At 40.5% G+C, this 126678-nt stretch overlaps 8 protein-coding genes across 14 annotated transcripts; 3 read left to right on the forward strand and 5 right to left on the reverse strand.

The window, feature by feature from the left end:
• The first annotated feature begins 4255 nt into the window (after positions 1-4255).
• Positions 4256-15081, forward strand: LOC140078354 (solute carrier family 12 member 3-like). The gene is made up of 26 exons (XM_072126001.1): positions 4256-4750; positions 4843-4989; positions 5338-5413; positions 5818-5913; positions 6446-6585; positions 6701-6811; positions 6909-7020; positions 7334-7464; positions 7586-7670; positions 7765-7919; positions 8095-8202; positions 8366-8489; positions 8904-9005; positions 9170-9325; positions 9565-9664; positions 9801-9912; positions 10166-10288; positions 10669-10775; positions 10956-11038; positions 11288-11347; positions 11459-11563; positions 11686-11797; positions 11895-11981; positions 12288-12405; positions 13292-13359; positions 14333-15081. The coding sequence occupies exons 1-26, from the start codon at positions 4340-4342 to the stop codon at positions 14472-14474; spliced, it is 3171 nt and encodes a 1056-aa protein (XP_071982102.1). The 5' UTR covers positions 4256-4339; the 3' UTR covers positions 14475-15081.
• Positions 15082-15745: 664 nt separating this feature from the next.
• LOC140128066 (uncharacterized) lies at positions 15746-18988 on the reverse strand. Of its 2 annotated transcripts, XM_072149448.1 has the most exons (3): positions 16732-18988; positions 16350-16445; positions 16069-16271 (listed from the first exon to the last, which is right to left on the reverse strand). In XM_072149448.1, exons 1-3 carry the CDS (start codon positions 18843-18845, stop codon positions 16220-16222), a joined length of 2262 nt encoding a protein of 753 aa, XP_072005549.1. In that variant the 5' UTR covers positions 18846-18988; the 3' UTR covers positions 16069-16219. The 2 variants fall into 2 exon arrangements, with proteins under 2 accessions (XP_072005541.1, XP_072005549.1); XM_072149440.1 differs by having other exon boundaries at positions 15746-16271; positions 16350-18988.
• A 2942-nt stretch (positions 18989-21930) lies between these two features.
• APEX1 (apurinic/apyrimidinic endodeoxyribonuclease 1) lies at positions 21931-27830 on the reverse strand. Its single transcript, XM_072149481.1, has 5 exons — positions 27742-27830; positions 26296-26421; positions 26046-26215; positions 24055-24247; positions 21931-22988 (listed from the first exon to the last, which is right to left on the reverse strand). Exons 2-5 carry the CDS (start codon positions 26357-26359, stop codon positions 22474-22476), a joined length of 942 nt encoding a protein of 313 aa, XP_072005582.1. The 5' UTR covers positions 26360-26421; positions 27742-27830; the 3' UTR covers positions 21931-22473.
• On the forward strand, positions 27773-46341 carry OSGEP (O-sialoglycoprotein endopeptidase). Of its 2 annotated transcripts, none has more exons than XM_072149461.1 (12): positions 27773-27915; positions 28467-28590; positions 29872-29991; positions 31946-32121; positions 33028-33123; positions 33214-33263; positions 36401-36479; positions 40626-40691; positions 41758-41848; positions 42260-42335; positions 44249-44347; positions 46100-46341. In XM_072149461.1, the coding sequence occupies exons 2-12, from the start codon at positions 28476-28478 to the stop codon at positions 46137-46139; spliced, it is 1008 nt and encodes a 335-aa protein (XP_072005562.1). In that variant the 5' UTR covers positions 27773-27915; positions 28467-28475; the 3' UTR covers positions 46140-46341. The 2 variants fall into 2 exon arrangements, with proteins under 2 accessions (XP_072005562.1, XP_072005570.1); XM_072149469.1 differs by having other exon boundaries at positions 27910-28032.
• A 3953-nt stretch (positions 46342-50294) lies between these two features.
• PIP4P1 (phosphatidylinositol-4,5-bisphosphate 4-phosphatase 1) lies at positions 50295-58347 on the reverse strand. Its single transcript, XM_072149495.1, has 7 exons — positions 58026-58347; positions 56647-56834; positions 56221-56327; positions 56031-56136; positions 54751-54803; positions 52983-53073; positions 50295-51765 (listed from the first exon to the last, which is right to left on the reverse strand). The coding sequence occupies exons 1-7, from the start codon at positions 58321-58323 to the stop codon at positions 51622-51624; spliced, it is 987 nt and encodes a 328-aa protein (XP_072005596.1). The 5' UTR covers positions 58324-58347; the 3' UTR covers positions 50295-51621.
• Positions 58348-65717: 7370 nt separating this feature from the next.
• Positions 65718-69794, forward strand: EMC4 (ER membrane protein complex subunit 4). 2 transcript variants are annotated; one of them, XM_072149558.1, is made up of 6 exons: positions 65718-65865; positions 66378-66466; positions 67884-67995; positions 68493-68646; positions 69190-69350; positions 69654-69794. In XM_072149558.1, exons 2-6 carry the CDS (start codon positions 66387-66389, stop codon positions 69687-69689), a joined length of 543 nt encoding a protein of 180 aa, XP_072005659.1. In that variant the 5' UTR covers positions 65718-65865; positions 66378-66386; the 3' UTR covers positions 69690-69794. The 2 variants fall into 2 exon arrangements, with proteins under 2 accessions (XP_072005659.1, XP_072005651.1); XM_072149550.1 differs by lacking the exon at positions 65718-65865 and adding an exon at positions 65924-66238.
• A 44-nt stretch (positions 69795-69838) lies between these two features.
• SLC12A6 (solute carrier family 12 member 6) lies at positions 69839-105396 on the reverse strand. Of its 4 annotated transcripts, none has more exons than XM_072149518.1 (26): positions 104885-105396; positions 104285-104545; positions 91510-91554; positions 91338-91426; positions 89200-89322; positions 88967-89113; positions 88836-88890; positions 85202-85332; positions 83908-84149; positions 82865-83079; positions 82606-82764; positions 80958-81056; positions 80315-80372; positions 80069-80243; positions 79802-79920; positions 78932-79030; positions 78421-78540; positions 77870-77974; positions 77614-77782; positions 76659-76854; positions 76353-76522; positions 76034-76165; positions 75845-75952; positions 75312-75496; positions 75086-75219; positions 69839-70793 (listed from the first exon to the last, which is right to left on the reverse strand). In XM_072149518.1, the coding sequence occupies exons 2-26, from the start codon at positions 104517-104519 to the stop codon at positions 70702-70704; spliced, it is 3402 nt and encodes a 1133-aa protein (XP_072005619.1). In that variant the 5' UTR covers positions 104520-104545; positions 104885-105396; the 3' UTR covers positions 69839-70701. The 4 variants fall into 4 exon arrangements, with proteins under 4 accessions (XP_072005619.1, XP_072005610.1, XP_072005629.1 ...); XM_072149509.1 differs by having other exon boundaries at positions 104987-105395; XM_072149528.1 differs by lacking the exon at positions 104885-105396 and adding an exon at positions 104721-104843.
• Positions 105397-120840: 15444 nt separating this feature from the next.
• On the reverse strand, positions 120841-122438 carry NOP10 (NOP10 ribonucleoprotein). Its single transcript, XM_072126015.1, has 2 exons — positions 122283-122438; positions 120841-121261 (listed from the first exon to the last, which is right to left on the reverse strand). Exons 1-2 carry the CDS (start codon positions 122334-122336, stop codon positions 121121-121123), a joined length of 195 nt encoding a protein of 64 aa, XP_071982116.1. The 5' UTR covers positions 122337-122438; the 3' UTR covers positions 120841-121120.
• Between the last annotated feature and the right edge of the window lie 4240 nt (positions 122439-126678).

Raw genomic sequence — 126678 nt, forward strand, 5'->3', positions numbered from 1 at the left:
TAATGGGGCAGTGGAAGCATGGCATTCACAGGGGTTCAACCATAGCCATCTACCAGAGGTTCCTGACAATTCAGAACAATGTTTTTTGTTATTCAGCACTAACCAATTACATGGTTTGACAATTTTATGAGGTAGATTGTTACTTTGACGTCTCTATTATTTATCAATCTATCATCTATTTGTCGATCATATATCATCTATATTTATATATATCTTTCAACCAATAGAAAATTCACAGCAGCACCATGAAGAATTCTCAATACAGGCAGTACCCGGGTTACATACAAAACAGGTTCTTTTGGTTTGTTCTTAAAACAAATTTTTAACTCCCAGTCCAAATATTATCACACTGTCTGTTGGTTTTTTTGTGTATCTCTTTTAATGGGGTGTTTTTAAATACTTTTTTTCTGGTCATTATGTATGACTCATGTGATTAATAGAGATTAATTATGTGTACCATATGAAGTATTGGTACTGTACTTATTCAGTGCTATTGAGGGTTTTTTTGGTTAAATATACTGGTACTTTTATGAACATTAATTTATATAGCAACAAGTACTATGCATCTTATCTCATTTATTTTTTTTTTGGGGGGGGGGGTCCCAAACCTGACTTTTACTATATGGCCCCATAACTTGTACGTACTCAACTGCATGGATTACACAGTTCCTTGCAACCTTGGGTACCCATAATGCCAAAACATTATGATGAAAACTAATCTCAAAGAGATATATCAATACAGGACAACTATATGCAACATGAAACCTGCACACCCAAATGCACCACTGAATGCTCCTTTCATATGCCAGAGAACCCTCACTCTTATGATTCCTCTGGTACCCGAATGTTGAAACCCAATGAATAACACAATTTTTCCCCAACCGGTGATCTGGTCTCAGCATGGAAATTGATTGAAAGAAATTGCTAAAACAATTGCAAAAATTAACAACCTAAGACGTTACAAAATATTAAGTACTTTCTGTAATGCCTCTATTGAGCCCCATTGCTCAGTATCAGAACAAGCTTGTGATCATGAATACATTCTTGCTAAACATTTGTTATAATGTGTGTTAAAAAGTCTAATACCATCTAAAGTATAACATTTACTTTTTATTTAAAAAAAATATTTTTTTTGGTCTCTGTGACAATTGGATTTAAAAAATGGATGGTATTTTCTGGACATCCTGTCTGTAATCCTATTGAACCACCTTTTTTGCAAACAATAGAAAGGTCTAAACTAGACAGGAACTGTAGGTGGGATATCAGTTATGTTTAGTGGAACTTTTTGTTCCTTTGGTAGCTAATCCATGGAAGGCCATGATGCCAAGAGATATATATATTTATAATTTATCAACACTACATAAATTACACAATGATTAAAGCATGTGTTTTTATAACTGTATGGTCAGGGACAATGATCTCACACACAAGATCATAAGTAGTTAGTTAAGACAATCTATGGAACATATATGAACAGAGTCCCTCATAGTAACAATTTAACTTTTTAAATAATTTTTCAGAAAAAATACTTGCCAATCAAAAAAAAAGAAAACAAATGAAAAAAAATCACCAATTTCAGTTATTTTATGGGAAGCAGATTTGTTGTGAAATGTCTAGTGGAGGAGATTTCAATTAACTACATCTACATACCACGACCAAGACTGAATTCACACATATGTATGCTTGCAAGGTCTTTGCCTCAATGAGCACACGGCAGCACGTTGGAGAGAAAGAGGACTCCTCCCCTTTCTATAGGAAACAGTCATGCAGAGCCATTCTTACGGCAATAGCTCACGTGCTGGGAACCATAGGTGTCTACAGGGACGAAAATTTGGCTACAAACTTGCGGCCTGATGTACGTCCGCACAACACACGTGTAAATGCGGCCTTAAACCCACAAAGGGACTAGTGAGTAGAGCTGAGTAGACCCGATTTTTCTTGTTCGGGTTCAAGCCATGCGATTTGGACATATTGTCAGATTGGTGGACATGGCCATAGGCAGTAGCTAGGTGTGTCTATTTGCCGGACTGGCTGTTGTGACAACAATCTGGCAATATGTCCAGGGCATGCAAGCCAAACAGGAACCCCGAACCCCGAAACATCCGGTCCTCTCATCTCTACTAGTGAGTATAACCCAGTGGGAAAAAAACTTTGGCAGGAGAAAAAGTACTTCCCTTTTAGATCCCATTCATTTTGACTCAAATTTAGGCTTAAGTCCAAAAACTGATCAAAAACATGTAATAAAACCTTATACCATAGGTCACATTTGGATCCTTATTTTAGGTGGAAAACGTGTCTGCTGACAGTATGCAAAAATGAGATGTGAATACAGCCTTACTGATAACATACCCAGTTCTCAAAATAGGGAGCATAAAGGGTTATGTGCAATTCAGCACAGATGATTTTCATTGTGGTTATGTAAGAAAATTAAATGTTTCTGGTCAAAACTTTAATAAAAAAGTATGTGTTTTTCTAATTAGGGCACAATAAACTATACAAGTCAAGCTTCCCATAAAGATAAGTTAGGATTTAAACTATTTACTGAAAATGTATGGCAGAATTAATTACTAAATCAAAGGACTTTATCAGTGGTAATCTCTGGTTTGGAGCAATAGATACAAGAGTTATCATCCTAAAGGATCATTACTGATCATATCATACAAAACACCTTGATTTACTTTCATAATGTTATGTCTAGATTTCCAAACATCTATATTGTGCTGTCAGGTTTGTGTATCATCTTCATGTGGATGAAAGTAATTGTTCCGCCATTTAATTAGTTATTGTACCATTCAGACAGCACAGAAACTCGTTTACATCTCACTAGGGGTTCTCTAAAGTGGACACCAGAAACCACACAGTTTATTCTCTAATTATGAGTTGTTGTGGTGCATGCTAAGTACTTTGTAGAATGGGTCCATGTTCTGGACAATGACAAAAGTAAAACCTACTTCATATTATTTACAGAGGTGGGAATAACAAATGTGTGATATGGGAGGGTGTTGCCTGTCTGATGGTGGCTTCAGGTCTAATTTCATTAAGTTTAGGGAAAGGGGAAGGGTTATGTAAGGTGTTTTCTTTTGAGCGCTGGATATAAGGCTCCACACATTGGTCACACTCCTATGGCACTCAGGAGGTACACCACCTAAAGAAAGAAGATCTCCAGACTCAAACCTACTCTTTAGTTTTGGATATTCTTATTGTTATAGAAGACGGACTTCAGCAAAGGAACACTAAGAGTTTGTCAGGTAAAGTCTTACATGCTCATTATATGCTCTTTACTACTTATCTTCACTTTCTACCTGAAGTTATATTCCAGTTGCTAGCCATCAATATTGTTGCTATGAAAAATAATCATTTTTGGTACCATCTATGTAATATATCATTGTAGGTATAATTGTGATCCTATAAATAGTTTTATATGGTTATGTGGATTTTATCAAGTGATAAGTAAGCTTCACCCCTATTTTCTTATGATTCGGTGGCAACTGTATTGTTTAAAATGTTTTTAATAAATACTATAGTTGTGCTTCTTCAACCATTACTTATGTAACAAGATTATGTCTAAAGCATCTACTGACATTTTCAATTGTGTTGTGTTATGAGGTGAGATATTATATTTTTATGCAAATGTTAGAACATCCAGGGAAAAATGTATCTATCATGTTTACAAAAGTTGATAGAGAATGATTCAACACAAAGAGGCAAATTAGTCTATGTTCACATTTTTAGTTGGCTCGGTGTATAGGAAAAGCTGTGCCCTCTTTCTATAAATAAACAAAAATGTAAAGAGTTAAATGTGATGCACTACATTGTAGACATTTTGGAACAAATTATGCCAGAATTTTTCACCATTATTATCAGTAGCTCATATGACCTAAAGCGGTGATGTGCTGTTGGTGGACATGAGATACAGTGTTTACTTATGCAGTTGTTTTAGTATTAATATATACAATTTATACATATAATTACTACATTATGTTTTACAGAGAATAAAGAAAACTCCAGCTTCTGTCTGGAGTGCATGGATTGCCCCAGAAGCACTCCATTCTCCATCGGCAGGTTTACTATAGAAAGAGTCTCCATGTCTAGCCGCTATGGAAGCTGGGTTCCTTCCAAAACCCCTGAATACTGTGAGCAAGTTTCTTATGTTGTTTCCTGCTCTGAAGAAAGGCAGCCCAGTCACAGAAATGGCCATAAAGCATCTAATGGTACTGGAAATAAAATCAAGTATATTAGACATGACCATTCCCATGTACATGAGAACTGTGTATGCCAAACTCCAGGACTTTCCTCAGAAAGCAATACAAAGTTGACTTGTACAAACACATCTGATAGTATGGAGTCCCTTGAATGTTCTTCTGGCAGTGATGACCTTTCCTCTGGATACACTTCCACTACTGATGGACTGGTTTTGGAGACACCGGAAGAGCGAGTACAAGAAGCTTTAAACCATCTTAACCAGTCAATTGAAGCCTTTAATACAGGACTTCAGATGATTCCATGCTCCAATGAAAATCAGGAACACAAAGTAGTTGGGAATTGCCAGGAGACAGACAATTCCTTGTCAGCTGGCATCAGTCTAAATCCTGCAAACCTACCAGTGTGTAATAAACTGATTGCCCACAATCAAATGGCTTACAATTCTCTGGATGCCACACCAAGGCATGAACATTATGTCAACTCTGTTGCTCCTGGAAGGTTGAAAAGAAGTCGTCCATCATTGGATATTCTTCGCAATGCTATAGCGGTAAGTCAGCACACTGTAATTTAATATGTGTGGTGTTCCTTCTGATTCCATCATCACCTTAATGGGCCATTTCTTTTGTGTTTATCTCTTAGAATGAACAGCAACTGGTTCCGGTCAACTTGGATCAAGATGTTGAAATTTGCGAAAAAGACCAGCTTGAATTACAGGAGGAGGATGAAAAGAAGAAAAAGAAAAAAAATAATGAGCCTGTTCGTTTTGGATGGGTCAAGGGTGTAATGGTAAGGAAAACATTTTAGGAAAGCACCTAAGAGATTTTTGCTAAAAATCCTGACATACACCAAAGAACGTTTTATTTCTCTGCAACACCTATTGTAATGTTATTGAATGGTATTGCATTGTACTCTCTAATTTTGGAAATTGCAGTTTTAAGTCACCAAAAACTGTTGCTACAACCACCGGGTCACAATGCAACCATACACTCGGGGGTACACTCAGCACACCTTTGGTTGCACAATAGAGTTCCGGAAAAATTTGCAGTGTATACTTATGCCATACTTAGAAATTAGTAGGATCTTCTATATTTCTTCATCAAAACGTGTTTAATTCTTTTTTTTTTCTCTTGACAGATCCGATGCATGCTAAATATTTGGGGAGTAATTCTGTACTTGAGGTTACCATGGATCACAGCACAAGCTGGAATTGGTATGGCTATATATATAAAAAATCTATAACCTGCCAGGAAATGTACTTAGCTGAACTCATTATTCAAAGTACTATTAAAGTCACCTTTCAATGATTTATATTTCTGGAAGTTTTGTGTACAAGAAGCTGTGTGAATAAAAAAAGACAGTCCTACATGGTAATAGGAAAAGAAAATTGTTAGTTTGTATGTAAAACATCCCAATCTTTCTGTGTTTTTAGTAGCGCTAGTCTTGGAATAGTTAAATGGTCTCTTTATGATAGCAAAGATAGTGTTAACCAGCATATAACTTAAACATACATTGAAGTTCTTTGCCTAATGATGCATATATGTGCTAGCCAATTGCTGCAAACATTACATTTACAAAGGAAAAATTAAAGAAACGACCAAATTTCTTTTTGTTTAGGTCTCACCTGGCTGATCATTTTGATGTCTGTGCTAGTCACCTCAATCACTGGATTGTCCATTTCTGCCATCTCCACTAATGGCAAAGTTAAATCAGGTATGTTTTGTCAAGGCCTAGGGTCGGAAAGTAAGTGAAGAGAGCTCCCTTACAAGCTAGCAAGGTTTTCCTTATGTCATCCTGGAAAATGTATTTGCATATTGTCAAGGACTATTATGTATATTATTTATAAAGTTTGACCAGGACTTAAAACAGTCTACTTTTTATTTCCAAAATGGCATCACACCGCTACCAGTAAAATATTCTTATTGATATCAGAAGCTTACATTGTATTTTAAAGGGTAAGAGTTGGTCCCTTTCATAGAGTTAAGGGGCGGCCTGTTTCCATTACTCCATCCATAGCCTAGTAGCATAGTATATCCCAGGTCACTTTGTCATATAGTGTACAAAACATCTTTAACATGTACATAAAAAGTAGAAAGAATAACTTGTTTTCTAAATATTTTCTGTTTGAGATGAGTAACAGTATGTTTCTTTTTTGCCATGCTGTAATATATACATTATTATTATTGTTATTATTATTATTATCAAATTATTATCATTATCATAATATATTATTCTTGAATTATAGGTGGAACATATTTCCTTATCTCTCGGAGTTTGGGTCCAGAATTGGGAGGTTCTATTGGACTCATATTTGCTTTTGCTAATGCAGTTGCAGTTGCTATGCACACTGTAGGCTTTTCAGAGACTGTTCGAGACCTCCTTATTGTAAGTGTTATTGTGCCTTGTATGGTGTACAAAGCGTAGAACAAAACACAGATCATCCTGTACATTTTGAAGAAGGTTCTGTTCCTAACTGTCTATTGATCTTTTGTTCCATTAGGAATATAATGCTGTGATTGTTGACCCTGTCAATGACATTAGGATTATAGGTGTCATTACTGTGACAGTTCTTCTCTTTATATCATTGGCTGGAATGGAGTGGGAAGCAAAGGTCTGTAACTTTTATATGTTTTTGTTTCACTACATCCTTTAATTCTGAATAATAATTTTGCACATAAACTCATACTTATCTCTGCTACTTTTTTTAGGCGCAAGTAGTGTTCTTCTTTGTCATCATGGTGTCGTTTGCTAGCTATATAGTGGGGACACTTCTACCTCCAACTGAAGAGAAACAGTCTAAAGGATTCTTCAGTTACCAAGGTTAGAACAACAAAATAACAGCCAGTAGATCCTTATATAGATAAGAATATTATAATATTTTTTTTAATCAAACCATGGCTTTTTAATCCAAATGAATGAAGATTTCACAATGGCCCAATCACATATCCATCAGCTACTAAGTGTGTTTAAGCAGCTAAGCACTAAAAGGCACATTAATGTTATAGGAAAATTAGAATATCCCAAACAGCTGGTTCTTCCTACAAAAGGCTGGATTATGTGACATTTTCTCTGCAGACTAGTTGACGAGTAATATACCCATATGTAATATAACTTATCCTCTATGTATTTGCAGGGTCAATCTTTTTGGAAAACATTGTTCCTAACTGGCGTGGGGAAACTGGAACATTCTTTGGAATGTTTTCAATATTCTTTCCATCTGCTACTGGTATCCTTGCTGGGGCAAACATCTCAGGAGACCTTAAGGTACTATGTCCTGATTTTGTGTATTTATTGATATAGTTCATTGTGGAATACAATTATTACCTGTAGATACAGTTATACTATAACAGCATATGCTCAAGCTAATACCTATCTTATATTTCAGGACCCAGCAGTAGCCATACCAAAAGGGACACTCATGGCTATCTTCTGGACTACACTGTCATACCTTGCTATTTCCGCTACCATAGGTGAGTGTTGTTCATTTCTTAAAGAAAAAAAGCAATGAATCAAGTTTTAGCCAGTAAATAATTTGGGAATGTTTTTGCTTCATCGACCAAACAGGATCTTGTGTCCTCCGCGATGCCTCTGGCATTTTAAATGACACGATACCCTTGAATGACACAGACTGCGAGGGACTCAGCTGTCAATATGGCTGGGATTTTAATGAATGTCGACAAAATGAGACCTGTTACTACGGCCTTGCAAACCATTATCAGGTAGGAAAATGCAACGCATAGCTAAAGGAGTAAAAAAGAATGACATTTTTATGTTAAAAAAAGCCTAAATATTGAAAACAAAAGTTTATGATATGATTTTACAAAATCTTGATTGAAGTAACTGTAATATGTTTTTGTATGGATATTGTGTGAAATTGCTGTCTTTTCTATGCAGGCAATGAGTATGGTATCTGCGTTCAGCCCCCTTATCACTGCTGGCATATTTGCAGCCACTCTGTCTTCTGCCCTGGCTTGCCTGGTATCTGCACCCAAAGTTTTCCAGGTAGGAGGCCATCTAAAAAAAAGATTGATTTGTGAGATGTCTACAACATGACCTATAAGATGTAAGCGAGCAGACATTGTGCAATATAAGCTCGTGTCTTACGTAATTTAGGGTTGTTGTGATGTAAAAATCTTGTCCCTAACCCATGGATACATCTTTGCAGTGCCTCTGTGAGGATAAGCTATACCCCGTCATTGGATTCTTTGGAAAGGGCTATGGAAAGAACAATGAGCCTATCCGTGGATACATTCTGGCTTTCATTATTGCCATTGCATTTATCCTTATTGGTAAGTTTTTGGTACAAAGAGCTCTGGGGCATACAATGCTCTATTACCACAATACAATAGCGAGGTGATGATGTATACAATATCTAATATTGGGCGTGACAAGCAAAACAGAAACTGTTCTCTCTTCTTTGGGTATGGTACATTTATTTGATGTATAAGTACATATGCTTACAGATATAAAACCAAAAACCAGAAAATTATTTGAATCACAACATTTCAGTAAAAGTGTAATAAAGCTACACTTTAAGATTTGCTGAATCAGGGGCAGAGCTAGCCATGCAGTAAATCCAAGGATTTCCCTGCAGTGATTTTTTTTTTACTGAGATTATGAGATGTTTTCCAATTCCAGTTAATATATGTCATTTTTCTTCAGGTAATAGTATAATTTATCATTTAACTCCTGTCTTTTTACAGCTGAGCTGAACACCATTGCACCCATTATTTCCAATTTCTTCTTGTGCTCCTATGCCCTCATCAACTTTAGTTGCTTCCATGCATCTATCACCAATTCTCCAGGTACAGACAAAATTTTATTAGATTATTGAAAATGTATTAAATCTTTTTTAATGTTATCTTCAATGCTTGACATTGTATTTTCTGTACTATTTCCAGTGTGACTATGTCATGTTATACACTCACGTTACCACAATAATTCATAGTTTATTTCTAATCTCTTGTAGGATGGCGGCCATCATTCCGTTACTACAGCAAGTGGACGTCTCTTTTTGGTGCTATAGTGTCAATTGTCATTATGTTTCTCCTAACATGGTGGGCAGCTATCATTGCTGTTGCAATTGTTATCATACTCCTAGGTTACGTCACATATAAAAAGCCAGGTGAGATTATTAACTTTAATTCTTTGATTACAGGAAACTTACTATATCTTTCAAAATAAATCATGAGCTCTGAAGTCTTACATAGATACCTTTTTTTTTTTTTTTGCAACAACAATGTCTCACCAGCCATAAAATTGCATTCAGTTCAATAGACCATAAAAGCTCTTTTTGTGAGCAAAAGTTTCTATGTTTTTTCTAATGGAAAACTCCTTTAACCAAGTTCTCCTTTGTGCCATTAGATGTGAATTGGGGATCTTCTGTCCAAGCTGGAGCTTACAACATGGCGCTAACCTACAGTGTCAGCCTGACTGGAGTACAAGAACATGTCAAGAACTTTAGGTATTATAATTAGTATAATGCAAAACAATTATTTATAGAATAAATAATAAAATATAAAATAAATAATAAAATATATTTACAAAATAATAATAAATATCGAATTTATAGATTAAATACTGTTCCATTTTACCCACAGGCCCCAATGTCTTGTCCTGACTGGACCTCCAAACTTCCGCCCAGCTCTGGTTGACTTTGTCAGTTCTGTAACTAAGAATACAAGCTTGATGATTTGTGGAAATGTTGTAACTGTGAGTAACATTTTCCATATATATGAGAAAAAGAGAATTGTGTGTAAATATAAGATTGTGGTGAGACAAATGGTATATACTAGATTCCAAATCATTATCATATAATCTTATACAATGGTGTTCGTATCAGTGGGCTGATTTGGGAGCTAGTAGATTCCTTTAATGTTTTGCTTGATGATATGAAGTTGAAGTGGTAAAGAAAATAGAAAATGTCAGAAAAATAATCAGCTGCTTGTTTCCACTTTTATAACAGGACACTGACAAGGTTCCAGACTCAGATGGACATCTGCGGTGGTTGAACACTAGAAAGGTGCGATCATTCTATAGCGTCATTCAAGAAAGGACATTACGAGCTGGAGCCAAAAGTCTCATGCAGGTACATGATTATATAACTATAACTATATAGCACCAACATATTCCACAGTGCTTTGGATTCTTGTCCATAATTTATTCTCTCTAAGTTATATTAAACTAGTTGTGTGTCTGCAATATTTTTGAGGAGACAGAAGGAGGCATTGTTTTCCATTAATGCCTTGGAAAACATATTTGCATACTTCCCAATATTGTTGAGCACATAGTAGACTTAGGCTAAATGTAATGTTACTTATATGTTTATCGTAAAGGCTCAGTAGAACAATAAAGCTGAAGTAACAAGTAAACATTACTACCCATTACTACATTACTACCTACTTCTGTTTATGCTTAACACATTTTACAGCAACCCATAATATGTTGCATTGTGTTGTGTTTACACAGGTCTCTGGTCTTGGTCGTTTAAAGCCAAATACTGTGGTACTGGGCTATAAGAGTGATTGGCAAAAGGTTCCAGGGCAATGCTTAGAAGAATATGTAGGAATTATCAAGTAAGTGAAATCTAGACTAGATTCATAGCTATATTTCCTATCCATTTCTCAATTTTAAACACTGTGTATCATTAAAAACTTTCATTTCGCACATTTTTCTCCTGCATTCTATAATTTATTTTTTCTGTTTCTGTATTTCAACAATGTAAATGTTGGAATCTTTTGCTCTATTTTTCACAGTGACTCCTTTGACTGTCAGTATGGTGTGTGTGTTCTGCGGATAAAGGATAGCCTTAATGTATCACAGAAGATGCAGGGTGAATGTAAGTACTACTACACGTCATTGGTTGATCCTTTTGAAGAGTTTTTTATTTTTGTATGTGCATATATCTAAAGCATTTGGAAGTTAATAGAATTTGGTATTATAGATTTAGGCAATAGTGATTCTGTTGAACAGCATGTGACCCAGTTTTTGCTTCCGTTGGTAAATTCTATTTATGAGAAAACATATTATGAGAAATCATTTATACTGCAATTCACAAACATTCATAAACAACCTTCTATTTCTTCAGATAACTTAGGATTCCAGGATTCTGATGATGAGGCCATATCTGACAAAGAAACAGAAAAAGGTGAGAGCTTTTATTCCGTACTATCCTATACTATAAGGCCAACCTTCCAAACCATGAGAACTTGTGATGAGACTTTCATTATTTAATAAAATGCCTATTTTTTGTATGCAGACATTACGACCATAGTTCCTGAGATTATGAATCAAACTAACACTGAATTCCAGACTCGTCAGGGCAAAAAAAGCATTCACATTTACTGGTTGTATGATGATGGAGGTAAGCAATGTTTTTTTTAAATGTTTTTTTATTACTACAATGTATATACAGTACTAAGCAAAAAATATTTCACATTAATCAAATTTTTTTATTCCTACTTTTTATTATGTTGTATATTATAGGACTCACGCTTCTAATCCCTTACTTGCTGACTCGGAGAAAACGTTGGAGTCAATGCAAAGTACGAGTCTACATCAGAGGAACATCGGAAAATGCAGAAGAAGAAAGAAAAGAGTATGTTTTACTAGCATATGATATTGGTGGGCGAGAGGGTTTATGGTAAACTATAGCAGTACCCCTTTAATATTTCTTATCCAATTTCGTTCTGCAGAATGCAGTTACTGCTGGAAAAGTTTAGGCTTGGATTCCAAGATGTTATAGTACTCACTGACATTGACCAGAAGCCTCATCCGAAAAAGTAAGTCCATGAGATTCCAATCATTCTTACAAATGTTTTCTTCACATCCAGCAAAACAATTTATTATTCTTTAAAAAAAAATATAGCAATGCATATATTTTGGTACGATCTGGTATTTGGTGTAAATAGAAGTTGCATTTACTTTTATGACATGGTTGATATCTAGCCATTCTCAATTCATATAGCAATTTCCCCATCAACAAAGTCCTGCTCGCCAATAGAATTAAATATAAAACATACATTGTCAAACGTTTCCTCTCCTCTACCAGACTCTTGTCTTATTATCTTTTTCCTTTGTGTATGCAGCATGCAGTTTTTTGAGGATCTCATTGCTCCATACATGATTGAAGACCAGAGTGGAAATGAATTAGAGATCCCCCCATGGTGTATCAGTGAAAAAGACCTCCTAAACCACAAAGCTAAGGTAAATATCAACAAGTATCCATGTAAGGCTTCATTCACACAAAGGCTTGGGGCCCTGCGTTAGCCATTGTTTCAGTGGCTAGCACATATACCCATTTACTTCTATGGCTTCAAGCACACCGCCATTGTTTCTATGGCCCGTTCATGAGAAAGCTACCAAGGTTGCAAAATGTACAGCAGGTCCTGTTTCTGCCTTTATTGTGGCCCAGGCTCATCCACCCATGACAGACAGACCACAGACAAGGGACATCATGGTCACTTTACATATTTTGTTATCCTTGTTATTATTATCACATCAATATCATGTCCTCTGGCATCTTCATAATCATAGTACATCATAATTGTCCCATTACCGTGCCTTAATGGCCGCACGATATGCAGAACACATTATATTGATTTCACATGGACCTGTACTTTTGTTATTTAGCTTAGTATATTTAGATTTGATATTTAGTATCAGAGTGACTAGCCCTTTTATTTTGCTTGCTACCTGGGTCACAGGTTATATAAACCATGCATTGTGACATTATATAAACCATGCAAAACATCCAAATGCTACCGTATTGGAGTGTAATTCTATTTCTAGTTAATTATTGGATTGTACAAATTTTGAACCCCCATAAATCTGTGTTATATCTAGAATGAGTGACACTTTTGTTAATAAGTTGTACCTAGTTTTGCAGCTCATTTTAAAGCCAGTGGTACCAGGCACAGTTAATAAGCAAGTATGGCACTTAGAAAAAAGCAGATATATCCCAATAATTGATTTAACATATGTAACTTTTACAGAATGAGAATCCTAACAGTAGTATTATAAATGTCTGCAAGCATAGAAATACTACATAGATTTCTGAAGGTGTATTAATATGATTTGTTTACTTTCTCAGTCGGAACAATATGTCAGAATAAACGAGATTTTCCAACAAAACTCCCAGGATGCTGCTCTTATTGTAACGTAAGTGATTTAACAGAAACTTTCTGTTATTCCCTGCTGCTCTGTATTAAAGGAAACCTACCACTTGAAGTGGCAGGTGTAAGAAGGACATACTGAGCACCAGCCGGAGCTGGTGCCGGAGCTTATTTTTGTCAGTGTTTTAAACCGCTGTATCGCGGTTTAAAACACTTTTTAAACTTTATAGTCGAAGCTGCTTCGGCGCAGGGATGTACACGCTCGGCGTAGAGCCGCGCGCATGGTAAGCGCCGAGCGTGTACATCCCTGCGCCAAAGCAGCTTCGGCTGTAAAGTATGTCTGGTATGTCCTTCTTATACCTGCCACTTCAAGTGGTAGGTTTCCTTTAAGAGAAAATTGCATACATAAAATGTTGTCATCACCAAAAAGGCAAAAATTGTCTTGATCATATTCTTATGTGACACACCATACCTGAGCTAACAGCAACGTGCAGTTCTGTTTTTTATTTTTCAAACTTTTTAAAAAGATACTTTTTGCCATAGATGAAACAGAACTATATATGTCTAAGGATATACTCTTCAAGGAAATGCAAACGAATCTAATCTCATCCAACCCCTATTAAGTAAAAAGCCCTCCCCCCCCCCCCTTCATTAAAGGCAGTCCTCGGGTTACATACAAGATAGTTTCTGTAGGTTTGTTCTGAAGTTGAATTTGTATGCAAGTCAAAACTGTATATTTTATCATTGTAACCCCAGCCCAGCCAATATTTTTGGGGTCGTTTTGACAAATGGATTTTGATGTTGGATTGTCATAAGAACCAGGATTAACTAGAGGTTGTCTGTAAATCGGGTGTACTTAAGCAGTGGGCCGTCTGTATATAATCTGCTTTATACTCCACTTGAACTATGATTGTTTCACCTCATATTCAACAATCTAACAGATAATACCAAATAAATATTTATGTGTCAATTATTAGCCAGGTCTTAATAACATATTTTCTTTCTTATTCTTAATACAGAAGCCTACCTATTGCCATCAAATCAGCCTGCCCCAGTTCCCTCTATATGGCCTGGCTTGAAAGCTTATCTCGAGACATTGTCCCACCAATGGCCTTCATCCGTGGTAATCAGCAAGACTCTCTCACAATATACTGCCAATGAGCCTGGGAAATACTTGCGCTTCCATTACTTAAAGTGAAGATCATTCTTGCTCAGATATGATATAAATTATACTTGCTACATGTTTTTAAATCCTGCCCTATCCATAACAACAGACTACAAACTGTCCTTTTCGTACTGTAAATGACTGTTGTAGTCTGTTACTAAGGAATCAAAATACAATATACAAAAGGGAAGAAACCGTCTCTTTAGTGCCATCTGTTGGTGGCTGTGTAAAAGATTTTCTCGTATAGAACTGTTTCACATGTGCTCAAACTGGATCCTCATTGAGAGATGACTCTGTGCAACTCTCTGAACTTGAAATAACACTTGCCATATCTCAACAACCAGGAACCTGAACTTTTTTTAAGCATCAATAATGTAAATACTTGTTATTCTTGTAGTTGTAAGTTTATCAAATTAATGTATACTACATAGATGAAATTGTAGAAATACAAAGTTACCAAATTGTAAAAGAATCTTCAATCACATTTATGATACATAAGTCAATGTATGTGTGATAACAGCACCTAAGTTACATGTGATGGACGTCCTTTATATTTGACTAGAAAAAGTAACTCTTCGTTATCTGGTTGCACATTGCAGGTGACATGACGTTACCACTTATGATTTCAGGTTTCCTATGTTTTTTCTAGTTTCTAATAAAAGGTATAACTCCTTACATAACTTTAAGTGCTCTTGTGACATTCAGCACCACAAATTACTTTTATACAGACTTCCTAAACTATTTACTCATTAGTGAAGAGAAGTAAATGTTCTGACTCTTATGTAAACCTGTAAAATATCATGTAAATAAAAATGGTCTTGAACTATAACAATTTGTAGCTTTTTTTTTTTCCATTGAAGCTATTTTAGATTTATAGGTCATATGTGTGAGAGAAAAGGATGGTGGGGAAGGGGGGGGGGTCTGTATGTGACTAGAAATCAGGGGAAATGTAAAAAAAAATAAAAATATTAACATCTGTAAGACGCAGTTATACCTGTTGTAGGACTGAGAATACTGATGCCTTCAGTGCCAGAAACAGAATAACCCAATACCTAAGCCAGACAAACAGTACTATTACCATATTCTGAATGAAAAAATAACTAGAGAAATTGTGAATTAGATTACTCACCGGTAATTCTATTTCCGTTAGTCCACCATGACGGCCCAACCTGGAGGATGCCCCTTGACCTCTGCAGGGACAGGAAGAAGAGAGGTTAAATGCTCCCCCCCTTGCATCCTCCCGCCAGTGATTACAAAATAACCATGCTGAGGAAGATACAACCAGATTTATTTAGTATGTTTGCTCCACATACAAAGGAAAATTATCTGGAAATAATAATACAAAGAAAGGAAGAAATCCAGCTGGGAGGGAAAATATATAGGCCGTCATGGTGGACTAACGGAAATAGAATTACCGGTGAGTAATCTAATTCACAATTTCCGCTTCGTCCCCCATGACGGCCCAACCTGGAGACTTACAAAATTAGTAAGCTTTTTTAGGGAGGGATTACAGCCTGTAACACCTTGCGTCCAAAAGATAGGTCTTTTGACAAGTGCAAGTCCAGCCTATAATGCTTGGAGAATGTAGTGGATGAAGACCACGTTGCAGCTCTGCAAATCTGATCTAGTGACGCTCCTCTTCTTTCCGCCCAAGATGTGGACATAGCCCTGGTCGAGTGAGCTCGGATTCCTGCTGGTATCGGGCTTTTCTGTAGGTCGTAACATGAGGCAATTGCCAGTCTCAGCCATCTTGCAATAGTCGCCTTCGACGCCTTCCTCCCCTTATTTTTCCCCTGAAATTGGATGAAAAGGTTAGAGTCAATACGCCAGGCCTCTGTAATTTGTAGGTATTTTAGGACAGAACGTCTTACATCCAAAGAACTCCATTCGCGTTCTCTTGCCGAAGAAGGGTTCTCACAGAAGGAGGGTAGGATAATCTCCTGATTCCTATGAAAGTCGGAAACCACCTTGGGAACAAAATTTGGATCCAACATCAACACAATTCTATCATCTAGAATTTTCATGTAGGGTTCCCTAATCGATATAGCCTGAAGTTCACCTAACCTTCTAGCAGAAGTGATGGCTATCAGGAAAACTGTCTTAAGTGTCAGGTTTTTAACACTGGAGGAATCAATAGGTTCAAATGGTTCCTTCATTAAGGCATTCAAAACTAGAGTTAAGTCCCATGCTGATGATTTTTTAACAGTCTGAGGCTTTAACCTAGAGGCAGCTTTAATAAATCTTTTGACCCACCTGTGCTCGATGAGAGGCTGGTCGAAGAAGGCACTAAGCGCCGACACCTGGACCTTCAGGGTGCTGGTAGACAAACCCAACTCCAAACCCTTTTGAAGAAATTCAAGCACCTGCAAAATATTAAGGTTAGCTTGGGAAGGTGGACTGTCCTTACAGAAGGAACAGAACCTCTTCCATATCTTATGATAGATGGCAAAGGTGACTGGTTTTCTACTTGCCTTCAGGGTCTTGATGACTTCAGATGAGAGTCCCTGAGAGCTTAAGAAGCTGGATTCAGGATCCAGGCAGACAGCTGTAATTTCCCTGGGTTTGGATGATGGATTGGACCCTGATGTAGTAGGTCCTCTGATAGCGGAAGAATGACTGGATTCTCTGGTGACATCTTCTTCAAGAGTGGGTACCAGCTTTTCTTCGGCCAGTTCGGGCAGATGAAGATGGCTCTGGTATTTTCCTGAAATATTTTCCTCAGGACCCTGGCGATCAGGGGAATTGGGGGGAAGGCGTAGACTAGTGGAATGTCCCAGGAGTGAGAGAAGGCGTCCAGCCGTTCCCTGTTCTCCCCTTTTTCCAGAGAAAAATAATGCAGGCATTTGGTATTCTCCCTTGTTGCGAACAAGTCCACTAGAGGATAACCCCACAAAGATGTTAGCCGCTGGAAGATCTCCTCCTTGAGGCTCCACTCGTTTGGTAGGATCTTTCTTCTGCTTAGAAAGTCCGCCCTTGAATTCTCCGTGCCTTTTAGATGAGTGGCAGATATTGACAGAGTGTGTTGTTCTGCCCACAAAAATATTTTCCGAGCTAGGGTACTCAGGAGAGGAGACCTGGTTCCTCCTTGTCTTTTTATGTAGGAGACCGTAGTTGTATTGTCTGATAGAATTAGGAGGTGTTGGTGGGCAAGAAGAGGAGTGTTCGCGCTGAGTGCTTCCCATACTGCTTGCAACTCTCGGAAATTTGAGGACCTTCTTGTAATCTCCTCTGTCCAGGTACCCTGGGAAATTTGCTGAGGCATCACTGCCCCCCAGCCCCTCTGGCTCGCGTCTGTCTGGATTGGGATGTAAGGGCTGTTTGACCAGAAGATCCCTTTCCTCAGATTTCCGTCTCCCAACCACCATAGCAGGTCCTCCTTGACGGCAGGTGGGATTGGGATTTTCCTGTCCAGATCCTCCTGTTTTCTGTTCCAGGATCTTAAGATCCATCCCTGGAGTATTCTGGAATGGGCCTGACACCAGGCTACCGAGGAGATGCAGGCTGTTAGAGAGCCCAGAATCTTCATAGCTTCTCTGATAGAGATCACTGATTTTCTCCTGAACCTTGTTATCAGATCCTTGATGTGGTCTCCCTTGTCCTGTGGAAGGAACGACATTTGGTAAACTGAGTTCAGGTTTACACCCAGGAATTTCCTCACAGTAGCTGGGGAAAGTTCTGACTTCTGGTAGTTTACTATCCATCCCAGTCTTTTTAAGGTTTCTAGGGTGAGATCTCTGGAGAAGAGTAAGCTCCCCCTGTCTTGGCCAACAATGAGCAGGTCGTCTAGGTACGGGACGATCAGTACGTCCTGTAGTCTGAGAGACGCCACCACCTCTGCCATCACCTTTGTAAAGGTCCTTGGTGCAGATGATATTCCAAAGGGGAGTGCACAGAATTGAAAGTGTAGTGTAGCACCCTCTGGAGACAAGACAGAAAACCTTAAAAACCTTTGTGAGAAATGGTGTATAGGGATGTGATAATATGCATCCTTTAAGTCTATAGTGCACATTAATGCATCTTGGTGAATAATGTGTGTGGCTGATCTTACCGACTCCATCCTGAATTTCCGGTAGACGATAAACTCGTTGAGACCTCTCAGGTTGATGATTAGTCGGTTTGTGCCGTTCGGTTTCTTTACCAAAAAAAGAGAAGAGTAAAAACCGGATTTCTCTTGATCCTGTGGAACAGGTATAATCACTCCAGAAGACAAAAGAGAAGTTACTTCTTGCCATATTAAACTGTGGGATGTAAGTGACATGGAAGGTGAAGGTGGCATATATTTCGTAGGGGGAAGTCTGAGGAATTCGATGTTGTAACCATGCAGTAATATATCTAAGACCCAGGGATTTGAAGTGACCTTCGTCCATTCTCCTCTGAATCTTAGCAACCTTCCCCCTACTATGGCATCATTGTTTTTTGTTTCTATTAGGGTCTGTTGGGGTGGAGAACAGAAACCCTCTCCCTTTACCTCCTTTCGGGTAGCTCCAGCGTCCCCTTTTCCCTTTATCCTTGTAGGAATCCCTTTTGAAGTCTCGAAAGGGCTGCTTCTTGGGTATCGATCTCTCAGGAAAGCCCTTTTTCTTATCTGATGCTCTCTCAAGTATAGCATCCAACTCTGGGCCAAACACAAACTCCCCTGAGAAGGGAAGACTGCACAGTTTTGCCTTGGATCTGATGTCCCCGTTCCACTGTTTTAGCCACAGCGCCCGTCGGGTAGAGTTAGTAAGTGCTCCCTCCTTTGAAGCGAAACGAATTCCCTCGGCAGCAGAATCTGCGAGGAAGGCTGTTGCAGATTTCAGCAAAGGAAAGTTCTCCAAGATTGTTGATCTCGGAGTCCCTTCCTTGATGTGGGATTCCAACTCATTCAGCCAGTACAGCAAGTTCCTTGCGACTGAGGTGGAAGCCAAGTTAGTTTTCAGACTGAGCATGGAGGTCTCCCAGGCCTTTCTCAACAGGGAGTCAGACTTCCTGTCCATAGGGTCCTTTAATTGGGCCGCGTCCTCAAAAGGAAGGTCAGTCTTCTTTACTATTTTGGTAACTTGCACATCCATCTTTGGACAAGTGTCCCATACTTTAGACTCCTCGGGCTCAAAAACAAGTCTCTTCTTAAAGTTTTTGGACACGATAACCCTTTTTTCTGGCTCTTGCCACTCCTCAGAAACCAGCTCCTTTAACGTGTCATTCAGGGGAAACACCCTCTGGCGTTTTGCCTTCAATCCCCCAAATAGTTCCTCCTCCTTAGATCTAGGGGGAAGAATCTCCTCGATTTCCAAGGTCTGTCTAATTGCTTTTAAGAGACCATCGAGTTCCTCGAACTGAAACAGATGACGTGAATCTTCTGTTTTTTGTGAGTCCGTAGGATCATCATCTTCTACGTATGAGCATGAGGGAGCTTCAGAATCATCCCCCCCCTCAGATATAGAAGAATCCGGCTCCACTCTAGGTTTCTTACACGGTGGAGGCCTGGACGTAGCAGCGGCCACTGAAGAGCTTATTTTCTCCTCGATAAACCCCTTTAATTCGTCTAAGAAGGATGTCTTTTCCTCTCTCATAAAATTGTCGATGCAAGACTTGCAAATCGGCTTTTTGTATGAGTCGGACATAGAGTGGGCACACATGTTGCACTTTCTAAGCCGGCTTTTCTCGGGTTTTTCAGACCTGCTCGTCTTATCCCCTTTATCCTCCTTGCCTTTCGTTTTAGACCCTTGGTCTTTCTCCTGAAAGGGCAAGCGGAGGATAATAAATGACCCACTATTTTACACACAGTAAAAAACCCAAACCTGCACAAAATCCCACTTACAGAAACCGGAGGATGCAGGAAGGTAGGGTCTGCCTCGTCAGCCATCATAAAAGCCGTGGAAGCGCACAGGAAAATTTCAGAAATACACAGCACAGGAAACCAGCACCGCAGCGTCACACACAGATCTTAGACCTGAGATCAGCGTGACTACCTGCTCCAGGTGACCTTAAATACCTTAATGGGGAGCCCATCCCCCTGTAGACTTCGCCTGCGCCGTGCTCCCGTTCCCAGGGATGCATTGCGGTCCTGTGAGCCGCCACTTCCGGTCGCGACCGGAAGTCGTCATCGGACCTCGAGGACGCCGGGAATTGTAGTTTTTTCGGCCGCCGCGCGCTCACACACGGATCGCGGAGCGGCGGCCAGGACGAACGGACTGGAAGGGCGGCGAAAGGGAGGACACAAGGCCGACCGAACGCCCCAGCCCGCCGGGATTTAGCCAGCCAGGACTACCCGTAAGTTTACTTCGTCCCCCCCCCCCCTGGAGGAGAGAGGGCACCTCTCTTGTCCTGCCTCGGCAGGGACAGGAAGAACACTGGCGGGAGGATGCAAGGGGGGGAGCATTTAACCTCTCTTCTTCCTGTCCCTGCAGAGGTCAAGGGGCATCCTCCAGGTTGGGCCGTCATGGGGGACGAAGCGGAAAGGCCGGTTATCCACAAGCAAGTTTGTTTCGACATATTTCAATGAGAACAGGAGTCGGATGTACCTCCGTCTGACCCCTCTTTGCTTCAAGAGATGAATGGAGCATCCCCTCACACATGTCCGGGCTGCCCCATTCATCTCTAAAGAGCTGATGGAGATTTTACGGTGCTCGGCAATCTTCGGCAGCTCCATAGAGATGAATGATGCTGCCCGGCTATCTGCACTGCTAATCTCGGGGAGGAAAGAGGGGTCTGACAGAGCTAACTCAGACGCCCCGTTCTCGTGATCTGTGGAGAGGGGGGGTCTCATCACTGAGACCCCCACCAATAATAATAATAATTCTTTATATAGGGCACATAGATTAAACAAACCTGTATTTTTGTGGGCACAGTGTGGAGATGCGCATGTGGGAGCTCAAGACATTCGGCAAATATGTTGAATTCACCATGGCTTGGAGAAATCACAATGGAGTCCTCTTCCCAATACAACAGATTAGAGGCATCTAGTAACTTATGTCTGTGTGACTGACCTACTAGTGTATGAGACAGCATCAGTCTGTGTGGTTTCAGTCATAGAGTTCCAGCTACACCGCGCAACTACAGACTATGCTTTATGTCCACCAGATGTATCAGGGAGAGATATAAAAAAAAAAGGAACCTTTTACCATAATTACAGCATCTGTATGAGCCTAGACAGGGTTGATATAGATAAAGATATTATATATATATATACCTACTCTGGTAAAGGAAGGAATACAAGCCACACACGTACCATGTTTATTATAGTGTAACACATCACCATCATAAATGGAAAGAAAACACTGTCTAGCTTAGAGAGCAGGTCTCCAGCGCAGCTTATATGTAACCCACATAATTGACTCAAAATGACCAGGTTCTTGAAAGAATAACAATTTGGCAAGCTCTGTGCAACGCTGTGTAATCTGTGTGTGCTATATAAATAAAGAATTATTATTATTATTATTATTATAAAGAATAGGAAAAACTTGGGAATTGAAAAACAACCATTTTATTTTTTTTCATAGTCAAAACACTACATGGCAAAAAGCCATTTAACAGAAAAGCACCAATTAAATTTGTCCTATCTTATGGCTAAGATACATCATCAACCTCTTTACATGGCCATGACTTAGTAGTCATAAATGTTAGATAACTGTTGTTTGGTCAACAGCTACACCCCAAGCAGCAGCGGCACACCTTTGTCTCAGTCAAGAGTGCATGTGCTTTGAATAGGGGTGGGAGTAATAAGCTGCTACAGTCTAGCTTCAGCTTATTCACCATGACAAAAAAGTACTGGAATGATAAAATATGACTGAAAGAGATTCGGGACACCTCAATACATATAAAATTTGTCCTCCAATCTCCTAAAAGCAGAATGTTTTCCAGATGTTCACTTTATGTGCATTTACATGCATCAAGTATCAAAGCACTAAAACTATATTTTATTGTATATGTTAAGGACTTGACTAAGTGCTTTACTAGTCATAAGCACAAGCCAAGTCTTCATACAGTGAATTAAAGGACTATCCCTAGTTTCTTTTATATGGCCATATAAAGGGTTATTGGGCAGTGGTCGCTTCCCTTGGCTTTGTTCCTGATCTTGCTGTCGCACAAGGATGGAAGCAAAGCTTTTGACAAGACAAAGTAATCGAGCCTCCACCCAACATTCTTAGCCCGAGCATTCATCATGTATGTCCAAAACGTGTAAGCATACTGCTGGTCAGGGTACAGCTGGCGGAAGCTGTCTATGAAGCCTTCAGCCAGCAGCGTTCCGAATCCCTCTCTCTCCTGAGGAGTGAAGCCAGGGGTTTTCTTGTTGCCTTTGGGGTTCTTCAAGTCAATCTCCTGGTGTGCAACATTTAAGTCACCACATAGAATCAGTGGTTTTTTGCTGTCCAACCCTTTTAAATATGCTCGGAAGTCTACGTCCCAGCGCTGACGGTAGTCAAGACGTGTCAGGCCACGGCTGGCATTGGGAACATAAGCAGCAACCAAATAATAGGAGCCAAATTCAGCCGTAATTACACGGCCCTCCTTATCATGTTCTTCAACCCCTGGTAGAATAATGTTAAAAAACAGAAACATGTTAGAAACCAAAAATCATTTAATTACAAAAATAGTTAATTGTCACAATTTGCCTTAAAAACTGGGAAACATGTGTTGCACCACATTTTACTTTTTTTTTTTTAAATCTGAAAACTAAGTGCCCCGGTAGCAAACATGAAAATACTCCAAAACTGTAATGTGAAATAAGCCAACAGGTCGTATTATAAGGCCACACTCCCATCTAGGCAAACTCACATCATAAAGTCACACTCACATCTAGGCCTCCGTTATTATTCATCAGTAAGGCTGGATTCACACGACCGGTGCCCGCCGTACCGCAGCACGGCGGGCACACGGCAGCGCGCGGGGAGAGGAGGAGAGCGCTGCTCACCCCCGCCCCTCTCCATAGTGATACATGGCGCACGGCGCCATATGACCTGAAAAAATAGGACATGTCCCACGTGTGCGGCACCGTACCGCTCCTGTAGGGCGCGGCGCGCCCATTGCCGTCTATGGGGGACGTATATCGGCCCTATATACGTCGGCCGTATATACGTCCCCCTTGCGGTCGTGTGAATGCAGCCTAAAAGCGTAAATTTCACTGTAGAATATACATGAATTTACACCACTTTTGTAATTCAAGCAGACAACAGGATAGATGCTTAAGCGCTATTATTTTCTATCTCAAATGACAGAAGTGGTGCAAACGGACACTAGGGGAAGCAATGACATTTTAATGCATCTGTTAAAACTTCCTAGAGTTTTAGTAATGAAAGATAATAATGGAAGTCGGTGCACAGGTGTGAATTGGGTCTTAGACATATACTGAAGATGTACTTAATTTATCTTCCAGCAGAAGCTGCTGTGATTACTTTGGCATTGTGGCCTGTATCAGTCTAAGCTTAGTCTTAATATAAGACAGGATAAGTTATTCTGCTTCAAGGAATTTCTATATAAAAAACCCACACATCTTAATGCCTTTTCCTTAGTGAAAGCCATTTGCAAAAAGCAAGTTTATATAAAAGACAACTGTTCAGCAAGCAGAGATTATACAGAGAAAAGACAAGTACTTACCAATGCCATATGTGACATCAATTGGCTTCTCCTTACAAAGCATTGCCACTCCACTATAGCCCTCTTTTTCATCAGAGCAGGCCCAATATTTATGGGGGTACTCAGGCATGTCCTTAATGTCTGCTGGTAGGGCTTTCTCCGCACACTTTGTCTCCTGAAGACATAGAATGTCAGGATCTTCCTCTCGTACCCACTGCAAAGGTAAGAAAAGAATTCATTATCCGTGTGCCACATTTATACATGTTTATTATTACATGTGCTGAAAGATAAGGCTTTATTTATACTATATGGGCTTTTTCTCCCTTTTTTTTGTAATGCCCAAGGCAATTGTGGGTGCATAAAAGCATGAAGAACCGGCCAAAGATGTTGTACCTAAAGTACTAAAATATGCACAGGAGCTTAAGGTAAGTATCTGTTTTATTAATTTCACCCTGGGGCCCTAGGAGATCCGATGGCTGCTGTCCGTGAAAAATGGGAGGGCGATGTGGGACCCATACTGGACGAGGAGTGGGAAGATGTGGTAGCGTCCCACAGTGTACTGTCACTAAATGTGGCTCAGAGGAGATCGCAACTGTTTCTCGTACACAGGGTATATCGGACACCTTTGGTGCTCAGACGGATGGGGGTGCGTGGGGATGCATGTTGCCCAAAGTGTGGAGCGGATGAGACAGATGCGATGCACATGTTCTGGTCTTGTCCTCATTTGTCAAGGTTATGGGAGGATGTGCGCAGACTATGAGGTTTTTGAGGTGCAGGTCCCGAGCGAACCCAAGGTGTGTGTGTGCTCGGTTGCGTAGGTCAGCTGGATGTCCCTCAGAGGGAACAGTTGGCAGTGGCAAAAATTCTGTATCAAGCACGGAAATCCATTGCCAGCCATTGGTTGGATGATTCCCCTCCAGATGTAGGTAAAATAAAGGGTATATTGAATAACACTATCCCTATGGAACTGAGAGTGTATGTAAAGAGAAAGGCGGTAGCTAAGTTTCAGAAGCAGTAGATGAAATGGGTAGACTGCCAAGGAATTGATGCGTTGCTGGATGAGAGCTAGACCTGGTGGATTGATGGGACTTTGAACATCATCTGTTTAGGCATATGTGGGTAAAGGTGGCACTGAAATAAAAAGAAAACAAGCACTCCTATGAGGGGTTCAACAAAATTGATGGATGAAGGGCCAGATCGCAGGGATTGGGGGGGGGGGGGGAGTTGTTCTTGTTTTGTGGGAGTATTTTTTCCTGTACGAATTGATGCAATATTATTAGACAATAATTGTACAAAAATGCCATTGTCATTTATTTTTGTTTATCAATAAACGTTACCAGATTTAAAAAAAATTTCACACTGGAGCCAGTTTTTAACTAAGTAAGGGTGTATTTTGGGGCTCAGTATATGTCTAAACTGGAGAGGGTGCTGAATATAGTGCCCAGAATTCAAATGGGAGGAGCTATAATTGAGTACTATATATGACTAAACAGAGGGTGGATGGGGTGGTTTATGGAGCTCTTCCATAAGGGCAGCACTCTTTATAAAATCATTAGGGAGCTGCATATTAATTTTCATAATCAGAAAGGGCCATATATATCTCAATTAAGAAGGTGTTCTTTGTGATTCATAGTATATGGGGGTATGTTTTTTCAGTGTTGTTATCCAGGTGACATTATGCTGTAAGCGACTTTGGTATTTTTGTGGGCACAGTGTGGAGATGCGCATGTGGGAGCTCAAGACATTCGGCGAATATGTTGAATTCACCATGGCTTGGAGAAATCACAATGGAGTCCTCTTCCTAATACAACAGATTAGAGGCATCTAGTAACTTATGTCTGTGTGACTGACCTACTAGTGTATGAGACAGCATCAGTCTGTGTGGTTTCAGTCATAGAGTTCCAGCTACACCGCGCAACTACAGACTATGCTTTATGTCCACCAGATGTATCAGGGAGAGATATAAACTACAACTTCTGCAGACCAAGTGGCTTGCACTGCAGAGGACATACCTGTACACCCTCTTTTTTGACCCATGCTCTAATACCATCCACATTCCATGAGCTGATCTTCAGTGTGTACTTTTTGCCATCTTCGGTGGTCAGTTTATCAGGACCATCTTCATAAAGGATTGGAGGTTCAGCTTCCTTGCCTCCCTTCTTTCCCTTCTTGTTTTCAGGTTCTGTGGGGTGGAGAAATTGTAAACTCTAAAGGCTCCAAACTAGTGAAGTCTTTGCATGTGTTACTTGGCACCGTACTCACCCTCATCCGGTACAGCACTCTCAGTCTCTGCCTTGACGTCCTCCTTCTTTCCTCTTTTAGGCATTTTGGGGATGACAGAGATCAGACGTGCGAACAGCAAAGATCGAAGCGTCTTGAATTTTGCACCTGTTCCAAACAATTAATAGTATATTAAACTTGTGCATCAGGAACATAGAACATAACATAACTGTGAAACCAAATGTAGAGGAAAGCAGTTTTTATTCTTCTGTCAGCAGTAAAGACGTTACTTTAAGGTCAATGTAGGATGCTGGCCCCATACGGAGAGTGCAGTAGTGAGGATGCATTTATGTGAGGAGGCAGGGGTTAGTCCAGGATAAGTTTTAGGGGAACATATACCAAACTGTAAAGGTCTTCTATTACACATCTGTTAGTTATAGCAGGATAAAAATTGCCCAACTGCTATTTTTCCGCTATGAATAATGGAAGGTGGAACAGAACCTGCTGAACACTGGTGTGAACTAAGCCTGACATTATAGAGTAGGTGATAAGAACTAGGAAGGGCATCTTTCCTTTCTGATAAACGCTGAACTGTAAAATGACCCAGTACATGGCCTCGCTATGATCTAAGATATTGCTCATTCATAGAACAGCGGTGAGGGTAAGATTTTGAAGTATAAAATGGGACCTATAAACCAGCCGCATATCAGCTGTAATAATATTTTTTTTAGTTTTATAAAGAGGTACAAATAGGTGATCAATATCAGGTACAAGAGATACAAGACTGGACTTTGTTATGGTCTCTGTTATTTACAGTGCTGTATATTTCACAGTGGCTGTGCTTGGTATTGCAGCTTTACACTGGCCTGTAATGATCAGAAAGGTGTATATGCATCTATTATACTATGGATAGGTGATCCATAAAACAGATTTGAAAATCACACTACATCCTCTGCACCAGCAAAAAAAAAAAAAATCATACATATTTATATGTTTATCTTTAAACAAATATTCCAAGTTCTTTTAAGCCTACTGCTTCCTACAGGTTTCTGCTTGCTGAGACTAGTACATAATTTACTCCCAGTAGATGCAGATCTGCCCTAGGTAACTATAAGGAGCCCTGCCTCAGTGATCAGGGTAGATCTGTATCCACTGGAAGTAGTGACTGCAATCAGAGATCTTGAGATCAAGTGCTACAGAAATAATATTTGCAAAGAGGTGTAACATTATACAATGAAGATCACTCTATAAGAATTCTGCTAAATATAGACGTATTAAAAATAGATCAATGTTATATTTAGATATTTACAAAAACATTGCGGATCTGACACGTCTCAAGCACAGGATCTGCAGCAAGAAGCTCCCAAGGTCTCCATTCACTCCTTACTAGAAGTACAACCAGGTCTAACGCTGCAGATTCTAGCCACGTGTGAACGGTGTGTAAGCTCAGCCCTGTGCAACTGCCATAGGGAGCCATGCAATACTAACCGCCGCTATAATCCGCACACCCGCACCGCTCCTGCAGCCCCCGTGGACACTCCACACAAAGACACCACAGAGGAAGCTCCACACGAGGCGGCCCGGAAACACGTCGCGGGAAGCGAGACACAACAGAGACACGTGGTTCCAGGCCGCGGGAAGGGGCGGAGCTCCGGAGGACAGGTACAGTACAGACATGTGGCCACCACCACAGCGGAGGCGCTGCTGCTGCCCCCGGAGATCACGGATCTAATGTCATATTATATTATTACTAAGGACACGCTGATATAATTCTATTTGGTATGGCTCAGGATTACTAAATGTGCAGAAGTGTGAACAAGCCATTCACTTGTATCCAAAGTAGCCTTTAACCCTTCATCCTCCTATCAAAACTGTAGTGAGCACCATAGGATGAATGCACCCAAAACGTGTGCCTCTAAACCCTGATACTGAACCTAAAATGTATGTATCATGAAAGCCCTCATGCAGTATGTGAAGCCGCCCTCATCCTCAAGTGATCCTCATGACAACACTTCCTGTGATGCTGAACACGTGTCACTAAAATATAAGCAAACATAACAAATCAAGAAACAGTTTTTCCAATGTTCATGTCAGATGGTCAGGAACATATACATTGTTACCTAGTTTTTTTACATCCTAGTAGTTTCAGTGTCTCCTCAGGACCATACAACCTAGGTGAGACACATAGTAATGTTTTATTATTTTTGTTGTAGGCTGTCGCAATGACTATTGTCCTGGGGTTTGAAGGAAGCGCCAACAAGATTGGAGTGGGCATTGTTCAAGATGGGAAGGTTTTAAGCAACCCACGAAGAACTTACATTACCCCCCCAGGACAAGGTGAGAATAGTGCAAATCACTTACCAGTTCACACCTTTGGTCAGGATTTTTCGGAGAAGCATTTTAAGGTTTTCTGTTCACTTTCCATTCCCCATTGAGTTTAATGTACTGAAGGTTACTTTCCATCACAATCCAATATAAAGAATGGAGGCCTTCACCAACTTAGGGATCAATCTTCACTTCTTTGGGGGATGAAGACTGACCCTCAAGTCGGTGAGTGCCTCCATTCTTTATATTGTATTGTTGTATGCTGTGGAGCCTCACATGCACCCTGACGGTGGATCGTTTGTGCCTGTTCACACGTGTGCCCCTGTATTCCCGGACAGACCCCTGTTGCCTGGTCCTGGATGTCTCTTTTTTTTCCTTCTTTTTGTGTTTGGTACTTTCCATCACACTTTTGTTATTAATAGCGAAAAAAAGATGCAGGCTGGGTCACGCTTTTGCAAAAATCAAAAACAAATCAGCCTGTGACTTGCAGGTTTTTCTGTAACTCCTAGGTTTCTTTCGGCCTTTCCATCTCATGTATTGACTTGTTCCTAGGAAGAAGGAGAAACTGCAGTGACATCGAAAGACATCACTGCAGGCTTGGCACCTGTACCCGCTGTCGCTGATGTTTTTTGTCAATGGGCAGACAGGTTAAAATGTTTTGCTTCTTGTATAAAGCACAATGATTTCACTATTGTTCTCACTGTGAGAGGCACTTTCCAGAAGGAATCAATGGGTTTTCCATCTGGGTTGCGTTTAAAAAATGCAATCTATACAGAATCGGGAGGGGCTCAGCCCAAATGCACATGCGTTTTAATTGAAAGGAGTACCCAGTGTTGCATTTGGTTGCAACGCATAACTGATCAGGCCGAGCCCCTCTGATTTAGTCTGTATTGCGTATGGAAATGCGAACCAAACGGAACATTTGAACACAGCATTTAGGTTATATGTACATTAAATTATGTCATAAATACCTTCCTTTGGGACCTGTCCCTAGAATGGAGGTCTCTTCACCCTGTGTTCTCCAAATAAACATGTTGTTGAAATTGGCCATGCACACTCTATTCAAGACAATGGGAGCAACAAAAATAGTCAAAGTCAGTTGTTCAACTATTTTCAATGCTGCAGGTGAACCCCTTACCTGACTATACTACATTCCAATAATACGCTCCAACCAGGGAAAATTTATAGTAATAGTTGTAACTGATTCATGTTATGTTCTTTCCTATATAATAAGATATATTTCACTAGTTTCTGTATCTATGTATGATAATGCATTTCCATGTAATGTTAAAGGTTTCATGCCCAGTGATACAGCCCGTCACCATCGCTCCTGTATTCTGGATGTGCTAAAGGAGGCTCTTGAAGAGGCAAATGTCCAACCAAAGGATATAGACTGTGTGGCGTACACAAAAGGTACAATGGCCAATGTTGTGTATGCGTGTTCATATGTGTTTGCTCCAAGACCATTTTGGTAGTCTCCCCTTGGGAAAAGCAAAAATCATAAAACAGGTGAAGGAGTAGCAATATGTCCCCCTGGAGAAGACAAGTTTATAATGCTGTGCTCTGATGTTTCTTCATTTACTGACTGGATGCTGGTATGAACCCCACCAGTGAACCCTCTGGTGCGGTCACATGAGGCGTTTTTGGATGCGGTTTTAGACATACGTGCCTGATATGCATGGGTTTTACATGTTACTATGCGTTCTGCTGATTTGAAAGCATTTTTGTTTATGGCTTGAAGTATAAGTAGCTGTGTTAACATTTCACAGCTACTTACACTTCCAGCAATGAAGTCAAACGCTTTCAAATCAGCCAAATGCACGGTAAACATGAAAAACACATACATTTCTGGTATGCATTCAAAAAAGCCTCCAAAACCAAGACTCTTCAGACTGCAGCGGCTTAGCTGTTTATAAGTGGAGATCCCAGTGTGTACCTTTAGGGAACTGTGGCCCTGAGGGTACGTTCACACGTTCTGTTAGCGCCGCGTTCAACCAATCGCATATGTGTTTCCAGAGAACCGCATGCGATCGCGTGCAAAACACATATGTGATCGGCCAGAGCCCTGCCCCCTGTGCGCTAGTGTCCCGTTATGAACTCGACGCTAGCAGAACGTGTGAACGCGCCCTGACTCATTTATTTTCCAAAAGGAGCTGAGACTGCATTAATATCACTCTGCAGATACAGGGACACAAAGCTAACTGCTTCTGGTTTTTTGCAGGAGATAAGAGCCCTGCATTATGGACTATCATTATTACAGGAAATCTACCATGAGGTTTTTTAGTAAGGCACTTACTGGTGGGCTCTGTGCTGCTGATCCTGGAACATATCGTGGTTAGGCACAAAAACCGTTGATTTGGCAGAAAAATCAACTTTAGATGATATTCAAATGAAGTTTGGACGCTACCTCCACGTCATAGCTTACATTTGGCAGTCTGACAAATTATAATAATGCACACCTTCTCTTTTGCTAGCCTCCTCCCCCTGCATCTGAGAGCTCTCGGCACTTCTCGCACATGCGCATTATATACTACACTTGTGCGCCTGGCTGTTCCTTACAGCGGCTGCGTGAGTATACAATGCACATGCACGAAGAGCCAGGTGATGTCACCGGCTCTCAGAGACAGGGGGGAGGAGGCCAGCTAAAGAGGAGGTGTGCATAATTATAATTCAGCAGACTACCGAATGTAAGCTATGACATGGAAGTAGCGCATGAGCTTCATTTGAATATCATCTAAAGTTGATTTTTTGATAAAAGCAACTATTTTTGTGCCTAACCACGATATGTTCCTGGATCAGCAGCACAGAGCCCACCAGTAAGTGCCTTTAGCTAAAAAACCTCATATACCGGTGGTAGATTTCGTGTAACCCCTTTATTGCTTTATCTTTAGTATAGTTCAGTAATGAGTAATGATGTGGGTGCGACACCCGGCTGCTTGGCATTATGGACAGAGTGGCCATCCTGGTTTATATATAGCATTACATTATATGTATTTGCCTTCAGCCATCTCAACAGTATTGCCGGATTGTATTGTGGATGTGATCGTATAAATATATATTTTAATAAATGATGCTCACCATGTATTGGTTTCTGTTTATCATGCTATATTCACACAACCATATTGATCTGGAGGCACAAATTGCAGCCAGATCGCAGGCCCAATAGAGGTCTATTACACAACGCACTATGACTGAAACGGGCCTTCATTTAGAGAGGGGAGGAGTGATGGTGAAACACACGGTTGTGTGAATGAAGCCTTAGTGTGATTATTTATTCAGCATTCTTTATCCAATAGAGAAGAAACCGCAGTAAGTAAGGAAGGATAAATAAACTATATACTGAAATATACCTTTTCTTACTGTGTAGGGCCTGGCATGGGAGCACCATTGTTGTCTGTAGCCATAGTTGCAAGAACAGTCGCACAGTTGTGGAGAAAACCCCTGCTGGGTGTGAATCATTGCATTGGGCACATAGAGATGGGGCGTTTGATTACAGGAGCCAAAAATCCCACTGTGCTGTATGTCAGCGGAGGCAATACACAGGTAAGTCTCTTACAACTGAGCAACACAATACAAGTCTATCCTTTCAGAAACAAAAAAAAGTATCACACACACTACTCCTTGTAGAGGACCATTCTAAACTGAAGATGTACTGAGCTTGGTTGTTTCATATTGGATGGGGGAGAAGAGATCTCTTCCCTGCAGCTTCTGTGAATTAGTATCACAATGCAAGGGTTCACGTAAATGGCCATGATGAAATGGAAAGGAAACGGTTATATATTCTATCCCCAAAAATGGCCAAATGTTGAATATTTTTATTTTCTTCATCAATGAAAGATGAATAGCTAGATTGTATTTTTCAGAGGCATAGATATTGCATGACCATGTTTAGAGCATTTCCATGCATAAACAATAATGAGGTGTGAACAAAGTCTAAAAAGGGGCATGAAACGTTTTTTCTTTGTCACATCTGACAAGTCTTTCTTAGGTAACAGCAACTAGTCCTTCTTAAATAACCCTAAAAATCATAAGCAAACGTTGCAAACATAAACCGATTAATTCATTAACTATAGTTGTGGTGTACAGTGTAATCATCGGACAGCTTGCAAAGCCGGCAGTCACCGCCCCTAGCCACGCCCCAACCCCGCCCCCTCATGAATACATCGGACAGCTTTGCAAGCTGTGCGATGATTACACTGTACCCTGCCGCAGTGTTTGATAGCGTTAACGGAGGTTTCCGGTAACGCTATCACTGTAACACTGGGGCGTTTGATCAAGCACTAGGAGCTGCTTACTTTAGTAAGCAGCTCCTAGTGCCGATAAATTGGGTGACAGGTCCTCGTTAACATGGGCAATTTTCACTGTTGTGTGTCATAAGATTGGCGAGTTGCAAGTTGCACAAGCTGTAGAATTTAGTATTGCTAAAAGCTTTCGTCTTCTTTCGCACAGGTCATTGCATATTCTGAGCATCGGTACCGGATATTTGGAGAGACAATAGATATTGCCGTTGGAAACTGTCTAGATCGTTTTGCCAGGGTGTTGAAGGTATGATATTCTCTACTTTTCTCAAACTTTATTATTACAATAAAGATTTTTTTTATTCTAAATTGAGATATATTTTTGATTTTATCTAAGATTTCAAATGATCCCAGTCCCGGATATAACATTGAACAAATGGCTAAGAAGTGAGTATGAATTGAGCACTAAAATTTCCATGTAATTAGCAAACCAATGAAATAAAGTTATTCTCCCACTCTTCTTGACCTAAGGGTGATGCCACACGTTGCATTTTTGGGCCATTTTAAAGCATGTGGAGTCTTAAAAAACCATGCCAACATAAAGCAGACATTTGGGAAATGTAAGTTATGAATTTATTTGGGTTCTATGACTATCTGCATCAAAAGTAGAGAATTTAGAACGTTGAAAATAAAGAATTTTTCCAAATTTTTCCCAAATTTTGGTTTTATTCATAACTAAACGCAAAAGATTTCATCCAAATTTTTTAACTAATTTGAAGTACAATGTGTCACGAGAAAACAATCTCAAAATCCCCTGGATATCTTATAGCGTTCCAAAGCTATAACCACTTATAGTGACACAGGTCAGATTTGAAAAATGGGGCCGCGTCCTTAAGGACAAAAGAGGCTGAGTCCCGTAGGGGTTAAAACCAGCACATGGAAAACATTAGAAAACGGATGTGTTTTTAAAATGCATGCTTTTTTAAACGGACTGAAACCGTATGCTTTAAAACGGTCCAAAAACGCAACTTGTGTCATCACCCTTAAGAATAAAAAATAAGACAAATGGAGCAAGTCTTTTTGGAGGTTGGCTACATGCATGATGTTTTTTATTTCTATCCAGTTATATCCAATTGATTTCATCCCCTTTGTTATTGGCTTATTTAGGACCTTATATTTTCCCTTAAAGAAAATCTACCATTTGATTTGATGCATTATGAACCAAACATAACTAGAAAATTCTGTAGCTACACTGATGCAGAAGTGATTTTGCTGAAAAAACAATTATAAAATTCAGGATAATGAGTCTCTGTTGCTCCTATGCCTGGCTCAGCGCTTCTCTTCTTACACTGATCAGGAGAATGATGTTATAACAGACAAGCAGAATAATCAATCGCTGCACCATCCCCCAGCTGCTGTGTATGAGTGATACAGCTCCGGTTAATTAGTCCTGTCTAATAGTGCAGACAGCTGGTAATGTGTTTATGTCCTGGAAGAAGCATTCAATCTAGCTTTCCCAAGGTCCTGAATGACATAATTGTTTTTTTTAGCAAAACCTCTTAACTCATGGATTAAACAAGATATGCTCCTGCATCAGAGAAGTAACAGCATTCTCAAGGTATGTTTGGTTCATAATGAATGAAATCAAATGGTCGATTCCCTTTAACCCCTTCCCACCGCAGCCCTCTTTCAGAGCTGTGTGACAGTTTTTTTTCTGCGTAACAAATTGCACTTCAAAATGGTGGTATTTAATATTCTATGCCGTGTACTGGGAAGCGTTAAACAAAATTCCAAATGGTGTGAAATTGGTGAAAAAACGCATTTGTGCCCTTTTCTTGTGGGCTTGAATTTTACGTATTTCACTGTACGTCGATACGATTACGGGGATACCAAGTTTGTATAGGTTTTATAATGTTTTCATACATCAATCATTAAAACCTCCTGTACAAAAAAAAATATTTTGCCATCTTTTAGCGCTAATATACTTGGTTTTACTTTGATGTACAGAGCTGTGTGTGGTGTCATTTTTTGCGACTTTTGATGACGTTTTCAATACTACCATTTTTAGGACTGTACGACCTTTTAATCACTTTTTATAGAATTTTTTAAACTGCCAAAAAAGTGCCATTTTCGAATTTGGGCACAATTTTCCGTTACTGAGTTAAATGTGTTGAAAAACTATTGTTATATTTTGATCGGCATTTTGGGACGCGGCGATACTTAATGGGGCAGATTTATCAAGCTGTCTGAAAGTCAGAATATTGCTAGTTGCCCATGACAACCAATTACAGCTCAGCTTTCATTTTACAAGTGCTCATGAATATTCTAAAGCTGAGCTGTGATTGGTTTCCATGGGCAACTGGAAATATTCTGACTTTCAGACAGCTTGCTAAATCTGCCCCAATGTGTTTATGATTTTTACTGTTTATATTTATATCAGTTCTAGGGAAAGGGGGTGGTTTGAAAGTTTAGGGTTTTTTTAATAATAGTTTTTTATTTTTTAAACTTTTTTTAAAATATATTTTTACTATTTTTCAGACTCCCTAGGGTACTTTAATTTTAGGTTGTCTGATCGATCGTGCCATTGTAATGAAAGTATTAAAACGAAACGGCCTCAGATTTTCGTAAGACCCGCGGCTGTCATGGCGACGGATCGTCGTTCTCCGATGACGTCACAGGGAGCAACGATCCTCCCCAAGATGGCGGCGGCATTTTTCTGATGCTGGCGGCGATCAGCGGGTGTTACCAGTAAGCCTTTGCTGTAATATGCAGTAAAGACTTAGCGGCTATGCACCACGCACCCGCACCCGGCATATGACGTACTATTACGTCACATGTCAGTAAGGGGTTAAGGCTGCGTTCTTATGATGTGTTTGCGTTGTGTTTTAAAATGCATTCCAAATGCATTTGAGTCTTCACCAAAATGCATGCAGTTTGTACGTAGCAATGTGTGGTTTGGCTCATAACTCTAAACATAACATTTGGCTAAACAAATGTTGCTAATTTCCAAGAATGCAAGAATTGTGTTCAGAAAGCATATGTGTTTGGGTAGGAGTCCAAGTGCACTTTGTGAAAGCAGCTGGAGTATGAATATATATTTTTTATTATAGATTTCTTTTGTATTACTTTTGGTGATTGTTTTATATATAATATTTTCAGGGAGGTTGAACAAAAAACTGCAATTTTGGCAGGAGAAAGCAGGGGAAATAATTATATAATGTACATGACACATAAAATATTGGTGCAAGAAGACTCAAACGGTCAAATCGGTCTAGTTGTCTTTCTTTATTATTCAGATGATAAAATCCAAGGATGTTTGAATATGCAATCCAGTATTGGGCTCTGCATGCCAAAAGGGATGTACCCAATTACTAATTAAGATGGAAGGTCCTTGTGCCTTGAGCACTTAACTTATTTTTTCTAAAAACTGCAAAGGAGAGATTGTAAAAAATATTGGTGGGACTTACTATGTACCTGTGTTGCTATTAAATGACAATGACTAAAATGACTATAATAGTGGTAGGCATAACAGTTTACTAAAACAAGCTACTTACAGAAAAGTTCTTACTTTATTTTCTTAATAGAGGCAAAAAGTTTGTGGAGCTGCCTTATACTGTGAAAGGAATGGATGTGTCGTTCTCTGGTATTCTGTCATATACTGAGGTAAAACCTTGTTCCATTTTGTATCCATCTTGAATTTTGGATTTATACATTGTTGTGTAATAAAACAATTCACTATAGATTCATTGTGAAAACTCTAGCCCCTCTGTTAGGCTACATTCACACTGCCGTATGGGGGACGTATATACGGCCGATATACGCCCCGCAAAGATGGCAATGGGCGCACAGCGGTCTACGGGAGTAGTACGGTACGGTGCAGCACCCCTGTGGCTCCGTACCACTCCGTACCCCATGAAAAGATAGGACATGTCCTATCTTTTCCAGGCATACAGCGCTGTGCGCCATGTTCCTCTATGGAGAGGGGCGAGGGACACACACCTCCCCCTCTCCCCGGCGCCGCCGTGCTACGGTACGGCAGGCAATTGCAGTGTGAATGTAGCCTTCGGTATGATATAGCAGACACTTTAGTATCTAACATGCTTTTGCTGTACCTCATGTCATTTATTTTCTCAAGTCTTACCTTCCCCATTGGCTGTGATCATTGGTGAAATCTAACTAAACCCTAGCCCTAAGCAGCAGTCATTGCTACACCTCCCCCCATACCATACATTTGCATTAGTAGATCATTTAGATACTGAAAGAGGTTGAAATGGGTTAGATAAAATCACCTACTGTTGCATTGAATGTGCTACGATCAGCTACCTGGAGAAGAAGGGCTCATTTTAACACCTACGTGCACCAGGACGTAATAGTACGTTACTGCGGGAAGCCGGCACCAGAAGCAGCGGCTGTCCGCTGGCACTGCGCTCTAGTGCTTGCATTAGGAGCCGGCTCCGATCGTGATTATTAACCCCTTACATGCTGCGGTCAGAGCATTGCTGGTTCGAGTTCAGGTTTGTATAAGTAAAAAAAAGTTTAAAAAAGAGTAAAGTTTAAACATTAGAATAGATAAATAAAAAATAAAAATATAAGCCCCTAAAATGTCATTTTCCCATACAAACACTTAATTAAGTCTAAAAAACACAAATACACAAAAGAAAATCACATATTTGGTATTTTAGCATTCGTAACAACCTGTATAATAAAACAGAATCGCACGGTAAATGCCAGAAAACAAAACCCCAAAAAACGTTCTGAAAATAGATAATTTTTAATTAATACCCTTAAAAAATGCTCTAAAAAGTGATTTAACCCCTTCCCGACATTTGACGTAATAGTACTGCATCGCGGGAGGTGCGTTCCCGCAAAATGCAGTACTATTACGTCATGCTTCTGGCCCCGGCTCCTGAGCGGAGCCGGGGATAGAAGCTGCGGGTGTCGGCTATATGCTATAGGGGCATTTAAAGTGAATCGTATCCCCCCCCCCCCCGGGGGTCCGCTGCTCCGATTGCAGCCCCGTGGCTGTGCGATCCTCCTCCATGAGCCGGGTCCGTGCCTCATAAAAAACCATGTGCACATAAAGAAGACATTCGGTGAATGTTAGTTATTAAGTATTTTTGCGGTTATGACTATGTATGGAAAAAGTAGAACATTTTGAAGTTCGAAAATCAAGAATTTTCCAAATTTTCACCAAATATCTGATTTTCTCATAAATAAATGCAAAACATACCACCAAATTTTTTCAACTAACATGAAGTACAATGTGTCACGAGAAAACTATTTTAAAATCACTTGGATATGTTAAAGCGTTCCAAAGTTATAACCACTTATAGTGACACAGGGCAAATTTTAAAAAAATTAATTTTTAATTAATAACCTTAAAAATGCTCTAAAATTATGATTTAAGAAATGTTACGCACTCTAAAATTAGACCACTTACCAGAACAACGCTTCTTGCAAAGAATATAATAAGAAGAAAATAATGGAGTCAGCATGAATCTCAGAGTTTGGAGAGTTATAAAGATGTTAGAGAAGTTGATTTTATAAATGTGAATTCTTGTTCATGGAAAAAATAAGACATCCCTTGGAAATAAGACCTAGTGCCTCTTTAGGAGCATAAATTAATATAAGACACTGGGGTTCATTTACTACACTTTTGACGTGTATTCCAAAAATTTCCGATTTGCGCCGCATTTAAAAGGGGTTTGTGTCGTACGCGATCAGATTTAGTCGCATTGGTGCCAGCTTTCATGCAACACAAATCGGAGGGCTGTCAGTCGGACAATCTGACTGATTCGGACTGAGCACGGGATTTGACTTTGAAATTGTGTTGCAAGCCAACCACTTACATACAACGGGAAGAAGATGTTGAACTCGGGCGGACCTGAGCGGGGAAGCGACACATACAGGATATCGGTGCACGATCTATGTGAATCGTGGCAGAGTACATCTTGTCTGACATTCCGGATCGGGGATTGCGCAGGGACCGGGTAAGTTAATGTGCCCCACTATCTTATTTTCGGGGGAAACATGGCAGGTTCTGCAAGAACAAAGTAGTGGGACCAGCAACCTTCATGGAAAGTGAATAGCCCAGATCGTTGGATGGCACACACTAAAGAAGTGTGTGTATACAGGAACCTAGAATTCCACCTCCTAAATCCCATTTTGTCTTTATAATAGCTGACTGCAGCACTAGCTTCCCCCTCTGCAGCAGCCCCACCACTTAGTTTCCGTATTTAGTCACTAGTATTTAGCAGGGGAATGATAAACTAATAAAACATTTTTATTGTTTCCTTCCTGTATGGTGTAAATGTACAGATTGCACTGCTGTATTATTATTATCATCATCACTGCCATCCATATTGATCGCTCTATTTCTGGACAAAATTCTGTCGAGGACATTGCAAGGACAGTGAAACTATACTTATACCTTTCTAACCTGCGGGTCCTAGAGGCAATTTGAAAATAGTCGATGTGAAGTACGAAATTTGCAGTACATAAGAGGGCACTACAGGTGTAGGAAAATTAGGATTTTTATCTGGAGAGGCACAGCAGGTCTAGTGTGTTGTGGAATAGCAGAGATGTAGGATAGCAGACTGTGTCATTGTGTGTAATAGGCATTTCATGGATCTCATCATCACTTATTTGTCTCTTCTCTCTTTCTTTGTGTCAGATACTAGTACAATGTTCAGAACCTAAATGAAAGTGTATATAAACCCTGTACCCTGATAATCAAACCACATTGTCAGCTCACAGAACTAGATGGATCATAATGTGTCTGCTTAGAGAGTCTCTGTCCAGTAAAATTGTAAAGTAAAGGGTTAAAAATGATCTTTATTGTGTAAACATCACTAGGGGATTGAAATTTGAGAATTTTACTTTCATGGCAAAACCCCTTTAAATACTTTATTTTAGTAATATGTAGACTTTGTAGTTAATTTACATATTAATAAAATAAAGTTTTTTAAGAAGTTTAGGTTAGTTTCCAGGATTATTATTAAATTACAGATTAAGTGTGCATTCACACAGTCGTATGCAGCCAGGCGGGCATACCGCTGTGCGCTGGAGAGGATGAAGTGACCCCTCCTGCCAGACGGCAGTCTGAGTGCACCACCCTTAGGCATAGGCAATCGAGAGGAATCTTCTTCTGAGAGTAGATTCCTCATGGTAGGTTTCATTTAAGGGAACATGTCAGAACCTGTCCTATAACTGGCTAGATGCTTGGAAAAAGTACTAATATTATGTCTGCAAAGCAGCAGCATGGAGTCATGGAGGCAGACAGCTTTAAGTCGACAGGTAGTTGGCAGTGATGTGCTGACTTGATCAGCTGGACATAGATATGGATGTGCAGATACGCTTTAAAGGAAATCTACCATCAAAATTTAACATAATAAACCACGCTCACTTACTCGCAGGTACTGTGACTGTGGTAATCTGCTTATTTTTGTTATCCATGGCCTCCATCCTTTTAAAATAAACTTTTTAAATTATGCTGATCCCTGGGGTGTTACTGGAACCCCTCTATGCTGCAGATTCACGGGCTGAAACACGCAGCCCTCAAACACTAAGTGCTGAAACTTCCTCTGCTGCACAGGCAGAGGGAGGGGGGAATTGCTAACGGAGCAGGGGAGTGAGTGAGATAGTATAGCCTGTGAAGCTGCAGAACAGAGGGGCTCTGGTAACAACCCTAGAAGCCCTTCAGTTCCATTGTCATATTTGTAAAAGTTGATTTTAGAAGGAGGGAGATAACTTGAAACTTGTGTGTTATAAATGATTGGTATACAGATACCTTTTCTACTTTCTTGGCAGGATGTTGCACACAAGATGCTTTCGTCTGGAGAGTGTACGCCAGAAGATCTCTGCTTCTCGCTTCAGGTTAATACCAAACTATACATAATGAAACTTACCCTTTATTACATAGGCACGTCATAAAGATATAAAGATTTCTGTTACGTATTTGATGACTGGTGCTTGCTATTTTTTTGCTGTTACTAAATGTATTTATGTGTTGCAGAATACAAAGTTGCATATGAACCTTACATGAATTATGTTGTATCTCTAATTATTCTGGATTATGTGATTCGCACATTCGTGTGCCGGGGGCCTTACACTGTCTACTCTAAGGTGTATCCCTTATTTCCTGGCACAGATTTACGCCAGAGAATGCAACATTGTTGTTTTTGTGCAAGGTGTTACAAACTTTTATAGTTTATATCCTTTGTGTTGTTGCTTTTATCTTTTTTTGTCACTTTGTATCTGAAAGCAGATCTGCTCGTCTTTCAGTTTTCACAATGATTAAATAATACACTGAAACTGTGGCAGAATTAGAATGGAAAATAACACCTGCTATAAAGATAGAGGGACATGTCATTGATAGTCGGTTATAGTCACAGCATAGCTCCCACCTGTCTGTCTCTGCACAGATGTTTCTTATGTTAATATCTCTCAGAGCATTAAAGGGGTTTTCCCACAAACAGAAGTTAGGACCTATCCACGGGATGAGACCCCCACAGATCACAAAAACCAGGGGTCCTATGGGGTCCCACGTACCTCCGTTGGACCCCTCGTACCTCCATCAGAGTAATGGAGTATGAAGCTGACTGAAATTGCCGAGCACCGTGCTCACCGATCTCCATCAGCTGAACAGAGATTAATGGATCAGAATGGTCATGCACGGCTGTCTGCTTTATTAGTCTGACGGAGCAATGAGGGGTCCGATAGAGGTACGTGGGACCCTATTGGAACCCTCGTTTTTGTGATCTGTGGGGGTCTCATCACGGAGACCCCCACTGATAAGCAGGTTAGGCCCTATCCTATGTAAAACCCCAGGATAGCTTCCGTAATCATGTGAAGAAAACGTAACAAAAAACCTGAGAAGAATGGCTCAGTACCTAGATATATAATATATTTCATAGTTGGTTATCTTATTTTTTCCTGACAGGAAACCCTTTTCTCTATGCTTGTGGAAACGACTGAACGGGCAATGGCTCATTGCGGTTCACAAGAAGTTTTAATAGTGGGTGGAGTCGGATGTAAGTGACAACTGATTATATAAAGTATGATTGTAAATATTGTTGATATAGACTTAATATATGAGCAGATTATACAATGCATCTGAGGTCTTTAATAGAGAAAGTGACACACTTAAGAACTATCACTGTCTGTTTTTTGTGGCCTGTGTGTCGTTGGGGTGTAAAATTCATAGAAAAAACTGCCTGAACTGTAAACTGGGGCTGGAATAGGACCCACTCTTAAATTTGCAGCTCGGGCAGTCTGCTTACACATAGGACCGTGGAGAGCCCATAGCATTTGTCCATGTCCATTGCAACAGGGCACAGTGCAGATTAAAAGCTTCAGCTTCTATTTTGCTGCCAGGGTTTGCAAAAATGTACTGTTATTTTTTCTTACAATAAATACAAAATGTAATGATTTCAAACACATAGGTAACCTAAGGTTGCAAGAAATGATGGAAATAATGTGCAAAGAACGAGGTGCCAAGCTTTTTGCCACAGATGAGAGGTAAGAGGCTTATAACTAATATATAATAACATAACATCATGTCTTTCATTCTGTTTTTTCATGCATGATTATTTTTTTCACATAGGTTTTCCATAAGCCAGGGAGAGAGCAGGCAGGATACAGAGTATCTTCACGTTATTGTAATCCTATTCAGCATTTATAGCCTACACTATAGACTCTTCTTAGAAAGGCTCAGGGAGTTGTTAAGTCAGAAACTTTTGATCCTGTTTTACTAAAACTATTTAAAGCATAACTGTAAAGTTACTTGATAAAAAATAGTTTTAGCACTGCTGGAGAGAGCCTTTGACAAAATTACAACAGTTCATATATCATTCTTCTGGCTTCTTTCTATCCTGAGATACAGTCTCATACATCTATCGGCCCCATCTGTAATATCCTCTCAGCTTCTCCTGAAGTGGGCGGAACTTCCTGATTGTGATATTGACTAAGGGCATTGGGGCCAGAACACTGAGTGCATTCAGTATACAAGCTACTGCTTGTTTAGTATTGTAAAAATACTAAAACATGTCCAACTACACTATAAAACACATACATAGGAATAAAAAGATAAATACATGAAACCTCTCTAGAAGAGGATCCCTCACAAAAATCGGATTTTTTTTTTTTAATTTATTTTTTATTGTTATTTTATTTTTCATTGTTTATTATACTCTATGGAAGTGGCCAAAAATGCAGACCAGACCATTCCTGTGCAAAGAGATCTGCACAAAGAGGTTGCACTATATATATACACTGTGCTGTGTGTGCAGGATCTGATGGGGGACCTGAGCTCTGTCTTTATTTCATACCACCTGAATCCAGCAGGACAATCCCAGATTTCTAGCTCTGTCTTGTCCTGGAGGTATAGCCTCGGACAAGGTGATCTCCCCTCTCCCCAGAGGATGAACTCTTCACACTCTCTCATTACAAATACGCTGCCCCTTTCTCAGCATCCCCGCTTTCAGTACAGTCCAGACCCTCACCAGACCCAAATTGCCTCCTCCTCTGCTGCAGCCAATCCACTGTCCGTACAGTCATGAAGACTCCGCCCAGTATACCTTTATACTCTCCATTTCTGGGAGTACTTCTCACAGTGTCATGTGCTTGTCATGTACTGCTTGCTGTCATGTGACTGTACCGCTTCATAATCAGCCAGCATGCTACACAGAGCAGGAAGTATTGCTAGTAGCACAGATACCATTGTAAGCCCTTCACCTGCGTCCTCATGTGCCTACACACTCTACAGGTACTTGCCTGCCATTTGGAGTCTGTGATGGCTATATCCCCCCAGTACTTGCTATATTCTTTACAAGACATGCTATTCTCTGTATACCTTGTTATAACTTCTAGCACTGTACTGGTGTCTGGATTTATAGACTTAGGCTACATTCACACGATGTATGCCCGATGTACCGAAGTACGATGGGCATACATCGCTGCTCACCCCGCCCCTCTCCATAGGAATACACAGCGCATGTCCTATCTATCTACGGAACGGTACAGTGCCGCACATTTGCTGCACCATACCGCCTCCGTACAGGGCCGTGAGGCCATAGAACTGTATGGGGGACGTATATACGCTGTATATACGTCGGCCATATATGCGTCCCCCATACATGTGAATGTAGCCTTACTCTGTTTTTCAGTATGTGAAATGTATCCATATTGTTTGTTATACTTTCACTTTGAGGAGATAAATAGAAATGGGAAAAATTAGGAAGGATAAAATTAAATTGCTTTGCAATGATGACTCTGGGTTGTCCTATGAATAAAACATCAACATATGATCAATAGTTTTCCAACAACACACTCCAATAAAAACTGAGAACAGAGCCATACTGCTCCAGTTGTCTAACACTGTGCAATTTTTTGCCTCTAACTATGTTAACATGGACATCTATGGTATCCAACAGGTTCTGCATTGATAATGGTGCAATGATAGCCCAAGCCGGGTGGGAAATGTTCCGTTCAGGTCAGATCACATCGCTTCAAGATTCTTGGATAACTCAGAGGTCAGTATCCTTCCCCAGTCTGTTGTGACATAATTGGACTTACATTAAATATAACAAAGATAAATAATAAAACCCATTTTCTTGTATCAAAACCTGTGTTTGGCTCTGAAAACTGCATCTGTATTTCAGGCCTGAATTTATTTAATTTGTAAACCGTTTTACTGCGTGAAACTACAATGTAATTTGACAAAATGGTCATATCGGCTGGCAGTGGCCACTTTCTATGACAGAATAGCACACGTCTATACATATAGCAAAGTGCTTCACAAAAATGTGCGGAACTTATGGAAACCTTATTTCATTTTGTGATTCAAGTGATTTCCAGTACGGAGCTGCAGTAGCAGGGCATATTCAATATCTCCCAAATATTCATTGTTAGCATATGTTTAAGGGGTTATTTCAGGTATTGTTGTTGTCCTTTATCCACAGGATAAATAATAATTATTGGTACAGTGCCTTTATGTCTGGATTCACATTGTGTTTTTGCCATTCGCCGAAATGATTTCAGGATGATTCCTGATATGTCCTCACAACATAAGGCTAGGATGTACCCTTTGTATGCATTGGACAGAGATCACTGGGGTCCTCCCTGCTGCTGAGCTATGTACGAGGGCGGTTCAATAAGTACCCATGTTAGAAATGAAGACTCCATTTTTTTTTTTTTTAATTATTTTTTTACTTTTCAACATAGTCCCCTTTTAAAAAGATACACTTCTCCCAACGTTCCTGCCGTCTTTGTTTACCCCTTCAAAAATAGGATTTGCCGAACTCTCCAAAATACGCCTCTGTCTCGGCGATGACTTCCATGTTTGAGCAAAAAAAAAATTCCCGCAAGACATTTCTTCATGTTAGGGAACAAGAAAAAGTCGCAGGGAGCCAGATTGGGTGAATACGGATCATAACGTAATTCATGCAGTTTGGCGGCGACAACTCCGGATGAATGTGCTGGTGCGTTATCGTGGTGAAACAGCACCTTCTTTTTCGCCAAATGTGGCTGCCAACTTATCATGTAAAATATTAATTGCCATTCCGGTCGATACACCTACGGCCTCTGCCACTTTGCGCACTTTCATTCGTCGATCAGCGAATATCATGGTGTGGACTTTTTGAATGATTTCCTCGGTAACCACGTCTGCTGGGTGTACTGGTCACTCCTCATCAAAAATGGATGTTCGCATACATTTAAATTCGTTGAACCAATATCACACTGTGGTCATAGATGGCGAAGTGTTCCCATAAACAGCATCCAACTTTTATCTCCTCGCATTTTTTCCCATCCAAAAACAAAAAGCAAAGTACCGAATGATACTGCTTTTTCTATCTTAGTGAAAATCACGAAATACGTCTTACTCAAATGACTGCCAAGTCCAAACTAACTTATCAATCAGTCTGCAATTTGTTTTGCCATCGTTTGATAGATGGCAGCACACAATGATAACGCCAACTTCCCCCAGGAACGCCCTGTGTCATCAAACACGGGTACTTATTGAACCGCCCTCTTATACAGTCATCAGAGGTCTGGGGGATGCAGCACTGCAGGATCCATACATGTCGCTCAGCAGGAGGAAGAACGATGGAAAAATTCAATTTGTGCCTCTGTTTGCCTGTATATGTCTATGTATACACTCTGCACCTCTGTAGCCAACTATAAACCTAGCCTAATTCTTGTGGACACTGGGGAAGGTTCTCGTACTTGAAATTTAGAACACATTAAACTCTTTAATGTTTAACAATTTCATTTACACCCTGCAGATACCGGACGGATGAAGTAGAGGTGACATGGAGAGACTGAAATAAACCCTCTTGTAATGTGTATATGTGGAAATCTGAGTACGAGAGTGCATATTGTTTGATATATTTTCATCACCTTCATTAGGAATTGCCGTGTATCTAAACCCATCTAACAGTAATGCATTTATTTGATACAAAAATTTGCAATAACTTGCTACAATGACAAAATTACCAATTAAATAAAGGTGCTTTTGATAACAAAATTCACAGTGTATTTCATTGATAAAGAGTTTTCATGTGGGTACAAAATTGGAGTAGCCTATAAATCCACAGGACATGCCGGGCAATGCCAGTGATTGCCCCCAGCGGTGACCCATCTTAGGCTCTAAGTGGTGGGGTGAGGATATGCAGTGCAAATGTTGAGACCCACAACACTGAGGACATGCTACACCACAGGTTTTAGTACCAGCCTATGAATGACATCTCATCCTTTTGTTGGTACTAAAAATAGCAGAAAGTTAACAATTGTATGTATCCCATTCCAAGTACTGCTAGTGTGTCCCGATTCTTGGAGTTCTTTGACGGGATGAAGCCTTGATCCCATGTCGTATGTAACAGATCTATAATGGTGAAGTGACTCCAAAGCCATTCAGACCAATGCTACAAGGATGGCCATGTTATACATTATTGAAGTGGAAACTGTAGTTGTGTGATCAATATTCCAGAGGTAGATTTGTGTTGTGGCTGCACTATTCTTCACAGGACACAAACTTCGTTACTGAAAGGGGCGTTCCAGGGCACAGTCAGACAGTGTGCCAGATTTATCATGTAAAGTCTGACAGAAGTCTGTCGCACACCCGATGTTAAAGGTGCACCAAAGAAAGTTGGCCAAAAGAAAAGATAGCAACGTCTGTGAATGATAAAAAGTAATATAGGTGGTGCAGGCAGCCTGGGATCCTGGCATTCAAGATCCAAACTCCATACAAAAATAGAGAAGGCCACAGCATCCAATGAGTTGAAGAAGGCAAAACCTTTATTCACAAGAGCACAAAATAAGCAACGCTTCGAATTCACCATGAATCTTTGTCAAAATCGATGTTGCATAATGCCTAGGTCACGTGCGACACAGATGTGGCACAGGCACTTCTTAAATACCTGTGCAAGCAGTTTGCTCTAAAAAGAATGTGCAAGTCCGACAGAAAACTGGCGCACGGCCCTTAGCAAATGTGTCCCAATATATCACATGTAGATGAGATCTAAGAAAAGAGAACCTAGGGCCAGGCCTCTTAGCACTGTGACCATTTGCTTCAGTACTCAATGTGGCCAGCAGAGGCTGCTAAAGGAGCAGCGACAAATCAATTGTACTGGTATCTTTAAAGGACACCTGTCATCAGGTCTGTGTCACTTGTTCTGTCACTACTACCTGTTGGAGCAGATCACAAGGATCCATCCCAGCCTTTATCTAGTTATTTCATACATTAATCATTATAAAATCATATTTTCTGTATTATGTAAATGAGGCTGGTCACATGGTCAGAGGCAGTGATGTCATGCCTGTTCCCCCTCCCCTCCCCACATGTCTGTGTGTAATGTATAGTAAGATCAGACAGTAGGTGTTCTCCCTAAGGAGACACTGCCAATTAAGGCCACCTTAAAGGCATGTGGAGACTTAAAGCCATAGATGCTCCACTTGGGAAATCTGGGAAGAATGCAAATAAGTTTTCCAAGGTGTTAAATGGAAAACAATACCTCCTTTTGCTACCTTGAAAGGCAGCCCCCTTAACATCAAGTATGACCTACAAGAAGTCTAAAAACATGATGTGGGATTAAGCCAAATCAGTATATCTATTCCATAAGGCACAGACTCCCAACTGTATAGTTGTAATGTATAGTAAAGCATTGCTGGTGTGTGTGCTACATCTGCTGACATGCTGCATCCTCCTAATACACATGTGAGACAGACATCAGCTACACAAGTACCTGTCATGTTCTGCTATAAGATGGCTGCCTGGAGCTGTTGTATCTCTCATACACACACAGGCTGCAGGGGGCGCCAGCACCAGGAAGCACATCATTATACAGGCTGTCAGTCAAGCACTGAGGGTATGGCTGTGCCTCCCACTCATGAATAAGCTGGACAGCTTGAATATGCTAATGGGTCATTGGACATTTCACAGGTCATTTGCATACAGCTTTAGGAACTCATTGCTTAAAGGAAACCTACCAGTTAGAATGGTAGGGGTAAGCAGTAAGTACCGAGCACCAGCTTAGGGTGAGCTGGTTCAGGTACTTACGTTCGTTAGTGTTATTAACCGCTGTATCGCGGTTTTAACACTTTTTAAACTTTAGAGCAGAAGAGGCTTCGGCGCTGCGCGCAACATCTCCGGCGTTTCCTATGTGAGCGCACGCAGCGCCGAAGCCTCTTCTGCTCTAAAGTTTTAAAAGTGTTAAAACCGCGATACAGTGGTTAATAACACTAACGAAAGTAAGTACCGGAACCAGCTCACCCTGAGCTGGTGCTCCGTACTTACTGCTTACCCCTGCCATTCTAACTGGTAGGTTTTCTTTAAGATTACAGGCATGTAGAGGGACAATGAAGGGATAGGGGAAATGCTCTCTAATGGCAGTTTATGAAAATATATTTAGATTAGGGGGATATTTTGCATGTTGGGTTATCTTTAAGGCATGTTCTTTACCCTATATACATAAGTTCATTGAAGCGCAAGTGATGTCATAACACTGCCTACCCATGGCACACACAAGAAAGGAGACAGGATTAAAGGTAATCAATATTATAGGGCAGATCAAATTATTATTCATTATGTTGGGGAAATAATAGGGAAATATAACTTATTCATTATTGGCCATATTGATAATAATACAGTACAGGCGGTCCCCCTACTTAAGAACACTCGACTTACATACGACCCCTAGTTACAAACGGACCTCTGGATATTAGTAATTTATTGTACTTTAGTCCTAGGCTACAACAATCAGCTGTAACAGTTATCAAATGTATCTGTAATGAAGTTGTAGTGTTAATATCGATTCTTATGACAACCCAACATTTTTAAAATCTAATTGTCACAGAGACCAAAAAAGTTCTGGCTGGGATTACAATGATAAAATATACAGTTCAGACTTACATACAAACTCAACTTAAGAACAAACCTACAGACTCTATCTTGTATGCAACCCGGGGACTGCCTGTATATATTGTTTTTCCCCACTATGAATAATACCTCAGGGGTCGCAAATTATCATGTGGGAAAATCGAGCTTTATATTAATTTATTATGGGAGAATATATTTTATTTAGTATTGGTCTCAACATACAGTATATTGCCCACATAATATATAGTTAGAGGCAACTACAAAAATAATTTGATTTAAATGAATGATTTTTTTAAAGTTTATTCTAAATTGGGGGGGGGCAGTACTACTTAGTACGACAAACATTTAGTGGTCAAAGACTACCTATTTAGGGAATTATAGATTTATTCAAGGAGCATACGGGACATTATAATTTATAGAGGAGTCACAGTGTATATGATATATGTGGTGCTGGGCAAAAAGTGTGGTCAGCTGTGGTATATATTATTTAGGAGCAAAACTTGGGAAATAATTGGGATCCAGTTGACATTCTTTGTCCGCAAAGACTGCCACCTGCGCAGTAGCTCCGGCTTCGGTGCAGTGACTGCGCAGCCGCGGGCCTGCTGTCACGGACGAAGGCCAGCAGCTCCTCATAGCTGCGTGCCAAAAATATCTGGTAGGAGGATCAAAGAGGCTACTGGGGCGTGGAGTAGCCGTGCTGTGTAGCCTGAGCTCCGACTACTCCATGCCCCAGTAGCCTCTTTAGGAAATCTGCATATTAGGGAAATAAAAGTTAAAAGATTGCGGAGAGGTGAGGATTAGCCCTTAAAAGTGCTATCCTCACTTCCAATAGAGGCACCTACCACCCGATCTACCTTTATAGATCCTTTAAGAAATATTTCCTTTAAGAAATATTCATCAGCTGGGAAATGTGTGACCAACATTTTTGCTATGATGTGTGGTGTTTTAGTTAACTTCAACTTCAGTGTAGCAAGGACCAAAAGATGGAAATGTAAAGATGTCTATGCAGATGTCTGCCTTGCTATTTAGACCCGTGTACAGTGGCCCGATACTGTGTGCCCGTAATGTCTTCATACGTATTACCAAGAAAAGCCCTACAAGACACATAATTTCTTTTCTTTAATGTTTTAGGAACAATGCTCAGCACAATTCTGGAAATAAGCCAAGACAATTTAAAAAGAAAAACAAAAAAAACATTTATATTTTCCAAGTGAAATAAAATTTGCAGGAAGCACAGCAGCAACAGAAAGAGGAAGGAAAATTATTTACAACTCGGCTGCACAATCATAAAAACAGATTGGACCCTACAGACATCACAATAGATTTCATCGTCCTCATTTGTAAGTTTGACTTACTTAGTTTCCCACCCATACTGCCACCATTTACATCTTGATATCCCCTTATAAAAAGAATAATGCCCTAATACAGAGCAATACAAGAAAAACACAAAAGGAGACTACTGAAGCGCCAAAACTAATGGTGTCCGGATGTGGCGCTATGTAGTGTCCTAGAGGTAGCAAAACAAAAAAAAAAAAAATCATCTGGCCATGTTAGGCTTTATTTCGGTTAAAAACAGAAGGTGGCAATTGTTAAAATTCCAGTGTGTTGTAAAATTTGGCCTAATATTGAGCAATGGGTAAGACATGATTAATATGACAAATTATACTAGTAGGATTGATTCGGTTACTAGCTGCTACCAATGTATTATGCATTAGAATGGATTCATGGCGGGAAAAGGACCAGGAGGAGCTACTTCCTTATACAGTACAATGATGGAAGGGTATACATTGGCTGGTTTATCCATGCTAATAGAAAAGGTCCTCCTCATAATGGTATAGTGTTCTGAAGGCCCCTATGGGAAGGCTGAAGGTGAGATAATGTTCCTTGGGTAAGGTAAAGCCTTTCTACAACTCATCCAAATCCCCAATTACAGCCCCCACCTCTGCAAAAAATTTATTAAAAAAATAAGGTGCAACAAAAAGGATATGACACAATGTGGAGAAACATCCTTCCACAAGCCTTATGTTTCCCTATGCCTTCAGTATTACTAACAGATGCTTGACTCTAGAAGGCCCTGCTCCTCAATGTAAACATTACCACTGCCAAATAAAACCCTAGCTTGCAGCCCTTCTGTCTCTTTAATGCCCCCTACACTTCTCTTAAGGTTCACAGGATTATTAACAAAGCAATCAACCCCTTAGCAGCTACAGGGTCCTGCATTGCTTTGCATCCCCTGGCGGTTAAGAGGTTAACACTGGGCAGCAGTAAACATTAGCAGGTGGTTTGAAAATAGTCAAATCATTGTATTCAATGCTGTTCCATAAGGCAGCATGGACGTGTCCTCTGATGGCCGTAGCCTCTGCCTTTAAAAAGGTCACTCGACGTTATGGCCACCATGGGGGGAGCGAAAGGAGGCAGGTCTAGGTTGGCTCACGATAAGCTCTGGATGGGATGACTGACTCTCATACATGCCCAGTAAATGGCACGCCCCAAACAGATAAGTGCCAACAACAGCAGCAGTGCCCACGAGGCATATATTCCACCATAATCACGAGCCAATTTCCAGGTGCCAGCCTGCAAGACAAAATTACAATATCATGGAAAAGTATTTTTGTCATCCAATAAAAGGGGTTTCCTTATAAAAAGGTTCTAAGTCCCCCCGTTAGTTTCCACTCCTTGGTCCACTTAGCCAATTACTGTACCAATCCCCTGCCTCAGAGAGGGACTGGCAGAAGCTTGTGTTGGGAGTGACCAGGAGAAGGAGCCGGCAGTGTTAGCAAAGAAGTAGTAACAGATGTGTAAAGTTCTTTATTTCCTTGCTGCTCTGAAAGGGGCTGTACCAACTATTTAAGTTATTTCCCTTCCACAGGTAGAGGTGGAAGTCCAATTCCTGGGAGAACCACTAATCCAGAGAACTGGGTCCCATCATCACCAGCATGAGAAGCATGCATCTTGTACTCAACTACTTCAAGAACAATCTCTTTTCGGAGTATGTAAATGATGGTGAAAACCGAGCTCTGTACTATATTTCTAAAACTACCATAGAATTAAATGGAGCTACACTCATTCCTGAGAACAGGGCCTCTTTCCTATGATCATGGGGGTCCCAGCAGCCAGGCCCTCACCGATCACCTTGTTATTCCCTACTCTGTGGATAGGGGATAACATATATAGTTGGTACAACCCCTCTAAAAGCAAACCTACCATGAGGAATCAGAAGTAGATGTGATGGTAGATTCCCCCTGCCTACCTCTGTCCTAATCTGTAATTTAATAATCCTGGAACCTAACCTAACTTGTTACAAACTTTATTCTAGTAATATGTAAATTAACTGCAGAGGCTACTGGGCATGGAGTAGCCTTAGTTCCCATTGCCCGGCCAGGCTAGTACACGGCACATTAGCCTCTTCAGTTTATTTACCTATTACTAAAATAGGATACCGTATTTTTCGGACTATAAAGTGCACCATAAATAAATACCGGATTATAAGGCACACCTTATTACAAGGATGAATGACCAGCAGGTGGCAGACCTGTGCACTGTTAAAGGCAGCTGTTGTCTGTAAGTACAGTTCATATATAAGGCGATTAAAATCAAATTATTTTTTGTGCGCTTTATAGTCCGAAAAATACAGTAGGTTCCAGGATTATTAAAATTACAGATTAGGGCAGAGGCAGGCAGGAAGAGTCTACCATCAGATCTACTTCTGATGGTATATTCCTCATAGAAGGTTTCCATTAAAGACAATTTTTACTCCCTGGAAAACAGCTATATTGCATGTATATACTCACCACAAGCCCAGCTGCAGCTACCGCAAATAAAAAGCCCATCAGAAAGCAGCAAACACATCTCTTTCTTGGGTACCTCAGTCCAATAGAGGATCTGTGTGAAAGTAAAAAATCCAAAACCATGAATACCACAAACCCTTGCATCTACAGTGGTGGCCAAAAGTATTGGCACCCCTGCAATTCTGTCAGATAACACTCGTTTTCTTCCAGAAAATGATTGCAATCACAAATTCTTTGTATTAATATCTTTGTTTTTTTGCTTGCAATGAAAAAACGCAAAAGAGAATGGAAAAAGGGCAAATTATTGATCATTTTACACAACACTCCATAAATGGGCCGGACATTGGCACCCTCAGCCTAATGCTTGGTAGCACAACCTTTATACAAAATAACTGCGAACAACCGCTTCCAGTAACCCTCAATGAGTTTCTTACAATGCTCTGCTGGAGTTTTAGACCAATCTTCTTTGGCAAACTGCTTCAGGTCCCTGAGATTGTTCAGATCTCTCCACGGGTGTTCTATGGCATTCAGGTCCGGACTCATTGCTGGTCTCCAGTGCTTTCTCTCAAACCATTTTCTAGGGCTTTTTGAAGTGTGTTTTGGGTCATTGTCCTGAAGACCCATGACATCTGAGACCCAGCTTTCTCACACTGGGCCCCACATTATGCTGCAAAATTTGTTGGTAGTCTTCAGACTTCATAATGCCATGTACATGGTCAAGCAGTCCAGTGCCAGAGGCAGTAAAGCAAACCCAAAACATCAGGCAACCTCTGCCATGTTTGACTGTAGGGACCGTGTTCTTTTCTTTGAAGGCCTCTTTTTTTTTTTTCCTGTAAACTCTATGTTGATGCCTTTTCCCAAAAAGCTCTACTTCTATCTCATCTGACCAGAGAACATTCTCCCAGAACATTTTAGGCTTTCTCAGGTAAGTTATGGCAAACTCCAGCCTGGCTTTTCTATGTCTCTGTGTAAGAAGTGGGGTCTTCCTGGGTATCCTACCATACAGTCCCTTTTCATTCAGATGCCGATGGATAGTAAGGGTTGACACTATTGTACCCTGGGACTGCAGGGCAGTTTGAACTTGCTTGGATGTTAGTCGAGGTTCTTTAGCCACCAGCACAATCTTGCGTTGAAATCTCTTGTCAATTTTTCTTTTCCGTCCACATCTAGGGAGGTGCCACAGTGCCAGGGGCTTTACACTTCCTGATGACACTGCGCATGATAGACACAGGAACATCCAGGTCTTTGGAGATGGACTTGTAGCCCTGAGAGTGCTCATGCTTTATTACAATTTTGTTTCTCAAGTCCTCAGACGGTTCTTTGGTCTTCTTTCTTTCTTTTCTCCATGCTCAATGTGATACACACAAGGACACAGGAAAGAGGTTGAGTCAACTGTAATCCATGTCATCTGGCTGCAAGTGTGATTTAGTTATTGCCACTACCTGTTAGGTACCACAGGAAAGCTACAGGGGCTGTTAATTACACAAAATAGAGAAGCATCACAGGATTTTTCAAACAGTGACAATACTTTTGTCCACCCCCTTTTTTATGTTTGGTGTGGAATTATATCCAATTTGGATTTTTGACAATTATTTTTGTGGTTTTCCATTGAAGACAAATTAAATGAAGATAATTATACCAAAGAAATTATGATTGCAATAATTTTTTTGGAGAAAACTGAGTATTATCTGACATACTTGCAGGGGTGCCAATACTTTTGGCCACCACTGTATCTGTACTCTGACCTACTAGTTTTTTTCCTTGTACTTACACTTTTCGGCAATGTGGACAGCGTGCCAAGGTCCTGTCAGAAAAATCTGTCCACTATCAGAAAGAGAAAAGAGAAACAAAAGCAGCCATTATCAAAAGGTAGAAAACAACAGGAATCAGGGTCCTAGTGGAGGAAATATGTGCCTGCAGGGTGTAGAGCGGTCACCAGGACCTTGCACCCTACATAACATGTTGTGCTTTTGGAACTAGTGTGACCGGTCTACAATGACAATGCAGCTTATTTCACTAAATTGCTAAAAACTGCAGCAGAAAAGTCTTTGCTTTCCTTACATCCTCCAGATAATATATCATTTATAAACATAAGAAAAGCTACATATACATTAACTCCATTCACAACTGCCAAACGGTTTGTGTTTCTATCCTACCCTACAAACACAATACAGGCAGTCCCCAGGTTACATACAAGATAGGATCTGTAGGTTTGTTCTTAAGTTGAGTTTGTATGCAAGTCGGAACTGTATATTTTATCATTGTAATCCCAGACAGAACTTTTTTGGTCTCTGTGACAATTGGATTTTAAAAATGTTGGGTTGTCATAAGAATCAATATTAACAGTAAATCTTCATTACAGACACATTTGATAACTGTTCTAGCTGTTTATTGTAGCCTAAGGATAAAGTACAATAAATTACCAATATCCAGAGGTCCGTTTGTAACTAGGGGTCGTATGCAAGTCGAGTGTTCTTAAGTAGGGGACTGCCTGTACTGGTCCCATATTAAACAGGAAAATCTCCCCTTTAATAAGATACTAGGATTGTGTATGAATGCTTCACAGAACCAGAGATATCCAATCTTAAATTTGCAATAAATCATTTAGACTTTTATATACAGCTTTCTATTTTCAAGACTTCGGGACATCTACAACCAGGATGAAAGGCTGTATGCAAATGAGCCTGAGGGGCTCCAGGCTCCATTAGCTCCTTATTAATAACATATTTTAGTAAAAGTTTATTCAGTTTTACTACATATTGAAAAAAAAACTTTAGTTGGAAAAATTACAAAAGATATTATTTTTGTCACATTTGTAGTCATTTATCGGCTAATTTTAAGAAAGAAAATATGTAATTAATAAGACTATCCTATCAAATTAAAGTATCACATGTCATAAAAATAATTATGGAAAATAACTACCCAAAAAAATCCCATAACACTTTCTTTATGAAACACTCTATGCAACAGTTGTAGCGAATGTCTACTCCATATATTATTATGTATTGGGTCTCGTCATGATACAATGAACGCAAAGAATTAAGACTATACCAGAAAGTTGTTCTTGCAGTGTCCGCATATGACTCGGACTCCGACAGGTTGTGGCTCTGGGCTCAGGGGTCCGGCATGTACAGGACCCAGGTTAATGATTCTCTTACTGGTAAAGACACAGAACAGTTACTTAGTCGGCAATCTATCCTTACATTACAGCATGTGACTTTTTTGCTCAGGAGGCTCTTACCAGTATGGCCTTGGACAGGCTATCCTCTGGGAAGTGACTTTACAGATCAGTAAGCAGTTACAAGGACAGCGCACATACTTCTTCCCCTGGGGAGCATTCTTTATAGGCTAAGGAGATAAATGACAAGGCGTTCACGTATCACAGCTGTAATAATAAGCCATCTGTTTATTCTCAAGATTATTTCTGACCTAGAACATCAATCTTTGTTGTCTGTAAAGGTCACCTATTGGGGGACATCTATTACATACTGGCAGATGGTGCACTGACATACTATGTAAGCTTAGGATTTGTCCTATATAGTTTAAGGCTATAGCGAGTGTGCAGGAACGCCCCGGTTGACAAACCCAATTGCCCAGTTTGACAACCCCCCCTTCACGACCCTCCACACCAAAGGGAGAAATAATCTCAATTATGTCTGTTTCTTACCGTGGCTTCATTGCAGACACCGCATTTCACCACATGTTGGTGCATCTTCCCCTCCACATTGATGAGTGACTGGCAGACCCTGCATGTTATCATTGGGGCAGAACCGCTCTCTGGACTGGTCAGTGGAGAATAGGGTGGGGGGTCTTCACCAGGTAAAACTGAGCCGCCCGCTGGGAACACCTGAAAGCCTGGACAGTGGAAAAAGATCAGAAAATATTCATAACAATGAAGCAGCAGAGGAAACTTTGTTTAACCAGCAATGTAACTATTCCGATAAGAGTCATTGAGATAAGAAGTGCCCGAGAGAATGTTCTCTGGTGATAAACGCCCCTGCACCTTTACTACTGGGGCTCGAAATATTTCATTCCTTCCATTAGTCATTTTTACTGCGCCTAACCTTTCAGGATAAGATGTCAGTTTATATGACTTTTATCTGATGACCTGTATATCATTTATTTAGTTGCTTTCCCTTCTGCAGGCTTTATCTAATTCTCAGCTAGATGCTATCATGTCTCCCCTAGACCAAACATGAAGGAAGTGGGAGAATCTGACCCCTAAGAGCTCAATGGTCTGTGACATAGAGGCTTCTCAGCACAGTGCAGGGAGCAGGCCTTATTTACAGAGCTATGTGTTCCCTGCAGCCATTTTTAGTGAAACAAACACAATGCAGGGAGCAGGACTTACATCCGCATCATGGATCATTGTGAGACACTGTCTGCCCCTAGAGCATAATAACATTACAGTCAGTAGCCCTGCGGGGATAGATGGCTATGACGGTGTATGTACATGCTTCAGGATACATGACCTTATTTGACAGAATGAATACAGCTGTGTGAATGAGGCTTTACTCTCACATTTAGAAGCATCAGCAGGATCATATAGAGCATTATAGAGAAGTACTGCTGTGAATAAAGCACTTGGGGTAAGATAGCACCTGCAGCAGATAATTATATAAGGGGCTGGTATAAAAGTCATATTAGGCGCACGCATATACACAAGATGGAATTTCCCCGTATAGTTTCTATATATGGCGATAAAGGGACTAAGGATAATGCATCGCTAGTGACCACCGAGTGATGAGCTTTCCTCAGTTTGGATCTTCCAAACCGTTTTAACAGTAGTCTGATACACGCCCACTGTGCTCTCATAGTCTACTAAACAGGCCCAGGTGACAGGGCAGTCACCCTCAGAACAGCGGCATTGCTCTGGGGGCAATCACTATCCCGCAAGGACGCCACGCCCCAGGCTTCATGTGACTACGGCAGCTGTCACCTTCTCCCCACTCCCCCTGTCAGCCAATCCAATGCGTGGTCTGATTAGACAGTGGGCGGGGACCAAGGTCTCGCTAATAAACAGATCACCAGGGGGAGGAGCCTTACCTTGCGGCTTGTTGCTGGGGGCGGGCCCAGGACCACCGTACGGAGGTGCAGAAGGAAGTGCAGTAACCGGCGAAGGGGCTCCAGGGCCCACCGAGGCTCCCAAGCCTCCTCCGTCCCCGAGATCGGAGAGGAGAGGGGAGCGCTCTCCATCCGCCATATCCCTCGCTCCCACTGAGTACCGGCACACACGGTTCCTGCTGCTGCTGCTGCTGCTTCTCCCGTCTGCTGACGCACACCACACTGCGGCTGCGCGGGACGCATGCGCTGGCTTGAGGGAGGGGGGATTAGCAGGACGCATGCGCAGTACACAGTCACGTGCAGGTTAATTGCAAACAAAGGTCTTTCATTCACGTGATGGTCACCTGATTTAGTCTCTTTATTTATTTATTTTTTTTTTATTTGACTTCCCCGGTGTCACAAAACTTTATTGACTAAGTTTTCGGGAACATGCCCAGAGCGGCCACTACAGAGAGATGTATTAACCCCTTAAGGACGCAGCCATTTTGTAGCTTAAGGCTCAGCCCGATTTTTTGGATTCTGACTTGCGTCTCTTTATACGGTTATAACTTTTGAACACTGTTACTTATCAAAGCGATTCTGAGATTGTTTTTTCCCCACATGTTGTACTTCATTTTAGTGGTAAATTTTGGCAGATAAGTTTTGCATTTATTTACAAAAAAAAAGAAAATATGATAAATTTTTGGAAAAATTTGCCATTTTCGAAATTCAAAATCATTGCGTTTTCAGGCAGATCGATTTACCACCTAAATAAGTTGCTGAATAACATTTCCCATTTGTCTACTTTACATTTTCATAATTTCTGAAATGTCTGGATAATTTATTTTGATGTCACGCGGCTTGCAAATAGAATATCGCTTTTCCGGATTTTCAGAATTGACTATTTTGGGGATAAATACAGTTTGGAATGAAATTTTACATATTTAGCATCAAAACCCCCTATATAACCAACCCATTTTCAAATCTGCACCCCTCAAGCTATCAGAAACAGCTTTTACGAAGATTGTTAACCCCTTGAGATCTTCATAGTAATTGAATCAAAATGGAGGTGAAATTTAGAATGGTCATATTGTTCCCTTATACGTTCATTTAGCCCTAAAATTTACACATTTCCAAAAGATAAAAAGAGAAAACCCACCATACAATTTGTTCTGCAATTTCTCCTGAGTACAAAGACCCCCCACATGTGGCTGTGACTTGTGTTATGGGGGCACAACGAGGTGCAGAAGGGAAGGAGGGCGCTGCAGCTGCCAGGATTTTAGCTTCCTCATTGGCCCCTTTTGAAGGCTATAAAATTTTCGCTTTTTCGTTATTGGGGCCATGTGATGCCATTTTTTTTGCGGGATGAGATGCTTTTTCCAATGTTACCATTTTGGGGTTTGTATCACCTATTGTTGAAAATTTAGGAACGTTTTTTGAGGACAGGAGTAGAAAAGCATCAATTCTGTACTGGATTTTTTACTTCTTTTTTTTTTGGTGTTCACCGTATAGACTAATAATCATGTTATCTTTATTCTATGGGTTGATACGATTACGGGGATACCAGACATGAATATATTTTCTTACGTTTTACTAAATTTGTCAAACAAAACCCTAATGTGGGGAAAAATCTATCATTTATGTATTGCCGTCTTCCAAGTGGCATAACTTTGTTACTTTTTTGGCTACGGAGCTGGTTGATGGCTTGTTTTTTGCGGGACATGTTGTACATTGCACCAGTATCATGTCGCAGTACATATGTTTTTTTGATCACATTTTATAGCATTTTTTGTGGGATTGAAAAGGTAAAAATCATAATTTTTGGAGGGTTTATAACAGTTTTTTTTTACGGCGTTTATCGTGCGGGTTCAATAATGATTTACTTTTATTCTACGGGTTGTTACGGACGCGGTGATACTATATATGTGGGGTTTGTGTTATGATTTAGACTTTTTTTTGAGTTATATGTCTCTTTATATGTTTTGGGGGTTTGGGGCATTTTTAGTGATTTATGACTTTATTTTTTTATTGAATAACTTTTTTTTTTACTTTTTCACTTTTATACCATTGGACATGAAGAAGCAATCATCTGATTGCTTCTTCATGATAATATTCTGCAATACTCATGTATTGCAGAGTATTATCAGTGTCAGCCTATACACTTGCATAGGCTGGCACTGTGCCAGTAAGATGACGTCACAGACGCCATCTTACTGGCAATTCTTGCAGGTAACTCTGGGGTCCAGATCGGACCCCAGAGTTACTATAGCAACGATCGGCGCACCCCGAAAACGGTTCGGGGGGGCCGATCGTGGGGGAAAGATCCCCCAGATACATGTTAGATGCCGCGGTCGCGCTGACCGCGGCATTTAACGGGTTAAGCACCCGCGATCGGAGACAACTCCGATCGCGGGTGTTACACTGGGGTGCCGGCTATCAGTCACAGCCGGCACCCCGTCTTTCCCGATGCCGGTTCGGCTCAGATCTTGAGCTGAACCGGCATCAGCTCAGCGTCCGATATATCGGACGCTGAGCGCTAAGTCACTGCGCTCAGAGTCCGATATATCGGACGCTGAGCGTTAAGAGGTTAAGGAATGTCATAAGGGGTGCTCTAAGATTACAAAGAAACATGCCTCCTTCCCGAAACGGCCCCATACCGTGCACATAAATGTGCTAAGGTGCAATACCAGACACAACCTATGGACAGGGATGGCGCTGTTTCCTGAAGACAGCTTTTATAATCGTGGAAGCAACTTTGATGTTTAGAGTTCCTTAAAACATCTCCGGAATCTGCCCATTTCTCACAATTAAAGCCTCTAAAATGCTAACCTCCCACTCACGTCTCCAGGATGTCGCCAGAGCTGCACCAATTCTCTGGAATGCCGTACCCAGGTCTATCAGACTATTACTCAACCTCTTAAGCTTCAAATATGTTCTCTAAACGATTTATTTATTCAGGCCTATCACACTCCCTGACTGTATGCAACTTTAACCCCCTAACGCTCTGCGCTAGCTCTACGGCGCAGAGGTATAGGGAATGTATGAAGGGGGCTCACGGGCTCAAGGTCATTGGCTTGATGATGCACCAGTAGGCGCGAAACGACTCGTCGCCAGGCCCCGCTCCCCCGTGTACTATGCACCTGAAATAAAGACACTACACAGCTATTGGTGAGTGCCGCTTATTTTTCCTTACTTTTTGGATATTGAATGGACTATTCATCGTATTAGCAGAGCACCACCGCCTGTGCCCTAACGAGAGGAGTGTATTGCCGGAGTCCGATACGGTTACTAACACTGCCCCGCTAGTGGTTGAACTGTGACCACTCAAATTGGATTGTGCTGAGTACTATTTCTTACCTATCAGCTATTATGAAAAAGTTATTAGCTTCAGAAGATGGCAAAAAATTTTTTTTCTTTTTTGTACACATTCGTTTAATTTTTGAAAATGTATTAAAACACAATAAAACCTATATAAATTTGGTATCACCGTGATCGCACCGAACCAAAGAATAAAGCTGAGGTGTTATTTGGAGCGCACAGTCAATGTCGTAAAAACTGAGCCCACAAGAACGTGACGCACATTCCTTTTTTTTTCAATTTTTCCACATTTGGAATTTTTTTTCAGCTTCGCAGTACACGGCATGTTAAAATAAATAACATTACGGGAAAGTAAAATTTGTTACACACAAAATAAGCCCTAACACATGGTTTGTACACGTAAAAATGAAAAAGTTATGGATTTTTGAAGGTGGAGAGCGAGAAATGAGCGAAAAAACCCTGCGTCCTTAAGGGGTTAACTCTCTCATTATTAACCAATTCTGTGTACTCCTCCTGTCTTTTATCCAGAAAATGCCAGGTACCAAGCTCCAGGCTTCCCTGTTGTCCTATTAACCTTGGACTATGTATATAAGTTGGCAGCTAATGACTGGTTCAAGCAGCAGCATTTCTATTTATTAAAGGTGACCTATCACCCTAAAAAAATGTTTTTAGGTCTCACTACTAAAGTAAGCATCTCCTAGCACTACCCCAGATGTAGAAGTGTTACACTGCTGGCTTTATCGTAACCCTCCGATAACGTTAGCAAACACTGAGGCTCCACACCCTCGGAACGCCGGACCAAGCTCACAGCGGTCCAGCGTACTCATGAGGGGGCAGTCCGAGGCGCTGCTACTCCCCCGGACTGCCCGTCCCAAATTATAGGCCGGCATTGACTGACAGACTTCATGTGGCAGTCACCGCTGGCCTATGGTGTGGGAAGGGCAGTCCACAGCACAGGAGACCTGGAGCTCCAGAGGAAGTAATTTTTTTTTTTTTAACAGCCCTCCCCAGCCCATCTGCAAAGTTTTGAAATACTTAGACAAACAATAACTTTGCCTGCAGCATTTAAACTACTGAGGGAGGGCACTAAGTGGCACTAACAGCAGGGGGAACTTTGGTACAGGCCCAAAATTTGCAGTTCAGGTCCGCTCAACACTACACAAACATTTACAATCTATGAGAAAGAGATAGAAACAGATGAGCTCCTAACAGGTGCCATCAGAAGAAGGTTGGCAGGCCTCCATTCACACCAGACCTTCAGCTGTAAGGCCAGCATTTATCTTTTCTCTATAACGGGGCCTTGTCAGGCTTGTCGTTAAAAAGTGCAATAAAATCTTCTTTATTATTGACTGTTTGTAGGAACATTTACATAGCGACTCTTAGTTTATAATGATACATAAACCACTGTGTTTACAACGCTTCAAAAACAGAACAGAAGTGAAACTGCCCACACCCAGCATATATACAGGCAAAAGTGCAAAGGAAGCTTCTCACAGATCAATAAAACCATCATGTGGTTAAACACCCTCTATACCTATGACCCCTGATTAACTATTTGCTAGATCTCTGCCAGTATTACAGCTTGAAATTCACTTGCCCTGAATACTGCTTATTTCCAAATCATGTCTTTTGCCTGTCATTTCAAGATCTTCCAACACTAGTCAGCCAACACTAAACTGAGACTACTTCCGAGGTAGTGACTTTGTAGTTCCTTACAGCAAACTCAACATTCTCATAAGGTGGTGAAAGGTCGAATTCAAGGGTGTTTGGAGTTGGATTTAGGAGTAGCCCTAAGCGAGGTACACAAAAGAGTAGGGGTGAGTGCTCCTCACCCCTCCCCTTTCCATTAAAAGTCGAGCGGTGGCCACTGTAACATGGCATAATATAGGACCAGGTGCCATAAACGTCTATGGGGGCCCTTTTTTCAAATCTTTTCCCCACATGTTTGTGTGCATGGGGTATAAGGCTACATTCACAAGACCAATGTTGTAGCTGTAATTAGGCCGCACCATTTCACAGCCAAAATAGGTTATGGCACCGGGTCAAAGTGTGGTCACCACACCATGACCTGGCCAGGTGGCTGCGCCGCAAAAGATCTTCTGCCACAATGTGGCCGTGGACGCTCGGTTTGCTATGAAGATGGGAAAGGTAAGGAGCATTACTCCCCTGCACCAGTCATGTGCATGTAGTCTAATTAGTAGGCTCAAGTCATGTCAGTTTAGTGACAAAATACAACACATACTAAGATACAATGAAATCCAAATTTCAGTCCATCCAAATTTGCACACAAAATTATCTACATGGAAAAAAGTATACAGAATGCACAATAAAGTTTTCAATGTAGTCAGCAAACATGTCAAGCCCCCAAAACACACAAACAACAATCACCTTTTGAGCCCAAAGCCAACATTTTATTCAATGCCCACAAACATGTAGATGGTTCCCCCTCTCCCAGCCATTATGATGACCTATTCATTTTCTTGTTCCGGATGGATGCATCATTCATGTTTTCCTCTAAAAAATAATATAATATTCAGCAGTTCCTAGCACGGTTCTCTACAAATGGTGATCCTCATCAAACTTTTCTTTTAATTTCTAATTCCCTGTATGATTCCACTTAAAGACCCAAACACGGCTTACCTTTCATTCTTCTACATCAACAAGACTCTCTACTCCGATCCCTCCCCGCACCCCACTGACATTTTATTAGCCAAAATCAAAACATTTAGGGGGAGATTTATCATTAGGCATTTTGAGCAGTTGTCTATGTGTTTACACCAGTCGGATTTATAGTACTGTGTATGTGCAGTGTTAAACGCCTTCTGATGTGTGTGTGCTCTATGCGAATACACTGCAGCAGTCGCACGTATGTTTAACATCTGCTCAATTTCTGCCTTTTTGCAATGTTTTTGCACATAAAATTCTCAGATACCTGAAACATAAAATTGAGCAAAAACTTCAAAATTGAGCAAGATCTTCCCCCTGTAGTAGTAATGGACCCTCCTATGTGGTGTAGTTATGCGATTAAATTTGCATTCTTTTGAAAATTCTCAGTTGATAAATGTGGTGTTGCACCCTCTGTGGTGTATTTTTTTCCGCCATTGCGTGACTTTAGAGTTGCATTTTTTTCTCACAAAAAAAAACCTAAAAAACGATGTTTGCGCAAAAATCTGCAACAATTATACGCCAAGAACTTATCTGAAGACACGAGCGCCGAACGGTGGAGGAGCGTAGGGGGAGCCGGAGCGAAACGGTGCGGGCATCACGGAGTGGAGGCTGGTTCAGGGATGCAGGAGCGGAGACTGAAGTGGAGCGGTGCGGGGGCTGGAGCAGGCATGGAGGAGCGGAGCGGGGCTGGAGCGGGCATGGAGGAGTGGAGCGGGGACTGGAGCAAAATGGAGCGGGCATGGAGAAGAGGAGCAGTGGCTGAAGTGGAGGCTGGAGCAGGACCAATAGTCCGACCCTGATCATATCACAGCCCAGCCCGAGCACAGAAAGAACACATTGAAGAACACATTGCAGATGTTCCGTTCATCTGCTAACTTATCCGAAGACACGCGTGCCGAAAGGTGTTCTTCACAATAGTATGTGAAGAACAATATGTGTGAAGAACACATTGCAGATGTTCCGTTCATCTGCTAACTTATCCGAAGACACGCGTGCCGAAAGGTGTTCTTCACAATAGTATGTGAAGAACACATTGCAGATGTATGGAAACATCTGCAATGTGTTCTTCACACATATTGTTCTTCACATACTATTGTGACGAACACTGTTCGGCACTCGTGTCTTCGGATAAGTCAGCAGATGTACGGAACATCTGAAATGTGTTCTTCACTCTGTTCTTTAAATTTGTTCTTCCATTAATTGAAAACATCTGCAAACATCTGCAACGTGTTCTTCTTTAGTGTTCTTTCAGTGAAAAATGCTCGAGTCTCCCATTGACTTCAATGGGGTTCATTATTCGATACGAGCACTCGAGCATCGGGAAAAGTTCGACCCGAGTAACGAGCAATCAAGCATTTTAGTGCTCGCTCATCTCTAGTCAACATTAATAAATTGTTTTATTGTAACTGCAATGGTGCTGGCGCACAGGTTAAAGCGTTCCATTGTGCATTGACTGAAATCTGAAAAACTGGTTTTTGATTTCTCTAAATAAATATTGGTTTATTGACCTACGTGGTGTAATAGTAGGGAGGCTAAAATCTAAGGTTTGCAATTTAGACATCTGACGCCATCCCACTATACATCACATTTCACAGCTTATGTAGATATCGTTTCTTTATTGTGAGTGAGAACTAACGCTGTCATGACACACTTCCTGTCCTGTCCATGACAGCTCTGTGTGACCTGCACGAAGAAGGATAATGAAATTACACATAGGCTTCAAGAAAATGGCGACCGCAGAACCATCTACCTCTAGAGCCAGGACGTAGCGTCTCTTTCATTGGATATGCTGCTGACGTCACCAACAAGCGTCCTGCTGTAACATCCGTGGTCGCTGCCTGCGGAAGACGATCTCCCGGTAAATAAGAGCATATTGTAAGACGATGAAATCTGAAGCGATATGTACATGTAGAAGCACGTTATTACTTCCCTTCCTCCATGATGGCTTATCCTGCTGAGCTCCAATATTATCCCTTTAAGTGACATTTTCTACTTGTACTATAGCATAACGTAGACACTAGCGTGTACTTACCTTCTAGTACATAACAGGAGCCAGGGATAGAGCATACTGGATGGAAGGCAACAGCAACATGGTGAATGGTTCCTCCTGTGTAGACTGTCCACAGTCTATGGGATAAATGTCCCCACTGATCAGCAGGTTCTCCTCAGTACTACTACTACTATGTGTATTGCTACTCCATGGTGTGGTAAATACCATGGCTTTACTCAAGGTCAGCATAAGGCACTGGGAATATCCTTGCAGTCATGATGGTGTGAGCATATTTTACCATCTGTTATGAGCTATTGTCCAGGCAGATGGTTACCCATGATGCAGAGTAACATATATATAAATATGTATTCTCCTATCAGATTACAGCCATGGCAGCTCCGGCAAATTTAGTGGCAAAAAGTGGACGGCGCTTTAAATGGGCCATTGAGTTCAGTTCCGGTGGAACCAGGTATGTTGTAACATATTCTGCTTAAAATGTTGATCAAATAAAATTTTGTGTTGCACCCATTGTGACTCGTACAAAGCGGCCAAAATAAATGACCCCCTTTTATGATTTCATTATTACATAATGGGTATGTGGTTCTCAAAGTTCTCTACTGAGACATTGAATTGTAGATCCAAATGATTCAGTACCAGGAATTGATAGTAATTGATGCTGAACTTTATTTAGTACCATGTCCCTTGCACTCATTCCAATGTTAGTTAGGGAACTATCGTCCATAAGGTATTGCAGGCGCACTGACACCATGTCTCCTCACCATGTCGGGGGAGAAGTGTTGGTTGAAAGACTTGTGCTGATGTCTCCACCATGTAGCAGGAGACTGTTACTGAACTGTAAGTCCGGGGATTTGTTGTTCTCTCATCTTACAAGTTGTAGCTCCCCATTATACCTCCTCAGTATTGTTATATCAGTTCTAGGAAAAGGGGGGTGATTTGAATTTTTATTTTATTTTTTTAATTTTTTTTTACTCTTTTTCAGAGTCCCTAGGGTACTTTAACCCTAGGTTGTCTGATTGATCCGACCATATACTACAGTAACAGTATGGCAGTATATGGGAAATGTGCAATGTGAAATGTGAAAATCACACATTGCAATAGATAGCTTAAAACATGACAGCCTCTGGTCTTTGTGTGACCCGAGGCTGTCATGGCAACGAATCGCCGGTCCCCAATGACATCACGGGGAGCAACGATCCAAGCCAAGATTGCTCTTTCATTCCGCTGGCATGGACGGGTTAACCGGTAAGTGTTGGTTGCATTATGCAGAAAACACTTACCGGCTATTGAGAGGGTTTAGCCCGTGAGCCCTCTCCAAGCACCCGCAGCCGACCCTGTCATACCGATATGTCATGGGTCTGTAAGGGGTTAAAGGGGGAAAAAAGCACTTTGCTGCAGTAATAAGTGTGTAGATTGCCAGGGATAGATGCTGCACTGAACCCCATAAGGGAGGAGAGCGGTACTTCTTTTACAGTCGCTGTTTATAGTTGAAGATGGTGTTGTTTTTTATTTTATGTCAGGCAATCCCTTTAGGTAGAATAAAATGAAGATCTGTCCACTTCATTTAACAAATATAAGCACAGAACATATTTAGGATTATACTTGTAGAGCCACAAAAATTGGCAGCGGCCCGGATAAGAAGTTTATTCCACCTCACACAGAAATGTGTTTTTCGAGATTCAGGTGGAATAAATGACCTTATTTTCTTATTATCTGTTTTTGTGGCTATACATCTGCAATCTAAATACTGCCATCTAATTTTGTACTGTTTGGACTGTGCTGCTGTGAACTTCCATTCCACTAGAATAATACTTGTCTATCCAGTGTAATGCAGCACATAAAGGTCTTGAATTCCTTCATGTTATTAGGGGTCGGGGTGAGAGGAGTGGTCCCCAAGACAGTATGTATCCAGTAGGATATTCTGACAAACAGGTCCCAGACACCAGCGTACAAGAGTCTGACCACATTCTTGTAGAGAAGGTAAGGAGATGGGTGGGGCCAGTCATGAATGGAGATTGTTGTAGCTCCATCATTGTATGAGGATTTGCCATGTCCCAATCTCTAACCCCTTGTTTCCATGCGAAACTTGTAGAAGTAATCACCAATAATCAGACATTATGTAATCCACTAAAAATTGATTAGCTTTATCTTTATTATGTCCAAAGCATTACCAAAATAAATAGTGGCCTTGTAGAGTCATCCCATTCATGCTAGCCAAGTGTAAATGTTTCCTATATTCACACTATAGATTATATCAAATTAATTTGTGAGGATAACAAGAATGGAGTCCTGATCCCCTAATGTATAGAACAGTAGTCTCAAAAACATTAGTATTGTATGCAGCTATGTAGTCACAAAGTTAGTGTACACATATTTAACCTGCTGCTCCTTACAATAGAGGGGAGTAGGAACCCAATTCTCCTGATTGATGTGGATTTTGATTCTTTGCTGACAGTTTCTTTTTTTAATCCGTACAGCGCTGCTGGGATATTGCCTTAGGACCCCTCAAGCAGATCCCAATGAATCTGTTCATAATGTATATGGCTGGAAACACAATTTCCATCTTTCCCATTATGATGGTTTGTATGATGGCATGGCGCCCAATACAAGCCCTGCTTGCTACCCCTGCCAGTAAGTTTTTACCTCTCTTTATCATCTAAGTTATAGAACTGAAGAAAAGGGAACCTGTCGGTGGCAATAAGCATGGTAGACACATGCCACAACCTTATACTGCATACAAGTTGCATGCATCATACATGGATGCTGAAGAAAGTGATGTTGCTGTAATACATCACAATCCTGCAAGTGGAGGCAGGAAAGAGCCTGACTCCTGAGTCTCCATGACTTTTTTCTGTCTATAAAATCTCACTTTTAATCTCCAAGTTAAATACACTGCAATAATGGTAGCGTGCATAAAAAGCCAAAAGTTTAAAGGCTGCTTAGATGATGCATATGGCTCTAGTCCTGGTTTACTATGCTTAGGACTGCTGCCAGGTTCCTTTTTAAATTTCTATACAACAAATGTTCACTGTGTGTGTGTTCACTTTAAAGAAGCCCAACAGGCCATTTCCTCCTCCCACAGTGAATTCTTGCAGTTTTCCTGTGCCTTAAATAAATGACCGAGAAAAGGCAACAATACATCGTGTGCATTCACTCTATATTCTCCTTCTTTAGCTTTCAAGCTTTTGGAGAGCTCTGGTCAGCGGTTCCTCCAAGGTTTGGTATATCTCATTGGAAATCTTCTGGGGCTTGCATTGGCTGTTTACAAGTGTCAATCTATGGGACTTCTACCCACGCACGCTTCCGATTGGTTGGCCTTCATTGAACCACCTGAGGTTAGTTTTTTATATATCTGTAGCTGCATTTTCTGAGGACATGTGCTGTCAGTTCACATGTATTTTATCCGGCTTATAAAAATTACCTTATGAAGCTATAATAAGTGATTGGTCAAAAACAAACAAATTCTGTGACAAAGGATGCCCACATGTTTTAAATACAAATCACATACAACATATCTGCTTGCGGACGGTGACAAATTAGTCTGCATCCAGAGGCTGAAAAACTTCACGTCATCATGTGTGTCAAGCACTGGTGCCTGTCTGACATGATTCATATCTTACTCTTTTTTTCTCTTGCAGAGAATGGAGTATACCGGAGGTGGCCTCTTGTTATGATTTGTCCATAGACTAACATTTGCAGTGAAGAGGGTGACATCTACTTTTAAGATTTCCTTTGTAGTTTTTGATCTGTTCCCTTCCAATAAATTATTATACCCAGTGGATTTTGTTGACTACCATTATCTGTAATAAAACTCACAATGGGCTATATAGAAAACTTTTTATTCCAGCTTTTCTTTGGAACATCCCATATCAAACTAAACTGCTGACACGGACAATAATTGTTGTAGAGGGTGAGAGGAGGAAGTTGCAGCATCCTTCAGTCCTATCGTAATGCCATTGGCTGCTGCTTCTTCCCGCACCTCAGTAACCATTATTACAGAAACACGTAACATATGGAATGGCATCTACCAATAAATTAAAACTGGGTGAACATTTCTATCATCCTAGACAGAAAAAAATGTGCAATACAAACAAAAACATTAACATATTCTTTGTTCCTTTTTCTGCTCATCTTCTTGGTGGAGGATTTTTTTTTCCTTTTGGGTAAGGGACAAGACGATTTGATAACAAACTCCCTTTAAAAAGTGCCATTCCCACAGCTTGTGGGGCACACGAAAGGGATGTACAACTTAGAAAGTTAAAAAAAAAAATGTAAAAAATGCATATGAAATAGGGTATTATGAATTGCCATATTCCTAGCAATGGTAGGAGTTAAGGCGTGCCAACTCATTGTACCCTAAAAGGATTAGGCCCTTGTTTTCTCTAACAGCCCCTACAAAAATTTTTTTGAATGAGTAGGGTTCTTATATTCTACAAGCTGCTGCATAGAGTTCAATGAGGGAATCCAGAACAAGATTGGAAATACTGCCCTATTCATCCCTTTACCAACCAGGTGCTTTCAATTCTCATTACCATTGGTTTTGGCGTATAAAGGGGTTTAGGGCTTCATAAGTTCCCATTGCCTTCACAGAAATGCTTATATGGATGGTTTGTAGGTTCAGGATACATATAGATTTCTGTTTCTGCTACAGCTGGAGTAATGCACCTTGGATTGTGTGTACACGTATTAGGAGTAAATGGTGATGACTTCTGTTCCTCCACCTCTCACCAACAACACACGCTCCAGTCCTTCAGTCAAGACTTCCAGGAACTCCATATCTGGAGAAATCTTTAGTAAAGGAAAGTGTTTTAAGAGCATAAACAAACACTGTCACACAATAACAATCAATGCATTACGGAGGACTGTGCCCATGACCTTTCTATATATTCATTGAAACCTCCCGAATAGACTTTTTTGTTTTTTAGTGCCCCACTGTAAATACCTGAATCTCTTATGTTTGGTGGAAACCAGGGTAGACACTAGCAGTTTCCAAAGCACCAAGCAAGGTTACAACAACATATCCCCTCTTATCCTGTTACAAGTTATGTGAAGATTTATAGGAAAGCCAAGCAGAGAATGGCTAAAATATGTGGGATCAGTCGCTCTCCAGGAATTAGGCATCGGACGTAGTTAAGCCCCTGATGGTCATTCATCAGTATATTTGCTATGCGGTCAGTGCTGGGAAAATACTTGAGTGCTCAGACTCATCAGTTATTTTAATATCATGTCCTGTTCTTGACTGAAGACGTTACACATTGAAGTCTGCAGGATCAGTGAAAATTTGATGCAAGGATGCAACACGGATATATGTGCATGAGCACTACAAGGGAGATAACAATGGATATTCACAAGTCAAACACAGCTGTGTGTTAAGGTGTTTTGCTTTATGGGTACATAAAAATCTTATAAAAGTCTATGGATTCCACTATTGGACTGTGTGTCCATTTCATAAAAAAAACTAGAGCATTTCCAAATTTACTTTTTCATTGATCAGTCAGATCACACAAGCCAATGTCTCAAGTCTGTCACACTGGCTCCAAGAAAACCACAGATTATACTATTTGGTTACAATCCCTAAAGGAATGTATCTGTACAAATAAGGAGATGTATTACAAAGAAACGGTGGCAGTTGGGTTCTGTTGCATTGGTTGTAATTTCTGGGTTGGTCAGTAGCAATGTAAATATTGTGTAGACAGAAGAATGGTTTGTTGCTCTTTAGCGGAATCCAATGTCCTATGGTAAATTACACAACGGAAGCTGAAAAGAGGCAATGTTCCAAAAGGAAATTGTAAATCCACTGAACCTGCCAAGTGGGCTTAAATTAAACATAAAATGCTGTGCAATAGGAGGTTAGCAGAACAATACAGGCAGTCTGTGGGTTACATACAAGATATGTTGGGTTTGTACTTAAAGTTGAATTTTATATAATTGTAGATCCAGACAAAAACATTTTTTTTTGCCAGTGACAATTGGATTTTCAATATTTTTTGCTGTAATGGAACCAAGGTTTATCAATAAAACTTCATTACAAGCACCTTACAGCTGATCATTGCAGTCTGGGACTAAAGTAAAGTATCCAGAGAGCTTCACCAGAGGGGTCTGTCTGTAACTAGGGGTTGTCTGTAAGTCAGGTGTCCTTAAGTAGGGGACCGCCTGTATATAGTTTTAAGGGAAAAGATTCCGCATAAGACCTCAAAAGGTATGAGGCCTAAGGCTACATACAAAGGAAGCTTTCATCCATGTCAGTTTTTTTTTTTTTTTTTTTTAATTCCAGTGGAACCATGCACATGATTATGTTTTTCACTGATTTATGAGAAGGGTAGGGCAGAAATATGAACTACAACCTCCAAACTAAAGTGTAAAATTCTAATGCCACGCAGGTGTCATCTGTGTGCTAGCCGTATTTGCAGATCATTTGTGTTAAAAGTAATCATGTGACCTTTCAAGGGGAAAAGCTATTGGCATAATTTGCCATCCAATTTTTTTTTGGACCTGTAGAAATGGATGACACACGCTGGGGCAGATTTATAAAAAGTGTCCTTAGGTTAGACAGTGCAGAGTTAGACTAGACAGTCTTATTCTCCACCAGATTCATACTCTGCACCTCCTATTAGTAAGCTTACGTCACGCCATAACATTTTAGCGCACGGACCTTTTTGCTGCAAGGACATGCCCCCTTGTTACAGGCCACACCCCTGTCTAAAACCCTTTATAAATTTGGTGCAGACAGTTTTTTTAGTGCAAACTAAGACAGCATTCTGTCATAGAGTAATCAATCTCCCTTTTGTGTTTGCGGACATACAGCTAAGAGTACAGGCCACATTTATCGAAAACCATGCAGTCTGCCTGTGGAGTGTGCAGAGTGCACCACAATCAGTCTTTGTGGTGCATGTTCTTCATTAATCTGGCGCCCCTCCGGAAGCGAGCACCATTGTTTTTTCTGGTGCACTTTGTTCATGCTGCAAAATTGAGGCACAGACAAAATTGCAGCGCATGTTGGACAGAAATGTGGCACACGGTCTAACTGCATACCTCCCAACTGTTCCAATTCAGCGGGACAGTCACAGATTTTAACCCCTGTCTTTATTCATTGGTTCGGTACGATGACGGTGATACCAAATATATAGGTTTTATTGCGTTTTAATACATTTTCAAAAATTAAACTAAGTGTATAAAAAAGACATTTTTGCTATCTTCTGGCGCGAATAACTTTTTCATACATTAGTGTGGTGTCATTTTTTGCAAAATGAGCCGACGTTTTAATTGCTATCATTTTGAGGACTGTGCAACATTTTGGTCACTTTTTATTCCATTTTTTATGTGATGTAAAATGGTGTAAAAGTCGTGTTTCAGAGATTTGGGCACTATTTTCCATTATGTGGTTCACCACCGGCAATAACTGTTTTTATATTTTGAAAGATCTGGCATTTTGAGATGTGGCGATACCTATTGTGTCTGTGATTTTTACTCTTTATATATCAGTTCTAGGGAAAGGGTGAATTCAACTTTTAGTTTATTTTACTTTTTTAAAAAACTTTTTTTTTTTTTTTTTTTTACTACTTTTTAGATCCTCTAGGGTACATTTACCCTAGATGGTCTGATCGTTCCTACCATATACTTCAATACTATGGCATTTCTGCACAGTATAAATTCCACTGAGCCACTAGCTCATTGTAACGAATCTGCAGGAACCATGCAGCCCCGGGTCTGTCGTTCCACGACATGTACTGGGAAGCTGGGAAAAAAATCAAATGCAGTGAAATTGGTGAAAAAACACATTTGGGTAATTTTCCTTTATGCCCCATTTACACAGATTTCACTGTGCACCCCAAATGACACTTCTGCTTTATTCATTGGTCGGTACAATCATAGAGACTCCAAATTTATAGAAATATTATTATGTTTTGGTAGATTTTAAAAAAATTGTAAATCTTTTGTAGAAAAAAATATTCTTCATTTTGCCATATTTTGGGACCAATAACTTTTCTATACTTCGATGTGTGGAGCTTTGTCATTTTTGTGGTATGAGATGACGTTTACATTAATATCATTTGGGGGACTGGACGACCTTTCGAAGACTTTTTATAAAAATGTTATGTGGCGTAAAATGGCAAAAAGGTCGCATTGCAGACATTTGGTGCGATATTTTCCATTACGGGTTCACCGACTGGAATAATCGTTTTTAAATATTTATACATTGGAACGTTTGGGATTCAATGATACCTAACATGTTTATGATTTTTATTGTTTATTTTCTATATCAGTTCTAGGGAAAAGAAGGGGTGTTGAATTAAACTATGTTTTTTGGGGGGGGTTTTGTTTACAATTTTTTAGACCCCTGTGGCACATGAACTTTAGGTTGCCTGGTTGATCCTACCAACTGGCACATTGCAACAGATCTTCAGAAATTACAACTCCTGCAGTGGGAAATGTTATGGTACAGGAAGGCATTAAAGGACATCTACCATCAGAATTATTGATGGTAGATGCTTATTACTCACCTCTTCATCCTGAGGTGCTGTGCAAGAACTCCCTAACTGCCGACTGAACTGCAGTGCTCACACAATAACATGATGCTTGCTGCTGCACTGAAGTCTTAGCAGTTTTTGGGCGTGACCAGGGTGTGGTTAGGGGCGTGACTAGGGTGTGGCTTACAGGGGGAAATCGCCACAGAAAAGTTGGGAGGTATGTATCTGTACATTTTATCTTGGACACAGTGCACCTGCGACACAAAACTGTCGCAGACACTTTCTAAATACATGTGCAAGCAGCTTGCACATTCTTTCTAGTGCAAAGTAAGACAGAAAACTGGTGCAAACACCTTTTGTGGGCCATGGACTTCAAAATACAGACCATGGCCAAACACAGCACGTACATGAGCACACCAATTTTTTCAATGCTCTTCCTCTGCCAAGTCAGGGGCTGTGTTATGAGTTATTAACAGTGCTCTATGTATAAGCATACACAAAGTTAGAGCTGCCAGTCTTTGTTTTGTGCAATTTCATCACTTTTTGAGTGGCTATATCATCATTGTAAAATTTGTGCCTTCATTACATGTAGGAAAGGATACAGTTTTCATCACCCTGAGCGTTGCGTGGTGGTCCTGGCATATTGAGCAGAACCAGTTTAGCATCATGAGATTTGTTGACAATAACCTCGTTTAGTTTCACAGCCGTGTGCATGCGCCGGACATTTGACTGATCCCTGGAGAGAGAATTAAAGACTTCAATACAAACTGAACATGCTTGGAAATGTATACAGATTTCTATACGGATTGGCTGATATCAGACACTTACGGGCGCATGCTGAGCAAGTCCTGGAAACTGGGCATCGGCCTGCTTTGACCTGCCCTCACAGATAGGTGTTTATCCTTGGTCCATGTCATATGTACTCTTTCTGGGGCAGCATCTGTTTCATCGTCATCATCAGAGCCTACACTGGTCAGACGTAGTATGGAATTTCTGTCCTTCACTAACTGGGCCTAAAATCATGGAAGACAAATTTATTTGTTTAACCTTTCTGTAATACACAATTTTGGTCAGATACACATAGGCATTTTTGGCCTTAAATAATATACCAACATACATTTTAGTAGAATTGTAACTGCTGCATTAGCTTCAAGCTAATTAAGTTATGGTTATAATTGCAATCTTTATTTCACTTTAGCAGATCTGAGTGTCTTCTGCCGGTCCTGCATGGCTAATGTAATGCTTTATGGATATTGTATTTCACAATAATTTAATATTTTCCTATCCTGTTGCAAATCTTATCAGGAGGCATTATTATAAATCATCATCAAGACAAGAATATGTCTGGAAATAATTCCCACCTCTCGTTCTCTATCCGTTTTTGAAAGTCGCATTTGCCGTAACATCTGTGATCTTTGTTCCATCATAAGTGTCCGCTCATATGTATAGGCAGAAATGTCACTGTCATGCTGTGTAATGCAGAGAATTTCCATCAGATCAGATATATTTAGGTTATCTGCATTATATCTTACATTTCATTCTTTTCTTACCATCTCTACCACCTCCACGTCGGCCTGAATACGTAGGTGGTAGAGGAAAGTTGCCAAATCTTTCTTCATCTGAATGCTATTATCTTCCATTTGGGCTACAGTGAAAATACGCATCTTGCATTTGCGCCACACCTAGTCATAACACATGAATAGAAAAGTGAAATTTGTTTCAGTACTGGACAAATGTCTTCATAATATGATGTAATGAGGTAAATCCCTTTATTGGCCATGTGAAACTTGTTTATAGTGCAAATACAAAATACAGATGGAAAGCAAAAAGACAATAATATTCAGAGAAACAAGCCAAATGCAAGCCTACCTTGTGTTGTTTCAAAAGGAAAGGCAGCAGCATTAGCATCCCTCCATCATGTACAACCCACCAGACATCTATGTTACCCTCTGCTAGAATCTCTCGTGACCCAGGGAATAAAGATATGTTCTTGGCCACAAGCAGAGCCTGGCGGGCAGCTGTACAGATACGTACAGTGGCTGGAAGAAATAAAATAAATGAGGCTTTCAAAACTAGATTCTACAGTCACATCAATGAAGGATATATCAATTGTTTACTGAAAAGTAGAAACTTTTATCATAGTAATTATCACAGAAAAGAAACCCCAATTCTTACTGATGAAGGTTTTCCAGGCCCTAGAGTCATCACTTTGCCTCCAGCCACTTGGCCAGCCCATGATGACGGTGTTGTGTCTCATTCCTCCAAGACCACAAGACTGGATGAGGTGTGATAAACCTTCTTTTTTCTTCTGTGCTACCACCACCTGGCAGAAGCCCTTTACTCTTTCTTGCTCCATCAGTTGCTTTAATGCCTGTGATGGAAGATAATTATTAGAATCATATATATAATTATGGTATAGAGATGCAAACTGTCGGTAAAAGATAAAAAAGGTCCAGCCACTTGCAGTTACTTCTGCCAGATTACATTTAGTCTATTAGAATTGTGCGATTCTACTAATTCGTACAGTGATAAACAAAAACTGCTTTGAGAATTAAGCTAATTACTATTAGAAGCTCCTGCCACATCACACAGAGCCGCTGGGGCACTCTGAGTGCAACCATGGTTTGCGACCAGATCACGATACCCATAGATTTCTATGGCTCCAGGTCACGGTGCAGTGAGCACACTGTGCCACTGGAACCTGGATATTGCCAAACTCTGTTCTTGATTGTTTCTGACACTCCTACAAAGTGGCCTGCTGCTCTATGGGTAAGAAGGACCGGAACCTCAGTTCTCAATTGTATAGTCCTCTATAGCTAGAGGTTGCAGGAGGGCAGTTGATTTACTTGTTGTATTCTCATTTAATTATCTGTTGAGCTTCTTCATAAGAAAACAGAAGGCATCATGGGAAATAAGGGCAGACCAGGCAAGAAGGAAATACCCTACCTCTTTTTCTGTGCTGTGGAGAAACTACCCTATAAATATATGCAGAATATTAAATTTTATTGTAAGGGATAGTATAAACAGATTCTGTTTCTGAATGATTATGAACTATCCACTATCCAAAGACACATGTAAAAACGCTAAATACACCAAGAAAGAAGCTGTAGAGTCTGAGTGGGTATTATACCTGCTCCGCTGCCATCGCTTCTGCATAGTTTTCCAAGTAATCACCAAGCAAAACAGATCCAACTATTGTTAAACCTTTCCCGGCCTTCAGCTGGGAGGCGAAGGAGAGTAAACGTGGTTGGGATACATGAAGATCGGAGTCTAACTTAACCAAAACAAGGAGCTGGGGTCTAGAGGAAGAAAAAAAAAAATACTGTGAAAATAAGTACAATACATACATGCACATATGACTACTACATAACTAAACTGATGTTTACCGCCAATTTTTGGTGTGTGGTGGTCCTTCCTCTAGTCGCAGTAAAGCAAAGCGTGCCGCACTCAGAGAAAGTCCTCTTATCCCATCTCCCCACTCTTTTTCAGCTCTAAAAACAGGCAGTAAGTTATTAAAAAAAGTCCACACCGCCCTGAAAAATTAATGATATTATTTCTAAACCTATACAGTCAGATGGGTGGAGCCAGGCTGTTTGCTCCCGTCCATAACCTGACATAATAAACAGGGCCAGCGCCAACACTAGGCATGCCTGGGCAAGTGTCGAGGCCTCATAGCTACGGAGGGGATGGAGCCAGATAAGGATGTATATAGGGAATCCATGGAGTGAGGGGGCTTTATATAAAATAATCCTGAGGGGGCTGTTTGATATTATAAACTAGGGAATATTTATGAGAAGAGATTTAGTTTCTGAATATTTAATGCCGCCATGTGAGTTCACTGCAAAGGGGCCTACTGAGACTCTGCCACCCAGGGGTCTAATGAAACCTGGAGCCGACCCCAATAATAACAAATGTGGGACAGTTTCCAACTACTCACCCGTGATACTCTATGTACTTGTAGATCATGCCTGCAATCACCATGGAGATGAGTGCATAATACCACGAAGAGATGAACATAAGAGCCAGGCAAAGGGCCATACCCAGAAAAGATAAAGTCCTGCGAAGGCAGAAAAAAAAACCTAGAAGATAACGCAATGCCAAAAGAATTGTAAAGCTAATTAGGAATGTAACACTTTAGACATGAAAATATTTTATATGGAATGTATAAATATCACCCAATATCAATAATGTGAATTTTTAGCATAAGGGGCAGAGTTTTGATGCTGTTGGCGGCTTGGGGACTCCTCAGAGAAGTAAAATAGGGTGCATCAGGAAGCCCTGACACACACTGGGTGCACCTTAATGAACATTTTCATAAAGAATAAAATAGTTATTTATAAGCATTGTCACCAGGGATGACAAAAGTATTTAATAAAAGCGTATTCCTACCCCTACACAATACAGCTAATAGCTTTGTATGTTAATATCTGGTGGAAAGAAAGACCTACCAGTGGTAATACTGAAAACGGGGTCGCCAGTTTGGAGATCTAAGGAGAGTCTGTAATCCACAAGCCAAGTTTACAAATAGATAACACATGAGAAAAAACCTATGATAAAAGAAGAGTAGACAATAGTTTGTAACAATTTGTTACTAGGTCGTATACTCTGCAGCCAATAATAATAAAAGTTCCTCTATTTAAATAGCGCAAACAGATTACGCCGCGCTGCACAGAGCTTGCCAAATTTGTCAATAGATGGAATAGTTTTCATAGACAAGAGCCACGGACTCTGTTGAATGAAATATACTCTATAGTAAGAGATTAATAATTATTTATCATATTTATTATTTGAGGGTGGTCTTATTTCATAGTATTTAATAAAAAGTTCTAAGAAAAATATACAGTACTTTGTGTTACTTTGCGTTTTAATTGCTCACTGGCAACACCTTAAAAACCATAACCCATAAACTTATTTGATTAATCTGAGTCAGCAACAATAACAACAATAATTTCATGTTTGGCATGGACACTAGTTAAATACATTTTCCCTCCCCTAGAAGATTTGGTCAGGAATGGTTTTCAACTCAATGTTTCACTAACAGAAAAACTTGCTCGTTAGCTGAAAACCTATGCATTAGCGCGGCGTCTCAGATGTGTATTATGTAGATCCATACCAATCACAGGAACGAGGTAGAAACTTATGGGGGGCCGCGCAAGTCCACAGCCGATGATAGTGTTAACCATTCTGGCAGTCTTAGAGCTGCTAAATTCAATTTGGGGGACATTGGTCTACCATTCCTATAATTTGTGAAATCTCATTCTCAATGTTTACAATAGGGTCCCTGCTCTCAAAGTCCAAACCTTGATGATATTACATACATGGATAGAATTGGTGCTACCAGATCCAAAGAGGCAATGAGAATTCCCAATTCGGCAATCACAGCAGTGAGAAGCAATGCCCAAGTAGGTTCTCCATTACTTTTTCCATGCCCAAACACCTTTAGAATTTAGGGAAAAAAAAGAAAAAAGAGCAAGATAAAGTTAAAAATCAACATTTCCTTTGTTGTTCATGACTTTCCTCATCTTAAATTTATCTTTTTCTGTGCACTCACACTAAAAAACGGCACATGCGTAATCAACTCTTACCCGAAGAAAGGGGATAATTCCATCCTTAGCAATAGCCTGCAACAATCTAGGGGCCCCAGTGAGACTCTGCAGTCCTGCTCCACACGTTGAGAAAAAAGATCCAATGACAATGACCCAAGGTGATGGCCACGAGAGCGCACCTACCACAAGGGTTCCTTTTACTGCATCTCCATACCTGTAAGAGACAGAGTCAGAGTGCCACTCTGTGCTGAGAAGTTTCCCAAGCTATATGTACTTCATACTTACTTATCTCTGAGGACCACTCCATCAATACAGGCTCCAAATAAGATGACGTTACTCAAATCTGAATTCTCTTTACAGTCAGGGAAATTAGCAAAAAAAGTTTTATAGACAGCAGTGTTATATATTCTTTATGTCCTACTATTTACTTAGTATGGAAGACATGCTGTGGATATTGCTTACCGACTTCTCTTACAAATGATCGGTGAATTTTAAAATGTATATTTTTTAATGTATACTAACTGGTGGCCATACTATACAATATATCACTATCACACACACAGACTAATATACACAAACTACATTCCCTCTGCTGATAATTACTTATTACCTACTGTCATAAACCCTCTAATCCCAGCATGCAAAAAATGTAAGGGGTGTTTTCGTCTGGCAAGGAGCAAAAACAGCAGTGACCGAGTTGCCATTGCTTGAATGCTTATGCTGCATTCATACTTAATTTCTCCCTTTGTTGTAAGGACGAGTTGGAAGCAGCAGAATATCCCACTGTACACTTATACAGTGGGATACAACCTCATGTTCAGCTCCTACCCCTGAAGGAGAAGAAGAGAACATTGGCAGCAGGCCGGGTGAACTAAAGAGGTTTGGGGTACTACATAAAAATTAAATAACGTTCACCGATTCAGGATACAGACTAAAGAAGTTGTAAGTATTGCAAGGATTGTTCCGATTGGAATGGATTTCTGGGCATCCTTCAGATCACCAGAACGATTAGAGCCTGCCATAATTCCTGCAACAATGCGATGTGAAAAGTTAGGCATAGCTCTAGGCAGCAAATACATCCTACATGTAGCTCTAAAAGTAGTCAATAGCAGCTATAAAACAAAAACATAAAAGAAAAAAGAAATCTTAATAATGGCTGATTGTAATTGAAGAATCCTCTGTAAACTATCTGACCATCAGTGTCTTCCATCTATGTGCACCAAACACAGCTGCTGCCTCGTGACAGTGTATGGACTTTATTTACCTGAGTGAAGTTGGCCCCCCCACCTTGTTCAAATCAAGCAAAATTGGTGTCAAACGTTTGTGCTACATTTGTGCTGGTTTGTGCAGCAGAAATTTTCGTTTGTGCCGCTATCGTTTTTAAGATTTTAATGAAAGTTTCCAGAGGTCATCAGAGGTCAACCAGCCCCCCCACATTGCCCAAATGAAACAAAACTGGGACCGAACAATTCTGCTACGTTTGTGCTGGTTTGTGCTGCTCAAATTTTTGTTTGTGCTGCTTTTGTTTTCAATATATGAACAAAAAATGAAAGTTCAAAAGTTCAAGCAGCCCCCCCACATTAACCGAATCAAACAAAACTGGTGTCAAATGTTAGTGCTACGTTTGTGCAGCAAAAATTTTCATTTGTGCCGCTATCATTTTTAATATATTCATACTTTTTTGCAAAGGTCATTAGAGTTCATTTCTTCCAAAGTACAATGTGTTTGCTAGCTCCCCCTGGTGATCAAATCAGGGAAGTGTCACTAGGTTTGTTTTTTACCAGTTGATCCTAAACACTTTGAACACCTGAACATACCTTAAAAATTATAGCGGCACAAACGAAAATTTTTGCTGCACAAACCAGCACAAACATAGCACTAACGTTTGACACCAGTTTTGTTTGATTTGGTTAATGTGGGGGGGCTGCTTGAAATTTTGAACTTTAATTTTTTGTTCATATATTCAAAACAAAAGCAGCACAAACAAAAATTTGCGCAGCACAAACCAGCACAAACGTAGCAGAATTGTTCGGCACCAGTTTTGTTTGATTTGGGAAATGTGGGGGGGCTGGTTGACCTCTGATGACCTCTGGAAACATTCATTAAAATCTCAAAAACGATAGCGGCACAAACAAAAATTTCTGCTGCACAAACCAGCACAAACGTAGCACAAACGTTTGACACCAATTTTGTTTGTTTTGAACAAGGTGGGGGGGCCAACTTCACTCAGGTACTTTATTTGGCTATAATCCCACACAGCTAACCATAACTACTGGGCATATATATACTTTAATATTCCTGCATAATTGCTATGAACAGTGAAAGATACAGAGTCAGAATTTGTGTAGTATGTGTGTGGTTTACTCAACACGCCATAATATATTTAGTGTCGCAGAGAAGGAGAGAATTAGCATACTAGAATATTTACTGAGAAGGACACAGAAAAGGCTTCAGTGGATGCTGTTGGTTAAGCTACAATGTTCTGGAGATAAACTGCTTGTTTTAGGTGTTAGGCTGGACACATATGTCTCACAGTTAGAAATGATGCATAAATACTCAAAAAATAAATGCCACACCTGTAACAGATGGGAAAAAAATGCCAACCAGGAGGGTGAAAGATGTTGTTATGTCAGCCACAACATAAGTGCTGGAAGGAGAACCCACTGTATCTGATGAAGGTAAAGAGCCCTTTTCTATTATCTCTCCCTTCTGTAGATAATTGCTCCAAAGATTTTCTAAAAAAAAAAAAAAAAAAAAAAAAGATGCAGACATAAATCATGTGACATAACAGGGAATTGCTGGAGAAAAGAAAGATAAATGTATAAAATGTAGTACCTGAAATAATGCTGCTGCTCAAGCCTGGAATACCCTCTATTTCTGACACATTATTATGGACAAAATATTCATCACATGTGGCATTCAAGTACCCAGGTGGGTGACAGAAACGGTCCCACAAATCAGATGGCAATGTTGCATTCTCTGTCTCTACTATCTTGGCACAAGTTTTAAACTCCAGCCTGGAGAGGGTTCGGTTTCCAAGCAGGCAAATGCTAAAACAAACAAGCAAAAAAGGTTAAGGATGATTGTGTGAAAAAGAACAAATGTGCACAAAAATGGCAGTAGGGTAAAAGGAGTCAAAAATAAAACACTGAAATTATACAGCAAACAAAAAAGCACCTATTGTTATCCCCACTATTGCGTTATACTAGAGATATTTTAACAGTGGCCAAGTTGGACTTTGTCTGTAAAGTTAGTATAAACCTGAGGTCATGCTGGCGCTTATCGCACAGTCATGAAATCTGAAAGCCAGCCAATATGTTAAAATGAGCTAGATATACATTACTATAATTTTCTTTCCTAGTCTCATACTACTGCAGAACAGAAAATTACCAAATTAGAGCACAACAGGAGACCACATTTCGCAAATTTATCTGGTAAAAATTAATATCAAGGAAGAGCACTATGGTGCTGGGCCGCAAGCAAAGATAGGAGTGTACGTTTACTGCAAACAGCAATGCATACAAAATGACCTGTGGCAGCTAAACACATATACTAATCAGTCAACAAAGTGCAAGTGAAAGAAGATATGAAATACAGCCTAGGAATATACCTACAGAGTAGTATACCGGTGCAAAACCATGCTCCCCAGCACCAGCCCCGACTTGTTTTGGTCAATAGAACCTTGACAAACAATTTTTTTTTTTTATGTAGTGGCATGTGTTCTCCAATTTTGTAGATTTTTTTTTTTAAAAAGCCAATTTGATTACATTACTTAGTCTTTTTTCATCGGATGCAGCACTTAGCGTATTGATGTATTATTAGCATTGGCCTCAAGTATTGGTTTGTTTTACTACAGAACATAATTCATCCTTACTTACGGGAATTTAGGAGGTGCAAAGGCAGATTTCAGTGCTCCTGCATAAATGGCCAGTATAGACAATATTACACAGGCAAGGAACAGAGAAGCCAGCTTGTTCACATAACGAACGCCAACAAAAACAATGATTGACATGATAAGAAGAAACGCAGTTCCGTAAATCCGCATGTTATTCAGCATAGCAGCCGAGTTCTCCAGTACTCCTTCACTTTCGAAAATGACTGCCTGCGGAGCAATGTACACCTGTACAAAAATATGGAAGATCAGAAATTTGAATAATACAATAACCATAAGCTAAAATGGTAAATGGGAAAGATTTAAGTCATTACCTAGATAAAACCTGTAGGCAGATGTATGCCAAGGCTGGAAACGGTCAGATCTGCCAACTACATTTCAATTTCTGATTCCTATCCACAATTACCATTTATTTATCTGAAGTGCATATTAATAAATCAGGAGATCGACCCCACAAACTTACAGGAACTGCTTCAAAACACAGAAATTCTCTGCCATATCTAGTAACAGAGGCAACATATCTGATGAAAAATATCACAGTTAAGTATTTTTGTAGTTAACACTGCCCAAATCTGTTCCACTATTAACCAAGAAATTACATATATTTCAGACTATAAGACCCAATTATTAGCAAGAGAAAAAAAATCTTGCAAAAAGGTGCCTGTACATTATAGTCCAAAGAACCCAGTACTGTCAGACCCATTCTGACCGCTGTAATGATTCACTCCATCTCTATTACAGTAGTCAAGAGGGTCTGCCACTGCTAGATTGTTCTTACCTTCTGACTATAAGACACAATCACATTTTAGCAAGATGTTTCCTCTTAGAGAGAGCAGTGCCTTCACACGGCTCTCTCCCTCGTGGTCCCTATAGGGTGACTGATCACCAATCATGTGCTGTACTTACCTGTGACCAACAGTAAAATTGGTGTAAAATTTTTTTGGATGACTAAATCAGGGGTGCATCTTATAGTAATACTAAATGTATGTAAATAGATAATTCATGCAACGGCCTCCCCATCTGACAACCAGACTGCAGCAGTTCGTTTGCAGTTTTGATGCTGCAATTTGGCTGGCAGGCGGGCAGTCCTTGCGTCATATTTCTGTATGATGCAAGATCTCCAGTCGTGTGCAATATATTCAGTCCATAAAATAATCGTAAATATTTTTGAGACGTAATGGTATGAAAAGAAGATAATTTATTTTTTTTCCTTTACCACAAGAAAGTAATACATGGTTGAAAAGGATTCTCTTACGTAAATATATATACATATTCCTTACCAGAAATATTTCTATGGCTCCAAGTATATACATAGCAGTAGCAAATGTTGTACCTAGATAGAAACAGAGACCAACAGCTCCACCAAATTCAGGACCAAGCGCTCTGGAAATCATAAAGTACGAACCTCCCGCTAAAAAGATTAAAAAAAAAAAAAAAAAACACATAAGAAAGCACACTTGCTGAATATGGGAAGACACAAGCAGAAGTGGGAAAGAGTAGGGACAAAGTAAACATTTTATTCAGACAGAATACAAAAACAGTGACACCAACTTATCTCATCACTTATCATATAACAAAGGGTGATATATAAAATGATGTATCAAAGTGCTAAAGAGAACCGGTCAGTGCAAGTCGGTGCACTTAACCACCCACAGGTCCTTGTTGACCGGTGGTTTAGTGCCCCAAATTGCCCTGTATGACGTTCCTACGTGGGCGCAATATAAAAAAAAATAAATAAAAAACATCACATCTTGAGTAGAGACGTGTGGAGGGCACAACTGCAGATGAAAGTACGATGTGCCTCATCGGATTCACAGCTAGACAAGTATTACATTTTTTTTTTTTTTTTACATGGGGCCCATGTATGAGATAAAGCAGCATATTATCCATCGTAAGAATCTTATTTCGTGGGGTAACTAGGGGATATGGACATGACTGTGGTAATAAATATATGTAGGATAGCGGGGTGTTGTACAGAGTGATAACTTTAACCCCTTAACGCCGAAACCACTTTTCACCTTCCTGACACGGCCCATTTTTTCAAATCTGCCCTCTGACACTATAAATGGTTATAACTTTGGAACGCTTTAACATATCCAAGTGATTTTGAAATTGTTTTCTCGTGACACATTGTACTTCATGTTAGTTAAAAAATTTTGGTGGTATGTTTTGCATTTATGAGAAAATCAGATATTTGGTGAAAATTTGGAAAAATTAGCATTTTTTCGTAATTCTAAATTTTCTACTTTTTCCACACATGAATCATAACACCAAAAAACATAATAACTGACATTCACCGAATGTCTACTTTATACCTCCGTGATTTTTTATGCATACTCTTAGTTTTGTAGGATGTTATGGGGCTTTGAACGTTAGGTGCAATTTTTCACATTTTCATAAAAAACGCAAAATCCTGCTATTGAGGGACCTGCTCCGGTTTCAAGTCACTTTGAGAGGCCTAAATAAAGTAAAACCCCATAAATTACCCCATTATAGAAACTACACCCCTCAACGTACGTAAAACAACTTTTATGAAGTTTGTTAACCCTTTAATTGTTTTACAGGGGTTAAAACAAAATCGGATGCAATTTCGAAATTACATTTTTTTTGGCTAAATGAATGTGTTTTTCATAAAATGTACAAATTCTCAGTGGATAAAATACCAAAACGCTCCACAAAATTTGATACTCTATCTCTCCCGCGTATAACAATCCCCCATATGTGGTGGTAACCTGCTGTATGGGCACACGCCAGGGCATCGAAGGGAAGCTGCGCCATTCAGAGCAGATTATGCATTGTCACTTTTTATTGGCTATACAATCTTTATTTTTTTGGAAATTTGGACATATAAGGGCTTATTTTTTGCGACATGAGATGCACTTTACAAATACTTCATTTAAGTGAGTGTAGCTTTTTGATGAGATTTTATTAACTCTTTAATGTATGGAGGAAAAGAAAATTGTCAATTTGGGGTTTCTTTTATTTGTATATTTTGGGGGTTGTACACCATACACTAAAAATACTATAATATTTTCATTCTATAGATCACTACGATTACGGTGATACCTCATTTATATAGTTTTTCATTTATTTTTACAATTTTACTGGAGAAAAACTAATATAGAGGAAATCTCATTTGTTTCTGCATCGCCATCTTTTCGGGAACTGAACCTTACTATTTTTTGGTTGACAGAGCTAGTTTAGGGCTTATTTTTTACGTGTTGAGTTGTTCTTTCATTTGGTACCGTTTTGGGGCACATAACTTTTTTTGATCACTTTTTAGAACATTTTTGTGACGGGATTTTATGAAAATTAATATTTTTGGCGAGTTTTTTGGGTTTTGTTTTTACGGCGTTCACCGTACAGGTCCAATAATGTTTCTGACTTATTGTACAGATTGTTACGGACGCAGCGATACCAAATATGTGGGGGGTTTTGGTGATTTTCAGGTATTTTTACTTTGGACTGTTAGGGAATGTTTGTGTTTAGGGGACTTTAACTTTATTTAATTAATTATTTTTATTAAAAATTGTGTTTATTCAGTGTTTAACTTTTTTTTTCTTTACTTTTACAGGTTAGCTTGAACAAGTGATCCACTGATCACTTGTTCAAGCTATTTTTCACCTAATACAGTGTAATACATATGTATTACACTGTATTATGTGACACACTGAGCATGCTGCGCATGCTCAGTGTGTCACAGCCGGGTCCTGCCAGAAAAAGATCAGAGCAGCGGGACCCCCCCCGGTAAGCGCCGCGGGGGGGTCCGAATCCAGTTAAATGCCCCTAGCACATCGCGGTCAGCGCGACCGCGGGTGTTAGAGGAGGGTGTCGGCTATAATATATAGCCAACACCCGCAGCTTCTGGCCCCGGCTCCATTCAGGAGCCGGGGCCAGAAGTTTAACGTACTATTACTGCATATTGCGGGAACGCACCTCCCGCCATGCAGTAATAGTACGTCAAATGTCGGGAAGGGGTTAATGGTGGCTATGCATTGTCTGGGATCATTTTACCAGGCACATTTTAGCCCATTCCTATATTTAATTTAAACTGGAATTTGGGCATGAAAATTATACATGATTTAACCCTTTCAAGACCACTTCAACTTCACATTTTGGGTTTAAATTTTTCACATCCTGCATTTCACAATAAAAGAACACTTATAAAAAAACCCCAACACAAAGCTGACATATGGTAAATGTTAGTTAGTCTTACTAAGCAAATTGGTTACCATCAATTTGAAAAAAAAGAACATTTTATAGTTTGAAAATAGCTAATTTTTTCAAAATGTTTACCAAATTTACCTTTTTTTCAGAAATAAATGCTAAATATATCAACCAAAATTACCTAATTAACTTTCCTAACACTAACTAGAAAAAAAAACTATAAAAAAAAAAATAATAAGTTAAAGCCTTCTAAAGTTATGACCGGATAAAGTGACGCATGCTGGTTTTGAAAAATTGGCCTTGGTCATCAAGGCACAAATAACCTTTGTCTCTATGGGCTTAAAGCACAAGATTTTTAAGGACAAGCTGACCTTTTCATTGACACCATTTGGGGACTTGTACAACTTTTGATTGTTTTTTTGGTAGACTGGTAATTTTGGGATGTGGGGATACCGAACACAATTATGATTTTGTTTATTTATATGCATTCTAGGGTAATGGTGGCAATTTGAATTCTTACTTTGTTTTTTCTATTATTTCAGCCCTAAAGTGTTTGAGCCCTATATGATCTGATAAATTTAACGTATGCACTTTGGCAGGCTGAAATAAATAGTGCTGCACAGCAGATCTGGGAGCACCTATGGTTCAATTTAACAGCAGATGACTGCTGTATAACATTGCTAACATCATATTGATAACATCACTATGTGTGAAGGAGTCAAGGAACTACAGAAATTTACTTTTTACCTGGTACTACGCCATTTGTTGCGATTGCACTCATAGATATTGCTGTAAGCATAGTCTGAAAGACGAAAACATACAAATTGTTACTTAATAAATAAGGCCACTCCTAATGAATATGTTACTGGAACACTTACACAGCAGCAGCAGGCAAACACAATGCAAAAAGCATGAAGAATGCCGGCAGTCCCCACCACCCATGGCAGACGGAGAAACAGGATGACTCCAAAGATGTTTTGCAGGCAAGGCAGGTAAACACCCATTATAGTGCCCATTCTTGGAGCCTATGGAAATAAAAGATTTGTAACATTTAAAACCGGCCATAATAATCAGCTTAGATAAAATAAAAAAAAAACAGTTATCTCCTCACCTTTGTTTTCTTCTTTTTGCCCTCGCTCTCTTCTTCATGCTCTCTAGCACCCTGAGGGAGGTTAGTGTAATTGGCTAAGCGATTCAGCAGAGAGGAAACCTTGGGACGGGTGTCCATTTCCTCCTGTACACAACAGGGAATTAAGGACATAAGAGTTTATGAAGTAAACAAGGACACAATATTTATATGTACACAAAACGCAAAGAGACACAGTTGTTCATTAAATGGATCTCCTCTAGCAGCTTGTTGTGAATCGGAAAGCTTCATTTGAGCCCCTTCAGACTGAACAAGCATAATATAGCTTTTGTTAAGATTTTTTCACCTCAAAAATTAAGAAAATTAAGACGGCAAACCTGGCCATAAACATGACCCCCTTTGCTGCAGATGCAGCTGTTTTTTATTGGATTTGAATAAATCTCATTGTCATAGGAACTACCCGATTTCCTTTTGGGGTAAGAGGGTATGAAACATATTGGACTGTGAAGTTTGCTGGTGCTGGTTACAAGCCCAATAGGAGATATGATACCTCTTTAAGACATGGCGATCAGACTAGCATTTTTTCATGTCGGTATACTATCAGTGATTTTTGCAAATTTGTGGCTACTTATTTATTTTGCAGACAGTGTGGAAATATTGCAGCATGAACAAATTTTTTTCTTAACTGTGGACCATAGAATCTATAGAAGTCAATAGGGGAAATTTATTTTTGGACTTCATCAATTTTCTGTTTCAAGCTGTGGGTTCTCTTGGTTCTGGCATTAGATTTAAAAAGCAAAAAGGCAAAACAAAAAAAAAAAAACCTTTGCAACAAATATGTGAAAATTTAATGGCAAAATGACAGCCAAAATCAATTAAAAATATTCCCCAATTGGTCTGCAAAGAAGAAACAGACAGCAAATGCATGCCATCCTTTTTCTCTCCAATGGTACTATGGAAGCAGGTTTCTTGGCCAACCAAATTCTGCCATCTATCAACTTCCATCCACATGCATCCAACACAGACACCAAACAAACTTCAAAAGGACACCCAAGTCTGAAAGAGCCTTAAGTGAAATGGTCATAACAACACAAGACTCAGAGAAGACAGCTTTTGACTGTGACTGGTATGGCCCAATGCACACCTCCATCTGGACCTCCATTATTATTTTCTGTATCATATTATTATTTTCTAAAATCATAATAGCGGAAGTCTAATGGATCCACTAAGATATCCATTGATTTCATAGATTTTTTTCTGTCTCGAGTAACAAAAGCCTAATGTAAATGATGCAAACCAAGACTAACAGAAACCATAATAATTCCATTGAAATTAATGAATATTTTAATGGATCCGTCAGACTTCCATAACTATCACTTTAGTGACTGAAGAGAATAACAGACGTGTAAACTGGGCCTAACTTATTTCTAAGAAGTAGACTTCACTAAGAAATCTGTCCCTGAATCCCCAGAGACTAATTGCTCTCCTAAAAGTATCATGTCCTCCAAAAGGAGATGTTCCTTCATGGCTGAAAAGTCTCTTTGTGTGATATCAAGTGATGCTTGCCAACAAGAGAGAATATTTTCTCTCCTTACCGGGACACAAATAGCCATGTTGGTTTTGTGATAAACTTAAAGGGGGTGCTTTACTTCATATTTTTTTGTAGTGTGTGTGTGTGTGTGTGTGTAAGTGTGAGGAGCAGGATATTAGGTTTTTTTACCAACATTAATCTATCACAAATTCTGCACTGCTTTCTTGATATGCAAAGTGAAGCCTCCTGTCTTTTACCTTATCAGCCAGACATTCCTGACTGTATAATGGGTGCAGATGGAGGGTCACGTGATTTCTGTCTATGAACAATCCCCAGTTAGAGATCACATGACCTTCCATCTGCAGCTATTTTACGGTTAGGACGCTCTGGCTGATGAGGTAAAAGGCAGGAGGATTCACTTCACATATCAAGAAAGGGGAGCAGAACTATTAATAAATGTACATTGGTAAATTATTTAATATCCTACCCCCAACACTTGCACACGCACATTACAAAGCACATGAGGTAAAGAGGCGAACCACTTTGACTGTTGACAGTAAAGATCTTCATTGCTGACTCAACCATCCACTCATGAAGACAGCCATTTTATAAATAGATTGCCCTTTCTCACCTCAAACAATGCCAGGTTTCTGTCATAGGAGTCTTCCCCCTCTTCACTATGGTTTTGATAAAGTGCAGAATTTTTTCTCCGGTCAATCTCTGTAGAAGATAGAGTTGTGTTAGAAAACCATCATCCACAACACAAACGCCATCATGCCTAACATTATTGGGCGAAACAGTACCTAGCAACTTGCTGTTCTCCTCTGTCACTGATGTCTGACTTCGATCTTAGAGAGAAAATATAGTAGGATTAGTAACTATAATGTACAATTCACAGAAATAAAGCAGTACAGTGTTGTGGCGGTGGGTGACATCACTTGATAACTTCCTATAAACCATTGTTGACATACACCTTGGGGAGGTGGCACCATCATTGCTCTGTATCACTTTTCAGACAAAATCAGCGCAAATATTTTAGCGTTAATAGAGTTTTCTTTAGGTTTTTCTAAAGAGGTGTGCCTCCGATATGTTGTGAACAGGGGCTCCAGGCTACATCAGAGTTTGCGTACATTTCATTGTAGGCCCAAGGACTGTCAGAGCCACATGCCTTTTTTATAATGTGTCATGCGCCTTATGATAAATGGCTCCAGTGCCAGAGGGGATCTGTAGGATAATACAGTGGGAAACTACAGTCTTGATAAAATGTCCCTAATTATCACCCTTTAATTTCAGGGGTTATACACATATCTAGAAAAGTTTATTTCACATGTAAGCACTACATGCAGTTTAACTTTGGTTACGTCTTATATATATGTGAACACTAGTTTATAGGAATGTAGCACAGGGATCTATTAGCTGATAATGGCAGATGCTGGGGAAGGCGCTTGTTGTATGGACACAGTTCAGCTATAAAGATTTGCCAGTTCACAAGCAGTTAAGATTTAGTGGCCCGTTAACAGAGTTTCTGCGGCGTATAGAGAATAGAGAGAGGAGAATGTTATCAGAACACACAACCAGAAATCATTCTGTAATTTTGTTCACTTTTCTGGCCTTCCTGTAATATTAAAATGGCTGCTGACTGTCTTGGACAGATACACTTTAGCTTTGGTGTGCAAGTAATCCCCTGTAAATGATTATTATCATTCAGAACTGCGTTATGGTAATTATAAAGTAATAGGAACCATGTTACTGCACGTGGATCAGCAGCTGGTCACTGCCAGGCTCCTTGCGTTCTCTGCCACATTAATAAGTCACGGATTAGATGAAATCAGACAAACAGACTGGATGGAAAAAAATAAAAGTCCCAGTAACTTACCAGTCCCCCAGAATTCATCACTTTCAGCCTCCCTGAGGGACACTGAGCTTTCTCCTTCAGTGTCATTGTCAGGATCAGGCACTTTTGTCACAGTGAAATGTGGCATGTCTTCAATTCCCTTCTTTGTGCTTCTTTTTACCTCTTCTTGTACTCTGTTTGTTTCCCCTTACAGTTACTGCTCCTCCATGTTTAACTCTTCATCTATTCTTCTTTCGGCTCAGTCTATGATGCCTTCTTGTAGTTTTACAGTTCTAAATCTTTAAATCCTTTGTAACGTGTGGCTGATCCTTCCCTCTCGCACACCTACTAGTGACTGCCAGCTGCACAGTACTTTTCCTCCCTCCGGTCGTGCTCCAGCCCTTATCTCTTTATTGTGTCCTTTCCTATTTTAGGAACCTGAGTGGTCTTTTTTCCCCTCCCGTCCACTATCTTCCTCTCTCTCTTCTGGGACGCACTCATTATCAGAGCTTCCCTGTCACATGTTTCATCCATGTGGGAGGTGCATGCTCTTAAAGGCACAGTTACGTCAGCAGCACCTAGTCTAACCACACAGGTGTGTAACCTTGCCTCCCTGTGACACTAAACTCACATCTAAAGTTGTTGTGAATTGGGTGTTGGGCCGCAGTTGTCTTTTGTTTCTTCATGCAGTACAATAGGTGCCAAGCAGAGCGTCTGTGATTAAAACATTCCCATAAACTGCCTGGGGTGTGACCCATGAACAATAAATACATCTGTTCTTGCAACAACTGATTCAAATAAGCAAATCTGAGTCATAACTCTGGGTTCCCCTAATGAGACTATAACCAGAGCAGGCAGGATCAGAGTGTCTGGACATAACTTACACTCGTGTTCTGTGTGCCAAACATTTATAGGATTTCAGTTTGTTATTTAGTACTAACACAGTCACAGTGTGAAGGGAACAGATGGATTCAGTGCAGTGCAATAGAAACAGAACTCCTCCTCATAAGCTTGTGGTAGCTTCATAATCTATTCATCTAGGTAACATCTGCAATTATACAGGACTCAATCTTTCATTAGCCTCTGACCAATTTACCATCCCTTCCAATCAGTTTGTTATCAACTACAATTCTCAGTCTATAAGCCTCAATAGAGCTTATTGACGACATGACTTAGAAGACCCCCAGCTTCCCAGTTATAAAACATAAAGGTCAATGCACCACGGTGGCTGAGTGGGTAGCACTTCTGCCTTGCAGCACTGGAGTCCTGGGTTCTAGTCCCACCCAGGTCAACATCTGCAAAGAGTTTGTACGTTCTCTCCGTGATTGCGTGGGTTTCCTCCAGGTCCTCCAGTTTCCGCCCACATTCCAAAAAAAACATACTGGTAGGTTGTTTAGATTGTGGGCCCCATGGGGACAGGGAACTATCTGATATGCTTTGTGCAGCACTGCGTAATCTGTAGGCGCGGGCGGGTTCTCACGTGGCGATTTTGGTCGCATTTTTAAACGCATCCAGAAAGCGAGTGGGAGGGTTATAGCCCAAAATGCACACATAATGCAAAATGCCCCATGCCGAACACACCCTTAAAAGAATGCAAGATGCCAGGTTCTGGAAGTTGATCATTCAATGATTAAATTAGAAGAGCCACTAACACAGTGCACTGCCAAAAGGCAGCCAATAGAGTATTAGGTTGATGCCACACATGGCGTTTCTGGTCCGTTTTTAGTCAGTTTTTCCCAATTAACTTAATAGATTAACAGGTTGTAAGCAGCCAAACGCATGGTAAACTGCCAAAAACGGATGTTTAAAAATGGACGAAAACGGCATGTGTGACATCACCCTTAAATTCAATAAAAAGTATGAGTGCTCTACTCAAAAGTCCTATTCAAAATACATCCGTAGAACAGTCTCACCAGTCCTTGGTAAATTGAAAATTGAAGAGATCCTCTGTAAAGCCTCCTGTTACTCTGTCCAATTCTTGTGCTGGGCCCAGCATGGATCTCTTCAATTTACCAAGGACTGGTGAGACTGTTCTACGGGTGTATTTTGAAAGGACTTTTATCTGTTAGTTAATTGTTTGCGTTTCCATAGAAACACATACACGATTGTGCCGAGGACTGGCCACGCACTGCATGGTATGTGTGACTGCAGCCTTAGGGCATGGTCCTATGTGGCATTTTTGTCATATTTTTAAACGCATCCAAAACGAAGGTGGGAGCGGTATCGGCCATAACGCACATGCGTTTCCAGTGAAACGTGTGTTTTGGCTAAGACCCCGCTGACATACATTTTGGGTGCATTTAAAAACGCAACAAAGCACAACAAAGGCACAACCTTACTCATTAGGTCATATACACATGCAGGTAGTTTGGGGCCATGTGCTTGCCGTCCCTTCAACGCATAGCACACATCCCGACATATTTCTATAGGATCATACACATTGTTTTGTATAACATGCAATGTTAAAATAAACGCACTGCATTAACATGTTTGTAAATGCAATGTCAATGCAATATAATAAGGTTGTATTTTAAAACGCAATGTAAACGTAGCCTCAGGATGATATTACAAATAACGTTATCTATGGTTTTTGTCATCCTTCTGCCAAACATGGAATATTGTACACTGGACTACACTGTGACAGTAAACAGTTTTGAAAACAATGTAAAGGCAAGATTCCATATTTATCTTAGTATGGAAGATTAAGCTGCCTCTGCAGATACTTGTGTTGTTTACCCCGGGCCATGTACTCAGCTGATGTTTGAGGACATGTACTTGGCTGGTGTTAACGCCACATTCTCCCAGAACTTTTAATAAAGCAAGCTTTTGTCGATAGCGATTTGTTCATTTTTCCACTTTCCAGCAAACATTTTGACAGAAAAGCCCTATATTCCAAATGTCATATAACATCTCACTACTTTTTTTTATACAATGCTGTTTACAGGGAAAAGACCTGGCAGCCTCCTGATGATTTCAATGAAAGGGGGATTTTCCACAGATTTTCCAAACATAAAAAATCTGTGCCAAAATACTGTGAACTAGTCCTATGTCCATAGCATATGACCATTCTTCCGGGTTGTGTGGCTAGCACTCAGCCGCATGACTTCATATCGGTTCATTAAAAGAGCATGGTTTCCAAGTTTCCATCCATGTTTTCCATACATGAGCCAACTGGCCAGGATGCAAAAAATAGGAAATATTTCTACCCATGTTGCAGTCAAAGGTGGGCTTTTATTATTGTCAAAGGGTATGTAGCGCTCTCTCACCAATGAAACAAATGTACATGTGTCCAAAATGGCTAGTATGGTTTCATATTTTTCTAATCCTTCATTATCCGCTATTTAGTCTGGGATACACAAATACTTTTTGAAATATTATGCAGTGATATAAATTATGGGTGGAGCTGCAGTCCACATACGGTAAATACATTGGGACATACTTTGTCTATGACAAAAATTTGTCATAGACTGCACAAAAAAACTGCATAAAGGCCATGTGCCACTTTTAGTGATTTAGACTACAACCTAAAAGCATTATGATATGCAGAAAGGGTTGTGGCCTCAGCAGCACAAAACATTATGCCAATTTTTCTGTGTACGCTGATTGCAGGGACTTAGCGCTCGATATATCGGACACAGAGCTGATGCCGGTTCAGCTCAAGATCTGAGCAGAACCGGCATCGGGGTACACGGGGTGCCGGCTGTAACTCATAGCTGACACCCCAGTGTAACACCCGCGGTCAGAGTGGGCTCCAATCGCGGGTGTTTAACCTGATAATGCCACAGTCAGTGTGACCGCGGCATTTTAACTGCTTTTGTGGGGTCTTTCCCCTACGATCGCCCCCGATCCTCCGCCCGGTTTCTGGGGGCGCGTATCTTTGCTATGGCAGCCCTGGGGCTGTGCATAGGCTGACACTGCTAATACCCTACAATACATCAGTATTGCAGAGTATTATCATGAACAAGCAATAAGATGATTGCTTGCTCATGTCCCATAGTGGAACTAGTAAAAAAGTTAAAAAAAAAAAAAAAAAGTTATTCAAAAATAAAAAATAAAGTAGTAAATCAATAAAAATGCTCATAAACCCCATAACATATAATGAGACATATAACCCAAAACAGTTCCATAGCCAAAAAATTTTAAATGTTATGCCACTTGGAAGACAGCAATGCAAAAATGATAGATTTTTCCCACATTAGGGTTTTCTCTGACAAATTTAGTAAAACGCAAGAAAATATATTCTAGTATGATATCCCCGTAATCGTACTGACTCATAGAATAAAGATAACATGATTATTAGGCTAAACGGTGAACACCAAGAAAGTAAAGAATCCAGTACAGAATTGATGCTTTTCTACTCCTGCCCTCAAAAAAAAGTTCCTACATTTTCAACAATAGGGGATAACAACCCCAAAATGGTAACACTGGAAAAAGCCTCTCATCCCGCATAAAAATGCCGTCACATTGCTCCAAAAAGCTACATTTTTATAGCCTACAAAAGGGACCAATGGGAAAATTAATATCCTGGCAGCTGCAGGGCGCTCCTTCCCTTCTGCGCCTCGCTGTGCACCCATAAAACAAGTCACGGCCACATGTGGCAACTTATTTAGGTGGTAAAACTATCTGCCTGAAAACGCAATGATTTTGAAAATGGCAAAATTTTCAAAAAATTCATAATTTTTCTTTTTTTGTAAAAACTTATCAGCCAAAATTTACCACTAAAGTGAAGTACAACATGTGAAGAAAAAAACAAATCTCAGAATCACTTTGATAAGTAACAGAGTTATAACCATATAAAGCGACACAAGTCAGAATACAAAAAAATGGGGCTGAGCCTTAAGCTATAAAATGGCCTGTCCTTAAGGGGTTAAACAAACAAATAGGACATGTAAAAAGTAAAGGCAAATGCATAAGAGAGTGAAATTCTACCATGTTTTTTGAATGGTTGGCATACGGTCAGTCCAATGAGACACATTTTGCAAAACAGGGGGTGTAATGCTCGGGGGTCAGACAGTCTTATGGCTAGTAAGTGGTTGCAACCTTTGCACATTTACAAAAATTGTAGTGAAGGAAAAGCCAGATGTTTGGCTGAATTGGTACTCCTAAGGCTTGTTGTACATAAGTGTGTTTGCTCCAACAAACCTTCTCTGGTTGTCTGCTGGATTTACCAGACCAAAACAAAGAACATGCTGTGTTTAGTTGAAGAGTGAAGAAATCAGGCGATACCTTTTTGAGGCTAACTGAGTATATTTAATGTTGAGCTTTCGAGCAAACTAGTTCTCTTCCTCAGACATGATGTTATGCATGAAACAGAAAATTCACAGCATTTTATACACACTAAACAGTGATCAACAAAGGATATTAAAAAAAAACCTCTAAAACAACAGATTGATAAAAACAGCGACATCTTATTTACGACGGGATGGCAATAAAAACATTAAAACCTATGAGGCGAGACACATTATCTGCTTGTGGCCTCCAGGTCAGAGGTAGGAGGTCATGAAGCTGGCATGAATGTTAAGACCACTTTGTAAGGTGTTGAATCTCCTCATTAATTTATACTCCCGTTCTTTCCTTTCCCTCTGTGACTTAAAATCTCCCATTAAAATAGTAATCTGCAAATCTTCCATAGTGTGGTCCTGTCTGGAGAAATGTGCAGCCACTGGCAGGTCTTTCCTTTCATTTTTTATATCAAATCTGTGTGATCTCCTCACTTTTCTTCTGCTCTCCATGGCTAACACGGTACAAATCTACACTACTGTGTTCAGTTGAGCAGACTTAAAAGGAAACCTACCATTTCAAATGGTAGGGGTAAGCTGTAAATACCGAGCACCAGCTCAGGGTGAGCTGGTGCCGGTGCTTACTTTCGCTGCATTGCGGTCTTAACACTTTTTAAAGTTTATAGCTGTAGCTGCTTTGGCGCTGCGCGCGACCATGCACGTGCAACGTCTCCGGCACTTCCTATGTAGGCGCACGAACGGTCGCGCGCAGCGCCGAAGCAGCTTCTGCTGTAAACTTTAAAAAGTGTTAAAACCGCGATACAGCGGTTAATAACAGTAACGGCACCAGCACACCCTGAAATGGTAGGTTTCCTTTAAGTTCAGGCCAATAAATCCTGCAGACATATGAATCAATTTGCAGTAACAAACCAGTCTTACGCAACCAGCATTGCAGCCAAACACTTCCAACACATGAATAGACAGAGGCTATTTTGTCCAACCATTGGAGAAGTATTCTTAGCCGAACATGCAAGGTCATTTTATTTGAAGCAATGACAGCGATAATTACAAATACATATGACATTACTTATCATTTAAGAATAAACAAAAGAATAAACCATGAGAAGCCAATGCAATTCCTAACTTCTTGCGGTTTTTGTGCACATTCATTTGTTAGTAGACTGGCTGTGAATGTCAGGATCTGACAGCATGCACACACATGGGGGAAATTTACAGTTCTAGTTGCTCGTGGCAACCAATCAGAGCTCAACTTTTATTTTATAAACTTGTCTGGGAAAATGAAAGCTGAGCTTTGATTGTTTGCCGTGAGAAACTGGAATTGCTTTGCTCCCAGACACTTCTGATAAATCTCCCCCATACTACATATAGCAGAGAGTGTACTGGTCCCTGTCAGAGAAGATACACACTGTAGTACTGCATCTACCATTATCTGCCTGTTATATGGGATTGATATTGTCATGGGGGACCTTCACACCTTGAAGGAGTGCATTAAATCAACAAAGATGATGTGACCTCTGGCACCTGATGCAAAGAAGGCAAGGCTATTATCATTCATAGGCATATGAATCATATGAGTGACCAAAACCAAAATAAATAATTAAAAAGGAGTCATAGCACCAGATGGCGGCTGCTGAAGCCCTGGGGGCTAGACAAAAAAGGAATTGACATCACTGTCTATCTTTCATTCTGTAGCTGTTCTATTAACAGTCCAAGAGCGGAGGTCTGCAGTAATGAAAGCAGTGACCAACCGGAGACGGAGTGTCCCTAGCAGTTATCAAATGCCTGGGCATGATGTTCTTCTATGACCTCCACCACATGGTCAGGGTTGTAGAAGGCTGGAGAACACTTCACATGAATGTGAGAAGCAGTTCTGTCATCAGTGGCCATAAATGCCTATATCACATGCTTTTGTAACAGATGAAGTATTGCCATAAGACGAGCACAGTGAGATATACTAGTCAAACATCACACAGGTGCTTTGCACAGAATTGTTGTTGAAGGGAAAAGATTATTTGTAAAGTGTTAGCGATTAGATAGATGCAAAAATTAAAAACTAAAAAGCTTTTGACACTACAGGTCTCTTCAGCAGGCATGGTATAAGTCATCCATATTTATATATAAAAGGACACAGCAATACTATGGTCGATGCCACAAGTGATAGGAAACAGAACCATCCATGTGAGGAGAAAACAACTGTAGCAGTAAATATTGCAGCAGGTTAGGAGTGTGAAAGCTTTACTGTCCTTTGATGGGATCTGGTCAGGCTGGTTAGGTGTGAGGGGCACATTCCTGAAATTCTGCAATATTTACGGCTACAATTTTTAAGTCTAGCCATTCTTATCAACCTTTTTAGTAACCCACTATTGGTATCAACAACTCAGGACTCTCAATCAGAATTGTTGTGGGGACAGAGATGGCAAATAAAAAAAAAAAAATCAGTATGTGTGAACAGCCATTGGTATATGGAGGAACTGACAGCGGAAGACTCTAGTACTACTGACCATTTCCTCACATTATGGTAAGCATGGATATCATTTCAGAGTTCTCAGGCTCTGCAATCTTCTAGGGTAGGTGCCATTATGGTTCTTGTCCTTTTCCTTCTTTCTTTGCCTCCCAATTTTGCCACCTCAATTTGGGGTAGGCTGTAGGTGGCTATAGGCTACCCCCAGCTCCCTCTACTTGTGGATTTTTAATGTCATCTTCATTTTTGGCCACAATGTGTCTAGGCAGCCATGATGTGATTGTTTTGACCTTTTTTTATTTTATTAACCCCCATTTCATAAAATTGAAAAAAGACAGATAACCTTCTAGTATGGCCACAGCATGCCCATGAATGTCTGTAAAATGAATGGTTCATTATGGCCATTTCAACTTATGCTGAAGCTTATAGGAAATATACCATCAAAATCCAGCATCCAGCAGCACTTATTCATATATGTAGGCAGTGTGACTGTGGTCATCTTCTTAGATTTGTTATCTATGGCCTCCTTCCTTTTAAATGAAACTTATAAAATTATACTAATGGGCTTGAAGGGCTCCTTGGAATGTTACCAGAGCCCCTCTGTGCTGAAGATTCACAGGTTGTCAAGTAACTCGTACAGAATGTGTGTCCTGCTCACACGTGACACCCGCAATATATTTACAGGTATCAACCACACAGCCTCTCTCAAAGACATCAAATCTGCCCCGACTAGTTATAGGTTCTTTTAAGACGGGAGTACATAAGCATGTTTATTCTGATAAACTTGCTGGCATATGATGAAGTCCCCATTCCTTTGGGCGCCACTGGATACATTGGCATCAGGCTGCACCGGCGCACATTTCTACACCAGGACTTGCCTTGTGTAGAATTGTACTATAGCCTGTGAACTTTCTGGCCTGAATATTCACTATAGCTAGTGCCATGTCCCCTCCACACCCATTTGGGAGGAATAATTCCAATCACGGAAGTTTTGCTAGAGATTTCCAAGATTGTATGCCAAAAAACTGGCTAATAAGTTATGATAAAAATGTCCCCTCAATATAATTTGTTCAGCACTTTTGTCAACCTGGAGCTTTTGGGGCATCTATAAAATGCCCTAATATAAAGAGACATGTTTTCAAACATGATAACTGAGGTTATCTTCATATGGCACACTAAGAATGCATCTCCATTGTAAACAAAGCACCATACCTTAGGTTAGCCCATTAACTGCTTAAGGACGCAGCCATTTTGTAGCTTAAGGCTCAGCCCCATTTTTTGGATTCAGACTTGCGTCGCTTTATATGGTCATAACTTACTGTTACTTATCAAAATGATTATGAGATTGTTTTTTCTTCACATGTTGTACTTCAATATAGTGGTAAATTTTGGCTGATAAGTTTTGGTTTAATTTAAAAAAAAAAAAAAGATGATTTGTTTGAAAAATTTGCTATTTTTGAAATTCAAAATCATTGCGTTTTCAGGCAGCTAAATTTACCACCCAAATAAGTTTGGAAATATCGATTTTCCTTATTTTCAGAATTGACTATTTTGGGGATAGATACTGTTTAATATTTAGCATTAAAAACCTCCTATATAATAAACCCATCTGCACCCCTCAAACTATCAAAAACAGCTTTTAGGAAGTTTGTTAAGCCCTTGAGATCTTCATAGTAATTAAATCAAAGAGACTGGTTGATGGCTTGTTTTTTTGGGAGACATGTTGTAATTTGCAACAGTATCATTCTGGAGTACATTTTTTTATCACTTTTTATAGCATTTTTTGTGGGAGTCAATAGGTTAAAAAAAATCATAATTTTTGTAAGGGTTTTAACAGTTTTTTTAACGGAATTTATCTTACGGCTTCAATAATTATTTACTTTTATTCTACAGGTTGTTACAGACGCAGTGACACTATATATCTGGGGTTTGCGTTATGATTTAGACTTTTTTGTGCATTATATGTCTCTTTATATGCTTATGCACATTTTTATTGAATACAATTTTTGTACACTTTTTTATTACTTCCACCATGGGACATGAACAAGCAATCATCTGATTGCTTGTTCATGATAATACTCTGAAATACTGATGTATTGTAGGGTATTAGTTGTGTCAGCCTATACACGTGCATAGTCTGGCATTGTACCTTTAAGGCGACGTCATAGATGCCATTCCACAGGCACTGCCGGCAGGCAGCGCTGGGGTCCCAATCGGACCTCAGGGATACCAGGGGAATGATCGGCGCCCCCGAAGGTGGCATGCAAGCGAAAGGGGGGCGATCGTGGGGGAAAGACCCCCAGAAGGCAGTTTAAATGCCACAGTTGCACTGACCGCAATATTTAACAGGTGAAACACCCACGATCGGAGCCCACTCTGACCGCGGGTGTTACACTGGGGTGTTCGACGTTAGTTACAGTGTATCCTGATGCCGGTTCGGCTCAGATGTCGAGCTGAAGCAACGGCCGACGGCTCTGTGGCCGATATATGGGACGCTGAGCGTTATTTGTCCACTTTAGCAAATATTTGATCTGGTTTATGTGAGGAAAAGTTATACAATTTTCCAATATACTTTTTGTATACATTTCTATCCTCTGGAAGTAAACAAAGAAGCTTTCTATAGCGGTACAACAAGCAGCGATCTATAAAACTGTGAGGAATTGATACAGAAAATATATTGGGAAATTGTATAACTTTACTTTACACAAACCAAACAAATATCAAATATTTGCCGAAAGTGGACAACCCCTTTAAGGCTCATTCTCATTTACTGTAATCTGACATGTGTCTATTTTTATGGTTTTGAACACTTTAACTTACCAACGTGATTTTGAGACTGTATTTCACGTTAGTGGTAAATTTTGGTTAATAAGTTTTGTGTTTATTTTAAAACAAATTAAAAATGGCAAAATTTTTTAAAAAATTGCTATTGTATCTGTTTTTTTACTTTTTTGACAGCTGTCTAAGATCCAGACCCCAGGGTTGCCATAGCACCCCCAAAAACGCTGCGATGGGTGCCAATCAAGCAGGGAATATCCCTGCAGGCATTTAAATACCGGATTTTAATGGATTAAAACCCACAAACAGATCTTGCTCTGACCGAAGTTGTTACACAGGGATGTGAACTGTAAGATACATGCCAGGTCAGCTCTGGTGTAGAGCTGAACCAGCATCGGCTCCATGATGTACTACAGGCAGTCCCCGGATTACGTACACGATAGGTTCCCTGGTTTTGTACTTAAGTTTAATTTGTATGTAAGCCGTAACTGTATATTTTATCATTGTAACTCCAGACAAAATTTTTTTTTTGTCCCAGTCACAATTGGATTTTCAAAATTTTTTGCTTTAATGGGATGATCAATAAAGCTTCATTACAGACACCTTATAGCCTGGGAGCAAAGTAAAGCATCCAGAGAGCTTCACCAGAGGTCACAGTGGGAAGAGGGGCCCGTCTTTAACTAGGGGTCGTCTGTAATTCGGGTGCCCTTAAGTAGGGGACCGCCTGTATTATTGCTTGGAGTGCCAAGTTACTGTACTTCATGCAGTAATAGTACGTCAAGGAGTGCCAAGTGGTTTAAAAAAACAAACAAAAAAAACAAAAAAAACAATAGCTACAAATGAGACCAATGACTTATTTACAAATGTATATTGACCAACAAATAATGTTTGCATTACAACATCTGAGAAGAGGAAATTTTATTAATGACATTGCTGTGAACAGTTGCATTTACAAATGCAATGTTAGTTCAATATGTCAACAAAACAAGCAAAGAATTGACACATGCGCCAACATTGTGTTTTGTAAACACTAATGTTAACAGCAATGTAATTAGGTAAATCTTCTCTCCTCAGCTGTTGTACTGCACAATGTGTGAACACAGCCTAAGGGTACAGGTGCATCTTCCTTAGCTAGTTGACACAAAGTTGATTTTGCAGCTTGAAACTAGCATGGCCAAATGTCAAGTCATGCCCCACAATCTCAAATCAAACAATCTCTGCCCACAGCTTTATGTCTTTTCTTCTCTTATAATAACACTGCCTACCTTCTCCACTGTCCATTGGGTTTGTAGTCCTTTCACTAGTCGGATCCACAGCGGTGGTTGCCAATGAGCTGTCACTGTAAGCTTCACTTCGACTGGCATCCCTGACGCTTTCTCTAGAGCTGAACCGCACACGGGAAGAAGAACTAAGGTCTGGGCTTGTGTCCGATACTGCCCCTATATCATCAATCTTGGTCGGCGTAACCGTAAATCGCACGGATGCCATTTTGGGAGGCATTGCTGCCAGCTCCTCGCTTCTCCCACCTAGTTAAGAAATGAAGCACAGTTTAGAGAAGTTGCAAATGACCGTAAAATATTTCCAAACAAAACAATCACAGTCTTAAAATATAAAAGGGTGAAGCCAAAAAGCAAAGCATCAATGACAAAACATCTAGACAATGCTCCCAGGGCATTGTTCCATCCCCCGACTCCCATTTACCCTATAAATAATAGGGCATTGACATATAATCATTCCATTATACCGGACCCCTCAAAGCAGTGCGACCGCCATGCCACAAAAGAAATGAGCTAAAAACAAGCAGGAAATATACACGGCCCCCCCACAAATAACAAGTGACAATGACAGAACAAATATTACATTACCACCAGCGAGAAAAACACAGAAAAGGGAAGTTACGAGACAGGAACCAGCAAAACCACAGTTTTATCTTGGAATGAAAATAATATAGTGCATGAAGAAGAAACCTTCTGCGCCGCCGTCACAATCCAGCTTGGAGGAGGGTGATGGAAGGTGAGACAGGAAAGTCACAGTGGCCAGTGGCTGGCTGCAAGCATCAGGAGGCTACCATGGCACAGGGAGGAGGGCATGGCACCCGGCTAGGGGATTAGACATGCTATCATTTGGGGGAGGAGAGCCCGGTATACACGGAGGCTAGGGGGGCGTGTAAAGGACAATATTCTGCGAATAGCGGAGGATGGGGACTGTAGTGTGAGGGCTCAGAGGTTAGTCATAGGGCGAGCGGAGCGCAGGGTGACAGCTGAGGCAAGAACAAATGAATAACAGGACGGGCCAAGCACAGAAAGAAAGATGAGAGCAGCTGCAGCGCCGTGGACGCGCAGAGCCGCTATTATGCATAGCGCCGAGGACGCGCACGGAACACTCGCGGGGGCGCGCCTGGCCGAGTGCATCGTATCTGAAGGCGCGCGCCTCAGGATAACACATGGCGGGAACGCGCGGACCTGCTCTCAACTGACTTATTAGCGAAGTCGTGTGGTATAATAATCGTCCTGCAGGCCATACAGGGTGGCGGGTGGACTGTGTCCATGTAGGACATTCCTGTCAGGGGAGAGGCCATACATATTACCGTCTAATAGCTGTCTAAGAGGACTATTGTACATGGGGGCTGGGAATTAATGAGGTGGAAAATAGAAAATTAATGTAGCCACACACAGAAGTCATTTATAGCCTGAGGCAGAAGGTGACATGGTGCCAACCCCAATTTATATATACCCCTCACAGCGCACACCTTCTTTGTGTGGAGTAGAGCTCTATTCACACTGGCTGTTTGTCAGGTTTCATGTATTTGATAGTGACGGCAATGTAGCCTGCAGCTTACACACACACTGACCTAATTAACCCCTACCAGTATGTTGTGAAGCAGCTGAACACCTTTCAGGTTATGTATCTTTCATGGCTGAATGTGGTGGAACAATCAATAAAATCAACTTTTCTGTAAGAAGTAAATTGGCTGTATAGTAAGGGAGGCGGGGAGTTTAGCACTGAAGTCAAGCTCTCTCAGGACGTCCCCGCTGCTGTAATTCACTGTCTTGCATCAAGGGACATCATAACTGGCACTCTGGCACACAGTCCAATTGTCCAAATGTGGGTGCACACAGTGGCGTAACTTGACGCTGATGGGCCCCAGTGCAAAGTCTGTGCCAGGCCCCCCGACTATAATGTATGGTTCATAGTACTAGTCTTCTCATATGGGAAAGTGAGACTTTATGGGCCCCCAAAGCCTCTTGGGCCCGGTTGCGACCGCATCCTCTGCACCCCCTCAAGTTACGCCCCTGGGTTCACATCTCCAACAATCCACAGGTTTGTACAGTCAATATCCCAAGAAACATACGATGAGGCAGCTCCCTTTATATTGCCATGGGTGAATAAAATCACTTTGAATTCAACAGATAACTGGCTCTCTAGATGTCAAGATGGGGTAAAGAGAGCTTGACTTCAGTGTTAAATGCTCCACCTCCATAACTTTATACAATCAATTTACATCTCATTTAAAATTTTATTTCATGGATTATGCCTCCACAGGTTCCCTTTAAAACGAAACTGCTCTAATTGCTCATGAGCATAGTAATTTATAAAAGGAAAGCTGAGTTATGATTGGTTACCATTAGCATTTTGCTCTCAGATACGTTTGATAAATGAGGCCCTGATGGTGAGGGGGGGGGGATTTTTAAATAGCGCACCAGGCTTGATGTTAACCCCGCAACCAAGTGTTGTACCTGATATACTCAGAGCCCTACCTGCCTGCACCATAAACAGTACCAGGAACTGCCACAGGATACATATAGCTAATGCACTGGGTCGGGCCACTGAACTTCCCTAAATGCCAACATTATGTGGAGGTGGTATAAGGGAGAAAATAGTCGCAATTCTTGGGCGTGCAGCCTTTATCAAGGCTTGTGAGCTCCATAATACTGTAAGATAAATGTTGTTTAACAGGATCCCCATCTTGTTGTGCACAACAAACTGGGGGTTGTTACCACAGCCCCTCCGTAATCTGGCTTCACAGGCTGTTACACTGTCTGCCTTTTCCCCTCTGTTAACTCCTCCTTGTACCAGCACACAAAATTGTATCAATTAGTGGCACATTGTTTGTTAGTTTTCATTGTGATTTAATAATGTGGCACATGGCCATAATTTATTTGGTGCATCGCAGTCAGAGCTCGTAATTGCACATTGAGGAAGGGGTATAAAACTGTAATGACTTGCTATGTGCGCTAGAAGCATTGGGGATGGGACAGGCAGATAAGTGTTTGAAGGCCGTGTATAGGGCTGCATTCACACAAATGTATGAGAATGTCTCTATTTGTGTGTAGCATATGCAACACCCCTGCCGATGAAAGGTAGAGGGGTTGTTGCGAAATACGTCCCACCATGTAGCTTGCAGCCTGTGTAGGGTCTGATCAGTCCAACAGCATGTCACTACATAACACAGGGGAACACTGCAGCGGTAGAGTCTGCCTGGTAAGGCAGGAGTTAATTGTTTTATGTGATGTAATTCCAGCAACCAATCACATGTGTTATCCTCTTGTATTGTAAGCTGGGATGCAATTGGAGGAGTAACTACCACCTGACCAGTGAGAGTAATAAAACCCCTGGTCAGGAAAGTTCTAGAGTTCACTCTCAGATCAGAGTTAGCTGAGGAAGATCCCAGTCAGACTTAGAAGAGTCAGTGCAGCCAGCACACCAGACCAGAGCAGGAGAGCTCAGCTCCCTGCCTGAAGAGTGTAGTGAGTTAGAGGAAAGGGATATCATCCTACCTTCAAGGGTGATATCTGAAGCAACCCAGGACAAGCTGAAACATCCTACTAGGACACAGCTACTTCCCAGCCTGCCCTTTGCATCCTGGCTGGTGATCTACTCCTGTGGCTCCCTCCAACTGCATCTCCAGCATTCTACCATTCTGATAAGGCACGTTGCTACTGTTCCTGTCGGTTCCAATAAAGAACTGTAAGTTATTTTTGTTCAACGTCTGCCTCCGTCTGGTCCCTGCTACTACGGCTGTCACCATCACGGGCACCCTGTCCACCATACAGAGACTCATACTCCAGACACCAAAGGGTTGCCCCAGGGAGAACCGCTATAGCTGCCTCTCCCTCATCATTTCTTGCCAACACCGCCCCGCTGGAGACCTGCCAGGCTGTAGGACAGCCCTCCGGTTCCCCATACCAAGCACCGTGACACTAGCGTGCCTAGGCCGCAACCGCCAGCCACTCAGGTACTGCGGGCCCCAGGCTGACTCCAGGCCCCAAGAAAAGGCTAGGCCCCGGTGGGGGATGTTGCACATACGTCTCCATTCATTTTAATGGGCAATACAGCCATCCGTAAAAAAAATATAGAGCATGTCCTAGTTTCTCATGTATTGCCGTCCTTTGGCCCGAGAGAAGACTATGGGAACGTTTAAAATACGGGTTGTATACATGCAGGGAGACCAGAACTATTGGTTGGTGCATTCTGTCAGCCAGCCAATGGTCAGCCATCATTTGCCAGCCCAACATATATTATATGGATACGGAACAGGTACAGTGACATACATTCACATATTGATGAAAAACGTATATACTGATTCATACAGCAAACAAATACAGGACTAAAGAAAGCACACGTTCGTGAGAATACAGCCTTAGTCTGTGAAGACTGAGCCTGGAGGGGCTCTGGTGAAGCCTCTGAAGCACTTCTGGCTTAATGTTTGGACAAATAGGACAAATATAAAGATAGATCCTTGATCAAGGTACAAAAATTGTGAATCTTCATATGGCCAACCCCCGAAACGTTTTACACAAAATAGATAATAACCACAAAAAAAAAAAAGATTAGACATTTTTATAGTCTATATTCCTAAAAATATATTGAAGCAAAAATTTCCCTATAAATAGTTTTTTCAAATAGACCTTAGGACAACATGCAAAATCAGTGCCCCCATATAGAGAAGATGTAAACGTGGACCATGTGTATATAACTCTTTCAGTATTCCATCCAGTATACTAACAAGCTGACCATATACAAGAAGAAGGGAATTAACCCTGACCAATGTGGATTCCTGCACTAGCAGGGCAGACACGGTCATATGCTTCTTTTCTACTGACAAAGCACAGATTGTCTCCAGATATGCATAGAGAGAGACATATTTTCTCTTAAGAAGAAAAGAACTTCTGTTTTTGATGTCTGTGAAATCATTTGTATACAAACCATGGAAATACACCAAGTAACTTAAAATAAGAGAGGTCTGCAAGTGGTAAATTGTATTTTTTTTGTTGTTTTGCTTCCTTTAAAAATCCATAACTTATTTTATTTTTCTGTGCACAGATCTGTATGAGGGTTTGTTTTCTGCGTAACAAATTGCACTTCCTAGTGACTGTATTTAATATTCCATGTACTGGAAAAAGCTGAAAAAAATGGATGAAAAACAAATTTACACCATTTTCTTGTGTGCTCAGTTTTTGTGGCTTTCACTGTGTGCGCCAACGGACACCTACCCTTTATTCTTTGCATCGGTATATCACATTAATATACATGCATTTATTTATATACTGTACACTCACCGGCCACTTTATTAGGTACACCATGCTAGTAACGGGTTGGACCCCCTTTTGCCTTCAGAACTGCCTCAATTCTTCGTGGCATAGATATAACAAGGTGCTGGAAGCATTCCTCAGAGATTTTGGTCCATATTGACATGATGGCATCACACAGTTGTCGTAGATTTGTCGGCTGCACATCCATGATGCAAATCTCCCGTTCCACCACATCCCAAAGATGCTCTATTGGATTGAGATCTGGTGACTGTGGAGGCCATTTGAGTACAGTGAACTCATTGTCATGTTCAAGAAACCAGTCTGAGATGATTCCAGCTTTATGACATGGCGCATTATCCTGCTGAAAGTAGCCATCAGATGTTGGGTACATTGTGTTCATAAAGGGATGGACATGGTCAGCAACAATACTCAGGTAGGCTGTGGCGTTGCAACGATGCTCAATTGGTACCAAGAGGCCCAAAGAGTGCCAAGAAAATATTCCCCACACCATGACACCACCACCACCAGCCTGAACCGTTGATACAAGGCAGGATGGATCCATGCTTTCATGTTGTTGACGCCAAATTCTGACCCTACCATCCGAATGCCGCAGCAGAAATCGAAACTCATCAGACCAGGCAACGTTTTTTCAATCTACTGTCCAATTTCAATGAGCTTGTGCAAATTGTAGCCTTAGTTTCCTGTTCTTAGCTGAAATGAGTGGCACCCGGTGTGGTCTTCTGCTGCTGTAGCCCATCTGCCTCAAAGGTGCGTGAAAATCCCAGTAGATCAGCAGTTTCTGAAATACTCAGACCAGCCCTTCTGGCACCAACAACCATGCCACGTTCAAAGGCACTCAAATCACCTTTCTTCCCCATACTGATGCTCGGTTTGAACTGCAGGAGATTGTCTTGACCATATCTACATGCCTAAATGCACTGAGTTGCCGCCATGTGATTGGCTGATTAGAAATTAAGTGTTAACGAGCAGCTGGACAGGTGTACCTAATGAAGTGGCCGGTGAGTGTATATACTCAAGTATACAAAAAATGTGCTAAAAAAACCTCACCTCGGCTTATACTCGAGTCAAGAAAAAAACCCAGTGTACTCACCTATCGACGACAACCCCCCCCCCCCCCCCCCGGGCAGGTCCTCTTCTATCATCAGCTGCATCATAGCCGCTCGCTAACGTCCTATTATGTGTGCCGGCATCAGCACACACTATGATGTCTGCAGGTGGCTGACGTCATGGTGCCTCCGACGGACGGCGCAGGGACACAGAACCAATGCCAGAGCATCGCTGTATAGAAGAGGACCTGCCGGGGGGAGAAGGGGGGCATCGAAAGGTGAGTACACTGTTTGTTTTCTTCTTACAGGCATTATATTGGGGGCAGGGGCTGGGAGGCTATATACTACAGGGGGCTGGCAGGCTATATACTACAGGGGGCTGGCAGGCTATATACTACAGGAGGCTGGCAGGCTATATACTACAGCGGGCTGCCAGGCTATATACTACAGCAGTGATGGCGAACCTTTTGGAGACCGAGTGCCAAAACTACAACCAAAATCCACTTATTTTCCCGTGAAGTGCCAACATGGCATTTTAAGCAGTAACTTATTGCTAAATGTTCTTCCACATCTTTCAATTGTATCGCCCCCCTGAAGCCACCAATACAGTTGAAAGAACGAGGGCAAATTAATACTCTCGTTGTAGCTTCTCTCCAGGGTCTCTCTGTAGAGGAAAAGTGGTTGGTCCAGCAAGATGACCTCCAACGCCTCCAACACCATCTCACTTTTCCTGCAGTTCCTAACAGCCAATGAAGTGTTGCTTTAAAATAGCGCTGAGAGCAGCATCTCTTAAGTTGCCTGGGACTTGGTGGATTTGGTCATATTTGGTGAACTCTGTCCTGAGATGATGGTCTGAGTGCCCACAGAAATGGCTCCAAGTGCCACCTCTGGCACCCGTGCCATAGGTTCGCCACCACTGTACTACAGGATGCTGGCAGGCTATAAACTAGAGGGGGCTGGCAGGCTATATACTACTGGGGGCTGGCATATGCATATATGCATAAGGTATATGCATTTATATGCACAGGGATATCAGATTTATGTAGGTTTTATTATGTTTTAGTAGAATTTTCCAAATTAAAACATTTTATTAAAAAAAAAGGCTTTGTTTCACCATATTTAGTAAGTGTGGGGATGTCATTTATTTGGGGCACGATGATGTTTTCATTGCTACCATTTCGGAGACTGTACAACCTTTTGATCACTTTTAATTCCACATGAACTCCGTAACAGAAAGTTATCGTCTGCAATAGCCGTTTTTATATTTTAAGAGATTGGGACTTGTAATACCTGAAATGTTTATGATTTTATTTTTTTTTTCCTGTTCCACACACAAATCTGGTTTAAGTCCCCAGACAAGATAGGTTAGTAAGCTGTAACTAATCTATCAATCACCATTGAACCGTCTATATAAGACTGAGGAGACCACATGATCCTTGGTTCGCCTTGCACTTATTTTTGTTGCACCTTTAACATACATCATGCAACACAATTCTGTCGAATCACTGTTATAAATGTGTCGCAAACTCAGACTAAGCTTTAACACGCCACTTTAGGTGCACACTTTTTTTCTGTCTTGCCCGAAACAGTGTGGCTGCGACACAAGGCTGGCGCAGACACTTCTTAAATACATCGGCTAGCTACAAAGAGGTTCTTTTCAGGAAAGAAACAGCCACAAATAGATCTATGCTTTTATGATTACAACTCTTTTCTCTCTTAAGGGTAGATCTCCATAATTCAATTGGATCTAATCTATCCACATAAGGATAGAAGGTTGATAAATCAACTCTGCATTCAAGTAGGTCACCCTACGTCATAAGAGGATTGTACAAGAAGTCATAGAGGTTTCCATATAGCGCACAAGCAATTCCAAAGTTCTCCACAAGGGAAATTCAGGGTCACAGGTTTTCCATTGAATTTAAGATGACTGGGTATGAACAAGCTATGGTTTTTACACTCTCTAAATGTCCATCACATGTCAATGACCAAGGCCACGGTTTTCTCTTACCCTGAGCATACTGGACCTATTGCCAGCCTCCTATGTCTTCACCTAAATGAGGCAATATGCAAATAAGTTTTCCAGGATGGGATAAGGATAACCTGTTTTAGCTACCTTGTAAGGCAGCTCTCTTAACATGAAGCATGACCTACAAGAGGCCTCATGACATGCTGTAGGATCATTTGCTACCCTTTCAAGGTAGCAAAAAGTGGCATAGTTTTCCTTATCCCATTCTAGACAACTTTTTTGCTTATTTTCCAAGAATTGGAAGTGGAGCATCCATGGCTATAAGTCTCCACATACATACACAACTCCTTAATTGCCAGTCTCAGTAAAAAGGAATCTTACTTCCCTTGAGTGAGAACAGACAGGGGTGACTCCTGGCCAGTAAGGGGTTATTTATATGGACTTCTAAAATCTAAATGATGTATGTATGATGTATATACTAACTGAGATTTCTTTTTTCAGAGTCTTTTCAGGACTCAGGACTATGATCTACACCTCATGAAGGAGATAAAGTGGAAGAATTTCTAAGGAACTCTTTGGAGGTATTCCCACACTGGTTACTCCTCAAAATTTTCCAGTACGATCCCTAATTCTTTTCTTATAGAAACTTTTCCAAGAAAGAATCAAAATCTCTCCACTTCTGTCAACTAGCTGCCCTACCTACCAGAAGTCCACCATCAGAAGTCTGATGCTAATAATAATAATTCCTTTATTTACAGTATATAGCGGACACCGATTACGCAGCGCAACAAGAATTTACTCTCCCAAAAATGCTTTAACAAAAATCATGCAATATTTGGTTGCAATCCACAAATGTGTTTAAAAATATATACCACACAAAGTAAGAAGCTCCTATTCTGTCAAAATCTATCTTGTTTTCAGAAATCGCTGCTTACCATGTATACAAAAATAACTTTTAAATTCATACACACCACCACCTTCATGCAACTTTGCAGCAAACAGTAATAAAATGCAAAAATTACATTAAAAAATCTAAAAATTCTAAATTTCCTCCAAAGTATGTACAAATCCAGAATACTTATATAAAGAAAATATACTGTCCTAAAACAGTAAGATGTGAGGAGTTCATACATAGCCTACATGTGTATATTTACCAAAATATACAGCAAGGAGAATGTTAAATCCACAGGGGGTGCCAAACATTTTTTGCAGAAGATTGCACTGAGCTTCACAAAGATCTATCATTGTATGTTACTCAATGGTAACCCAATTAAAAATATATATACCTATAAAATAAGCTAATGAGAAAGTCACTTTTAGATGTGCGCCATTGTATTAGCCGCACAATAACTGAACCCTCCGCGGTTCATAAGAATTTGAGTAAGAACGCCATTACATAGGTAATAAATAAATGAGGATGGTGTGAAATAAACACTTAATTCAGAAACGTGTAAGAGTTTTTTGTGTTACATATGACTTTCAGGAAATATTCCGGGTTGTGGTTTTTCATATGTAACCACACAGTAGGTGAAGAGAATTGAATGTTCTTTGTTTCATTCAATTTTTGTAAAAAAAAAAAACAATTAAAACGAAACAACAAACAAAATAGAAGGCAATCGTAGAGCAAGTGTGTTATACCTGATCAAAATTAAATAACATAAAAAGTCAATATTTACATTATCTGTGCAGTGTCAATAGCTCCTGTGTGCAGAATCCTCCAAAATCTCCCTGCAGTATTCCAGAGCATCTGAATAGGGTGCATTGATCCTTTCCGCAAATTTTGGGACATGAAACAGGCGCTGGTGAGCTCGGAAAATTTTTCTTAAAAAAACTTTTTTTATTTAAAAAACAATAAAAGATTATTCAAATTATAAACTGGAATAACGCATTTCGCGCTAGGACTTAGCGCTTCCTCAGATTCCTTGACATACAATTGGCAACTTGACATTTATAGATGATATTGATGCACAACTCTTAGGCCCCTTCCACACTAGCGAGTGTGATGCGATGAACTCGCATCACACTCGCAACGCAAGCTGCCGGGAACGCACGGCCCGAACGCTGCACCGCGGGAGTGAACTCAGCATGTCAGTTCACTCCCGCGGTGCAGCGTTCGGGCCGTGCGTTCCCGGCAGCTTGCGTTGCGAGTGTGATGCGAGTTCATCGCATCACACTCGCTAGTGTGGAAGGGGCCTTAGAGGTGAGTTGAATACCACAACATTGATATCCACATTATTAACACCTTAGCGCTCTGCGCCGTAGCTGTACTGCGCTGAGTCCCGCGATTAGCGCTCAGCGCAGTACAGCTACGGCGCAGAGACGATGCCGGTTCAGCGCTGTATAGCAGCCGAACCGGCATCGCTAGCCGCGGGATTTCAGCGGTAATCTACCGCTGACATCCCCGGCTAACACCCGCGGTCGTAGTGGGCTCCGATCGCGGGTGTTTAACCCGTTAAATGCCGCGGTCAACGCGACCGCGGCATTTAACATGCCTTCTGGGGGTCTTTACCCCACGATCGCCCCCCCCCCCCCCGCACCGTTTTCGGGGGGGCCGATCGCTGTTTTGGCTCCTCTGGGGTCCGATCGGGACCCCAGAGAAGCCTTGGAGGGTTTACCTTTAAGATGGCGTCTGTGACGTCATCTTAAAGGCAAAGTGTCAGCCTATGCATCTGCATAGGCTGGCACTGATAATACCCTGCAATACATTAGTATTGCAGAGTATTATCAAGAACAAGCAATCAGATTATTGCTTGTTCATATCCCATGGTGGATCAAGTAAAAAAATGTAAAAAAAAAGGTTTTCAATAAAAAATTACTTTATAAATCACTAAAAATGCCCATAAGCCAGAAAACATATAAAGAGACATATAACGCTCAAAAAAGTCTAAATCATAACACAAACCCCACATATATAGTATCACCGCGTCCGTAACAATCCATAGAATAAAACTAAATAACTATTGAACCCATATGATGAACGCCGTAAAAAAAAAACTTCAAAAACCCGCCAAAAATTATGATTTTTACCTATTATATCCCACTAAAAATGCAATAAAAAGTGATCAACAAAACATATGTACTCCAGAATGATATTGTTGCAAAGAACAACATGCCCCGCAAAAAACAAGCCATCAACCAGCTCTGTAGCCAAAAACGTAACAATGTTATGCCACTTGGAAGACGGCGATGCAAAAATGATAGATTTTTCCCCACATTAGGGTTTTATTTGGCAAATTTAGTAAAACATAAGAAAAAATATTAATGTCTGGTATCCCCGTAATCGTATCGACCCATAGAATAAAGATAACAGGATTATTAGGATATACGGTGAACACGGAAAAAAAAAAAAGTAAAAAATCCAGTACAGAATTGATGCTTTTCTACTCATGACCTCAAAAAAAGTTCCAAAATTTTCAACAATAGGTGATACCATCCCCAAAATGGTAACACTGGAAAAAGCATCTCGTCCCGCAAAAAAAATGCCGTCACATGGCCCCAATAACGAAAAAGCGAAAATTTTATAGCCTTCAAAAGGGGGCAACCAGAAAACTAAAATCCTGGCAGCTGCAGGGTGCTCCTTCCCTTCTGCGCCTCGCTGTGCCCCCATAACACAAGTAACGGCCACGTGTGGGGGGTCGCTGCATTCAGGAGAAATTGTAGAACAAATTTTATGGTGAGTTTTCTCTTTTTATCTTTTGGAAATGTGTAAATTTTAGGGCTAAATGAACGTATAACCGACAAAATTTGATAAATTTGAAATTTCTAAATTTCACCGCCATTTTGATTCAATTACTATGAAGATCTCAAGGGGTTAACAATCTTTGTAAATGCTGTTTCTGATAGTTTGAGGGGTGCAGATTTGAAAATGGGTTGGTTATATAGGGGGTTTTGTTGCTAAATATGTAAAATTTGATTTCAAACAGTATTTATCCCCAAAATAGTCAATTCCGAAAATACGGAAAATCGCTATTCGATTTGTAGGCCGCGTGACGTCAAAATAAATTATCCAAACATTTCAAAAATTATGAAAATGTAAAGTAGACAAATGGGAAATGTTATTCTGCAAGTTATTTAGGTGGTAAATCTATCTGCCTGAAAACGCGGTGATTTAGAATTTCGAAAATGGCAAATTTTTCTAAAAATTCATCATTTTTTTCTTTTTTTTGTAAATAAACGCAAAACTTATCAGCCAAAATTTACCACTAAAATGAAGTACAACATGTGGGGAAAAAACAATCTCAGAATCGCTTTGATAAGTAACAGCGTTCAAAAGTTATTACCACAGGAAGAGACACTGGTCAAATTTCAAAAAAAAGTTGCGAGCCTTAACCTGCAAACAGGCTGCGTCCTTAAGGGGTTAAGGGTAATACGCCATAGGAGCGCTCTCCGTCTCCTCTTGTCTCTCCACTCTATTTCTATATCCAAAATCTCCCTGCAGCCTGCCGACGGAGAGAAGGGGGATACACTTCAAAGGGCTATATCTTTGGCTCTGTGGCACCTAGAAACTAAATTTTTTTATGAAACACGAGAATCTTTGCTTTAATGTATAAGCTAAATTAGTTTATCTACAGTGGTGGCTAAAAGTATTGGCACCCCTGCAATTCTGTCAGATAATACATGTTTTCTTCCAGAAAATGATTGCAATCACAAATTCTTTGGTATTATTATCTTCATTTATTTTGCTTCCAATTAAAAAAACACAAAAAAAGATTGGAAAAAAAGTGAAATCATTGATCATTTTACACAAAACTCCCAAAATGGGCCGGACAAAAGTATTGGCACCTTCAGCCTAATGCTTGGTAGCACAACCTTTATACAAAATAACTGCGAACAACCGCTTCTCGTAACCATCAATGAGTTTCTTACATTGTTTTCCTGGAATTTTAGACCAATCTTCTTGGTCTGAGATGTGAAGGCGCCTTCTCCAAACTGCCATTGTGAGATCTCTCCATGGGTGTTCTATGGCATTCAGGTCTGGACACTATACAAGTCTCCAGTGCTTTCTCTCAAACCATTTTCTAGTGCTTTTTGAAGTGTGTTTTGGCTCATTGTCCTGAAGACCCATGACATCTGAGACCCAACTTTCTCACACTGGGCCCCACATTATGCTGCAAAATAATGCCATGTACATGGTCAGGCAGTCCAGTGCCAGAGGCAGTAAAGAAAACCTAAAACATCAGGGACCCTCTGCCATGTTTGACTGTAGGGACCGTGTTCTTTTCTTTGAAGGCCACTTTTTTTTCCTGTAAACTCTATGTTGATGCCTTTTCCCCAAAAAGCTCTACTTCTATCTCATCTGACCAGAGAACATTCTCCCAGAACATTTTAGGCTTTCTCAGGTAAGTTATGGCAAACTCCAGCCTGGCTTTTCTATGTTTCTGTGTAAGAAGTGGGGTCTTCCTGGGTATCCTACCATACAGTCCCTTTTCATTCAGATGACAACAGATAGTACATGTTGACACATCGTACCCTGGGACTGCAGGGCAGCTTGAACTTTTTTGGATGTTAGCCAAGGTTTTTTAACCTCCATCCACACAATCTTGCGTTGAAATCTTTACATTTTTCTTTTCCGTCCACATCTAGGGAGGTGCCACAGTGCCAGGGGCTTTACACTTCCTGATGACACTGCGCATGGTAGATACAGGAACATCCAGGTCTTTGGAGATGGACTTGTAGCCCTGAGAGTGCTCATGCTTCCTCACAATTTTGTTTCTCAAGTCCTCAGATGGTTCTTTGGTCTTCTTTCTTTTCTCCATGCTCAATGTGGTACACACAATGACACAGGGCAGAGGTTCAGTCAACTTTAATCAATTTCAACTGGCTGCAAGTGTGATTTAATTATTTCCACCACCTGATATGTGCCATAGGAAAGCTACAGGGGCTGTTACTTACACAAATGAGAGAAGCATCACAGGATTTTTCAAACAGGGTCAATACCTTTGTCCACCCCTTTTTTATGTTTGGTGTGGAATTATATCTAATTTGGCTTTATGACAATTCCATTGAAAACAAATTAAATGAAGATAATTATACCAAAGAATTTCTGATTTTTTTTTTCAAAAAAAATTATTGCAAAGAGTATTATCTGATAGAATTGCAGGGGTGCCAATACTTATGTCCACCCCCCGTGACATTACAGTGGCTCATTGTAATGAATACTGTGCAAAAATGGTATTGCAATATATGTTAGGAATGCTTAAACCTTCTAGGGACAATAGAAGGTCTAAAACTAAATTATATTAAAAAAAAACCCTAAAAATTCTAATCACCCCTTTCCCTAGAACTGATATAAATATAAACAGTAAAAATCATAAATGTAAAAATGTCCAATCAATATATAATAGTGGTTATTCTCTGCATTTAACCCCGTAACAGAAAATAATGCCCAAAGTCAAAAATACTACTTTTTTGCCATTTTGAAAAATTCTATAAAAAGTGATCAAACGGCACTAGAGATTAATGGAGTAGAATGAGTCATGTGCGGCCCTCTGATGCATTAGTCTGGCGGAGCTACGAGGGGTCCAGCGCAGGTACGTGGGACCCCTTGTTTTCGTGGTATGTGGGGGTCTTAGCACTGAGACCCCCACTGATCAGCCAGCAACGGTATAAGCATTAGACACAATTATACAGGTTGCTTTGCATATAAGGGGCCTGATAACCTCAGCAGCATTTTTTTTATTTTATTTAATCTGATTCCTTATATATAAAAACATGACTGGACCATTGTAGAAACACACTTACCTCCTGTATCCCCCCCATTCCTAGATTGTAAGCTTTTGCAAGCTGGGCCCTCACTCCTGTTGTTTCATATGACTAGGTTATTACTGTCTTATTTTAACTCTACCCCCATTTTAATTGTACCCCATGATTTTTAAAGAGCTGCAGCACATGATGGACTATATAATTCTTATTGGGCACTTGCTCATAGATTGAAACGTCATGGATAATCTTCTTATATTTGTTATCCATGGCCTCCTTCCGTCTAAAATCAACGTTTACAACTATGCTAAAGAGACAAAGGCTCTCCCAGAGCCCCTTAACGCTGCAGCTTCACTGGCTGTTACAAATGTGCAGGAGCAATTCTCCCTCTACCTGTTGAAATCTTACACAGTGGGAGAAGGCAAGTGCTACTGCACAGTTTAACAGCCTGTGAAGCTACAGCACGGAGAGGCTTGGGTATTGTCTCCCAGAGTCCCTTTGCCTTATTTGCATAATTTAAAACATTTATTTCAGAAGGAAGGCGGCCACGGATAAGAAACATAATAAGATTACCACAGTCATTGTTACTGGATCTATAAGTGCCCCTGGTTTATCATGATGTATTTTGTAGGTTGATTTCCTTTAAATATAATGTTAAAGGGCACCTACCACCACGATTCTACCTATAAAGGTAGAAAGGGTGGTAGGTGGATGAATGGGACATAAGGAGGCTACTGGGGCGTGGAGTAGCCACGACTAGTAGGGAAGAGACGGCACCTCGTACCGCCCCCTCATGAATACATTGGGCAGCTTTGCGAGCGGTCCGACGATTACACTGTCCCCCCCCCCCCCCAAAGTGTTAGTGTTACCGGAGGTTTCCGGTAACGCTATCCTTCTAACACTGCAGCGTTTATTCAAGCACTAGGAGCTGCTTACTTTAGTACGTAGCTCCTAGTGCCGAAATTTTAGGTGACCGGTTTTCTTTAAAGTCACGCAAACCCCTGAACGGTAAGAAGGCACCCCTAAATGCAAGGAAAATTACAGCTCATGGCGCAAAAATAAACCTCATCTCTGTTGGTGGATAAGTAAAAAAACTAACTTTAGGATGATATTGAAGCAAAAACTAAATGTTTAAATAAATGGATGTTTAAATATATGGATTCTGCGCTTTTTTCTTTTCAGGAAATGTATTGGTATTGAGTATTCAGATATCGTATCGCACTCAAAATTCAGGTAGAGGTGCAACCCTACCCCATACAGCTCTTCACATGGAAAATTAGAGATGTTAAAGATTTTTGAACGTGGGGATTGAAAAATTAAAGCAAAAATGAAAAATTGCCTGGTCGTTAAGTGGTTAACTAAATGGATCCTCGATAAACTGTTCTGGGAGATTCCCCCTATAAATACCAATACATTTGCTGCAGTCTATTGCTGCCGGTAGCCACAAGGGATGTTCGATATATGGCCATGAGCAAAGATGTGGACTATGATGATTGTCCCTATAATCATGGATAGGAAAATAAAAGTCTACAAATCATAGACAGATCAAACAGTAATACAGTTCATTATCTGGTTTTAATTAGTTAAAAAAAAGAAATTGGTAATACATTCCCTTGTCACAGATACTAAAATCCACACAGAACAATAGTGTAACCTGCAGACCTTTTTTTCATTTAAAAAAACTCAGGAAACCCTTCCCATGGTAAGTGACAAGTCCCAAATGTCCAACAGAACTGAATGCGATAGTAGATGTAAAGAATCTGTATGACCATGTCCAGCAGTCCTCCCTGCAGACAGTCTTTACACCACAAAACTAGACCTCCGTCGTCAGTGGTCTCATAAAATAGGTCTCGGTTGCTGAGTTAGCAGAAGGCCAAATCTCTTCTTGATGGTGACGCGTTGTCGGGAATACTTGTCATCTGGAGAGAAGCGCGCAGGGTGAGCTGAAGAGGTCGGCTGCCCACTCGGAGACACTTTCTGCAATACACAAAGAATTATATAAGACACCATCCTTCCAGGCTCAATAAACTGCATTAAAAGGGACTGACAATTTATATAAAACTTTATAAACTTTACCAGGGCAATAATAGGGTCACCCTGCTGTCTGGGGGGGGGGGGGGGGAGGGTTTTGTCACATGACCCACGCTTACCGACAAAGTTTACCATCATACTAACACTGGTAAACTTTGTCGGTAGGCGTGGGTCATGTGACCCCCCCAGACAGGACTTCCTGTTATGTCCGTGACCTGCTGGATTCTGGCAGGTGAAGAGTGCAATGAGGTCATTACTGTTCGAACCCCCTTCACCATATCAGCAGTGGGAGGGGTTGCAAAGGACACCTGCAAGCACCTCCTTCTGGATTAAGTTGTGCACCTACCCGAACAATTTACATTATGTCACCCCAAAACTACTTACAGGTGCATTGCTTACTGCATTCTGGAAACAATGACGCTTCATACCTCAAAATCCAGTCTACTTGACTTAGCAACACAATGAGCCTTTAGCACTGCATGTTCTTATCAGTAGTAGACACATTACCACTGTCTGAACGCAACCTTAGGCACATGTCACCAGTGATTTCTCATTGAAGGCATAGCGACTCTTCTCCTATGGCTCAGTTCGGAAATTAAATTTTAATTTAAAATTAAAGAGCAGTTAAAAAAAAGATGCAGATACAGCACTGACTGAAAGCAGGTGATTTGCATCATTACTGCTAGGTGTGGAAGTGCAGACATTGGTCACTAGGTGGAGCTGTTCCCTCCCACGTGCACATTAATAAGATGAGGTGGAACTACAACTCCCAGCATGCACCGCCAGTGATGGAGTTGTAGTTTAAGGATATTTGTAATGTACAAATACGGGTTGGTGTGTGCAAGCGTATTCCGACGTCTCCCCCTTTTATGTCACATAACCCACAATAACTGTCGCTACCCTAAAAAAAAAAAAAAAAATTCAACTTGAAATAGTAGAACTGTGGTGGCACCGGCCCGCGCTTTACCTTCATAGTGTACACCCGCTCCCCCTGCTCGTCCAGGTAATACTGTAGGAACATGTCTGCCGCGTACAGTTAAGCCTCTGCACAGCACCACACTCGTGCTCCTCCGCAACGCACGTTCTCACAGTACAACTTCCGAGTCAAACGTCACTTCCGGGCCTACAGAATACTACCTATAACCATTCATGCGCCCTCTGCAGGTCAATTCATGGAATGAATCATATAATAAGACCAGACCACGAGACTCTTCCAACTCCTTCCTCTTTGTGTGTAGTAAGATCGAAAAGGAAAGGCTTATACTTTTCTGTTATGTACTGTATTCCTTAACCCAGTGATGGCTAACCTATGGCACTGGTGCCAGAGGTGGCACTCAGAGCCCTTTCTGTGGGCACTCAGGCCATCACCAGAGATGACTCCAGGTAACTTCCTGCTGTCCCAGGCAGCCCAGGACTTGCTGTGAACAGAGCTATTTTAAAGTGACAGCTGTATCTGGGACTATTTTCTCCTTTATTGGTGTCCTCAGGGTGCTGGTATCAATGAAAACTGTGACAGAGAAGGGAGTATAAATCACAAATAGAATTTCTGTGTTGGCACTTTGCGATAAATAAGCGGGTCTTTGTTGTAGTTTGGGCACTCTGCCTCTAAAAGGTTTGCCATCACTGCCTTAACCCCTGAAGGACGCAGTCATTTTGTAGCTTAAGGGTGATGACACACGTACTGCTTTGTCTGCCTCGGCGTTTCCATAGAAATTTAACGCAAAACACCGGCGGCTCGTTCCCGATCGCAGGCGTTTCCATAGAAACGCCGATGCGATCGTGCCGAGTACCGCCTCGGTGGACGCCACTTTGTCTGCGTATGCAAGCGCAGACAAAGCGCGACGTGTGGCACCAGCCTAACGCTCAGCCCCATTTTTTGGATTCTGACTTGCGTCTCTTTATATGGTTATAACTTTTGAACACTGTTACAGGTGGTTCCCTACTTAAGAACACCTGATTTACAGACGACCCCTAGTTACAAACGGACCTCTGGTAATTGGTAATTTCCTGTACTTTGGCCCTAGGCTACAAAAAAACAGCTGTAACAGTTATCACAGGCGTCTGTAATGAAGCTTTATTGTTAATCCTGGTTCTTGTGACAATCCAACATTTTTAAAATCCAATTGTCACAGAAACCAAAAAAGATCTGTCTGGAGCTACGATTCTAAAATATTCAGGTCTGACATACAAATTCAACTTAAGGAAAAAAAACAAAGAACCCATCTTGTACGTAACTCGGGGACTGCCTGTACTTATCAAAGTAATTCTGAGATTGCTTTTTCCCCACATGTTGTACTTCATTTTAGTGGTAAATTTTGGCTGATACGTTTTGCGTTTATTTACAAAAAAAAAAAAGGAAAAATTATGATTTTTTTGAAAAATTTGCCATTTTCGAAATTCGAAATCATTGCGTTTTCAGGCAGATAGATTTACCACCTAAATAAGTTGCTGAATAAGGCCCCTTTCACGCGTGTTTTCTGCGCGTGCTTTTGATGCGCAGAACTAGCATTGCACTCTGACCCATTGTAATCAATGGGTCTTTTCAGACTTGCATTTTTTTTCACGCACGTTTAAATCTCGACATGCTCTACTTTTGCAAGTCACGTGCGTTAAAAAACGCACCATACAAGTCTATGGAGATGCATCAAAAACGCATTGCACTCTGAGACAGACACTTGCAAGTTCAATGCAAGTGCAATGCGTTTTTGAGGCATCAATTGCCATAGAAAAGATAGAGCTCAGTCCTGAGTCCATTTCACGCACATTTTCTGCACGTGAAAAACGCACTGCAATTGCATTGAAAATGAGACCCTGAACAAACTCTGACTGAAAACTGATTGAACTCTGATGGAAAGTGTCAGTTTTTCACTGGCCAAACCCTGATCAAACTCTGACGTGATTTGCAACGCAAGTGTGGATGGGGCCTAACATTTCCCATATGTCTACTTTACATTTTCATAATTTTTAAAATGTCTGGATAATTTATTTTGATGTCACGCGGCTTACAAATCGAATATCACTTTTCCGTATTTTCAGAATTGACCATTTTGGGGATAAATAGTTTTGAATGAAATTTTACATATTTAGCATTAAAACCCCCCTTTATAACCAACCCAATTTCAAATCTGCACCCCTCAAGATATCATAAACAGCTTTTAGGAAGATTGTTAACCCCTTGAGATCTTCATAGTAATGGAATCAAAATGTAGGAGAAATTTAGAATGGTCAAATTGTGTCGGTTATACGTTCATTTAGCCCTAAAATTTACACAATTCCAAAAGCTAAAAAGAGAAAACCCACCTCACAATTTGTTCTACAATTTCTCCCGAGTACAGAGACCCCCCACATGTGGCCGTTACTTGTTTTATGGGGGCACAGAAGGGAAGGAGCGCCCTGCATCTGCCAGGATTTTAGTTTTCTCATTGGCCCCTTTTATAGGCTATAAAATTTTCGCTATGTGAGGGCATTTTTTTTGCGGGATGAGATGCTTTTTCCAGTGTTGCCATTTTGGGGCTGGTATCACCTATTGTTGAAAATTTAGAAACTTTTTTTGTGAGGGCAGGAGTAGAAAAGCATCAATTCTGTACTGGATTTTTTACTTTTTTCTTTTGGTGTTCACCGTATAGCCTAATAATCATGTTATCTTTATTCTATGGGTTGATACGATTACGGGGATACCATACATGAATATTTTTTCTTACGTTTTACTAAATTTGTCAAATAAAACCCTAATGTGGGAAAAATTTATCATTTTTGAATTGCCGTCTTCCAAGTGGCATAACATTGTTACTTTTTTGGCTTTTTTGAGCTGGTTGATGGCTTGTTTTTTTCGGGACATTTTATCACTTTTTATTGCATTTTTTGTGGGATTGAATAGGTAAAAATAATAATTTTTGGAGGGTTTATAACAGTTTTTTTTATAACGGCGTTCATCATGTGGGTTCAATAATTATTTACTGTTATTCTACGGGTTGTTACAGATGTGCTGATACTGTATATGTGCAGTTTGTGTTCTGATTTAGACTTTTTTTTTGCGTTACATGTCTCTGCGTTACATGGCTTATGGACATTTTATTAGCATTTTTTCGGAAACGCATCAGTTTTTGACAGGTTTGACCAATTATCTCAATTAAAACTGATGCGTTTTTTAACACGTGTTTTTTGACGAACTGCTTAAAAAACGCGTTCAAAACGCCACGTGTGCCATCACCCTAATTGACATCAGTGCCCTTTCCTGGAAAAGCAGATCACCTGCCAAAACCAAAACAGGAGCTGCAGCAGCAGGACAGAACTGGAGCAAAAGTTTTCACTAAACACAATTCTGCCTTAGCGCCATATCACATTTTATTTCATTCTTCCACTGCAGTTTCTGTTTAGAATGGATAATTTTTTTCCCATGGTTTTCAATGGACTTGTAATGGTGTCCGTTAGTATCCATTTTTACCTCTTCCGTTAGGGTGGTGACACACGTGGCGTTTTTAGTAGTGCGTTTTCAGATCGGAAAAAAAAACGAATGCGTTTTTGACTAGTTTAAAAGGCTAAAAGAAGACTCCTTTCTGCTCTGTTTTTAAAGTTGTTTTCTATGGATGACGATCTTTATTTGTATCAGTATGTACCAAATCCATAATTCATAATAAGAAAGCCTTATTATGAAGACTGCAAAACGGAAGCCTGAACAGATGTGAACTGGCCTCTAAAGCAGCTCTTAATTTTACTTGGACAGTTGTTAAGAATTACATTACCATACAGTAGCTATATTAATCCATAATATCATTTCTTTAACTTAGGGCGCATTTACATGAACATATGCCCACACGACTACGGCCTGACAGTCATACGTCAGGCGCCATGGAGAGGACGAGGGGTGACCTCTCCATAGCAATCAAAGGTGCATGGCGCCATAACACAGGGAAAGATAGGCTAAATTTACATGACCCTATGGGGGACATGTCCTAAGAGCTGTGACATTCCGCACTCCCTGGGGTACGTGAGGTCAGCTATCATTTTCAGACAGTCCCCTGCACACGGCCTGGTGAACCGAGGTGAACCGAGTAAGCGCTTTCCCACGTGGAGTTTCCATCGCGTTTTTAAACGCATCCAAAATGCAAGTGGGAGGGGTTCTGCCTGAAACGCATGCGTTTCCAATTAAACACTTTGGCCAAACCCCTTCTCACTTTTGTTTTGGAAGTGTATAAAAACGTGACGAAAAGGCCACATGATGCTAATGAGCCTGGGGGCTTCTGTATCATCCTGTAAAGCCAGATCAAAAATAAAAAAAGATTACTACAGTCACGGTGACTGGATCTATGAGTAAGGTACCTTGGTTTGTTATGCTTGATTTTGATTATAGATTTCCATCAAAA

Source organism: Engystomops pustulosus, chromosome 1 (assembly GCF_040894005.1).
Source record: "Engystomops pustulosus chromosome 1, aEngPut4.maternal, whole genome shotgun sequence".
Classification (NCBI taxonomy): Eukaryota; Metazoa; Chordata; class Amphibia; order Anura; family Leptodactylidae; genus Engystomops; species Engystomops pustulosus.

Coding starts and splice junctions, on each gene's coding strand:
- LOC140078354 (XM_072126001.1), top strand. CDS start 4,340: ATGGAGTCCCTTGAATGTTCTTCTGGCAGTGATGACCTTTCCTCTGGA. Junction 6,812..6,908: donor GAATGGAGTGGGAAGCAAAG/GTCTGTAACTTT, acceptor TACTTTTTTTAG/GCGCAAGTAGTGTTCTTCTT. Junction 7,671..7,764: donor TGCTATTTCCGCTACCATAG/GTGAGTGTTGTT, acceptor TCGACCAAACAG/GATCTTGTGTCCTCCGCGAT.
- LOC140128066 (XM_072149440.1), bottom strand. CDS start 18,845: ATGGACGAAGGTCACTTCAAATCCCTGGGTCTTAGATATATTACTGCA. Junction 16,272..16,349: donor GCGAATGGAGTTCTTTGGAT/GTAAGACGTTCT, acceptor ATCCAATTTCAG/GGGAAAAATAAGGGGAGGAA.
- APEX1 (XM_072149481.1), bottom strand. CDS start 26,359: ATGCCTAAAAGAGGAAAGAAGGAGGACGTCAAGGCAGAGACTGAGAGT. Junction 26,216..26,295: donor GAGTGCTGTACCGGATGAGG/GTGAGTACGGTG, acceptor TCCACCCCACAG/AACCTGAAAACAAGAAGGGA. Junction 24,248..26,045: donor TCAAAAAAGAGGGTGTACAG/GTATGTCCTCTG, acceptor TTACCTTTGCAG/TGGGTACGAGAGGAAGATCC.
- OSGEP (XM_072149461.1), top strand. CDS start 28,476: ATGACTATTGTCCTGGGGTTTGAAGGAAGCGCCAACAAGATTGGAGTG. Junction 33,124..33,213: donor GTTTTGCCAGGGTGTTGAAG/GTATGATATTCT, acceptor ATTTTATCTAAG/ATTTCAAATGATCCCAGTCC. Junction 42,336..44,248: donor CTTTTTGCCACAGATGAGAG/GTAAGAGGCTTA, acceptor GGTATCCAACAG/GTTCTGCATTGATAATGGTG.
- PIP4P1 (XM_072149495.1), bottom strand. CDS start 58,323: ATGCGTCCTGCTAATCCCCCCTCCCTCAAGCCAGCGCATGCGTCCCGC. Junction 56,835..58,025: donor CCCCAGCAACAAGCCGCAAG/GTAAGGCTCCTC, acceptor TCCACTGTCCAG/GCTTTCAGGTGTTCCCAGCG. Junction 56,137..56,220: donor GCCTGTCCAAGGCCATACTG/GTAAGAGCCTCC, acceptor TGTCTTTACCAG/TAAGAGAATCATTAACCTGG.
- EMC4 (XM_072149550.1), top strand. CDS start 66,146: ATGTCCCCACTGATCAGCAGGTTCTCCTCAGTACTACTACTACTATGT. Junction 66,467..67,883: donor TTCAGTTCCGGTGGAACCAG/GTATGTTGTAAC, acceptor TCATGTTATTAG/GGGTCGGGGTGAGAGGAGTG. Junction 69,351..69,653: donor CCTTCATTGAACCACCTGAG/GTTAGTTTTTTA, acceptor TTTCTCTTGCAG/AGAATGGAGTATACCGGAGG.
- SLC12A6 (XM_072149518.1), bottom strand. CDS start 104,519: ATGCCTCCCAAAATGGCATCCGTGCGATTTACGGTTACGCCGACCAAG. Junction 85,333..88,835: donor AACAAATGGCGTAGTACCAG/GTAAAAAGTAAA, acceptor TAATCTTTTTAG/CGGGAGGTTCGTACTTTATG. Junction 77,783..77,869: donor CCACACACCAAAAATTGGCG/GTAAACATCAGT, acceptor TTCTTCCTCTAG/ACCCCAGCTCCTTGTTTTGG.
- NOP10 (XM_072126015.1), bottom strand. CDS start 122,336: ATGTTCCTACAGTATTACCTGGACGAGCAGGGGGAGCGGGTGTACACT. Junction 121,262..122,282: donor AGCGGGTGTACACTATGAAG/GTAAAGCGCGGG, acceptor TGTGTATTGCAG/AAAGTGTCTCCGAGTGGGCA.